General features: G+C 46.7%; 2 protein-coding genes across 2 annotated transcripts in view; one reads left to right on the forward strand and one right to left on the reverse strand.

Annotated features, from left to right (window-relative positions):
- LOC141060147 (uncharacterized) overlaps positions 1-7,941 on the reverse strand; it is a 142,051-nt gene extending 134,110 nt beyond the window's left edge. Inside the window, 10 exon segments of the mRNA XM_073556426.1 lie at positions 64-121; positions 1,923-2,020; positions 2,136-2,259; positions 2,343-2,510; positions 2,623-2,733; positions 4,879-4,976; positions 5,092-5,215; positions 5,299-5,466; positions 5,579-5,716; positions 7,798-7,941. Of these exon segments, the coding sequence (XP_073412527.1) occupies positions 64-121; positions 1,923-2,020; positions 2,136-2,259; positions 2,343-2,510; positions 2,623-2,733; positions 4,879-4,976; positions 5,092-5,215; positions 5,299-5,466; positions 5,579-5,686 (1,057 nt within the window). The 5' untranslated portion in view covers positions 5,687-5,716; positions 7,798-7,941.
- A 21,393-nt stretch (positions 7,942-29,334) lies between these two features.
- LOC141060149 (uncharacterized) lies at positions 29,335-107,100 on the forward strand. Its single transcript, XM_073556427.1, is given in 24 exon segments — positions 29,335-29,416; positions 36,315-36,410; positions 36,585-36,729; positions 37,912-38,079; positions 38,163-38,286; positions 39,614-39,730; positions 41,033-42,020; positions 52,733-52,766; positions 62,485-62,622; positions 62,735-62,902; positions 63,031-63,109; positions 63,225-63,322; positions 67,562-67,619; positions 69,112-69,985; positions 70,511-70,598; positions 80,186-80,269; positions 81,748-81,858; positions 81,971-82,138; positions 82,222-82,345; positions 82,461-82,558; positions 91,278-91,388; positions 91,501-91,668; positions 91,752-91,875; positions 105,008-107,100. Coding segments are annotated over 22 exon segments (5,400 nt in total). The 5' UTR covers positions 29,335-29,416; positions 36,315-36,410; positions 36,585-36,621; the 3' UTR covers positions 106,378-107,100.
- The last annotated feature ends 14,573 nt before the right edge of the window (positions 107,101-121,673 follow it).

A 121,673-nucleotide genomic window follows, 5' to 3' on the forward strand; every position in this document is an offset into this window, starting at 1 on the left:
TGAGGAAGTGATCTCATTAATAAAGAAACTTACAGTAAAACAAGATCTATGGATGGCTCTTACCTTTCACTGACACCGATGTGATGTTTTCGGGTCCACACGTTGTTCCACTGGAGTTTTCCTGCAAGAACACCACAGTGAATATGTGAGACAAGGGAAAAGGAATCCCGGCTTATCTTAAATCCAGGTGAATTTAAAAAAAAAAATGCAAGTAAAGGAGAAGGATCTGCTCAATTGGTGATCAAGCAGAATTACCATTCAACCTTATAATTTACACACTGACGGAAATTTTCCTGTCAATTCTCTGTATGAAATGATCTTGTTCTACTGCGAAGTGGACGCTGTGTTCCGTCACACCAGTTCTCATGCTTTTCAGCATAGTCACCAGTTCTACGGTAAAGAAGCACTTCATCACTACTGAAGGTTGAACTTTCCGTCCTTCAGCGCTCATCATGTCCTCCCCCAAGATGTCTCTTCTCAAGACATCCTAGCCCAGGCTCATACATCATGTTTGCATTATCATGTGAATGGCAGGGTGTGTGTGCGTCACCTACTTGGGGAACAGACGGTACCAAGGTGACCTATTGGAAGGAGACAAGGTGGCGAAGGTAGAGTGATGCTCTGGATCATGTTCTGCTGGGAATCCTTAGCTCTTGACACATATATGCACAGTCTGTGACATATGCCAAGACCAAATGTCCCCCTTTATGACAGTGAAATCTCTTAATGCTAGTAGCCCTATTACAGCAAAATAATGTGAACTAACTGTTTTAACTTCTTCTAGACTGCCATAAGGCTTTACACATCCGGATGGTCCACATGTTACTCTGCAGTGACATTCTAAAATGTCACTGCAGAGTAAACAGCTGTACAAAAAAAATGGGACATGCATATGGCGAAAAAAATGAATAAACTACACGAATGACTGAATTTGTAGAACTTTAGAATTCTTAAAAGTACATGTGCGAAAAAAACAAAAATGTGCCTAATTGAGAACTGTTGTATAGTAGTAGGAAAAACAACTAGAAGAAAAACAGCGCAATAGGGTTTTATCTGAGGGAGTTAAAGATGTTAAATAAGGTTTACGTATTCAGAATATTTCCATGACTTCTAAATCCAGCTGCTGCAGGTCCAACAGGTCCTCAGACCAGGAAATCACAGATAAGGAGGATAATCTACGCCGTGGTATTACAGAACCAAGTCCAGACAGAAAGTATTTGTGGTTTTTCTTTATTCCTCTGACGCGTTTCGACGTAACACAGACTTCTTCATCAGGACAAGAAAACCATAGTTTACTACACAGTGTGGTTACATTTATAGTACTGAAAATTCATCATGGTTCATCAGAAAAAAAAGAATATAAGGTTTTACAAGTTTGGTAGTACAGAATTGACATATAGAAAAATATATACAAACTATTACCATTTGTAATATATACTCTCTTAAGTTGATTCCTAGGGGAAGATGATAAAACAAAAAAAAGAGAACAGGAGAAACATGCATTTGATAGTAAAGAATATCTGTATAGGTTTTGTGGATTTGATTTTTCATTCTGTAGTACTTCAAAACGTGTCGACTGAATGAAGAAGAACCACAAATACTTTCTATTTGGACTTGGATCTATCAGATGTGATACCAGCAGCGCAGATTATCCAAAATCCTCCTTCTCTGTAGTTGTGAACTGTGACGTGATGCTTTAGATTCTAAATTCCACGGATCTCAATCAGATTGAATATTTATATGTAAGATAAGAGGAGCTGATCTGCAGTTCTCCGCAGCGGCCGCTACACATTGAACAGAGCTGTGAGGTCCTGACTCCATACATCCAGCCACCACCAGGGCTAAAAATCTGATATCAACATTATATGACTGGACAACCCCTTTAGTCTATAGAGGATTGGTAGAAATCTCCTCTCATCTACCTGATGATCCCGGGGGACACTTTCCTCCTTCTCTGGCCGATCCTGGGAATATAGAGGACTGGGACATCTCTCCGGGGGATTTCTCGGACTGGATCCATCTATAGGAGATAACCGCAGTGACTGAATACATTGTCTATATGTGATGAGCAGATGATGGGGAATCTAGACGACTCTCAGACCTGTTCTCTACACCCCAGGAAGGTCTCCTCTTACCCGGAGATGTGATGGACCGGTGATCCTCCATCATGGCGCCCTTGTACAGATCCTGGTGTCCTTCTATATACTCCCACTCCTCCATGGAGAAATAGACGGTGACGTCCTGACACCTTATAGGAACCTGACACACACAATGACCCGTCATTAGCAGACCCCTCCCCCGGCGTTATTGTATAATGTCCCAGCATTCCCGGCAGCGCTCACCTCTCCGCTCAGCAGCTCAGTGATCCTATTGGTCAGTTCTAGGATCTTCTGCTCATGGATCAGTGAATGAGGTGGAGGCTCGGTGATGTCACTCGGGGTCCTGCTCCACCCTCCTGACACACGGGGGGTCACACACTCCCCAGACGACGTCCTCACTACTATGTGATCCTGTGTATGGGGAGACGCCGATCACTACACAGAGGCCAAGAATCCTTCACCTTTCCCGTCATTTCCCTGCTTTATTCCTAGAGATCAGAGTGATGTGATGTGAAGCTCTCACCTCTCCAGTGATCCAGTAGATTATCTCCAGGGTGAGGTCTAATATCCGAGCCGCCATGTGGTCTCTGCCCTGCTCCATCTTTGGGGGGTCACTGATGGAGAGGACCATCGTCTAATAAAGAAAGAAAAAAAAAAGCTTAGTACACCACGAACCTGAGGAACAGGAGATAAATCGCATTCAAAAGCACAGCGGATAGAAAAGATGCAACAAAAAATGTAAAATAAAATCGGCACACAAGTTCCCGTCCTCACTCATATTTTTGATTATTTGTAGTCTTGTATATGCATCCACACAGCGATGCCCATTAGTGTCCCCACACAGTGCTGTATCGCTTTCATGGCCCCCGCAGTCCTCGCCATATTGTATTTGTAACACACACTACATTAGAAGGCCCCTGGATGCATTGACAACCCCAACAGGCCCCAAATTGACTTTGGCCCTCCTGAACTCCTTTTTTTAAATTCTTGACAGCGGCACTTAAGAGGTTAAAATGGTTATTTTGATCAGACGGAATAAACCTTCAATCAAGTATTTTACAAAGACAGAAATGTTCCTGTTATTTCTCTGCTTAAAATGATCTCCATCTATCTGAGCTCAGTAACACCAGTTCTTAAATTATTCATCACAGTCAACGCTTTTACAGTAAAGAAGCCATTCGTCACAGCTTGAGATTGAACCTTCTTTTCTCCAGTAAGAGAGAACTATTTTTTCCCTTTGTGGGGGCTGTACTGTGAAAAGCTGCTTACAATGCTTCTTACACTTAAATATTGGTACAATTTTATCACGTCCTCCCCTTGGATCTCTTAGAGATTTCTTCTCACTATTTTTCCTCGTATCTCAGGCTCTCCAAGCCTCTTATCACTTTAATACTCTCTTCAGAACGAGGGCTCTAAATCTACCACCACCTATGGAATGTAGTTAGACCCTTTAACGAGCCTCGCCACATCACTTGGGATAAGAAGCCAAACCAGAAACTCCATTTGAAGACACATGTTTCGGAGTTTTACCCCTCCTCTGTGCAAAGCTGAAGGTTTGATTTCTCTGAGTGACAGAACTCTGACTGGGTGTCTAAGGGAGAACGTTTTTCCTTGAGGAGAGTGCCAAGCCGGTGTAAGGAGACTCATAGGCCATGCATATTTAAATTCACAGAGGACCATTGCATGGCCTATAAGTCTTCTTATGCTGGCTTGGCCCTCTACACAAGGAGAAATGTTCCTCCTTAGATTCTCTTTTTACCCAAAGCTGAAATTCTTATTTTGTAAAGGATTAAGATTAAAACTCACATTTCATGTAGGATTGGTGTTTTCTACACCAGTAACAATCGACTTGCGACAAATTTATTAAAAGATGTATTTTGAAAAACCAGAAAAGGAAACGTATGAGAGATAAGAGCAGTCCTGGACTTGTGCCGTTCTCGGTTTTAAATCTAGTGACCACAACAAAGTTTTTAGGTTTTGGTGAGAGCAGAATAAAAAATAAAAAAAAAAATTGGGGGCAACTTTTTTCACTATACAATTTGGTGAAAAACACTTACAGTTCATGTGACTGTAAGACCCTTTACCATCAGCCACAGTATTCTGCCCTAGAAGCAGCTGACTGGCATTGTGCTCTTATCTGTCATCTACAGCTCACTGCAGAACTTTCCATTTATCCACATTACATCTCAATCTCCAAACAGCAGGAAGCGTCACACGATCTTATACAAAGAGGAAACCATTTATACCGACCACAGGCGACAATGACAGGATCTGCTGGAGCCCCCAGTACTCGGCACGGTGGCCGGAGGAGATTACTAGAAGGTTCATTATATCAATTGTGACAGGGTCACTGGCACCATATGTGAGGGGAGATGTGTGTCACGGAGACTGCTTTCCTCCATGATCTACCGTAGAAACCCATAAGTTTCTTTTCGGCATGATATGTGCTGAAGGAGTTAAGCGGTCATGTTATGGGTAGGATTTTAGGTGAGTAGGTAAGAGATGGGCGGGACGCCTCCTCACCATATCTCCACCTCAGGGTGTGCTGGGGAAATGTCCAGTCAGTTTTTTTTTTCTGAGGTCTGTGTTGTGTCGAGGCCTAGGCTGATGCTCCTGAGAGAGCTGCCATATGTGTTGTCCCAGAAGTGCTGGGCAGGACTGGGAACTCTGTATGAGCCAGAGATAGAATCGTGTGCCTGTGTCTATCTCGAGGAGCAGATAAGTGAGCCGACCTGTCACACAATCTACAGAGAATGTGCAGAGATCTCCTCTCATCTACCTGATGATCCCGGGGGACATTTTCCTCCTTCTCTGGCCGATCCTGGGAATCTAGAGGACTGGGACATCTCTCCGGGGGATTTCTCGGACTGGATCCATCTATAGGAGATAACCGCAGTGACTGAATACGTTGTCTATATGTGATGAGCAGATGATGGGGAATCTAGACGACTCTCAGACCTGTTCTCTACACCCCAGGAAGGTCTCCTCTTACCCGGAGATGTGATGGACCGGTGATCCTCCATCATGGCGTCCATGTACAGATCCTGGTGTCCTTCTATATACTCCCACTCCTCCATGGAGAAATAGACGGTGACGTCCTGACACCTTATAGGAACCTGACACACACAATGACCCGTCATTAGCAGACCCCTCCCCCGGCGTTACTGTATAATGTCCCAGCATTCCCGGCAGCGCTCACCTCTCCGCTCAGCAGCTCAGTGATCCTATTGGTCAGTTCTAGGATCTTCTGCTCATGGATCAGTGAATGAGGTGGAGGCTCGGTGATGTCACTCGGGGTCCTGCTCCGCCCTCCTGACACACGGGGGGTCACACACTCCCCAGACGACGTCTTCACTACTGTGTAATCCTGTGTATGGGGAGACGCCGATCACTACACAGAGGCCAAGAATCCTTCACCTTTCCCGTCATTTCCCTGCTTTTTTCCTAGAGATCAGAGTGATGTGATGTGAAGCTCTCACCTCTCCAGTGATCCAGTAGATTATCTCCAGGGTGAGGTCTAATATCCGAGCCGCCATGTGGTCTCTGTCCTGCTCCATCCTCGGGGGGTCACTGATGGAGAGGACCATCGTCAATTAAGGGTCCTGTAAATAAGGAACCTGAGGAAACAAGGAAAATTCGGTGAAAATCTCATGTGAAATAATCTTTTACTTGACAGATAGTAACGAGACTGTGCGGCTCCTATTCAGAACTTTATAATAGCGCCCCCTAAGTAAAATTAGATCCCAGAGGAGAAGGAAAAAGTCCAACATATCTCTCCTCGCTCAGAGCTTCTCTAGTTTTTAGGGTCTTAAACATAATTCCTGGCCCCAACAAGTGTCAGGGCTTTATATGACATAAGTCCTGAATACATGAATAACCCTGTAAGTCTGACACCCTAAGGCCTCTTTCACACTTCAGTTTTTTGCATAGAGAGAGAGAGAGAGAGAGAGAGATCCGTTTTGAAATTTTTGAGGATGGTGACGGACAGCAACTTTTGGCGGATCCTCACAAAAAACGGATGCAACGGACAGCAATCCGTCACAATCCGCCATTAATGCAAGTCAATGGGAAAAAAACGGATCCTCAAAAAAAATTTGAGGATCCGTTTTTTTTCAAAACCTGGCGGATTGTGACTGATTGTAAAAAACGGAAGTGTGAAAGAGGCCTAAGCCACACACTCATACATACAGTATATACAAGAAATACAGCAGCCTATGTAAGCACTACAACGCATGCACGCACTGAATATAGGACATTTGGTCTGCATTACGGTTATATTTAGAATATACTTATACAAATGAAGGTACTTAGCGCACAAATTAGACAATTCACGAGAGCCCACCAGCCATGACAAGGCGTACTTTTCTGTGATGGGACCCTACAGTGAGTCTAATGTTTACGTTACATGCCTCTCCCAAGCTCAAAGCCAAGCAGTTTCTTTGCCGAACATCTGAAGAGCGATACAATCACTGAGCATCTGCAGGAACAGTGACTCGTGGTGGGGGACTCTGTAAGTTTGTGGCTGCCCTTCAGCAAATGCTGTGAAATCCTGGCAGATACTTACCCATCATGTGATACATCAGAGAGGAGATTGATCGGCTCCAAATTTATTCTGCAGTCGGACAACGACCCCCAACATCCAGCAAATGTCATGAAGAATAAGGAGATCTGGGGGAGATGATCTCACATCATCCCTCTGTCTGGGATCACAGGAAGAGACAGAAGGACCCGCACAAGCCCCTTACACAGAAGATCTGGGGTCAGGTCTCCAAAATGTTTGGGAACATCACCTGCCAACCTTCAAAAACTGTGTGCAAGTGACGAGGAGCGATGAAGGCGACGGTCAGTCACCAGATATATATATATATATGTGTACATTTTACTGGGATGTTATGTAGAACACCATGCTTCATAGTGCTTACAGACTTTCCTTACTGTTACAATCACCAGCCCTTTGGTTATATCACATCTAGACATTTCACAAATTCATTGGACATTTTTGCCATTGTTCCACACCCCTGTTCCATGTAGTTGTCACTTGGTCTTGTTTCCCATGTCGATTATATGGCTTTTGGTGACAATTCTTCCATGAAGACAGCTTCAGATCAGACTTTTCCGGACAGTAAATAGTTATATCTGCTTCCACTGGCTGCTGCCAGTTCTGAGCTGATGGCACTGCTGGACATTTTCCAATTTCAAAGGATAGTAAATAGTGAAGAGTGAACATATTGGGATAAGGTATTATCTGAGCATGCTCCTGTGCAAACCGAGTGTCTTCAGCGCTGTTGAGAAATATATTCGAGTCCCCGCAGCTGCATGTCTCATGGCTGTTCGACAGCTGCAACACATGCAGGGATTGCCTAACAAACAGGGAATCCCTGCATGTGTGAGACATGCAGCTGCGGGGACTGGAACATATTATTCGAGCACGCTGAAGTCACTCGGTTAGCATCTGAGCATGCTCAGATAACAGCAGACTTTGAGCAGGATGTGTCTGGTGTCATCGCGCTACAATGGCCGGCAGCGTTTCCGGACTTGTCTCCATCGAGCACATTGAGGACGTCATTGGTCGTTGATCACACAGGAGCTGATCCTTCATCAGACGACCATGAATGACCTCGGGGAAAGGGAAGAGAAAACTCCCAAAATTACAGCGAGAGGAAGAGAGAGCAGAACATGGAGGACAAGTGTCACGTACCCGAGCGCTCACTGCTGTGCGGCGTCACCTCCTGGTGGGGACAGGACCTGCGGAGACAAACACGGGAGAGACGTGGGAAATGGTAGAGGCCATAGGACCTTCCATGACATCACAGGATCGTAAGACAGGAAGTGATGCACATAACTCCTCCCCTCTGACTGATCACATGACCATGACATCACTGAAGGTCCTGCGGTCAATGAGATACAACAAAGACCCCGCAGAAGCCCCGGTGACCGCTCAGTGGAGCTGTCATGAACACCGCACTGCACTTGCTCACTGAGCCAGTGCGCGTGTCCTGAGTAAGACAAACTGTGCTCAGAGATACCTGTGGAGCGGGCAGCAGCGGTGAAGATGCCTGCTTCAGTCACACAGGACCTGAAGCATGTGACTGCTGGGGGCGTGGCCTAAGCTCCAGAGAGCTAGGAGCTGTAGGAAAACTCCTGGAAGGGTAACTACGGGACGAAGTTACCAAGGGGCATAGACAGGGACGTAAACCAGATCAGGCCGGGGTCAAAGCTTGAGATAGCATGACAGTACCAAAGGGCAAGACAGAACGGATAGTCAGGACGTAGCAAGGGATCACTAAACCATAACGGGCAATAGACGGTACTGAAACGGCAGGCAGGAATCACAGCGCGGACGGAACCAGATATCAGAAACCAGATAGACACGAAGGGTCAGAGTATAAACGAGAACGATTGGCCTCATAGTGAGGCTATGAAAAGCCTCCCAGGACCCGGAAAGAGGCCATCCGCGTTAACCCTGCAACTACCTGACCCGAGGCGTTCAGTCTCAGACCCGGTTTTACATCTGACCGGTGTCACGTTACATAGCGATAACTTAGGAATGTCGTTACGTATCGGAGTGGTTCTGAGACAGGATTTCCTTTTTTTTTTTGCATCACATCGTCAGACCGCATTAACCCCCTAGTGACGGGGCCAAATTTTTTTTAAATCTGCCCAGTGTCACTTTATGTGGTAATAACTCTGGAACGCGTCTACAAATCCCAGTGATTCTGAGAATGTTTTTTTTCGTGGCGCATTATACTTTATGATAATGGTAAATTTAGGTCGATATGTTTTGTGTTTATTTATGAAAAATATCAGAAACTTGACAAAAATGTAAAAAAAATAACAGTTTTCAAACTTTGAATGATTGTCCCTGTAATCCAGAGAGTCATACCACAGAATAACATTAATAAATGACATTTCCCACATCTCTGCTTTACATCAGCACCATTTGTAAAATGTTCTGTTATTTTGTTAGACTTTTAGGAGGTTTAAAAAATGTAGCAGCAATTTTTCATTTTTCAAGGAAATTTACCAAATTTATTTTTTTCGGGACCTACCCAGGTTTGAAGTGACTTTGGGGGTCCTATATTATTGGAAAACCTCCGAAAGTGATACCGTTTTAAAAACAGCACCCCCTGACATATTGAAAACTGCTGTCATGTAGTTTATTAACCCTTCAGGTGATTTTCAGGAATTGATATAAACGGGCAGGAGAGGAATGAAAAAGTGTGTGTTTACCCCCTGAAATGTCGCTAACTTCTGAACAGGCCGCTGTAGATTCTAAGGCCATTATTTGGTCGTGAATTGCTATGGCGAACAACAGGAGAGCCGATGGGGACAAAGAGGAAGCCCCCACACTCTGTTAACTATTTATATGATGTAGTCATTGTGGCGCCCCAGGAGAATGGCTGCCACAGTGGCTTTGCCTTCCTCCAGGGAGGGTAATGCCAGGCTTGGAAGCAGTGAAGGGTCTCTCTCTCAGTTAACCTATGCATGCAACACAGTTCCACTCCAGGCCAGCAGGGGGGACTCTGAAACGGAATTGAAGGGAGGAGTGCTCTCTGAGGGCCAAGAGGAAGGAGTGGTCAGTTAGTGTGAGGAGGTCCGCGGGTGCAGACGTGTGGAGAGAAGCTGGAGGTTGAGCTGAGGAAGGAGAGCTCCCTCACAGTGAGAGCGCATGAACTGGAGCCTGGTCTCCACGGTTGTATGGATACTAAAGATCCTGCAACAGACACCAGAGGAGTAGGAGGCTGTAAATGCCCTACCCCCATCAAAGACTCGGAGGCACAACAGCACGCAGTGAGCCAGGAGAGGAATAGCGGCTACAGCTGTCTGCCATACGAGGAGCGAGAGTAGAAGAGAATTTAGAGGAACTTCAGTGTAACTCAGTACTAGGAGTACTTCATTCAAATAAGCGTTAGGAAGGAGACTGCACAGCCCATCTGCTGAGAGAGAATCCCTGAGCTGCTTCCAGGCTAGCCTGCTCTGGTACCATCTGTAATCAGGACCCTGGACTGCATTTATCAAGTAAAGGTACAGAAATTGCACCCTGCTGTGTCTTTCTCTGCTTCCTACCCTTCCGGCACTGCTACATCCCCATGCCAACCACATCTACACTGCCCTGGGACTACAGCTTCACCTGTGGGGAGCTTTTACATCTTTGCTGCACCCTACTATCAGTCCCAGTGGATCTGCATGCAGCGTCGGCTTAACATCTCACTTGCCGAACACCACAGGTGGCGTCACGAACTATTCCATTAACTACATTTCACCATTCAATCTCCCCTATTACGTGGGCGTCCAGGGCCACAGACCGGGTCACTGCTACTGTGACACATCCCGCTGACACCGGCCCGGTACCGAGTACCCCACGGCCCTGGGAGGGCGATCCATCATTATTGACAGCAGCATCTAAGGGGTTAAACAGATATGGACAGTGCCGACACTGATTGTGGCTGATGCAGCAAGTTGTCAGCTATGGTGTACAGCCGACAGCTGCTGGATTGTCACCTGTGCGGGGATGCTATTCTCTTATATCTAAGCACGTCCACGCTGAACTTTCCTCCCACCTCTCCTCTAACTTGCTCTTTGACAATCTACAATCTGGATTCCGCCCCCATCACTCCGCTGAGACAGCCCTGACCAAAATTACTAACGACCTACTTACAGCCAAAGCTAACGGACAATACTCTATACTCCTCCTTCTAGGAAAAAGACATATTGGAAGTCGTTAAAGGGATAGGCTATGTGCACACGTAGTTTTTGCAGCTGCAGATTTTTCCGCGCGGATTTGTAAAAATCCGTAGGTAAATTTCAGGTCAAAAGACCTGCGGTTTATCTGCGGATTAGCCGGCGGTTTTGCCCTGCGGTTTATCACCTCTACAATGGAGGAGATGGCAAACCGCAGCAAAATCCGCAACGTGTGCACATAGCCTTAAGGGTGCAGTGATTATATTGACACGACAGGTGTGTCACAGAGTTTTACCAAGATTGTGTGTTAGCTCCAAGTTTTACATTTTCATACTGGGAAATGGGTAAAAATGGCACCAGAATGTAGAAATACCCCATATGTGGCTGTACTGTACTGCTTATCCCTACGGAGAGACGCGGGGGGGACAGAGTGCTATTTGCCTCCTGGAGCTCAGATTTTCTTAGACTCGTTTGCGGACTCCATATACAGAACCCGTACATGCTAGAAAAGCAGAATCCCTCCTCAAGTGACCCCATTTTGGAAATTATAACCCTTTGGGATTTTATATACAGATGTAGTGACGATTTTGACTCCATGGGTGTTTTCAAGAAACAAGCAGCGGTGGAAGTTGCGGAGTGAAAATTGCAAACTGCCGATGTAGTGACCAGTACGCCCAGCCCCCGCTTCTGGAGACACGCATACGTTAATTAGGTGGGCTCTCATCACTACAGAAATATGTGGCGCCCCTGAGGGTTCAGTCGCCACAGAGGTACTGCACCTCCTCCTGAGGTGTGGTGCCCCACCATCTAGGTAAGGTGGGGACACCTGACCACACTCCAACACCTGCACCCCACGCCACAAAGTAGTGTAGCAAAGCACCTTCGGCGGCTCCCTGCTTGGAGTATAGCAAAGCTCCCATTGGTGGCTCCCTGCTTGGAACACGAAACGTGCTGGGAGGTGGGTGGAGTTTAGTTCACACAAAAGAGCGGGAAGAGTTGAGTCAGTCTTTCAATCAGTCAGTGAGTGAGGAAGTAGAAGGACAGAGTGTGAGACAGATAAGATCCCCGGGAGAGGGATGGAAGAAGGAAGTGCTGCAGCAGGCCACAGTGATCTAAGTCTGGTGGCACAGGAAAGAGACAGAGAAAGGAAGCTTGATTCTCCATTGGGAAGAAGGATTAGCACGGAACGTAAGGAGAATAAGAGAACAAGGACCAGGGTTAGAAGAGAGAACCCATCTCAAGTTCTAAGCGCAAGGCCGGGGTCCAGTCCCCGAGGTTGTACGGATACTAATCGTCCTGCAGCAGACACCGGAGGAATAGACGTAGTGACCACTTTATTCCCACTCAAGACTTGGGGGCACAACAGCAACATATTAGTGAGCCGGGACTTAGTAGCAAGGAGTCCCCGAAGCAGGCTACAGCTGTCTGCCGTACAAGTAGAGTTCATAGGAACATCTGACAGGAGGAACTCCAGTGTAACTCAGTACTAGGAGTACTTCACTCAAAGGTGCTATAAGAGGAGACGTTCAGAAGAGGCACATATGTTGGCGGAGTGTTGGAAAGGAGTACTTCATCTTGCCTGGAATTTGGCTGAGCTCCGGACCCGGAGGACATGGCACGGATGCGGGCACCTGTACCTGCAACAGACTTAGAGTAAAGCTTTGGAACTACATGCCCTGGTGTCCTCCACTTATTCCGGCGCCAACCTGCCCAGCACTGCTACCTCCCTTGCGCTTGACACTACACCATCTACGTGTCACTTCACCTACACTGCCCTGGGACTACAGCGCTGCCTGTGGAGGGCTATAACATCACTGCTGCACCACACCATCTGTCCCAGAGGATCTGTCTGCAGCGTCGGCCTAACATCTTCATTGCCGAACACCACAGGTGGCGTCACAAATCACTCATCATAAGCACACTGAACATTTCCCTTTTACAATGGGCGCCCAGGGCCACGGGCCAGGTCCCAGCTGCCGTGACATCTCCCATTGAAGCTCATCGGGCCCGGTACCGAGTACCCCACCGTACTGGGTGTGAGGGCGTCCCAAATCCAAACGTGTGTACTAAATGGGGTTTAGGCACAATGGAGGTCAGAAGGGGGGGCATTTGGATTTAGTAGCGGAGAATTTGTTGAATTTCTTTTGGCGGGTGAGGAGCCATTTTTCCAGAGCCTTTGTGCTACCAGTAACATGGAATCTGCCTATATTTCTATTAACAGATGACAGATCTGAGCGGGGACTTACTTTTTTGTGGATTGAGTTGAAGCTTTTAAGTGGTTATGTTTTACATAATGATTTGGATCACATTTATCCGGCGCTCTACACTGAGCCCTTACTTTGGGGTTTCCATCTAAATCTGAGTGACGTGACAGATGAAACCCTTGAGGGATCCAATCACTATAATGAGGCAGCAGAGTTACTCTGGACTCTGTCTGGCCTCTGTTCAACGGTGTACTTCTTTTCAAAAGTGCACAAAACTGTGGCCGATGGTACTTTTATGCAATCCTAAAAATACGGACACCACCAGATCACATGGCATCCACAGTGCCTCCATCTGCCTCATTATAGGGAATTTTATTCTGGGGTTCTGTCTGAATCACATATTTCAGAGATTTACACGAAAACCCCTGGTAAAAAGCGCTCAGCGCAGAGCGCAGGATAAATGTGCACCGAGCCTTTGGGAGGCAGAATGAAAAAATCAACAGCATGTGAAGAATTGGTTTTATTTATTTTTTATGCCATTCCTTGTGCGGTATAAGTAATTAGATTTATATTGAGTTTTTATGTTTGGCTGCTGTCACACACTAAAAGCCGCTTTTTATTGCAAAAACTAGCATCACCATATTTTGAGAACTATAATTTTTTCATAGTTTCAGAGTCATGTTATTGTTTGTTTTTTTGCGGGATGAGTTCACGTTTTTATTGGTACCATTTTCGGGCACATGACAATCTTTGATCGCTTTCTATTTTGATCTTTGGGAGACAGAATGAACAAAAACCAGAAATTCAGGAATTGCTTTTTTTTATACCGTGTGTTGGTAAAATTGGTAAGACAACTCTACTATTCTTCGGGTCAGTACGATTACAGCGATTCCTCATATAGTTTTTTTAATGTTTTATCGCTTTTACAGAATAAAAACTATTTTATAGAAAAAAATTATTATTTTTGCATTGCTTTATTCTGAGAGCTATAACTTTTATTTTACTGCTGATGCTGTATGTCGGCTTGATTTTTGCAGGACAAGATGATGTTTACAGCGGTACCATGTTTATTTATATTTGTCTTTTTGATCGCGTTTTATTGCACTTTGTGTTCGGCAGTAAGATTATAAGTATTGGGGTTTTTTGCCTCTTTTTTATTTTATGGTGTTCACTTAAGGGGTTAACTAGTGGGACAGTTTTGTAGGGCGGGTTGTTCTGGACACATCGATAACAAATATGTGTACTTATTGTTTTCTTTTTACATAAATAAATGTATTTATTGGAATACTATTTTTTCTTTCTTTTTTTTTGTTCTTTATTTGGGGATTTTTTTCAAATATATTTTTACACTTTTTAATTATATATATATATTTTTTACGTTGTTCCAGGATGGGACATCACTGTACAATGACAGATTGCTGACCTGTAGACTGTGAGCCCTCGCGGGCAGGGTCCCCTCTCCTTATGTACTTGTGTGTCCCGTGTCTTACACGTTTATTATACTTGTCTATATTTCCACTTTTCACATGTAAAGCGCCATGGAATAATAAATGGCGCTATATAAATGCATAATAATAATAATCTGTTACTCTGCACTGCAGATCATCAGATCAGCGTCTTGACAGGCAGGGAAGAGCCACCTTCCCTGGAGGCCCCTGAAGGACCCTGCCGCCATCTCAACTGCTCTCTATGGAGACCATCAGCACAAGGATGTGACACAATACCTTGAAGAAAAATAAAGAAAAATCTACCTAAAAAGAGTGCTGGGTATTTTAAGAATTGTTTAATAGGGTAGAGCAGAGTAGGGCCCGGCCAGAAGAGTCGCCTTGTTGTGGTGGCGGATAAAAAAATCTTTTAGCCAAGACCAAAGCTGCTGGCAACTGATACTGTGTGATTGGTGAGGACGTGCTGCAGAAGTGGAGCTTTTCCAAGAGTGGGCGGTGGGCCTGTGGAAGGTTCAAGAGGTGACGCCTGGGCGGAGTCTTATGCGGCCCAAAAATGTTGCCAATATAGGGCCCCGAAACGCCTGGTGACAGCCTTGGGTGTATCTAATCCAATCATGTGTGATACTAAGGGGCGTAAACACCGCAGTCGCAGCAGTACCGGGCCCGCAGTGCTCAGGTGCCCGATCACGAGTAGCAGGCTATGGGGGCTACAGCCACTCATTGTCAGTGCAGCTCCCTGCTTTACGAGGGCTGCTCTGTGCGCACAGGACCTGTGATGAGGTCACAGGAGGGGAGGAGTCAGGGGTCACATGATCAGGAGCCTCTGCTGTGCTGGTTGCCATGGTGCTGGATGAGGGTTTGTGTGCACACTGCGGATTAGCCTGCGGTTTGCCACCTGGACAATGGAACAGCAGAATCCGCAGAAACAATGGACATGTCATTTCTTTCTGCGGATTTAAAACCGCAGCTTTTCCACAGTTAAAAATCCGCAGCGTGTGCACTGCAGAATGTAAATCCCATAGGATAACATACTACTGTACTGTCTGCAGAACTGCAGCCAAAACCGCAGCAAAAACCGTAGCATGTGCACATAGCCTAAAGGGGAGGTTTTACAGGGTGGATGTAGCAGAACAGTGTGTGTACGAGGTGTAAGGAGCGGAGCCGCGTGTGTACGAGGTGTACGGAGCGGAGCCGCGTGTGTACGAGGTGTACGGAGCGGAGCCGTGTGTGTACGAGGTGTAAGGAGCGGAGCCGTGTGTGTACGAGGTGTAAGGAGCGGAGCCGTGTGTGTACGAGGTGTAAGGAGCGGAGCCGTGTGTGTACGAGGTGTACGGAGCGGAGCCGTGTGTGTACGAGGTGTAAGGAGCGGAGCCGTGTGTGTACGAGGTGTACGGAGCGGAGCCGTATGTGTACGAGGTGTACGGAGCGGAGCCGTGTGTGTACGAGGTGTAAGGAGCGGAGCCGTGTGTGTACGAGGTGTACGGAGTGGAGCCGTGTGTGTACGAGGTGTACGGAGTGGAGCCGTGTGTGTACGAGGTGTACGGAGTGGAGCCGTGTGTGTACGAGGTGTACGGAGTGGAGCCGTGTGTGTACGAGGTGTACGGAGTGGAGCCGTGTGTGTACGAGGTGTACGGAGCGGAGCCGCGTGTGTACGAGGTGTACGGAGCGGAGCCGTGTGTGTACGAGGTGTAAGGAGCGGAGCCGTGTGTGTACGAGGTGTACGGAGCGGAGCCGTGTGTGTACGAGGTGTACGGAGCGGAGCCGCGTGTGTACGAGGTGTACGGAGTGGAGCCGTGTGTGTACGAGGTGTACGGAGCGGAGCCGTGTGTGTACGAGGTGTAAGGAGCGGAGCCGCGTGTGTACGAGGTGTACGGAGCGGAGCCGTGTGTGTACGAGGTGTAAGGAGCGGAGCCGTGTGTGTACGAGGTGTAAGGAGCGGAGCCGTGTGTGTACGAGATGTACGGAGCGGAGCCGCGTGTGTACGAGGTGTACGGAGCGGAGCCGTGTGTGTACGAGGTGTACGGAGCGGAGCCGCGTGTGTACGAGGTGTACGGAGTGGAGCCGTGTGTGTACGAGGTGTACGGAGTGGAGCCGTGTGTGTACGAGGTGTACGGAGTGGAGCCGTGTGTGTACGAGGTGTACGGAGTGGAGCCGTGTGTGTACGAGGTGTACGGAGTGGAGCCGTGTGTGTACGAGGTGTAAGGAGCGGAGCCGTGTGTGTACGAGGTGTACGGAGCGGAGCCGCGTGTGTACGAGGTGTACGGAGCGGAGCCGTGTGTGTACGAGGTGTAAGGAGCGGAGCCGTGTGTGTACGAGGTGTACGGAGCGGAGCCGTGTGTGTACGAGGTGTACGGAGCGGAGCCGCGTGTGTACGAGGTGTACGGAGTGGAGCCGTGTGTGTACGAGGTGTACGGAGCGGAGCCGTGTGTGTACGAGGTGTAAGGAGCGGAGCCGCGTGTGTACGAGGTGTACGGAGCGGAGCCGTGTGTGTACGAGGTGTAAGGAGCGGAGCCGTGTGTGTACGAGGTGTAAGGAGCGGAGCCGTGTGTGTACGAGATGTACGGAGCGGAGCCGCGTGTGTACGAGGTGTACGGAGCGGAGCCGTGTGTGTACGAGGTGTACGGAGCGGAGCCGCGTGTGTACGAGGTGTACGGAGTGGAGCCGCGTGTGTACGAGGTGTACGGAGCGGAGCCGTGTGTGTACGAGGTGTACGGAGCGGAGCCGCGTGTGTACGAGGTGTACGGAGCGGAGCCGTGTGTGTACGAGGTGTAAGGAGCGGAGCCGCGTGTGTACGAGGTGTACGGAGCGGAGCCGCGTGTGTACGAGGTGTACGGAGCGGAGCCGCGTGTGTACGAGGTGTACGGAGCGGAGCCGCGTGTGTACGAGGTGTACGGAGCGGAGCCGCGTGTGTACGAGGTGTACGGAGTGGAGCCGTGTGTGTACGAGGTGTACGGAGCGGAGCCGTGTGTGTACGAGGTGTACGGAGCGGAGCCGTGTGTGTACGAGGTGTACGGAGCGGAGCCGTGTGTGTACGAGGTGTACGGAGCGGAGCCGTGTGTGTACGAGGTGTACGGAGAGGAGCCGTGTGTGTACGAGGTGTACGGAGTGGAGCCGTGTGTGTACGAGGTGTAAGGAGCGGAGCCGCGTGTGTACGAGGTGTACGGAGCGGAGCCGTGTGTGTACGAGGTGTACGGAGCGGAGCCGTGTGTGTACGAGGTGTACGGAGCGGAGCCGTGTGTGTACGAGGTGTACGGAGCGGAGCCGTGTGTGTACGAGGTGTACGGAGCGGAGCCGTTTGTGTACGAGGTGTACGGAGCGGAGCCGTGTGTGTACGAGGTGTACGGCGCTGCGTGTGTACGAGGTGTACGGAGTGGAGCCGTGTGTGTATGAGGTGTACGGAGCGGAGCCCTGTGTGTACGAGGTGTACGGAGCGGAGCTGCGTGTGTACGAGGTGTACGGAGCGGAGCCGCGTGTGTACGAGGTGTACGGAGCAGAGCCACGTGTGTACGAGGTGTACGGAGCTGAGCCGTGTGTGTACGAGGTGTACGGAACGGAGCCGTGTGTGTACGAGGTGTACGGAGCGGAGCCGTGTGTATACGAGGTGTACGGAGCGGAGCCGTGTACGAGGTGTACAGAGCGAAGCCGTGTGTGTACGAGGTGTACGGATGTAGTAGGGGGCCGGGCTTGGGGGGTGGACCACTGTTTACCAGACGAGGCAAAGATGAGACGGAGACAGCTTCCACTTGTAACAGTTCCGGATTTATTTGTCGTCCTCCTGACGACCACCAAACACGCACCGCAGCTTCTTTACACCACTGTATCGCCAGGCCCGGGTACCTATTCTTCAGCTCCAGTCGCAGTAACGCACCTCGCGGATCTTTCACTGGGGGCTGTCCTAGACCAATCTACCCCCAGCACTTCACCTGCCCAAGGTCGTCTTCCAATCGTTACCCCCGAGGCCTCGTCTGTCTTGCGGTACGTCGAGTCAGGGTCTCCCCCCTGGCTGCCTCTTCTCCTTGCCTGTCCTGCAGTCCGTCGGGTCAGGGCCAACCCCCTGACTGTCTCTCCTTTGTCCGTCCCCATGGCCGAGCTCTTCTCACTTTCTCCGTCTTCTTCTGAGCTCCTCCCAGGACTAAACTCTCCTCTTCTATTTATCCCTTCTCTCACAGGGGAATTTCCCACCCGGGCTCCTATCTCCCCGCCCCCCATGACTAAGCGGATTCCTAAACCCTAAGCTGATGTTAAGTCCTGTTCTACTCTCCCCTGCCATCTTGTGGTCATTTCACGGTACTGCACTCCCTTTTCTGTCTTTCCCTGCTGTTACCTTTCTAACCTGTCAATCTCTGTCACTAGTGCACAAACCGTCCCCTTCTTCTACCAGTCACGTCTGTCCATCAAGTCACCTTCCCCACACTCCCCCACCCTTTGTCAATTGTCGTCCCGACAATCGTACGTCCTACCTATGTCGTTCTGAATCTTATCCACAGTCTGTTGTCGGACCGGTCGTTGGGCCACACCCGCCACGGGGACCGAACTAAACCAGGAGCACCATGCTCCGAGCAGCCTACTGCTACCCGCCAGCGCGCACGCCACGTGACAACTTCTTTCGGGTTGGTGAGGTCCACCCGGACTACTCTACGGCGTGTACCTCCCACTGCTCTCCCCTTCCACTACCTTCAACCATTTCTTCCTTTTTTGGGTGTCCGTGGTGTCGGGGATCTGACTTGGGACCACTGTCTGGTTTGATATCTCTCATCTCCTCGTCCTTCATTAAAAGAGTCATGGTCGGGGTCTTTGTCTCAACTACCTCGTACCCGGTACCTGTTACATACATTTTTTGTTAAACACACTACTTATTAAATCAACTTTAACATATCATATATATGATTACCACTATTCTAATAACAATAGGAGTTACTCAACCGGAGCAACCCCCTTTTCTTGCTCTTTTTCCTTTTTCAAACACATTAACACATTTTTCTTTTCCACAACATTTCCCATACAGCTTTCCTAAAATAAAGACTCCCCCTCCCTTTAATGTTAATACTCCCTTTTTCGCATCCCCGCTATGTCAGGCAAAACCAAATTCAACAATTATAAAAAAACATTTTTCCTTTAACCTGGACACAAACTGTCCTCGTGGTCTGCACAACGGTGCAGCGAAGTCCTGACAGTCCGGGCCACCTCCTGATAGCCGGTAGCAGGGGGCCCCACAGCCGTGGAGCTCCCGGGATGTCTCAACTGTTCCTGAGCCCCGACTGTTCTTTTTGCCCAGGGCTCAGGGGTCATCTCCGTTCTGAGAGATGAGTCAAAAGGGGTAGAAGGGGCCGAAAGTGGTTCCACGGCGCGCGTTCCACGCCAGTTCTCCGCTTGGGAACCAGCAGCCCACCACCGGTGGTGGCGTGGACGCTCTCATCTCTGTCGACGTGGTGGCTTCGCTCCGTCCAGCCCTCAGCTCCTGCAGCTCCAACCACAGGTGAGGGACCGGGGTCGTGGACCGATGAGAAGCGGAGTGGCGAAGCTGGGGCCTGCTAGCGTGGTTAGCAGGCGGCTCCGCAGAGGCAGCAGAGCCCGATGACCCGGCCGAAGCTGCAATCTGGAACAGGGCCAGAGCAGCCGCGGACCTTGATAGGTAGGCCGCAACCGCGGTATGGCATGCGGCAGAGGCGGCCGTGGACATCGGTGAGCAGGCCGCAGCTGGAACCATGAGCGAGGCAGAAGCGGCCGCGGGTGCTGCCGGGTAGGCCGCGGCCGGCACCGCAAACGTACCAGCGGCGGCCACAGAACAGGCCACAGCCAAGGCTGAGGATGGAATAACAGCGGCTGTCAGCAAGGAGGCCGCGGCGACAACCGGTCCAGCCTCCGCGGCGGACTGGGTCGCGGCAGCGGCAGGACGAGACAGGTAGGCCGCTGCTGGGGGGTGAAGTGCGGCAGGGATGGCCGCTAGTCCGCTCCGCGCCGGCGACGCGGGACGGGGCGCCGCCGGGCGCGGCGGCTCGAGGTCATTGACGAGGGCGCTGGTCGGCCCTGCGGGGGCCGCAGAGTCTGCGGGAGCATGGAGTGGGGGAACGGGACCTGCCTGCGGGGCTGCCGGCCAAGCCGGGGGAACGCTCACCTTCCCCGGCGCCGCAGCCCTGTCCAGGCCGTCCCATCGTTCTCCCAGGGATCGGTGCGGGGAGTCGCTGTTCTCCGCTGCTCCTACGCAGCTCCCGTTCCCGTCATTGGAGATCTGCTGCTGTTCTTCATCCCGCCGTCCAGCAGGAACAGCCTCCAGGCCCGATAGTTCCGCAAAGGGGGTCGGTAACAGTTCCCCCAGCGGCAGCCCAGAGTAGTCCTATTCAGCGCCAACCTCCTCCTGCCCGGCGGTCACCGGCGCTGAAGAGGCACAGTGCCTTTTTCGGGTTTTCCTCTGGTGATCCCAAACACAGTCCCAATTGGTATTCCACGCGGGCTCCATCTTGCGAAGTTTCTTTCCCGGTCCGGATCCTCTGATGGCAGCGATGATCCGGAACAAAGTCACCAAATTATAATCCACAGGTCAGCGATTTGTAATCCACAGGTGTTTGTAATCCACATGCACTTGTAATCCACAGAGGAACAGTCCAAGTCCTTCTAGGTTCTTCAAACGCAGGCCTGCCGCGGAAGGTGTCGTATTAGCGGCGGCGATCCTGCCGACTACGCCAAATGTAGTAGGGGGCCGGGCTTGGGAGGTGGACCACTGCTTACCAGACGAGGCAAAGTCGAGACGGAGACAGCTTCCACTTCCAGATTTATTTGTCGTCCTCCTGACGACCACCAAACACGCAACGCAGCTTCTTTGCACCACTGTATCGCCAGGCCCGGGTACCTAATCTTTAGCTCCAGTTGCAGTAACGCACCTCGCAGATCTTTCACTGGGGGCTGTCCTAGACCAATCTACCCCCAGCACTTCACCTGCCCAAGGTCGTCTTCCAATCGGTACCCCCAGGGCCTCGTCTGTCTTGCGGTACGTCGAGTCAGGGTCTCCCCCCTGGCTGCCTCTTCTCCTTGCCTGTCCTGCAGTCCATCGGGTCAGGGCCACCCCCCTGACTGTCTCTCCTTTGTCCGTCCCCCTGGCCGAGCTCTTCTCACTTTCTCCGTCTTCTTCTGAGCTCCTCCCGGGACTAAACTCTCCTCTTCTATTTATCCCCTCTCTCACAGGGGAATTTCCCACCCGGGCTCCTATCTCCCCGCCCCCATGACTAAGCGGATTCCTAAACCCTAAGCTGATGTTAAGTCCTGTACTACTCTCCCCTGCCATCTTGTGGTCATTTCACGGTACTGCACTCCCTTTTCTGTCTTTCCCTGCTGTTACCTTTCTAACCTGTCAATCTCTGTCACTAGTGCACAAACCGTCCCCTTCTTCTACCAGTCACGTCTGTCCGTCAAGTCACCTTCCCACACGGAGCGGAGCCGCGTGTGTATGAAGTGTACAGAGCGGAGCCCTGTGTGTACGAGGTGTACGGAGCTGAGCCGTGTGTGTACAAGGTGTACGGAGCGGAGCCGCCTGTGTACGAGGTGTACGGAGCTGAGCCGTGTGTGTACGAGGTGTACGGAGCTGAGCCGCCTGTGTACGAGGTAACCAAAAGCAAAACACAAAACAAATATCCTGGAATAAAAAAGTAAAAAAATATATTGCAAAAATTGCATGAAGGTAGTAATAATAGTAATAATAAGGGTATTTAGTTAACATAATTTTGATCAAAATAATGTAGAAGCCATCCCGCCACGTCACGGCAACCCTTGTGGGACAGTCCTAACTCTTGTATTTAAAACCTTTCCACTTGTCAAGTGACGTAAATGTGAACAAGGACAGAGGGACTGAACCACCAGTAATAGTATAGGCCAGACAGGATGGATTTTCCAACTCAGAAACAGGGCGGTCACACCCTTATATGCACAGAATGCACAATGAAACAAATGAGAAACTGGGTCTGAGCAGAAAAAGTAAATTAATGTGCATGCAAAATGTAATTGCATATGAACACATGACCTTTACACAGAGAAAACCAAAAGCAAAACACAAAACAAATATCCTGGAATAAAAAAGTAAAAAAATATATTGCAAAAATTGCATGAAGGTAGTAATAATAGTAATAATAAGGGTATTTAGTTAACATAATTTTGATCAAAATAATGTAGAAGCCATCCCGCCACGTCACGGCAACCCTTGTGGGACAGTCCTAACTCTTGTATTTAAAACCTTTCCACTTGTCAAGTGACGTAAATGTGAACAAGGACAGAGGGACTGAACCACCAGTAATAGTATAGGCCAGACAGGATGGATTTTCCAACTCAGAAACAGGGCGTGATCCATCCTGTCTGGCCTATACTATTACTGGTGGTTCAGTCCCTCTGTCCTTGTTCACATTTACGTCACTTGACAAGTGGAAAGGTTTTAAATACAAGAGTTAGGACTGTCCCACAAGGGTTGCCGTGACGTGGCGGGATGGCTTCTACATTATTTTGATCAAAATTATGTTAACTAAATACCCTTATTATTACTATTATTACTACCTTCATGCAATTTTTGCAATATATTTTTTTACTTTTTTATTCCAGGATATTTGTTTTGTGTTTTGCTTTTGGTTTTCTCTGTGTAAAGGTCATGTGTTCATATGCAATTACATTTTGCATGCACATTAATTTACTTTTTCTGCTCAGACCCAGTTTCTCATTTGTTTCATTGTGCATTCTGTGCATATAAGGGTGTGACCGCCCTGTTTCTGAGTTGGAAAATCCATCCTGTCTGGCCTATACTATTACTGGTGGTTCAGTCCCTCTGTCCTTGTTCACATTTACGTCACTTGACAAGTGGAAAGGTTTTAAATACAAGAGTTAGGACTGTCCCACAAGGGTTGCCGTGACGTGGCGGGATGGCTTCTACATTATTTTGATCAAAATTATGTTAACTAAATACCCTTATTATTACTATTATTACTACCTTCATGCAATTTTTGCAATATATTTTTTTACTTTTTTATTCCAGGATATTTGTTTTGTGTTTTGCTTTTGGTTTTCTCTGTGTAAAGGTCATGTGTTCATATGCAATTACATTTTGCATGCACATTAATTTACTTTTTCTGCTCAGACCCAGTTTCTCATTTGTTTCATTGTGCATTCTGTGCATATAAGGGTGTGACCGCCCTGTTTCTGAGTTGGAAAATCCATCCTGTCTGGCCTATACTATTACTGGTGGTTCAGTCCCTCTGTCCTTGTTCACATTTACGTCACTTGACAAGTGGAAAGGTTTTAAATACAAGAGTTAGGACTGTCCCACAAGGGTTGCCGTGACGTGGCGGGATGGCTTCTACATTATTTTGATCAAAATTATGTTAACTAAATACCCTTATTATTACTATTATTACTACCTTCATGCAATTTTTGCAATATATTTTTTTACTTTTTTATTCCAGGATATTTGTTTTGTGTTTTGCTTTTGGTTTTCTCTGTGTAAAGGTCATGTGTTCATATGCAATTACATTTTGCATGCACATTAATTTACTTTTTCTGCTCAGACCCAGTTTCTCATTTGTTTCATTGTGCATTCTGTGCATATAAGGGTGTGACCGCCCTGTTTCTGAGTTGGAAAATCCATCCTGTCTGGCCTATACTATTACTGGTGGTTCAGTCCCTCTGTCCTTGTTCACATTTACGTCACTTGACAAGTGGAAAGGTTTTAAATACAAGAGTTAGGACTGTCCCACAAGGGTTGCCGTGACGTGGCGGGATGGCTTCTACATTATTTTGATCAAAATTATGTTAACTAAATACCCTTATTATTACTATTATTACTACCTTCATGCAATTTTTGCAATATATTTTTTTACTTTTTTATTCCAGGATATTTGTTTTGTGTTTTGCTTTTGGTTTTCTCTGTGTAAAGGTCATGTGTTCATATGCAATTACATTTTGCATGCACATTAATTTACTTTTTCTGCTCAGACCCAGTTTCTCATTTGTTTCATTGTGCATTCTGTGCATATAAGGGTGTGACCGCCCTGTTTCTGAGTTGGAAAATCCATCCTGTCTGGCCTATACTATTACTGGTGGTTCAGTCCCTCTGTCCTTGTTCACATTTACGTCACTTGACAAGTGGAAAGGTTTTAAATACAAGAGTTAGGACTGTCCCACAAGGGTTGCCGTGACGTGGCGGGATGGCTTCTACATTATTTTGATCAAAATTATGTTAACTAAATACCCTTATTATTACTATTATTACTACCTTCATGCAATTTTTGCAATATATTTTTTTACTTTTTTATTCCAGGATATTTGTTTTGTGTTTTGCTTTTGGTTTTCTCTGTGTAAAGGTCATGTGTTCATATGCAATTACATTTTGCATGCACATTAATTTACTTTTTCTGTGTACGAGGTGTACGGAGCGGAGCCGCGTGTGTATGAAGTGTACAGAGCGGAGCCCTGTGTGTACAGAGAGGAGCCGTGTGTGTACGAGGTGTACGGAGCGCAACCGCGTGTGTACGAGGTGTACAGAGCGGAGCCACGTGCGTACGAGGTGTACGGAGCGGAGATGTGCATGGGGGGCCCATTTGAAAGTCAGCATCGGGGCCCATAATTTTGAGATTACGCCACTGGTGATACTGACTGCTGAACTTTAACTCAGGTTAACAAGTAAAGAGACGTTGTGAATCCACAAGACGTACACCCTATAAGTATGACACACAACTATATTTACATAGAATATTACATTTTATTTCTTTCATTTCGTAGAAGAATAGATGAAAATCGGGAAAATAACCCCAACAGAGGAAAAATTCATGCAGGGTGCGTGGGCAATAATAGAAAAATCATATAGAAATGTACATATTATAAAGTGCCCACCTGAAGTATAACCGGAAGCATAAAGCACTAACCCTTAGTGATCCGGAATTAATATCTGGTCACATAGAGATCAATAATCATGCATTTTAATAAACAGAATAATCAAGTTACTAACATATTAATTTATAATCCTATGATAAGGTAATATATTTTTTTATATGTGCATCAGGGTAAAACCACAAGAATCAGCACTATACACAAAATGTCAATAGCCAGAGAATAATAATAATAATAAATATACATAAATGAACGTTTCTATGCCGTCAGTGTTGTATAGCTTTAAATATGATTTAGCCACATAAGAAAATTGTAAACGACCCAATGATCCGACCAATCTAATATAAAGTGACGAGTGCCAGCGAAAACAGTTATAAAATGAATATTAACCATGCAATAATAAATAAATATAGAGAGACTACATTGAACATTAGATAGGAGTAATATTAGCACAGAATGGAGACGCAGACAGATTCTCTACAAACCCCACAGCACTACACCTGCCCAACGCACGTTTCGCCTTCAGCTTTATCAAGGGAACCTGGCGCACCTCTGAGTGGTGGGCACCTGGCTGTGGATGTGCAGGGGTGATGGCATCCCTGAATCGTGGCATACTTCGATGCTTCTGTGGTCAGGGGATTTCTTCTACCAAGGGGTGAAACAGCCCCCCAGCAGTACATTTTGCTGTGTTGGCCTCCTGGAACAAAAGAGAGAACTGCTCTCCTACATCTGTGCTGTAGCTGCATTGCTGCTACTCTGCTCTTTTCTAGCTACTAACCTTAGTTGCAGTATTTTATGAAAAACCGTCACCCACCATCCGGGAGCTTAACTACCTGAAGCTGGGAACGCTATGGTGTATGAAATGCCAAATCATCCTTATTAAAGTAACGCACACAGTAAATGACCAAATAGCAAATCTCAATACATAGAACAATGCAAATATTTGCAGGAAACAGTACAAGAGGTCAAGTATTCAACGGCAACTAACAAGAATACTCCACATTGTATGTAAAACATTGATGTAATCCCCATTATGAGGCATCAGATCATCGCAGGTGCAGCGCTCAGCATTAATTACACAGTTCAGCAGTAAGTATCTCACATGATCGGATTATTTGCATGGCTATGTGGACTGTATCACACATGATAGCATTAGATACACAAAGGGCTGCCCCCAGGAATTGCAGTATCTTAGAAATCCATGGTTACAGTCACTCACATAGTATCACAAGGGTGTCACATTCCCCTAGAGGACCTGGAGTTAGATGGTCATGTCGGGTAGTGAATCGCAGGTCTTCTTTAGAAATGGTGCTGAAGAGGTTGACGACCCACCACTGTATGCTGGTTGAAAACATGCAGCTCCATTTCAGCTGCTTCTGATCTAGTCATTGCCTCTTCCTGTCCCTGCCGGTGAGAGATTTGTCTTCCTGTGCTGCATTCTAAAGCTAAGTCGTTGGAGTTGTGGTTTTCTGTTGTACGTGTGTGTTTATCTCCTGGTCCCTGTTCCCATTTAGTCTATTCCTTCCTGTCCCTATCCTCCTCCCTATTATTGGTTAGTGCTTTTGTATAATAGAGGCTTTCTGTTATCCCTGTTTTGGCTTTGTGTCTTGTTTAAATTACTTTTCTGTCCCATGCCTCATGTGTTGGGGGAGGGGACAGATCAGGGTGTAACAGGAGCACAGAAAAACACCAAAAAAGATCAAGTTAGACAAAAACAACCCGCACACAGGCAAAAGATGCTTACCTGCCCAAGCCACAGCACAAATGCACTAACAAGGTGCAGCGGACCTAATAAGATGGCACAGGTGCCACAATACCTGAAGAGGCAGCCAGCCTCCAAGCAGGAAATGGCCGCTTGGTATAATAATGCACAAAAAATATAAAAGCCGGATGCTTTGCATTTTCTGTGTGAACATTGCCACATACAGAATACATTTTTTGTGCATTATTATACCAAGCGGCCATTTCCTGCTCGGAGGCTGGCTGCCTCTTCAGGTATTTTGGCACCTGTTCCATCTTATTAGGTCCGGCCTGGGCAGATAAGCATATTTTGTCTGTGTGCTGGTTTAACAGGAGCATAGTAAGGTCGGAGAATCGGGCCTCTCTACCTTCAAGAGTACCCCCGGGACAGGGATAGTTAGGGTTCCAGCGACAGTGTGAGTCCCCCCTACCTTGCTGAAGACCGTCACAACGTGACACACAGTGACAGTTAGTTGTTAGTGGCCATAGACATGGATACCTAAGCTTCTACAACGCCCTGCACATGGGGTAAGAGACAAAGCTAATCAGAAGAACTATGCTACATTTCTAATTGGAGGTATTTCCTAATATTATTATTATTACACTTTCTACAGATTGGCATAGGATCTTGGAGATGGGGATACCCTTTATATTGCACCTCTGTGCAATGCCTCTAGAGTTTGCATAAACCTTTAATAATAATAATAATAATCTTTATTTATATAGCGCCAACATATTCCGCAGCGCTTTACAGTTTACTTTACAATGTACCGTATTTTTTGGACTATAAGACGCACCGGACCATAAGACGCACCCCAATTTTCAGAAGGAAAATAGGGAAAAAAATAATAATGTGTCAAATGGGGGTCCGTCTTACAGTCCGAATTCAGCTTACCTGGGAAGGGATCTGTCACACGTGGAGGAGTGGTCACAGGGGTCATTCAGAGGTACAGGCTGGTGCGGTGGCAGCGGCTCTGTGCTGGGGCAGCTGGGCTGTGCTGGGGCAGCTGGGCTGTGCTGGGGCAGCTGGGCTGTACTGAGACAGCTGGGCTGGGGCAGCTGTGCTGGGCTGGGGCAGGTGAGCTGTGCTGTGCTGGGCAGGTGGGCTGTGCTGGGGCAGGTGGGCTGTGCTGGGTTGGGGCAGCTGTGCTGGGCTGGGGCAGGTGGGCTGTGCTGGGCTGGGGCAGGTGGGCTGGGCTGGGGCAGGTGGGCTCTGTAGGGTGAGGGTGGCGGCGGGCTGTGCTCCGGTGCGGGAGAGGCGATTCCTATCTCGGCAACGAGATCTCTTCCCCCGAGATCTCGGGACGAGATCTGAACCTGCGCATGTGCCGTCCCCGGACCGGCGGCCATCTTCCCGGCGTCCATGTTCCCGGAGGGCACCGCAACATGGCAGCAGCCAGCAACGGATGTGCGGGGGCCTCCGGGCTTTTAGGAAATGCCGGCAGAGCCCACTACGGAGCACAGAGACCCGCTACCCCTGCACCGGTGCACAGCCCGCTGTCACCACCGCATCACAGAGCCCCGCGGCACCCGCACCAGCCACCAGCCATGGACGGCTGTAAGTATATTGTGACCATAGGACGCACCCCCCCACTTTCCCTGAAAATTTTTGGGGAAAAAAGTGTGTCTTATGGTCCGAAAAATACGGTAAGTTCTTTCTCTGCCAGGACTGATCTTTAATTTACAAAGTTCTCAATTCAGGGAGGAGCTGTAGGGAGAGCCCCTCCATCTTCCACCTCCCCCCAGCTACATAAAATCTTCGGTAGTAACTGCCACCTCCGGTCTCAGTGATGGAACAATCTGACTTCACCGAAGACAGATTTTACTTGGGAATTGAGAATTTTGAAAATGATGAACGATCAGTCCAGGAGGAGAAAGAAGCCAATTCCTCTGATGTTACAAAGTTGATTATTTTCATCTGTTATTGATTTATAGAATAAAAATGGACATGACCTTTACTCTTTAATGACTGAGACATTAAAAGTATGAAAGGTTCAAATGTTTCCAAATATTTTTGTCAAATTCATTTTTTTTTCAAATAAATTGATAATATGTCGATGTAAATTAACTATTAGTGTGTGAAAAAAAAAATTCAGAGCCATTGAGGTATGTAAAAACATTCCACGGGTCAGAATGAAAAAAAATGCGCCCGTGACCAAACGTCCCACATAAACTGCTGTACTAAAGGGTTAAAGGGGCTCGGATTGGTCTTTGTTGTATCCCAGTGACTACAGGACCTGCAGTGATGTCATGGTCATGTGATCACTCATAAGAAGGGAGGAGCAGAGCACTGGCACTTCCTGTCATGTGACCTCATTGTAGTCACATGGCTGTGACATCACCACAGGTCCTGTATCCACCAGGCGGTGACATCTGCAGTGATCAGTCGGTATGTCAGCTGCTTTGTCTCTTTGTTTCCTTTTTGTATAATTCTTGGAGTTTTCTCATTTCGATTTCCTTTACCGCAGGTGTCCTATAGGTGATGTGCAGCCAGCAGGGGGCAGCGTCTCCCATATGGGAAAATATATATATTACAGAATGATGTGAAATATACAGGATTGTGGAAAAATACTGCAGAGTGAGAAGCTTTCATAAATAGAAGTGTTAATAGTTTATATTTTTAGAATTTACCAAAATGCAAAGCGACCACCCGCTGCCTCCATCATCAGTATTGTCACAAATGTGTCACGTCCTCCTGGGAGATCCAGTGTTGGAAGATTACCACGTATTGTGAATTGCAGATCTTCCATTTAGCCTGTGTGTTTGTGTCCCATATTAAATGGATTTGGTTTCCTTTGGTGCTGAAGAGGTTAACAACACTTGCTATGCTGGTCAGGAACTTTCAGCTCCATTTTCAGCTGCTTCTGATCGGGTCATTACCTCTCCCTATAAAACCTGGCCAGACCTTCTCTTCCTTGCCAGTGAAAGCTTTGTTTCTTAGCTCCAGACGCTGTGCTGAATTGGAGGTCGGTGTTGCTACTGGAGATTGTTATGTGCTGTTTTTGGCTGTAGGCTTTCCTCATTGTCCTTCTCTCATTTCGTTGGTACATTTCTATCCTTCCTTATTCACAGTTGAAACCAGAAGTTTCCATCCACTATATACAGTATACAGACACATCTGCAGGTTTTTCTCAATATCTGACATGAAATCAGAATAAACCTTTCCCGTTTTAGGTCAATTAGTATTACCATAATTATTAATATTTGCCAAACACCAGAATAATGAGAGAGAGAGAATGCTTTAAGGTGTTTTTATTACTTACTGCAAAGTTAAAGGTTTCCATCCATTTCATGAGTATTTGGCACCATTGCCCTTACACTGAATGCCTTGGGTCAGACGTTTGGGATCTCCTTCCACAAGCTTCTCACAATAGTTGGTCGGAATTTGGGCCCATTCCTCCTGACAAAACTGGTGTAACTGATCCCGGTTTGTAGGTCGCCTTGCTCGCACCAGCCTTCTCAGCTTTGCCCATAAATTTCCAGTAGGATTTAGATCAGGGCTTTGTGATGGCCGCTCCTAAACATTGAATTTTTGTTATCCTGAAGCCTCTTTGTTACCATTTTGGCAGTGTGCTTCGGGTCATTGTCTATTTGGAAGACCCATTTCCACCCAAGCTTTAACTTCCTGGCTGCTGTCTTGAGATGTTGCTTCAGTATTGCCATTTTCCTCCAAACGTAATGATGGTCATTATGCCCATAAAAGTTCAATTTTAGTTTCGTCAGACCACAGGACATGAATCCAAAAATTAAGATCTTTGTTCCTTGTGTGCATTTGCAAACATTATTCTGGCTTTTTTATGTTTCTGTTGGAGTAATAGCTTCTTCCTGGCAGAGAGGTCTTTCAGCCCATGTTGATGCAGTACTCGTTTCACTGTGGATATTGACACAATCTTACCAGCTTCCGCCATCATCTTTACAAGGTCTTTTGCTCTTGTCCTTGGGTTGATATCCACATGTCGGACCAAAGTACGTTCATCTCTGGGACACAGAACCCATCTCCTTCCTGAGCTGTATGATAGCTGGACATTCCCATCTTGTTTGTACTTGCGTATAATTGTTTGAACAGATGAACGAGGCGCCTTCAGGTACTTTGAAATTGTACCCAAGGATGAGCCAGACTTGTGCAAGTCCACAATTCTCTTCCTGATAGCTCGGCTGATTTCTTTAGACTTTCCCTTGATGCTACACAAAGAAGCAGTGTGTTTCAGGTGTGCATTAACCCCTTAGCGACAGAGCCAGTTTGCAGCTTAATGACCATGCCAATTTTTACAATTCTGACCACTGTCCCTTTATGAGGTTATAACTCTGGAACGCTTTAATGGATCCCGCTGATTCTGAGATTGTTTTTTTGTGACATATTGTACTTTATGTTAGTGGTAAAATTTCTTCGATTAGTCTTGTGTTTATGAAAAAAACGGAAATATGGCAAAAATTTTGAAAATTTTGCAATTTTAAAACTTTAAATGTTTATGCCCTTAAATCAGAGAGATGTGTCACACAAATTTCTTAATAAATAACATTTCCCACATGTTTACTTTACATCAGCACAATTTTGGAAGCAAAATTTTTTTTTGTTAGGAAGTTATAAGGGTTAAAAGTTGACCAGCGATTTCTCATTTTTACAACAAAATTTACAAAACCATTTTTTTAGGGACCACATCATATTTAAAGTCATTTTGAGGGGTGTACATGACAGAAAATACCCAAAAGTGGCACCATTCTAAAAACTGCACCCCTCAAGGTGCTCAAAACCACATTCAAGAAGTTTATTAACCCTTTAAGTGCTTCACAGGAACCAAAGCAATGTGGAAGGAAAAAATTAACATTTAACTTTTTTTTGCAAAAAATTTACTTCAGAGCCAATTTTTTTTTTATTTTCACAAGTGTTAAAAGAGAAAAAAATAATGAATGGAATCTGCCAGCCGGAGCCGGCAGATTCCCGGCGGGCGCACTGCGCATGCGCCCGCCATTTTCAAGATGGTGGCGCCCATCGGAGGACGCCGGCAGGACGCGGGACCACCGGGAGGGGACGGAGGACCACGGAGAGGTACCGGGGGGGGGATGCGATCACATCAGAGGAAAGAGAAATTAAATGCATAATCGCGTCTTTTTTTTTTGCGGTCGCCGTTATGGGGTTTATAACGGCGATCGCAAAAGCAGGGTCGGTAAAAACCGACCGATTCATGTTCTCTTGGGTCTCGGCTACCCCTGACAGCTGAGACCCTGGAGAAAATCCGACACTGGGGAGCGCTATGTACTTTCTCCGCAGCGCCGTAAATTAACAGCGCTGTGGTTTTAGTACCCTTAATTACCGCCGTTAAAAGGCGTATCGGCGGTCGTTAAGGGGTTAAAATACATCTACAGGTGTGTCTCTAATTAATTCAGATGTTACATCATCATATGGGCAGTCCAGAATTGTTTAAAGGCATAGTAATCTTAGTGTATATAAACTTTTGACTTTGCAGTAAGTAAAAATGCATTAAAGCATTCTCTCTCTCTCTCTCTCTCTCTCTCTCATTATTCTGGCATTTGGCAAATATTAATAATTATGGAAATTCTAATTGACCTAAAATGGGAAAGGTTTATTCATAGTGTATGTAAACTTCTGATTTCAACTGTGCCTCTCTACTTTTGGTGAGTGTTTGTATGGGGTTTTTTTTTTTTGCTTTCTGTTATCCCCGTTTTGTCTTTGTGTCTCTATTACCTTACATTTCTGTCCCATGACTTATGTGGTGGGGAGGGGACAGATCAGAGTTTAAAAGGAGCATAGTAAGGTCGGAGACTCGGGCCTCTCTACCTTCAAGAATATCCCTAGGGCAGTGATAGTTAGGGTCACAGTTCCTGGGACAGTTTGAGGCCCTCTTTCCTTACCAAAGACCATCACAGCGTGACAAGTATCTGTTGACAGCCCATCACCTTCATCATCGGAATCTGGTGACTGCCCGTCACCTCCATCATCAGTATCTGGTGACTGACCGCCTACTCCATCATTATCTGGTGACCAACCGTTTCCTCCATCATCAGTATCTGGTGACTGACCGCCATCTCCATCATCATTATCTGGTGATCACCCGTCCCCTCCATCATCAATATTTGGGCACTGGTGACCATCCATAGCCCCAATCATTGGTACCTGGTGAGCTCTCATTCCCTCCATCATCAGTATCTGTCACCACCCATCACCTCAGTCATCAGTATATGGTGATTGCCAGTCGCCTCCATCACTTCTCATCACTGGTAAACAGGTTATGGAGGATCTCGGCAGGAGGTTATGCCAAACATCTTGGAGACCTGACCCCAGATCTCCGGTGTATGAGGCTTGTGCAGATTCTTCTGTCTCTTCATGTGATCCCAGACAAATGGGATGATGTGATTTCCGGGCTCTGTGGGGCTGGATCATCACCAGGACTCTTGATTCTTAATGACATTGGTTGGATGTTTGGGGTCGTTGTCCAGCTGCAGAAAAAAATTTGGAGGAAACGAGATGCCTCGCTGATGTTATTACATGATTTCCTGGCAATCTTGTCTAAAGCCCCAACTCCGGGACTTGATCTGGTGATGTCTGGCTGTGGGTCAGTTTCCCTCTCTATTTTACCACAGCCTGTGTTGTCTCTGTCCAATTGCTGATAATGCTCTTAACTTTGCTGTGTTGCTTCTATGCAGGTGTTTTTACCTCCTTGTTTTGGTTTGTCCTGTCACATATTGAGAGGGACTATTTATACTCTGTGACTCATGCAGTCTTTGCTGGTTATATTTCAAGTTAGGCCGGTTTCACATTAGCGCATTTTCAGCGCGCGCACGGCCGGGGGTAGCTCCGCCCCCGATCCGGCTCTCTGCCCGGCGTGCCCGCCCCTTCCTTGTAGCGCCGCCTCCTAGCGGACAGCGGCGCCTGCGATCGGCGCACCCTATCTTTAGCATAGGGTGCGCCGATCGTGCGCAGGCCGTGCGCTAGTTGCGCTTTGACCTGCGCTGCGCACTTTTGACGGTGCGCCGTGCGCGCCAAAATCAAACTTTTCGGATTTTGGCGCGCACGGCGCACCGTCAAAAGTGCGCAGCGCAGGTCAAAGCGCAACTAGCGCACGGCCTGCGCACGATCGGCGCACCCTATGCTAAAGATAGGGTGCGCCGATCGCAGGCGCCGCTGTCCGCTAGGAGGCGGCGCTACAAGGAAGGGGCGGGCACGCCGGGCAGAGAGCCGGATCGGGGGCGGAGCTACCCCCGGCCGTGCGCGCGCTGAAAATGCGCTAGTGTGAAACCAGCCTTAGATAGATTTTTTGGAGTCCCAGCTCCCCAGTGAAGGACTATCTTGCTGAGATTTTCTCCATTGCCTTTCTTACGGTTTGTTTGCGTGTTCCCCTTCTCAGCTCTTTTCCCATTTTGTTACATTCAGGGTCTGAGGATTTTCACGTATACCAAAGATCTTTTTGGGTAACCTTTATTTTTTTACCATCTTTTATGTGTTACTGTGTGGACACGTCCTTATCCCTGTGTCTCAACCTCTGTCTCTCTGCACGGTGTTCTGTTGTTTTGGGTTACACTCTCTGTATGGTTGGGGGTTCAGTTAAAGACACTCAAGGTCAGCCGACATTGAGTAGGAGTGCCATTTTGTAATTTTAGGGTAAAAACCTCCACAGACAGGCAACAGACATTCATCCACTCAATGCCGACTTTTATTCCCCATTGACTTGCATTTGGGTCGGGTTTCTGACGAAACTCTGACTTTTTTTGCCCTAGTCGGACCAGTTTCATCCGACTCAAATTTTGTTTCATGAAACCCGATCCGACCAAAGTCGCTCAACTCTATCCAGCACCTTTCACTAAGCCAGGTATATGAGGATAGGACTATATTAAGACCTGATTTGGCCTCCCTTCCCAAAATAGCCTTAAATAGGAGTCAAGAGATTTTCCTGCCCTCCTTCTGTAATAGCCATAGGAATCCAGGAGAAAAAATAATTCCATAATTTCGATGTTAGAAGAACATTGCTAGAATTCCTGTCTTTATCTAGTCAGTGCAGGAAAAGCCAGTTTATGGTTGCAGCTTTTTAGGGTAGCAGAAAGGGGTATAAGGTATCAAAGAGTATCATTGCAAGGTGGCTCAGGGATGGTAATAGTTTAGCCTACTCTGCTAGCGGTGTTGTGGTTCCTAAGGGCATCAAGGCTCACTCCTCCAGATCTTTGGCAGCCTCCTGGGCCGTATCTATTGATAAGATTTGTCCTCACCCTGTATTTCCTTTAAGCACTACAGACTAGATCTATCCTCCGCGCTGACTTAACCTTTGGTAAAAGGGTGCTACAAGCGGTGGTCCCTCCGTAAGGTGTTTCGTTTCTCTATAAATCTCTCAGGCGAACTGTCATGGGTGAAGGGAAAACGCCAAGGTTACTTACCGAACCCGTAACGGCACCTGTTTATCCACTCCACCCCCTTTTCTCACCATGTGGGCGTGCAGTATAGATTTTAGATGAATTGATGTTGGTGTAGGGAATGTATATAATATTTTGGAGGTCCTCTCATGCTCTGTAACCCAACTGATGCAGGGAAAGAGAGGTGCTGCCCTTTTTTCAGTAGTTTTCCTCTCCTTGGTGGGTGGATCCCTCTCTCTGGTGTGCGGTCATAGGTTCTGGGAAAACGGCTACCAGAAAGTAATCTTGGTGTTTTTGTGCACAGTTATCACTTGGCCTTGTTTCCGTAGAAGTTCTTGGGCTTTTGGCCAAAATTCTTCCATGAAGACCACTTATGCTCAGTAGAACAAACAGTAGATGGGTGTAGTTGAGTCCCTCTGGTTGCTGCCAGTTCTAAACTGATGGGACTGCTAGACAAATTCTGATTTCGAAGAGAAGTAACATGATTTGTCTGTCATCCGTTATGCTAAGTTTCCTTGGCCAACCACTGCATCTGAGGTTTACAATGTTACACATTTTTTGTTTTTTTTCAAAAGAACTTGTACAGAACATCTTGAAATCTTAGTCTGCTTTGAAACGTTTGCTTGGGAGAGACCTGGCTGATGCAGTATAACTACCTTGTGACTTCTTGCTGTGCTCTGTCTTTCCATAGAGTATGACCTGTGACATTTTTTGCAAGTTTACCTAAAAGAACAGATGAAGTTGAAGGGATTTAGATTTCTCTTTTGTTCATTCATTTTGCATTCTGTTAGTTGATAAACATAAAATCAATACTTATATTTTTGAAAGCTTCTTACTATGCAGCATTTTTCCCAAAACTGTTGCTCAGTATTGTATATGTATGTTATAGTGTGATGCTTAAGTTGTTATTTCCTTTGCCACACAAGGCCCGTCAGGGACCTGGCCCACAGAATCCTGACAGTATTTTTGGGAAGACATATGTGCAGGGCCCTAACGACAAAGGAAGCCAGAAGCAAAAAAAGGTAAATGTCTGATTTATTTATTTACTTTTTGAAGGAGGCTATTCTGGGGTCTGATATTAGGGTAGGGGGCCTATTATAAAGTCTTGTAGAGATAGGCAGCACTTTCTAGTCACTATTCTTTATCTATCATATTATTTCAGATGTTTTTCCACTGTCTCCTCCTTGTTCCCTCAGGTTCCTGATGTTCAGGACTCTTGTCCTTTATTAGACGATGGTCTTCTTTGTCAGTGACCCCCCGAGGATGGAGCAGGACAGAGACCACATGGCGGCTCGGATATTAGACCTCACCCTGGAGATAATCTACTGGATCACTGGAGAGGTGAGAGCTTCACATCACATCTGTCATGATCCAGGTTGGATTTGACAGATTAAATGCACAAAGTAACCTTTTTTTTCCGTTGGCTGTGTGACAAAGGTGGTTTTCCCCCCCGGTGGCCATTAGGGTCATTGCACTTTGGTTACCTTAGTTTGTGCACGTAATTATGTAACAGGTGTGATAGCTCTATAAGAGAGTATCAGGTGTGTTAATCACTGTTGGTGATAAAGTATTCATTTGCAAGCAAGCCTGGGTGAAGGATGGAGCTGAAGGAGAGTCACAGGCAGCTCAGCGAGAGTTCTGGAGTGTCAGCTATGGTGTCTGCAAGGAGGGCTGGCATGGATTTGTGGAGTCGCAGCGATGGTGTCAGCAAGGAGTGCCTGCATGGCTTGGTGGAGTGGCAGTTGCGGTGTAGAACTGCACTCACGATGCTGGACTCGGTTGCTGGAAAGCTGGACTCAAAATGCTGGACTCATTGGCAGAAAAGCTGGACTCATGTGTTGGACTCTGTCTCTGGACAGCCGCATGGAGGTGGTGGACTCTGGTTGCGCCAAGGCTGCACTATGGTGTTGGACCCGGTCGGAGGAAAAGATGCATGCAGGTGGTGGTCTCTGTTGCTAGGAGCGTAAGCAACAGAGCAAAGCTAAGTGGTGTTCCCCTGTTTTGTCACTTTTCCTTATGTGTGTTTAGTGCAGTGGTGGGATTAGTTTCCGCACCGACCAATTCCCTAGTGAGGGTTTAGGTGCAGGGCAAGTCAGGGTTTTGAGGTTCCTGATCGGCGCCCGGTGCGGAACCGGCCTAGGGGTGTAGAGACACTGACTCAGGGGAGTGCAGGAGGTCTCCACTTCCCCGTTTCCCTATCGCAGGGCCACCATTGTTATTGTTACCCAGGTTTTCCCTTTCCCTTTGTCTTATTGTATTAGTTACCGGCCTGCGGGCTGCGTCACATAGGACAATCACACGTGCCGCGTCCCGTTGTATCAGTTACCGGCCTGCTGGCCGCGTCACATAGAACAATCACACGTGCCGCGTCCCGTTGTATCAGTTACCGGCCTGCTGGCCGCGTCACTCAGGACTGGGCACGTGACAACATCACTCTGATCTCTCGGAATAAAGCAGGGAAATGACGGGAAAGGTGAAGGATTCTTGGCCTCTGTGTAGTGATCGGCGTCTCCCCATACACAGGATCACACAGTAGTGAGGATGTCGTCTGGGGAGTGTGTGACCCCCCGTGTGTCAGGAGGGTGGAGCAGGACCCCGAGTGACATCACCGAGCCTCCACCTCATTCACTGATCCATGAGCAGAAGATCCTAGAACTGACCAATAGGATCACTGAGCTGCTGAGCGGAGAGGTGAGCGGTGCCGGGAATGCTGGGACACTATACAGTAACGCCGGGGGAGGGGTCTGCTAATGACTGGTCATTGTGTGTGTCAGGTTCCTATAAGGTCTCAGGACGTCACCGTCTATTTCTCCATGGAGGAGTGGGAGTATATAGAAGGACACCAGGATCTGTACAAGGACGCCATGATGGAGGATCACCGGTCCATCACATCTCCGGGTAAGAGGAGACCTTCCTGGGTTGTAGAGGACAGGTTCTGGAATAGAACAAGGCTCATTCTGTTGCAGAATCACACTTTGGGCCGGGTGAAAAGATATTTGGGCCTCTAGTACACATGACTTGTTAAAAAAAAGTCTAGTTACCTCCTGCACTGGCGCCGCTCATCCGCTCTGAGCCCTTTATTCCCTGTCGGTTCTTTTGTAAATCTAAATATATCGTCTAATACTGTGCACATCACCGCTGCAGCCAATCACTGAGTGTAGCGTCCGTGTTGATGTAGGCAGCACAAACAGTTGAACTCAGTGATTGGTTGCAGTGGTGCCCGGTAGTTATGACATCGCCACTGCAGCCAGTAAAGAGGTGATGGAGCAGCTGCGGTGGAGAGACTAGAACTACCTGGACTTTAGTATGTGGTCCTGATGTCTCTGGACAGAACGTTAAGAAGGACATAGACCTTCAATCAATGCTGCAATATCAGGGTGATGGAATCAAATCGAACCAATAAATTAACCCTTTCCTGTACCTTTTTTTTTTCTGTTGTTTGCATCATACATTCATTTCGGGGTTAATGGTTCAACTTTTTTTTAGGCAGTTTGTCAATTTTATTATTTTTTTTTGTTGTTGTTAAGGTCTGAGGTGTGATTTATTAGAAGCGGTTGTCTAGTCTGGTAAAAAAAAAAAATGCCCAAGGAGATTGGAGCTGCAAATAAGAAAAAGCTAATTAATGCTGGTGTCCCGGCACCCACATGGATTATGACGGTCCGCACATTGGTCTGCAACAACACAGAATGAAAGTTCAACGTTCCACCAGCAGCAGGAGCACAGCGGCCTGTGATTGGCTGCAGTGGTCAGGCAGCTTGAGCAAGGCATCATTAGATATTTTTCTGATGATTGTTTCATCAACAGCAGGACCGCTGCTGACAATCACAGATGCTTTGAAAAATATTCAATGATGCGCTGCTCAAGTCTCCTGACCACTGCAGCTAGTCACTGGCTGTAGTGCTCCTGCTGCTGGTGGAACGGTGAAGTCTCATCCTTTGTGATCGCAGAAGGCAGAGTGGCCTGTGCTGGATCCAGGTGGGTGCCAGGTAGTCGAGTGTGGCCTAGTTTGGGGAAACTCTTTTTCTTGGACCCTATAAGGGTCTGGTGTCTTGTTTATTTACAAGGTCTAGTCTGAGGATTGAATTAATTTTAGGTTCTGAATATATTTTGGTATCTGATCTGGGATTTGATGGCTTCCTCAACCTACATCTTTTATGTATGTGCCTGTATTGTGTGTGTGTCTCCATCCCTATGTAGTTCATTGTTTGCTTCCACATCCCCTTAGATTGTATTCCTGGCAGCAGCTTGTTAGAGGAGTGGAGCGGTCAGACAGCAGAGTGTAAAGAGGAGAAGAGCGTAGTGGTACAGACTGCAGAACAGCGAGAGAAAGAGCCTGATAACAGTGAGTATTGTTGGCTGTGGCCCTGTGTTTTCTTATCAACTTTATTAAAAGTAGTGGCAGATGAATGTGAAGCATGGTTACTGGCACGGGTCGCCAAGTTGGAAAGAGAGGGACTGGAAATCTATGGGCCATTGGACAAGAATGGCTGTAGAATGCAACTCAGAGGTCCTGAAGATGTCACCTACCACAGGACAAAAATGGACCCTGTGTTGCATAATTGCAAGGGACAATGAGCACCTATCCTCTGCCTCGAGCTAGGGAAAAAACCTAGGCTATCCCTGTTCCCCAGACTACCCCAGATGGTGGAGACGCCAGGGTCTCGTACCTTTCTATGCTATTATATTAACTCTTCTCTGCTACCTCCCCCACTCAAGGAGGTATGGGAGAGAAGTGTATAGTATAACACACACCAGACAGACAGGTTTAAAAGAAAATTATCATCATACAAATACCCTCACAAAACAACAGAGTGAGAATCAGGGGAGGAATAGGAGGGAAAAAACAAAGGGGAAGAGGATTAGGATAAACACACAAAGCAACTCCACGCAGAAATCTTCTAAAAAAAACCACTTCAACCGCCTACTCCAAACACTGAACTTCTCCTTCCGCTTCAAACCAGGTAGCGGTAAACTATCACTGGCAACTTCCAAGTGCCAGTGGTGAGCATATATACCAGAGAGGATTGGCCAACTCAGAACAGCTCAGACAATTCAAGATGGAGAACTGCAGGAGTCATACAGCACTGATTAACTCTTGCAATAACAGAGCAAGGAAAAGCTGCAGTGCTAATAGGAAGGTGAAGCAGTTCACAATCTTCTGGCTCCTTTCTGTCCCGGTATCCCCATGACACCCTGATACCTTTTTATTCTGAAGTTTCCAGAAGTCAAACTTCTCATTTTTTTCTAACTTCTGTCCCCTTCTAGTTACCCAATCTCTGGATTCTATCACTAAAAAAAACCTTTGACCCTGATGGGATACAGCACTGACTTCTCCAAAACTAGTATCTAATAAACACAAATAGAGATGTATTGGTAATAAAATCGCTATCGCTACAACGGAGGATAGTCTAGGATCTGTGCAGACGAAAAACTCATTGTAATAATCTTTAATAATAATCTTTATTTTTATATAGCGCTAACATATTCCGCAGCGCTTTACAACTTTGTGATGTTTTCCATGGTCTTAATTCACTTTCATACATTTGTTTGCTTTTTCTTGCTTTCATACTATTATCTTAACACTTTCTGATATATTAAAAATAAATAAATAAATTTCAGAAAATAAGACATTTTTGTTTTTCAGGTGAATTTGAAATGAAAGCCTCCAATGAACATCACAATTTGACTCCCTATAATGAAGCAAAAAATAACAAAACCAGAAAAGACAATTCTGTGACTCCTAATGCACATACAGCCCTTCATAACATAAATCTATCCACCGATGCTGCTGTCTCCAAGTCACTGTCTTTGCATGAAATAATTCAGAAAAATGAAAGACCATTTCCTTGTTTAGAATGTGGGAAATATTTTAGTCGGAAATCAAATCTTATGGAACATATGAGATTTCACACCGGTGATAAGCCATTTTTATGTCCTGAATGTGGGAAATGTTTCAGTCGGAAACCAAATCTTAAGGGACATCTAAGAACTCACACAGGGGAGAAGCCATATTCATGTTCAGAGTGTGGGAAATGTTTTGGTGACAAATCAGGTCTTGTTGACCATCAGAGAACTCATACAGGAGAGAAGCCGTTTTCATGTCCTGAATGCGGAAAATGTTTTAGTCAAAAACAACATCTTATGGGACACCTAAGAACGCACAGAGGGGAGAAACCATTTTCATGTTCAGAGTGTGGGAAATACTTTGTCCGGAGATCAAATCTTATTAACCATCAGAGAACTCACACAGGGGAGAAGCCATATTATTGTTCAGAATGTGGGAAATATTTTGGCCACAGATCGGGTCTTATGTATCATCAGAGAACTCATACGGGGGAAAAACCTTTTCCATGTACAGAATGTGAGAAATATTTTGTCTACAAATCAGATCTTGCAAAACATCAGAAAACTCACACAGGGGAGAAGCCATATTCATGTTCCCAATGTGGCAAATGTTTTAGTGACAAATCCACTCTTGTTAAACATCAGAGAACTCACACGGGGGAGAAGCCGTTTTCATGTTCAGAATGTGGGAAACGTTTTAGCTACAAATCAACTTTTGCTAGGCATCAGAAAAGTCACAATTAGGACAAGTCATTTTAGTGTAGGAAATGTTTTTCGTGTGGATCTTTGTGATGTGCGCCATTTTAATGTAAATCAACTAGAAGAATCTTGAGTCGTGGTCTTTTGTATTAGTGTTTGGTAAGGCTGCTATCCCAGATTCAAGTACTACAAAGCAAGGTGACGCACTGGATAGATTGTACTACAACTCCATTTTACAAAAGAAAACTAGATTGTAATGATTTGGAAATCTCTTACACCCATATTTTATTCGCAACAGAGAATAGATCACAAATTACAACGTGAACGTTGGACTTTATTCTATTGCAATTGAAAAAAATCTCATTTAGAAATTGATGACAGCAAAACATTTAAAAAAAAGTAGAGACAGGGTTGAGAAAAGGCTGGAAAAGTAAATGATAATGTAAAACAGCTGGAGGGTCAATTTTCAAGTCACATAAGTGTATAAAAGAAACGTGAGAGAGGCAGAGTCTCCCAGAAGCAAAGATGGTTGGAGGTCACGGATCTGAGGACAACTGCGCTAACAATTGTGGAACAATTTCAGAAAAATGTTTCTGAAAGTAAATTTCAAAGACTTTAAATATCTCATCGTCTGCAGCACATAATATCATCAGAAGATAAAGAGATCTGGAGAAATCAAAGTGCACAAGGCCTACAGTCAATGTTGGATGCTCGTGATGCTCATAATGCAGGTGGCACTGCATTAAAAACAGGTATAATTAAGTCCTGTGTCATGGACGTGGTTTGTGGAACCACTGTGCCACGGACCGTGGAGAGCCTGGAGGGGCGTGACTAAGCGAACACCTGACTGTTCACCATAGCCTCTAATGGTGAGGTTAGACTTGGCTCCCGATGAACGCCAGGTGCCACTCCAGGACAGACCAACGGATACGCAGCAGCTGGACCCAGAGGACAGACTGGAGGGAACAGCTGGCAGAGTAGTTTGTATTAGAATGCAGCAGACAGAGTTTGCAGCAGAGTGCAGCAGACAGAGTTCGCACCGGACTACAGCAGACAGAGTTTGTATCAGAGTGCAGCACGCAGTATTTGTATCAGAGTGCAGCAGGCAGGATTTACACCAGAGTGCAGCAAGCAGGATTTGCACCAGAGTGCAGCAGGCAGGATTTGCACTAGAGTGCAGCAGGCAGGACTTGCACCAGGGTGCAGCAGGCAGGGTTTGCACCGGAGTGCAGAAGGCATGATTTGCACAAGAGTGGAGCAGGAACTGTTATGCAACCTTACACATCTTAGCCTGCAAAACAGGAAGGTTGCTCAGGCACCTCCCCAGTGGAGAGGAAGCAATATATACATAATGCCTCTCAACCATTGGCTGGGGACGAAATAGCAAGTGCACGCGCTGGCCCTTTAAAAAGAAGGGAGCGTGCACACATGTGCCCTAAGGACACAGCTGGAAGCCTGGCTAGAAGTGCTGCTGGGAGCATGCGGAGCATGAGAGAAAGAGAGGAACCGACCGCAGCGTGAGTGAGTGAACTGACATGCTGGAGACCCTGCCTGTCAGAGCAGGGATCCGGCATGGTGCTAACATCCTACAGCTCTCTGCATGGGTTCAAGAAAACTTCCAGAAATCATTGTCTGCAGACAATTCACTATGCAATGAAACTGAAATCTCCATCATGTATAGAAGATGCCTGCAGCACATAGAAAAGCCTCCATCTCTGATAGTATGGGGTTGGATCACACACTGCATCTATCACAACAGGATGGTGTCACAGAAGAAGAGTTCGGGGGATGATCCGGCTGCCTGCAGTACAGACCTTTCACCAATAAAATGTATTTTGCAAATTATAAAACAAAAAATCTGGCAAAGTCCGACATCAGATAAGAACAGGACAACGTTCCTCTCCCAAAACTCCAATTTTCTCCTCACTTCACCGACATTTACAGACTGTAAAAAGACGAGGAGATCTTGCACAATGGTGGGAACGGCCCAGGGACAACTTTTTTGAGATGTATTGCTGGCATCAGTTTCTAAAGAAGTAAATTTTTTCAAATGAAATGGAAAAATATCCAACAGTCAACTTCTCATCTGTGTCCTATGTTATGCGAGAGCAGCGAGAATAAAATATAAGAGATTTCCAAATCATTTTCGGAACTGGATTTGTATAAATGTTTCATCGTGTTCAGACACGGGCTTGTTGGGGTTCGCCACGTGGTGTGAAGGGGACAAGAACACATCTGAGTGGGCCCCTAGCTTTAGTAACCATAGAATCATAGAATGGTAGAGTTGGAAGGGACCTCCTGGGTCATCTGGTCCAACCCCCTGCTCAAAGCAGGATTTACTAAATCATCCCAGACAGATGTCTGTCCAGCCTCTGTTTTGAAGACTTCCATTGAAGGAGAACTCACCACCTCTCGTGGCCACCTGTGCCACTCTTTGATCACTCTTAACTGTCAAAAAGTTTTTTCTAATATCTAATCTGTGTCTCCTCCCATTCAGTTTCATCCCATTGCTTCTAGTCTTTCCTTGTGCAAATGAGAATAAAGATGATCCTTCTACAATGTGACAGCCCTTGAGATATTTGTAGACAGCTATTAAGTCTCCTCTCAATCTTCTAAACATTCCCAAATCCTGCAACCGTTCCTCCTAGGACATGGTTTGCAGACCGGTCACCATTCTGGTCGCTCTTCTCTGAACTTGCACCAGTTTGTTGATGTCTTTTTTAAAATGTGGCGCCCAAAACTGGACCCAGTATTCCAGATGAGGTCTGACCAAAGAGGAGTAGAGGGCAATAATGACTTCACATGATCTAGACTGTATGCTTCTGTTAATACATCCTAGAATTGCATTTGTCTTTTTTGCTGCTGCATCACACTGTTGACTCATGTTCAGTCTGTGATCTATTAGTATACCCAAGGACTCAAGACGCTTGGCATTTGCCATAGAACACCTGGATTGGCAAATTCTCCACTGGTGCCCTGTGCTCTTCGCAGATAAAAGCAGGTTCACACTGAGCACATGTGACAGACGTGACAGAGTCTGGAGACGCCGTGAAGAGTGATCTGCTGCCTACAACATCCTTCAGCATGACCGGATTGGCAGTGGGTCAGTAATGGTGTGGGGTGGCATTTCTTCGGAGGGCCGCACAGCCCTCCATGTGCTCGCCAGAGGTAGCCTGACAGCCATTAGGTACCGAGATGAGATCCTCAGACCCCTTGTGAGACCATATGCTGGTGCGGTTGGTCCTGGGTTCCCCCTAATGCAGGACAATTCCAGGCCTCATGTGGCTGGAGTGTGTCAGCAGTTCCTGCAAGATGAAGGCATTGAAGCTATGGACTGGCCCGCCGGTTCCCCAGACCTGAATCCGATTGAGCACATCTGAGACATCATGTCTTGCTCCATCCACCAACATCACGTTGCACCACACACTGTCCAGGAGTTGGATGATTTAGTCCACGTCTGGGAGAAGATCCCTCAGGAGACCATCCGCCGCCTCATCAGGACCATGCCCAGGCGTTGTAGGGAGGTCATACAGGCACGTGGAGGCCACACACAATACTGAGCATCTTTTCCTTGTCATGAGGCATTTCCACTGAAGTTGTATCAGCCTGTAATTTGATTTTCCACTTAGAGTTTGAGTATCATTCCCAATCCAGACCTCCATGGGATATTCATTTTGATTTACATTGATAATTGTTATGTTTTATTGTTCTGAACACATTCCACTATGCAATGAATAAAAATTTGCAACTGGAATATTTCATTCAGAGATATCTAGGATGTGGTATTTTAGTGTTCCCTTTATTTTTTTTGAGCAGTGTATTATGTATGGTGTGGCCAGGAGGCTCAGTGCTATTTTCTGCCCACAGGTTTTACACGTCTCCATCTTTCTCAATTGTGACTGACTTTGCTAGCTTCCCAGGAGGGAGCATGACTGCAGAACCCGGAAACTAAAAAAGCATGTAATCCGAACAAGACTGTATCAATAAAAGTTTGTCAAAGCCGCGTTTTCCCCTTTTTTATGCCATATTGGTGCAAATTGGATTTGATGCCTTTTTTTCCTTTTTAGTGAAGAAACGCTGGGATTCTGCACTTACAGATGTGGGGTTTTGGGTTTTTTTTACATTTTTTTAAGCTCCCCACACAAGAATATAGGAAAGAAAGATACAAAAAACCCCACATAGTTTAACAGCGTCTTTAAAAGCTCCATGTGGATGAGTTTTCATACAATCACATCCGCTTTGCTGGAACTGTTAGTGTTTCCGCTACGTGGGACGATGTCACAAAGGTGCAGTTTTTAAAGGGATGATACCCCCTGCGAGGCTGTGCGCGGCCTCTACAGTCAGTTTGGGCTGACGCTCGCTTTAACTCTTTAGCTACCTTTTCTATGGTCACTTCGGTTTTGCTTCGCTATCACATTTATTGTTAGATGTCTCCGTTTCTGCTTATCTGTCTCTGGCCATTTGCTCGGCTGACTATTCTCTATCATGGCATTTCTTTATCTTCTAAGCCCAGATGTTTTGCGTAAAGCTGACGGCAGATTCTGTAATATTCAATGAGCGATTCCCAGAAGTCCCACCCTGCCACAGATTCCGTCCTGACCGTCTCACGGCACCGAGAAAAAAAAATAGTATGACACTCTATGGCATGTAGCCATTAGCCATCCTCATCCGGCACAGAAGTGCTGCCAGGCTGCTGTGTGTCCGGAGACCTCTGATCGGCCGCCGGACCCAAAGACGGAGCGGCCGGAGCGGAACTCATTTCACCACCAGAGCTAAGTAAAATCAACGTTTCCATTTCTTACATTGGTTGGTAGTTCTTCATCAGAAGATCAGTGTTACATTATTACAATGTTATGAAAATCGAAACCTAAAACTCACAAGTGCCCACAAGGGAAATTAGCAAGCGGCAGATTTCACGCACGCACCGCCGGTCATTCTACGCAGCATAGTGAAAATCACAGTGGACACGAGATCTCTGTAAATCCCATCCACTTTGCTGGAACTGTGAGACGCTGCGGCATGGAAAGCTCATGGTGGGAACGCAGCCTTAATGTTCGATCTTATTAGGTGGTTAGTTTAGAGAATGACATTTCTGCTTTCTGTTGAATGTCACTTCTTGGTGAGGTTTATATTGAACCTTTAAGTCTTTAACTCCTTCACGACCTTGGGGTTTTCTGCTTTTGCGTTTCCGTTTTTTACTCCCCTTCTTCCCAGAGCCATAACTTTTTTTTTATTTTTCAATCAATATGGCTGTCTGAGGGCTTGTTTTTTTTTTTGGCGGGACGAGTTGTACTTTTAGACGACACCATTGGTTTTACCATGTCGTGTACTGGAAAACGGGAAAAAAATTCAAAGTGCGGTGAAATTGCAAAGCAAAGTGCAATCCCACAAATGTTTTTTTTTTTTTTTTTACCATGTTCACCAAATGCTAGAATTGACCTGCTATTATGATTCTCCAGGTCATTATGAGTTCATAGACACCAAACATGTCTAGATTCTTTTTTATTTAAGTCTTGACAAAAAAATCCAAAGTTTACAAAAAAAACATAAATGGTGGCATTTTCCGAGACCCGCAGCGTTTCCATTTTTCAGGATCTGAGGCTGTGTGAGGGATTATTTTTTTTTGCACCAAGCTGATGTTTTTATTGACATCATTTTGGGATAGATACAAACTTTTGATCGCCCATTATTGCATTTTAATGCAATGTTGCAGTGACAAAAAAAACGTAAACCTGGCTTTGATTTTTTTTCTCATTGCGCCATTTACCGATCAGATTAATTTACTTCATATCTTGATAGATTGGGCGATTCTGAACTTGGCGATACTAAATATGTGTATTTTTTCTTAATGGTTTTATTTTGAATGGGGGAGATTTGAACTTTTATTACTTTTTTAAAAACTTTTTTTTTTTTACTTTTTACCTGCTTCAATAATCTCCTTAGGAGACTAGGCTTCAGCTCTGCTCTGTGTAGAATTGATCACTTGCTATGAGCCCCGCGATCAGCCGACAGGCGGGATTATTGACGCACTTCCGGCGCGGCCATGTTAAATGCCACAGTCAGAGATTGACAGCGGCATTTAACATGTTACCAGCTGTGAGTGGATCACAATACCACCTGTGGCTGTTAGAGGCACATATCAGCTGATGAAATTACATTTTGCAATACAGGTTTATATATGCTGTATTTTTACATGACAACTTCTCCAGTCAGGACTCGGCTGCAGAGATTACAACAAAGACACATTTCACATCTCATATTTTCAGCACCATCACCATCTATTCCCAAGCCGCACAAACTCATCATCCTGCTCATACCCCAATACTGAGCCTCTGCTGCCGTATGTGTCCCTATTACTGCACCTGATACCCCAATACTGAGCCGCTGCTGCCGTATGTGTCCCTATTACTGCACCTGATACCCCAATACTGAGCCGCTGCTGCCGTATGTGTCCCTATTACTGCACCTGATACCCCAATGCTGAGCCGCTGCTGCCGTATGTGTCCCTATTACTCCACCTGATACCCCAATACTGAGCCGCTGCTGCCGTATGTGTCACTATTATGCACCTGATACCCCAATACTGAGCCGCTGCTGCCGTATGTCCCTATTACTGCACCTGATATCCCCAAATGCTGAGCCGCTGCTGCCGTATGTGTCCCTATTACTGCACCTGATACCCCAATGCTGAGCCGCTGCTGCCGTATGTGTCCCTATTACTCCACCTGATACCCCAATACTGAGCCGCTGCTGCCGTATGTGTCACTATTATGCACCTGATACCCCAATGCTGAGCCGCTGCTGCCGTATGTGTCCCTATTACTGCACCTGATACCCCAATACTGAGCCGCTGCTGCCGCATGTGTCCCTATTACTGCACCTGATACCCCAATACAGAGCCACTGCTGCCGTATGTGACCCTATTACTGCACCTGATACCCCAATGCTGGGCCGCTGCTGCCGTATGTGTCCCTATTACTGCACCTGATACCCCAATACTGAGCCGCTGCTGCCGTATGTCCCTATTACTGCACCTGATATCCCCAAATGCTGAGCCGCTGCTGCCGTATGTGTCCCTTACTGCACCTGATACCCCAATACTGAGCCGCTGCTGCAATATGTGTCACTATTACTGCACCTGATACCCCAATGCTGAGCCGCTGCTGCTGTATGTGTCCCTATTACTGCACCTGATACCCCAATACTGAGCCGCTGCTGCCGTATGTCCCTATTACTGCACCTGATATCCCCAAATGCTGAGCCGCTGCTGCCGTATGTGTCCCTTACTGCACCTGATACCCCAATACTGAGCCGCTGCTGCCGTATGTGTCCCTATTACTGCACCTGATAACCCAATACAGAGCCGCTGCTGCCGCATGTGTCCCTATTACTGCACCTGATACCCCAATGCTGAGCCGCTGCTGCCGTATGTGACCCTATTACTGCACCTGATACCCCAATGCTGAGCCGCTGCTGCCGTATGTGACCCTATTACTGCACCGGATACCCCAATACTGAGCCGCTGCTGCAATATATGTCACTATTACTGCACCTGATACCCCAATGCTGAGCTTCTGCTGCCGTATGTGTCCCTATTACTGCACCTGATATCCCAATACTGAGCTGCTGCTGCCGTATGTCCCTATTAATGCACCGGATACCCCAATGCTGAGCCGCTGCTGCAATATGTGTCGCTATTACTGCACCTGATACCCCAATGCTGAGCTGCTGCTGCTGTATGTGTCCCTATTACTGCACCTGATATCCCAATACTGAGCCGCTGCTGCCGTATGTCCCTATTACTGCACCTGATACCCCAATGCTGAGCCGCTGCTGCCGTATGTGACTCTATTACTGCACCTGATACCCCAATGCTGAGCCGCTGCTGCCATATGTGTCCCTATTACTGCACCTGATATCCCAATACTGAGCCGCTGCTGCCGTATGTCCCTATAACTGCACCTGATACCCCAATGCTGAGCCGCTGCTGCCGTATGTGACTCTATTACTGCACCTGATACCCCAATGCTGAGCCGCTGCTGCCGCATGTGTCCCTATTACTGCACCCTCTGCTGTGTGGTTCTATGTGCTCTCCAGATGGTAAAACAAACCCTCTAAAATATAGCACTGTAATGTGGAAGTGCCTTAGAAAACAGTGCCCACATTGTGCCCCCTAGAAAGTAATAATTCCCTGTGTGCCCCTCTGACAGTCACAGTAACCTGAATTCCCCTAAAACATTAAGTGCCCACTTTATATTTAGTAATGGCCCAAGTCTCCCCCCTGTACAGCTCCCCTATACACAGTATGATGCTCTCTTATACACAGTATAATGCCCCCTCACTGTATATATACTGACCCCCAAACTGATGGCTCCAACACCGTAAGATGGCTCCGTCACTAATTTCCACACTGTATGGTGGCCCCCTAAATAGCCTCCACATAGCATAATACACCAGATAGCCCTCAATATAATATAATGCATTCCCCATAGGCAGACTCTATATGCACTCCCTATAGTCCTCCATATAGTATAATGCATTCCCCATAGGCAGACGCTATATAGAAAAATGCACTCCCCATATGCCTCCATATTGTATAATGCACTCCCCATAGGTAGACTCTATATAGTATGATGCACTCCCCATAGGCCTCCATATTGTATAATGCACTCCCCATAGGTAGACTTTATATAGTATAGTGCACTCCCCATAGGCAGACTCTATAGTACAATGCAGACCCTATAGGCAGACTCTATAGTACAATACAGCCCCCTATTGGCAGACTCGGGCCTATCATCCTGAGATGAACGGGTTGGTAGAGAGAGCCAACCAGACCCTGATCACATATATTCGACATTTTGTCTCAGCCAGGCAGGACAACTGGGCATCCTTGCTGCCGTGGGCAGAGTTCGCTTTGAACAATGCTGTGGCCGACTCCACCGGTCAGACCCCATTCCTCCTAAATTACGGCCAGCATCCGCGCGTCCCTGTGCCCATGCCCGTGTCATCCACCGACTCCAGGTTGGCAGACTGGGCGGTGGAGGCACGCGACATTTGGGATTGCACCCAGGATGCTATCTGGGCTTCCAAGGAGAGAATGAGGACCTCTGCTGATGCACACCGGCGCCCTGCTCCGACTTTTGCCCCTGGCGACTTGGTGTGGCTCTCCGCCCGAAACATCAGGCTGTGGGTAGAGTCCGCTAAGTTCGCACCGCGCTACATTGGCCCCTTCAAGGTCCTTGAGCAAATCAGCTCTGTGGTCTACCGTCTGGCCCTTCCACCACACTTGACTATCTCGGATACATTCCACGTATCCCTCCTTAAGCCTGTTCACTTGTCCCGGTTCTCTGAGTCATGTGCCAGGACATCAGACTTGTCTTCGGACGAGTTTGAGGACAATGCCATCGTGGGATGCAAGGCAAAAAGTTTTATTTGGTGGATTGGAAGGGTCATGGTCCAGAGGCTCGGACCTGGGAGCCAGTGGAGAACATCCACGCTCCGCTCCTCATTGCGGCATTTGAACGTAGTGAGGCTCAGAGGGGAGGGGGCCCAAAGTTAGGCATCAGGTTCCTGCCACTGCACAGCAGGAATCCAGAGCCTTGCACCCAGCGGTCTCCCATTCTTCTTCGGCCACAGTGGAGCTTGCTCAGCAGATTCATCGGTCCCGGCGCTCTGCCCAGGCCAACTCTGTGGGTTTGCTTGCTGCTGCCACCTCTGGCACAGCTATGACAATGCATGCTGCTCAGCAGCGAGATTCTCCAGGGACTAAGTCCTCATGTCGGGCCACTGAGCATGCCCGTGGAGTGATCTCCCATTGGAGATCGAGGGTCATGTGCTCAGGTCCTGCTCGTGTTCAGATTGGCCCATCCGAGAAGCCAGGAAGGTCCCGGACGCCCGTGGCTATAAAAGGTTCGCATGGCCGCTCGCCCATGCGCTAGTATAGACTGAAATAGTTTGGAGTGTATGATGATGGATTCATGTATCTGGTGACTGACTCATTATGAAACCCCTTCCCTCTGATAATACGAATGTGGTTAGGGTTTAGAGTCCGAGTCAGCGCCTGTCAGTGGCTAGTCTATAGGCCACAGTGCATACCAGCCATCTGCACACTAGCGTCCGATGGTGTCGCCCACTGCAGGGCACTATCGAACTGCGGCAAGTGACAGCCACGCCGGTGCAACGCCTTGCGCAACCTGTGCGCTTACCTGGCCCAACCCAGGGCGATTAGTGGCGTCCACCTGAGTGGCACTGTGCACACTTGCACACGTGATTTAACCCTTGCTGGCATCGCAGTCACCGTGCCGAGCGCTAGCGGTCTAGAGGGACTTCAGTCCTGCGGTCTAAGGGCTGGGTTCTGTGACTATACGCTAGCGCTCACACTGCCGAGCTCTGTGAGCAATAACAGGCTACGGCATTTATTATCTGGTGGTTGTGCGGCTCTGAGAGATAAGAGTCCGCCTCTGTACACATTGGGTGAGGTTATCCCTGTGTGTCCCGCTATTATACCACCATATTGCGTCCGCCATTACCAAGCAGCAGTTAACACCTCTGCACGGAGGACCCCGGGCTGCGAACACACCTAAATACCATCTTTATTATTTGGTGCATTCCGCCAGCCCGTAACACACGGATGTAAAAACTGGACATAGGGATGGAACACGGATGTAAAAACTGGACATAGGGATGGAACACGGATGTAAAAACTGGACATAGGGATGGAACACGAATGTACAAAACAGACATAAGGTCTATGGATGACAGCACAGATGTAGAATTGTCTGTTTTCTTGTTCTTGTTGCAGGATGGATAATTTTGCATACACTAATCTGAACCCGGTATCAAACATACACGGAGTTATACATACACACGTTATACATACACGGAGAATAATGGAGTTGGTCTGATTCCTGCTGCCTGTGGCTCGAGTAGTATGAAGTCTTCCATGAAGTTCACTTAGCCACTGCAATAACTGGAGATGCGATGCGATATCAGATTTTACAACTTTCCTACTAAAATTTAGGAAACCTCTATGTTCTTACAGAAAGCCAAAATAATGAAGGCGTCCATAGGCAAACGTTAACTTTGCTCCTAAGACTTTCATTGGGGTGTACTCCTTTTTGCAACGTGGTCTTGAATGAATTTGTTAGGAAATTACTTTTTTGTGCTGTGCAAATAAGAAATCTTGTTTGCAATCAATGGCGGACGTTTGTGGAAGTATTTTGTAGTGTGGTGTTCCATAGACAATGTTGATTCTGAAAGGAAACTAAAGGTTCTCTGACAAATCTGTTGGGGTGTACTCATTTATGCTGAGCGCTGTATACTTCATCACAACTTGGAGGATTATAGGATCAAACTACAAAAAAACTACAAAAAAGTCGGCGTTTTCCTGAAGCATCTTCCTATAGCAAAAACTCAGCAAGCACAGCAGCATCGATATGCACATCCAAATGCACATCCCTAATAATTAGCAGAGCGCCACCTACTGTCTGATCAGCACAGTCCCTATGGCTCTGCCAGAACCTGTGTCGCCATTCAGGCCACACTGGTAGAACGGCTAAGTGCAGTTTTGGAATGCAAGTAAACTGTCATCGAATGTCAGTTTGCAAATGGTGCACCACCTGTTCTTCCACCTCTGATATCTCTATGGCCCCGAATGATCAAGAGTTGTGTTTTACACTCCATTCTTAATGAAGGGAGCACTGGAGTAAGATGTGTCAAATGTCACATCAGCAGAGGGACTACAAGACCTCAGAGTCTGATTTCATGTACTTTTGCTTTGATTAGAAGCACTTCTTCATATTAAATGGTGCGGGTTTCTGTTAGCAGTGCAGGGGTTACACTGATCAGCTTAGAGTCTCTGAAGCCTCCCTGCTTGGATGATCTTGGCTGTTCAGTATTGACCACTCCTATCTGCTATTTATACTGGCCTAGGCAATCAGAATTGCCTAGTGTGGAGTGGAGGAGTTTGAAGTGTTGATCTAAAGACTGTTGCTTGGTGATTTGTCTATGTGCATATCCTCATCCTCTCCTATTTGGTTGTTCCTTCCTTTTACTTCCCGGTGTTCATCTCTGTTATTTATGAGTGCATATTTGTATGATTGGTATTTTCATTTACCCCTGTACATCTTCCCTTGTTTGTCTAGTTTGTGTATTCATATATACAACTATTCCCCACTTCCCCGGGAGGGGACAGATAATTGCAGATTCAGAAGCTCAGCAAGGTACGTGGTCCCGGCGTCTTCACTCTCAGGAGTAATCCGGTCAGCAAAGTTAGCTAGGGTGCCTCCAGCTTTAGGGTTATTGAAGGATCCCCTAGCGCCGGGAAAACAAACTACTGTCCCATGACATCAAATTCATGAGGAAGAGTGCGCCTTTATTGAGTTTGGCACTGTTGAATCTCTTAGCTGCTGGGTGCCACCAGACACGTATCCTGTTCAGCTGCCAGCAAACTTTTTTTTAATAATTTAAGCCACTTTTGTTGCATAAATGATTATTAAGATGTCGGCTGCTCTAATCTCCACCTCTCTCAGCTAAGCTCCTCACACTTTTTAAAAGGCAAACACCAGAACTGGCAAACTACCAGCTGTGCAATAATTTTGCCACATTTCAGTTTTAGGCTGTGTACCCACGTAAGCATTTTTAAGCGTTTTTACCTGCAAAAACGCTTAAAAAACGCTTACAAGAAGCATCCCATTCATTTTAATGAATTCCGCACTTTTTGTGCATATTGATGCGTATTTTTTCCGCGAAAAAAAACGCATCGCGGTAAAAAACACAGCATGCTCATTAATTTTGCAGAAAAAGCCGCATTTCTAACTATTTTCTAATAGACTGGGGACGCTCTGGAAAAAAACGTGCAAAAATCGAGCAGAAAACACGCAGAAAAAAAACGTGTTTTTCCTGGGAAGGAGTCCGTTTTTTTGTGAGGAATTTTCTGCATTCGTGGGTACATAGCCTTACTCCAGAGTTCTGAAGAAAACTGTATGATGAGTTGTGGCCGACGCGTCCTGCTTCTGAGGCCGGAGCGTACAGTGATGCATTGAGGCGTCACTGCTCGGCTCTCCGAGGCTGGATGCCTTCTGTATCCCCCACAGACTATGCAGTGATAGGTTTAGAGCCCCGTGAAAATCAGTTGCCAAAGATTGACCTTTTCTTGGAAAAAATTGCAGATTCCTGGGAAAGACATTACATTTAGTGATGAGCAAGTATACTCGTTGCTCGGGTGATCTCCGAGTATTTTGGCTTGCTCGGAGATTTAGTTTTCGTCGCCTCATCTGCATGATTTGTGGCTGCTTGACAGGCTGATTACATATGGGAATTCCCTAACAAACAGGCATTCCACACATATAGTCAGCCTCTCTGCAAGTCGCAAATCATGCACCTGAGACAAGGAAAACTAAATCTCCGGGCACGCCAAAATACTGGGAGGTCACCCGAGCAACGAGTATACTCGCTCATCACTAATTACATCCCTCAGCGATCAAGTGGGAAATGCAGCTCCTCTACAGGACAGGTGGCAATGTACGATGCACCACAGTCTACCAATCCCATCCACCATGCTACAGATCAAAGGTCATCAAAGGTCCTATAAGCACTAGCATTTAATACACCCATGTATGTAACTGATCACATGACTGTGACATCGTCACAGGTCCTGTTTATCTACCAGGAGGTCCCAACTGCGGACCAGTGATCGGTCCGGATACGTGTGACTTGTAGGCGCTGTGGAGTCAATATTCTTACAGGCCCCAACCACATCAGATCCTCCAGGACACAAGGTGCTGGGCTAAAAAGAGCTCAGTAAATGCTTCTATACCTCCTGCTGTGTGGTCAGCCTGGCAGCCCAACTCTATGGCGCAGCGAGTGCGCTCACAGTAAGCTGCAAAACATCCGCCCGTCTGATATGTGGACAGGTCCACCGAGCACCAAACGTCCGTTTTCCTCCAGACTCGATCAGGGACGGTGTGACAACACCCCAATACTGTGCAAGGAGAAAAGCATTATAGTGCGGTAATACAAATCCATTTTTACACTGTACGTATATATATATATATATATATATATATATATATGTATGTTAGGGCTTCAGCTCTCTCGTAGAGATTTGGATACACATATACACAGGGTTTTTATATGAACATTTTTCTAGATCCAAAACTGAAAAAGCCTTCCTTCAGTACAAATGCATAACATAAATAGTCCTTTCTTCAGGCACAATGAACAAGGTAAATGTAGCAGCCTCATCAGTCTCGGTATTCCAGGCATAATTAGCCCAAGTAGTATTAAACACGTTCACCAGACAAACACATCTGTTCAATTCCAGCACAAATCCATGCTTCTGAGCAAACAAAGCTGCTGTTATTAGGCCTTAACCCCTGGACTCGATTATGGGAACAACCTTTCCCACCCAGACTTTTTTGGTTGTTCCAAAATCCTGGACCCAAAATCCAGTCAAATTAGATCTCTCTCAGTAACCTAGTGTTAGTAGTAAAGACTTTACATCACCGAGGCCAAACACCACGGTGACACATATCTGCCATCCAGGACCTTACCTCCTGTTTTCTTACAGTATACAAGAAGGAGAAGTTGTGGAATTCTGGAAATCACAGGATAAATAGACAAGTTACTGATCTCCAAATGAAATGGAATCAACATTTAAAAACCCCAAAAAACATCTGTTTATTCAGTCTTGGAGTCTGAGCCACATGCAGAAATCCCGTCGCTTCAGCTGCGTTCACTGAGGTTATTAATGGTCGTCTGAGGAAGGTTCTGCCGCAGAATGCACTTGGGTAAATCATCAAGATCCACTGCTGGCAGCTCCTGTGTAATCACCAACCAATGACTTTCCTGATGTGCTCCATGGAGACAAGTCCGGAGATGGAGACAAGTCTGGAGATGCCATGAGAGCAGGTTTAGGCCATGCAGACGGCTCATTTCTCCAAAGTGTCTCAGGAGCTGTTTTTACTGTAATACTGTGAGCACCTTGCATAGCTTGAACGTGCACCTATGGCTGCAGCGTCTCCAGATTTGTCTCCCATCGAGAACATCTGGGACGTGATCTGGGTCTGCAGCTGCTCAGGGCACTCATACTCCAGACTAAATAAATCAAGCTGTTTTGAAAATGCGGTCTCCATTTTTTCATAGTTTCTATATAATTAACATACTGTATCTCCCATCATGTGCTTTCCATAATATCACAACTTTTCATTCCTGGTGTTACAATTTCAATATACCCATAAGTACATTTATATGGTGTATCTATAGTTGTAAATTGTAATGCAATGCTTAAAGGGGTATTCAGAGGAGATTAAAATGTGTTTCCTTGCCATGGCATCAAGCACCATAAAGACTCATATCGATGTCGCTGCTTAGAATTGTCATGTTATGTGATTTTTATAACTACTCATTGTGACAGAGATGCAAAATTTTCTGGTGGGCCAGCCCAAGAAAGCCAGAAAGAAGAGTCCTACATTTGAATGGAATGGAGAGGTCCTTCACTCGACTGAAAATGGCTCTCACAGGAGATGAAGTTCTGGCCTACCCAGATTATGACCAACCATTTGTTCTGTATACTGATGCCAGCAACGTGGGACTGGGAGCAGTACTGTCACAAGTACAGAATGGAAAAGAAAGAGTGATCTCCTACGCCAGCAGGAAGCTTCGTCCCACTGAAAGGAACCCTGACAACTACAGTTCCTTCAAACTGGAGTTCCTCGCCATAGTCTGGGCTGTGACTGAGCGATTCAAGCATTACCTAGCTTCAGCCAAGTTTACCATCTTCACGGACAACAACCCGTTGACTCACTTGGAAACTGCCAAACTAGGTGCACTGGAGCAGCGATGGATGGCTCGGCTGTCTAACTATGAGTTTATCATCAAGTACCGAGCGGGGCACAAGAATGCCAATGCTGATGTGCTGTCCAGGATGCCTAATCTTCCAGATGCAGGAGAAGACCCTGAGGCTCTTGAAGAAATAGAGTTACCTTCCTTCCACCGACCACTTGCGGCCAAGCATGCTCAAGGAGTGAGAAACAGACGGTCTGGCTTGAAAGAGGTCACCCTAAATCCATTGCCCCATCATGACTGGGCAGAAACTCAGGATAATGACCCCGCAGTCCGCCTGGTAAAGGAGCTACTGTCACAAGCTGACTCACGCCCAGGTCCAGATGCTCCTGAAGAAACCCAGCAGTTGTGGAAGGAAAGAGGCAGGCTGTTCATCTATGAGGGAAAGCTGTGCCGGAGGAGCATCAATGCCTGTACTCATGAGTTGGTCTGGCAAGTGGTAGTCCCAAAGAGAGAGGCATCAATGGTCTTGGAAGCATACCACAATGGAGCTGGACACTTCGGATGGAAGAAGTTGGAGGCTTTGCTCCGGGAGAGATTCTACTGGGCTGGTATGAGGAAGGCCATTGAAAATTGGTGCCGAGAGTGTGGACAATGCAACCTGCGCAGGTAGGACCGTAACAGCCAGCGAGCTCCTTTGCAGCCAATAATAACCAAACAACCACTTGAGTTGGTCTCCCTGGACCATGTGAAGCTAGTCCCAAGCCGCTCAGGCTACGTTTATGCTCTTACCATCGTTGACCACTACTCGAGATTCCTAGTAGTCGTGCCTGTCAAGGATCAAACAGCCAGGACAGCAGCCAGAGCATTCCAACAGCACTTTTGTCGACCACACGGATATCCCGAGCGAGTGCTTACAGATCAAAGTCCAGCCTTTGAGGCAGAAGTGTTCCAGGAATTCTGTAACTTGTACGGTTGCAAGAAGATCAGGACAACACCGTACCATCCACAGACCAATGGCATGTGTGAAAAGATGAATCAGGTGGTGATCGATCTACTGAAGACCTTGCCTTTGGAGGAGAGGAATCTGTGGCCAGAAAAGTTGCCAGATCTGGTAGACCTCTACAATCACATTCCTGTGAATTCCACCAACTGCACTCCAGCCTACCTAATGGGAGCGAGGTCTGGCAAGTTGCCTATTGATTTGGATATGGGAGTCCTTACACCTGAGGTGACATCACCAGATGCTGACTGGGATACAGAACGGCAGCAACAGTACCGTAGAGTACAAGAGGGTGTTGAATAGAGTCTAGCTCAGGCAAGACAAAAACAAGAAAAGAACTCTAATCAACATGCACCTGCAGTTCCCTTGTCACCGGGAGAACAAGTCCTAAAGAGAAAAAGAAGGATTCATAAATTGGATGACCAATGGGAAGCTGAACCCTACATCGTCTTACCATCAAACTTTGACAACACCAAAGTGTGCCTTATCAGTAAGGATGGAGGAGAAACCTCATCAGCATTGTTGAGGGATCATCTGAAACTGTGCCCTGACCAACTAAAGGACAGAATGGAAGAGCAAAACAACCTTCAGCCCATAGAAGAAGAAGAAGAAGAAGAAGAACAAGAAGAAAAGGTCAGCACTATACTCAGAGAATTCCCTGCAAATTGGACTAGAGCGAATCAAGCCATAGTGGTGCCAGTTTTGACCTTTCCCCAAATGGTAGTGCTAGAAGAAGTGACTCAAGACCACTCTGAAAACCAGCAAGTACAGGTAGCAGATGCCACACCAGCAGTGGAACAGGAGAATTCTCACCCTGCCAGTGGTGAATCTGTCATGCCCACAGTGAGTAGAAGTGGTCCTAGGAAATCTAGCATCCCTGTGCTATGCAGAAACAACAGTAAAGTAGCCAGTACAATTCACACTACACCAGTAGTTAACACAAGGCAACCAGTAAGGTCCCCAACAACACCAGTGCTACGTAGGTCTGTCCGTAGTACCCAAGGCATTCCACCCTTAAGGTTCCGCATATAGATACGTTTTGTAATTGTTAATCTGTAAATATGCAACGTTTCAAGTTTTGTGCCTACAGAGACTCTGTAAGACTTTTTGGATATTTTATTTTGTTTTTGATGGACAATTGGGCCACAGGACTAAGTGTGGCCAAAACAACCTTGTAAATAGTTCACCAACTTGCTCAGGAATTGGACCATGGACATTGACGCTTGGACTAATCGTCATCAGGACTATTTTTGAGCTTTGGTTTTTGTAATTTTTCATTTTTGAAATCTTGTTATATTTATAATTGTTTATTATGTTTTACATGTTTTTCTTCAGTCCGGGAGTACTGAATTGCACTAGGGGGAATGTGGTGCCCCCAGGGGTATGGTTGCCACAGTGGCATTGCCTTCCACCTAGGGAGTGTGATGTCATGCTTGGAAGCAATAAAGGGTCCCTCTGGCAGTTAATTGCAACACATAACACAGCTCCCACTCCAGGCCAGCAGAGGGAGCTCTGAACCAAAAACTGGGGGAAGAACTGCTCTCTGGGGGCCAGGAAGGGAGAATTAGGAGTTCGTGTGAGGAGGGTAACGTGTGTGGACATGAGGAGAAGAGCTGGGAGATTGAGCAGAGAGTTCAGGCTCATTCCCAGCTATAGCGCTTGATCTGGAGCCCGATCTCCAAGGTTGTATGGATACTGATGTTCCTGCAACAGAAATCGGAGGAATAGGAAGCTGTAAATGGTCTATTCCCACATAGGACTCGGAGGCACATCAGCGACGTGTGAGCCAGAAGAGAAAGGCTACAGCTGTCTGCCATACGAGGGATTTCTAAAGAGGATAAGCAAGTGGAACTTCAGTTTAACACTGTACTGCAAGTACCTAAAACTAAGCGCTAGGAAGGAGACTACACAACCCATCTGCCTAGAGAGATTCCTAAGTTGCTTCCAGGCTAGCCAGCTCCTGTGCCATCTGTAATCTGGACCCTGGACTGTATTTGCCAAGCAAAGTAAAGGTAAAGAAACTGCACCCTGTTGTGTCCTTGCCTTCTTCCTGCAAACTCTCCAGCACTGCTACATCTCTGTACCAAACACTACACCCTCTTCCGCAACACCTATCCTCTTCATCTATTCTGCCCTGGGACTACAGCCCTGCCTGTGGAGGGCTACACCATCATTGCTGCACCCCACCATCTGTCCCAGAGGATCTGTCCGCAGCGTCGGCTTAACATCTTCATTACCGAACACCACAGGTGGCGTCACGAATCATTCACTCATAAACTTTATTCCATCACTTCATCCCTTTTACATGGGCGCCCAGGACCACGGACCGGGTCACCGCTGCTGTGACATTCCCCTCTGAGAGACCAGCCCGGTACTGAGTACCCCACAGCCCTGGGAGGGCGACCCACCTACCTGTCACTCTACACTCCTTAAAGGGAATCTGTCACCTATTTTTAGCCCTATCAGCTGCCAGCACTGCCATCAGGGGCTTATCTACAGCATTCTGTAATGCTGTAGATAAGCCCCCGATGTAACCTGAAAGATAAGAAAAACGAGTTATATTATACTAACCCAGGGGCGGTCCGGGTCCGGTTTTGGTCCGATGGGTGTCGCGGTCCGGTCCGGCACCTCCCATCTTGCAGCTGTGAGGTCCTCTTCTTGGCTTCCCGTTGCAGCTCTGGCGCACTGCTGCTCTGCCCTGTTGACATGCCCTGTTGCAGGCAGAGCAGAGTCCTGCAGTGCGCAGGCGCCGGGAAAGGTCAGAGACGTCCGATGGCAGTGCGCCTGCGCCAGAGTCGCAATGGGAAGTGGACGTCACCACTACAAGATGGGAGGCGCCGGACCGGACCGCGACACCCATCGGACCAAAACTGGACCCGAAACGCCCCTGGGTGAGTATAATATAACTAGTTTTTCTTATCTTTCAGGTTACATCGGGGGCTTATCTACAGCATTACAGAATGCATTACAGAATGCTGCAGATAAGCCCCTGATGGCGGTGCCGGCAGCTGATAGGGCTAAAAATAGGTGACAGATTCCCTTTAAGGAGTGTAGAGTGAGAGGTAGGCACAAAGCTGTGACATGCCACAAACAAGCTGTGAAACTGTAGGCTAGTTGCTCAGAACAAGACATATCTATACACATGCACTGTCAAGGCTTGTTCTGTGCTCCCTGTATGTTCTTTCCCATCTTTTGTGCTGCCATGACTCTCTCCCTCCCGTTCTCCACACAGCTTGTAGCCTGTGACATTGAGAAGCTTCCTCCTCTCCTTGCTCCCCATGCTCACTCTTTGACATCACTTGCACCTTGCAGTCTAGTTTGTGATAAGGCTTGGACAGGGACTGTTTTTTATAAGTAGCAAGGAGCAAGCCACCACCTCCTGGTCAGTGACGTACCACCCCCGAAGAGCAGCGTCTCCATCACACTGAGTGGTTCTAAAAGGCAAGACAGTAATATGCTAATCAGACTTTATGGTTTTGATGTTATGTCCATTTAAATACATTTAATCTCCCCGAAGTAAATGGTTACTTCCAACATTGCCATACAATACCCTTTTGGAACTTGACACATAAGGTCCTAACATTTGCTGACACCAGGAATTGTGTCTAGGACTCTATGCACAAAAGAAACTAGGCAAGAAAAGATACGTAATGCTTTATTTTATTTTTCCTGATTTGAGGTATGTTAAAAAGTGGCCAGGACATTCTAGTTACTATTCTTTATGTATTATGTTATTTCAAATGCAAATTTCTTCCTTGTTCCCTCAGGTTCCTGATGTTCAGGACTCTTTTTCCTTAATGGTTCTTTCCATCAGTGACCCCCCGAGGATGGAGCCGGACAGAGACCACATGGCGGCTCGGATATTAGACCTCACCCTGGAGATAATCTACTGGATCACTGGAGAGGTGAGATCTTCACATCACATCACTCTGATCTCTAGGAATAAAGCAGGGAAATGACGGGAAAGGTGAAGGATTCTTGGCCTCTGTGTAGTGATCGGCGTCTCCCCATACACAGGATCACACAGTAGTGAGGACGTCGTCTGGGGAGAGTGTGACCCCCCGTGTGTCAGGAGGGCGGAGCCGGACCCCGAGTGACATCACCGAGCCTCCACCTCATTCACTGATCCATGAGCAGAAGATCCTAGAACTGACCAATAGGATCACTGAGCTGCTGAGCGGAGAGGTGAGCGCTGCCGGGAATGCTGGGACATTATACAGTAACGCCGGGGGAGGGGTCTGCTAATGACGGGTCATTGTGTGTGTCAGGTTCCTATAAGGTGTCAGGACGTCACCGTCTATTTCTCCATGGAGGAGTGGGAGTATATTGAAGGACACCAGGATCTGTACAAGGACGCCATGATGGAGGATCACCGGTCCATCACATCTCCGGGTAAGAGGAGACCTTCCTGGGGTGTAGAGAACAGGTCTGAGAGTTGTCTAGATTCCCCATCATCTGCTCATCACATATAGACAATGTATTCAGTCACTGCGGTTATCTCCTATAGATGGATCCAGTCCGAGAAATCCCCCGGAGAGATGTCCCAGTCCTCTAGATTCCCAGGATCGGCCAGAGAAGGAGGAAAGTGTCCCCCGGGATCATCAGGTAGATGAGATACCTATAAACCCTCTGTAGATGAAGGGGTTGTCCTGGCATATAATTGTGATGATCTATACCCTCAATATCACATAAGGAGGTCTGGCACCTGGGGCCCCCAGTGATGAGCGTTTATTAGCTCTGGTATAAATCTGCTCTTATTTGCTTAAATATAAATATTCAACCAGATTGTGATCTGCAGAAATTGGAAGCCAAATTATCACCTTATGTAGTTCACGACCAAACATTCCGTTTTTTTCATGCAAAAACTTTTAAGAAGGGGCATTACAACATTTAAGTACATTTTATGTGTATCTTATTTCCCCTGTAACTAGAGCTTGTATGTTCGCCCCAGTTACAGCCTCCTGTCTCCATAGCAGAGCTGATTGCTGTGTCTGGAGGAGGAAGTTGCTTCCACTTATACTGTATGCGCAGCGCTCATTCAACGCCGTGTGCACAACAGTCAGTAAAAATGTCCACCTGGATCATCAGGTAGATGAAATGAGATTTGTGTAAATCCTCTATAGACTGATGTAATGAAAATTTCTAGAAAACTCCTCTGGCCGCCGTGCTGTGTTCCCCTGTAGCAATGCTTCACAATCTGTATTGTACAAGCAAGACCCCATCAGCAGTTCTCACTTTTTTTTCACAGAAATACAATTTACTGGAGACAACAAAATCAATCAGATAAATGTCATAAGTAGATAGACAAAGAAATGCTGGCTGAGCACAATACAGCGTAATACGACGCGATTCCAGTCACTTGTGGACACTCGGGTGTCGGCCTCTAATTACAATGTAGAAAAACACATTTCGTAGACACATCATCAATGTACGGTCAAGAGTACAGTTAAAGGGAATCTGTAACCGGAAGCTGGCGGCCTATGTAAATGGCCTGTGTCCAGTCCGATGGGTGGTGTTTCTTCTTCTTTCTCCACCCCATCCGTGGCCCCCGTCCGCGATGTTTGCTGGTATAGGAGAAGTTCAACTCCATAGTTCGCGCGTGCGCAAAGCAATCTTGCTTTGCGCATGCGCAGTATGCAAAGCCGAAAATCACAGCGAACACAGCGAAATATTTCCGGGACATAGTGTACTGGCGCATGCGCAGTAATGATTTTCGGCTTTGCCCGCAGTTGAGCAAAGCATACTGCGCGTGCGCAAAGTAAGATTGCTTTGCGCACACGCGAACTATGATGTTGAACTTCTCCAATACCGGCAAAGATCGCGGACGGGGGCCACGGATGGGGTGGAGAAGGAAGAAGAAACACCGCCCATCGGACCGGACACAGGCCATTTACATAGGCCGCCAGCTTCCGGTGACAGATTCCCTTTAACCAGTTTGAAGAATAATTGCAACTTACCATAGACATTTAGAAAAAAAAATGTTGCTAAACTTTTCCGGAACTTTGTCATTTTTACACCAATCTCGGACAGCTATGCCAAGTGTCTGACATGTTGGACAGAGCTGTTCACTGCAGACAGGACATGGAGGTCAGAGGGCTCCCGCACACACTCTGCCATTCAGTGAGCTCTTGGCTCTTCCACTGTTAGTGTGCAGGGCTGACTATACGATCCAGGCAGCGCTGCTTGGAGCGCTGTCAATCGTCACAAGCAGCACGATGATTGAGGAGGAGGAACACACAGAGAAACCTATGCTGCGTTGGGGGGTGCGTTCTCCCACTCGTATGTTGCTGCCTGCTCATGATTGGACAAGTACTACAGGTAGCAGAAGTACAAGCCCCCAGTGATTGATTGCTAATGTCTCCGCAAAGAACGGATTAAATAAAAAAACAACACATTTTATTCTGCTCTGCAGCGGTTATTACATCATGTGTCCAGTTCTATATGACATACTGTATTTGATTAAAGGATCTTTTTAAAATAAGCTCTGGAGGCAGACTCCCGAGAAGATCTGTGTCCCTCCCAGAGATCTTAGCAGCTCATTTACATCTTAAGAAAAACCTTATCTGCAGTCAGATTACAGATAGCAAGGTCTCAGTTTATTCAGCTTCCTATGACCGGCATGCCCATATTGACGGCTTAGGAGGGTTGATTCACCTTAAACTCTTTATGTTCCTCAATATTTTTTATAGTGAGACGGGTCATATTATTTTGTTGAAATAGGGCCACTAGTGTTAAAGGGAATCTGTCAGCAGGTTTATGCTATTTAATGTGAGGGCAGTGTAATATAGGATATAAGAGCCTGATTCCAGGGATGTGTCACTTATTAGGCTGTGTGTTGTAGTTTCAAGACAATGAGTATTTTATCATCAGGAGATTATCACTGTAGAACTACATCTCATGAGGCCAGCAGTCCAGCTAATCCGTGTAATCCCCTCCCCCACTATTGACTGGCAGCTTGCTGACAATGTACAGAATACACAGGAAGTTCCCAATCAGTGATGTGGGTGGGGGTTATACACAGCTCAGCATTCTAAGCACTGCTGCAGCAGAGAACATAAGGATTCTAGCAAAACTGCAGCAAGATGCACAGTAAGTTACACATCGCTGTAATCAGGCTTTCACCAGTACATTGTACTGCTCTCAGGTAATATAGCAAAAACCTGCAGACAGATTCTTTTAAAGAAATATCTCTGTCATGTTTATTTAGATGGTACATGTCATATACATATAAATTCCAGGGGCTAAGATTTCTGGGCTACACAGCTCGTTACCCCTCAAACTATGATGCTCTCAATGTCCTGACACCTTTCTATCATAGCTGCTATGCTCTGCATTTTCTGACCATTTTCTATCATAGCTGCGATGCTCTGAGTATCCTGACACCTTTCTATCATAGCTGCAATGCTCTGCATTTCCTGACCATTTTCTATCGTAGCTGCGATGCTTTGCGTGACCTGACACCTTTCTGTCCTAGCGGCGTTGCTCTGCGTGTCCTGACACCTTTCTATCATAGCTGCTATGCTCTGACATCTTTCTATCATAGCTGCGATGCTTTGCGTGTCCTGACTCATTTCTATCATAGCTGCAAAGCTCTGCGTGTCCTGACTAGAGATGAGCGAACATCGTTGGCTCTCTCTTTATTCGGCAAGCTATAGCCCTTACCAAAGACGCAGCTTTGGGAACCCGGATACTAGGAGTGTTGCCGATAATCAGCTGTTCGGCGCCACAGCTGCATGTGTCGCGGCTGTGTGACAGTCACAACACATGCATGGAGAGCCTGTGTGTTGTGACTGTCACACAGCCACGACACATGCAGCGGTGGCGCCGAACAGCTGATTATCGGCAACACTCCTGGTATCCGGGTTCCCAAGGCAGCGTCTCCGGTAAGCGCTATAGCTTGCAGAATAAGGAGGGAGCCAACAATGTTCGCTCGTCTCTAGTCCTGACCCCTTTCTATCATAGCTGCGATGTTCTTCGTGTCCTGACACCTTTCTGTCATAGCTGCGATGCTCTGTGTGTCCTGACACCTTTCTATCATAGCTGTGATGCTGTGTGTCCTGACCCCTTTCTATCATAGCTGCAATGCTCTGTGTGTCCTGACTCCTTGCTATCATAGCTGTGATGTTCTGCATGTCCTGACACCTTTCTATCATAGCTGTGATGCTCTGCATGTCCTGACACCTTTCTATCATAGCTGTGATGCTCTGCGTGTCCTGACCCCTTTCTATCATAGCTGCAATGCTCTGTGTGTCCTGACTCCTTTCTATCATAGCTGTGATGCTCTGCATGTCCTGATACCTTTCTATCATAGCTGTGATGCTCTGCGTGTCCTGACACCTTTCTATCATAGCTGCGATGCTCTGTGTCCTGACACCTTTCTATCATAGCTGCAATGCTCTGTGTCCTGACACCTTTCTATCATAGCTGCAATGCTCTGTGTCCTGACACCTTTCTATCATAGCTGTGATGCTCTGTGTGTCCTGACTCCTTTCTGTCATAGCTGTGATGCGCTGCATGTCCTGAAACCTTTCTATCATAGCTGCGATGCTGTGTGTCCTGACACCTTTCTATCATAGCTGCGATGCTCTGTGTCGACACCTTTCTATCATAGCTGCGATGCTCTGTGTCCTGACACCTTTCTATCATAGCTGTGATGCACTGAATGTCCTGACACCTTTCTCTCATAGCTGCGATGCTCTGTGTGTCCTGACAAACACTTGAGCAGATCCATAATCCTTTAGGGAATTTAGTTCTTGCTTTCTAGTTTTGTTTTTTGAAATGTCCGTAAGATAAACTATGATTCTTTATGCTTTTTATTATGTCTACAATGTTGGATTTTTGCAGGAAAGTTCTGTTGGAATGATGAATGGACTCAAAAAACTCGCATCAGTGTCAGTGACCGGTAAGAGCTTTTCAGAAACCCTGTTTGAATGTAATTATTTTTACATAAGGGAAGTTTGGAAAAAATGTCTTTACAAACATTATTGTTGCCATTAATTATTGTGTAGAATTATTGTCAATGGCGAGCGCTGTACTCCGCTGTCTCCAGCGCCATCATAGACAATATATAGAGCAAAAGATAAGTGCGGCCAAGTCTGGCAAAAAGGGTGTGAGTGCTGTCCAGCTGGAATGATCAACTCCCTGCTTCGGGACACTGGAAAGCACCGCACTCTTCTGGAGCTCCCAGCTTACTGCTGGAGGCTGCCAGATATAATTTTATCTAATCTAGTTCAGTCCTATGATCTCAGCTCTTACCTCTCGTTTTGTTGTATCCCTGTTGTCTGACCTCGGCCCATTTCATGACCATTCTTTTGCTTGTTGATTTTGTACCCTACTGTCCTCCTGGTTCTGACCCGGCTACGTGACTCCCCCTGCCAGCCTACACCACCTGCCAGTAGCTGACTCTGTGGACCCGGCCCAGGAGGCACCTGTGTTAGTTGAGATCGCTGTACGGGGGTTAAAGGGTGAAAAACAGGGCGACCCTTGGGATTTGGTAAACTGAGTAGCTTGCGCTAAGTATGTCCATGGTTGACATTTTTACAGCTGCTAGGCAACCACTGACAGAGACATGTAACATCACCATCAAGTTTGAAAAAAAACAAAAACCTGCTGAAATCTGTCTTGCTAAAATAAGACAGACTGCCAGCACAGTGAGGTGTGATTTGACTAATAAAATTATACTCTATGGAAATGTGACGGAGACGAGCAAAGAGGCATAGAAAGATTGTGCTGACCTTTCTAATAAGTCTTTTACATCACTCTAGTGCTGGATTCACATCTACACCAGTTAGTACTGCTATATTTAGTCCTCCATGCTGTCACTACTTGTCTCTTGATGCTAAAAAGGGAATGAAAAGCAGGAGTCCCTTATATCTGTGTGTGATGTGTATGGGAGATATTTTAGCAGCTAGTCTCCACCTACTAGCTCAGATACAACTGAAATTTGGAGCCTGCAGAGGGGAAAACCGGTGAAAATGCAGGATACAAGTCACATGCAGAGCAGGGGTCCTGGGTTCAAATCCCACCAAGGAAAACATCTGCAAGGAGTTTGTATGTTCTTCCCATGTTTGCGTGGATCCAGGTTCCTCCCACATTCCAAATACATACTTATAGGGAATTTAGATTGTGAGCCCCATCGGGGACAGTGATGATAATGTCTGTAAAGCGCTGTGGTAGGAACTGGTGATCAGAAGCAAGTATCGTAAATATACTGGCCAGAAAGTGTTATATGAAAACATATACCCCCGGTGTGATGCATAGGATGGCTAGGATACAATGGCAAACCCTGGTTTGGACTTTGGTAAACAGAACTAATTACAATTCGCACAGCTCCAGTAAAATAAAAAAATCTAATTTTTTGGAGGGAAAAGTAAGTTTTTCTTTTACTTTTTCAGGTGACGACTTGACAAGAGCCTCCAATCAACACCTCCATTTATCTCCTTGTAATGAAGTAGAGGACAACAAGACAACGCAAGATGAATCTGTAACTTTGAATGTACCCGCAGTGTTTCACAGCAGAGTTCTGCCCACCAATACCGCTGATCACAAGAAACGTCCATCTAATCAATTACTGATTGGCAAACAAAGAAATGGACATAGGCAGGGGAAAATATTTGCATGTGAAAAACATTTTAAAAAGAAATGTAAGCTCTCTTTGCACGCGAGAATTCACAAGGACGAAAGGCCATTTTCGTGTTCAGAATGCGGGGAGTGTTTTAGTCAGAAGCCACATCTTAGGCAACACTTTAGAACTCATACAAGGAAGAAACCGTTCTCATGCTCGGAATGTGGGGAACGTTTTAGACAGAAATCGAGTCTTGTTACACATAAGAGAATGCACACAGGGGAGAAGCCATTCTCATGTCCTGAATGTGGAAAGGATTTTAGTTACAAATCACATTTTGTGGACCATCTGAGAATTCACACAGGAGAGAAACCATTTCAGTGTTCAGAATGTGGGAAAAGTTTTGGCCAGAAATCTGCTCTTGCTAAACATCATCAGAGATCTCACAAAGAAGAGAAGCCATATTCGTGTTCAGAATGTGGTAAACGTTTTGTCCACAGATTTTGTCTCGTTAGACATCTGAGAAGTCACACAGGGGAGAAACCGTTCTCATGTTCAGAATGTAGGAAAAATTTTGCCCACAAATCAGATCTTGTAAGACATCAAAGGACTCACACAGGGGAGAAGCCGTTTTCCTGTCCAGAATGTGATAAATCTTTTGTCTACAGATCAGATCTTGTTAGACATCAGCGAACTCATAAATAGTAAAAACCATCTCACTGTTCAAATTCCAGGAAATGTTTAAGGTGTGGAGCTTTGTTGTAGGATTTACTACAGTGAGACATTAGTGCTATAAAAGGAGTTCATTTTCCATCTTTTTGGTTGGACGTCGGGATTTCCTGAATGTGTAAAGGGGACCTGTCACTAGTCAAAAGTTTTACCATAACCAGGTTCCCCGCATCATGTTCCCACATGCTTTATGCATGCATTAGCCCTCTGTGTCTGTACTGTTGCACACTTAACATTATGGCTGGTCCACCTTTCGTGTATCCCTCTTTCCTCATAGACTGTAAGCTTGCGAGCAGGGCCCTCATTCCTCTTGGTATTTGTTATGATCTATGTGATTATTGTTATGCTGTAATGTCTATTGTCTGTACAAATCCCCTCCGAAATGTAAAGTGCTGCGGAATATGTCGGCGCTATAGAAATAAAATTTATTATTATATTATTATTAGTTCAATACTGCTCCCTTCAGTATTCTGTTTTTTATTTTTTTTACCGCCATACAGTTCCAGTGATATGGGCCGTTTTATTGAGTGCCGGTTTTTACAAGGGGGGATGACTCAAGATTCTTTGGTTGTGTCTTTAGGATGCTCTGTATAATTACCAGTCTGCCCCATCCCAGAGGTAAAGACCATAAAACATTGCACCAAATAAAAAGGCCCATATTTCAGCAACTAGATGGCAGATTTAAAGGGGCTGTCCACTACTCAGACAATACTTGAACAACCCTTCTTAATCTCTATGTTTTCCCCAGGAGGTATTTCCTGAAGAGGAGGTTGCAAAAAACCTTGAAACACATAGAATAAACCACTGTCAAACTTTATTAACCTGGAATTTCATCATTTAGGCAGCGCGGACTAAACGTATTCCTTTGCAGAGCTCTGTTTCATATAGTCGGTGACCGACTTGTGGATCTGCAGCAGCCCTTATCTATACGTGCTTTGAATACCTACTACCAGGTGAGCAGTTTTTTGTCAAACCGCTTACTGTATTTGTGGGATAACACCCTATATTGTCTCCCTCTTTCCTCACAATACTAGTCTTAGGTCATTAGCAGAATGGAGGGCACAGGTAGGGTGGTAGACTAAGATGAAGGAGGAGATGTAGGGTGGTGCTGAAGCGTTGGGCGCTTTGTGGGTGAGAGTGATGCTGAACTTTATATCCGATAGGTAACCAATGCAACGACTGGCACAGGGTAGAGGCATCAGTGTAGCTGCTGTACAGGAATATTATCCTGGCTGCTGGATTCAGGATGTATTGAAGAGGGGAAAGTTTAGAAAGAGGTAGACCAGTTAGTTGTCAAAGGTAGGAAAAAATCAAATTCTAGAAATGTTTTTGAGGTGTAGATGACATGAGCAGATGAGGGATCGGATGTGGAGAGTGAAGGAATGATCTGAATCAGGTATGACCCCAAGACAGCGGGCATGTTGCTTGGGAGTAATGGTGGAACCACACACGGAAATGGCAATGTCGGACATAGGTAGGTTAGTGGAGGGAGGAAACACAAGGACGTCAATTTTTGACAGATTGTGTCAGATAGAGGGAGGACATGATGTTGGAGACAGCGGTCAGACAATCACTGGTGTTTTGTAGTAATGCAGGCAACGATGTGTATAATTGGGTGTCGTCAGCATAGAGATGTACTGGAAACCAAATCTACTGATTGTTTGTGCAAGAGGGGCAGTGTACAAAGAGAAGAGGAGGGGGAGAAGGAGGAGATTGGGGCCAATGATGACTGCAAATCTACTATATAATTGTCTAATTCTGCCTGTCTGTAATGGAAATCCCGCCTTGCTGATTGCTCGCGGCCTAACTGCCGCGACCAATCAGCGACAGTCGCTTAGTCATCGCGGCAACACGGCTGCATTGCTTATTGTACAGGCACATTACAGCCGTTAAAGGCATCACTGCTGCGTCGCTCATTACACAGGCACAGTCCTGTACATATACAATACATTAGGTAAGAGCAGAACAGTGACTGCAGCTCTGGGTGTAACTGGAGTACAATACATTAGGTAACAGCAGAACGGTAACTGCAGCTCTGGGAGTAACTGGAGTACAATACATTAGGAAACAACAGAACAGTGACAGCAGCTCCGGGTGTAACAGGAGTATAATACACTAGATGGTGGCCCGATTGTATCGCATCGGGTATTCTAGAGTCTCTGTTAAAATAAAAAATAGTGATATACTCACCTTCTGACGGCCCCCGGACTCTGTCCCGCCTTTCACCACGCTCCCGGCATCTTCCGGTCCCAGTAATGCTTAGCGAGAAGAGCCGGAGATGACGTCACTCTCACGAGAGTGCGACGCCATCAGCGGTGTTTCACGCTAAGCATTACTGGGACCGGAAGATGCCGGGAGCGTGGTGAGAGGCGGGACAGAGTCCGGGGGCCGTCAGAAGGTGAGTATATCACTATTTTTTATTTTAACAGAGACTCTAGAATACCCGATGCGATAGAATCGGGCCACCATCTCGTTCTTCATAAATTTCTACATGTTAATAGCACACATCTAATATATAATTTACCAATAAACTCTGTCACAGCTTCTGGCACTTGCACAACGCACCGCGACTGGAAGCTGTAACAGAGCCGACCGCCATATTGCAACACCCAAGCAGGGGCTATCTACCGCAGTCGTAGGGGCCCGATCGCGGAGCTGCAGCCGCTCATTGGCTGTGCAGCTCCGTGGCTGCCAGGCTGCAATTGGCCTGACGTTGGCTGCTCTGTGTGCACAGGACCTGTGATGAGGTCACAGGAGGGGAGGAGTCAGTGGGTCACATGATCGGGGCCTCCCTATGTGCAGGACTTGTTATGCTGGTTGTCATTGTGCTGGATGAGGGGAAGTTTGTGTGTGGTGTCAGGAGGGGTTTACACTCAGGGTGGATGTAGCAGAGCCGTGTGTGTACAGTACGGAGCGGAGCCGTGTGTATGAGGTGTATGGAGCGGAGCTGCATGTGTACAGGGTGTGCGGAGCATAGCCGCGTGTGTATGCGGTGGACGGAGAGAAGCCGCGCGGGTACGAGGTGGACGGAGCGGAGCCGCGTGTGTATGAAGTGGAGCCGTGTGGGTACGAGGTGGACGGAGCGGAGCCGCGTGTGTATGAGGTGGAGCCGAGTGGGTACGAGGTGGACGGAGCGGAGCCGCGCGCGCACGAGGTGGATGGAGCGGAGATGTGCGTTCATTTTGGCATGGGGGGGCCCCCATTTGAAAGTTCGCACTGGGCCCATAACTTTGTAGTTAGACCACTGCACTCAAGTTATGGGTATTCCGATATGGCGGCCGGGATTCATATCCCCCGCCGGCTGAGCAAATGAGCGTTTTCGCCCGGGATTTGAATCCCCTGTCAAGCCGCGGGGCTCCGCTCATTGGCTGAACCGCCCGCCGGCTGAGGCTTGGCGGGGGATTCAAATCCCGTGCAGCACCGCTCATTGGCTCAGTCGGCGGATTACTTACTTACATACTTACCTGACCGGGAGGAGACTGGGGAGCAGGAGTGCGGTGTCGGAATAGCGCTATCCAGCCCCATTTTACTGAAAACACATTTGCAGTGTGCCTTCAGCAATATGGTGCCAGACAGCGTGGTATGGGCATGCGCGTACTCCGGCGCTCCTCCCCCAGCCTCCGGAAGATCGGGACAGCACTGGAGCACAGGGAAGAAAGGTGAGTATAAATGCTTTTGTTTTGTTTTTTTTTAATGTATGTGTGCAGTTTAATAGGGGTGAGAGGACCCTACATATCAGGATAGGGGGGTGAGAGGTAGCATGCATACCAGGATAGGGGGTGAGGGGACCCATGCATATCAGGATAAGGGGACCATGCATACCAGGATAAGGGGGTAAGGGGACCATGCATATCAGGATTGGGGGGTGAGGGGACCATGCATACCAGGATTGGGGGGGTGAGGGGACTATGCATGCATTCAAATCCCGTGCGGCACCGCTCATTGGCTCAGCCGGCAGGGCGGGGGATTTGAATCCAGCGCCGCGCAGCTTTGGCGGGGGATTCAAATCCCGCGCGGCACTGCTCATTGGCTCAGCTGCCAAAGCTGCACGGCACCGCTCATTGGCTGAGCCGCCCACCGGCAGATGTTCATTTCACACTATTTCTATAAGTGTGGAAAGTGGAGATGTCCTGAGTGGGGTGACAGTTACTGACAGAGAATGAAAGAAGGTTGTGGTCAGAGAGCGGGAGAGTTAGTAAAATCATGAGCAGAACAGAGCCGGGAGAAGATCAGGTCCAGCGTATTTCCATTTTCATGTGTGAGTTAGTAAGCTGTGAAAGGCTGAAGGAGGAAGCTATAGATAAAAGGTGAGTGGCAGATGGGGAGAGGGGAAAACCAATGGGGATGTTACAGTCCCCCATGATGAGGGTGGGGATGTCACAGGAAAGAAAATGTGGAAGCCAGGTAGCAAAGTGATGAAGGAACTGACGGGAGGGGTCCAGAGGGCGATGCATAACCGCCACTCAGGGGGAAAGGGATGTAGATTCTGACAACGTGGACCTTAAAAGAAGGGAAGATAAGTGGGTGTACTGGGGGGATAACCTGAAAACTATATATGATTGATAGAAGACGAACACCTCTACCTTGTCTGCTCTCAACTTTAGGGTTATGTGAAAATGTAAGCCACCATATGAAAGAGCAGCAGCGGTGGTGGTGTCTGACTGCTGGATCCAGGTTTCAGTAAAATCCAGAAGGTTAAGGGAATTTGAAAGGACAAAGTCATGGATGTAGGAGAGTTTATTGCACGGTGAGCAAGAATTCCAAAGGGAACAGTTAAAAAAGACAAAAGGCATTCAGGGAATATTAATGAGATTGGCAGGGTTTCTGAGTGTAAGAGGAGAGGTTCGGCTAACTAGTACAATAAGGGCTGGAGATGGGAGAGATATCTCATGTGGCAAGGAGAATAGAGAGAGTGAGCAGATGGTTAAATGATTTGTGAGAGTGTCTCTTGTGTTGTATGGTGGGAGTGAATGAATCTGTGCAGTTTAGGGTTGTGAAAAGAGCGTGAGTGCTTTACATAGAAGAGAGGGATGGATGGAGTGCAAAGAGTTTGTGCAAGGACAGTGCATGAGAGTGAATGCAGAAGCCAGAATATAAATTCTACAAACGGGGAGCGGTCTGTGTGAGAGAGGGGAGACCGTGGGGAGCGGTCTGTGAGAGAGGGGGGAGACCGTGGGGAGCGGTCTGTGAGAGAGGGGGGAGACCGTGGGGAGCGGTCTGTGAGAGAGGGGGGAGACCGTGGGGAGCGGTCTGTGAGAGAGGGGGGAGACCGTGGGGTGCGGTCTGTGAGAGAGGGGGGAGACCGTGGGGTGCGGTCTGTGAGAGAGGGGGGAGACCGCGGGGAGCGGTCTGTGAGAGAGAGGGGAGACCGCGGGGAGCGGTCTGTGAGAGAGAGGGGAGACCGCGGGGAGCGGTCTGTGAGAGAGAGGGGAGACCGCGGGGAGCGGTCTGTGAGAGAGAGGGGAGACCGCGGGGAGCGGTCTGTGAGAGAGAGGGGAGACCGCGGGGAGCGGTCTGTGAGAGAGAGGGGCGACCATGGGGAGCGGTCTGTGAGAGAGAGGGGCGACCGTGGGGAGCGGTCTGTGAGAGAGAGGGGCGACCGTGGGGAGCGGTCTGTGAGAGGGGCGACTGTGGGGAGCGGTCTGTGAGAGAGAGGGGAGACCGTGGGGAGCGGTCTGTGAGAGAGAGGGGAGACCGTGGGGAGCGGTCTGTGAGAGAGAGGGGAGACCGTGGGGAGCGGTCTGTGAGAGAGGGGAGACCGTGGGGAGCGGTCTGTGAGAGAGGGGAGACCGTGGGGAGCGGTCTGTGAGAGAGAGGGGAGACCGTGGGGAGCGGTCTGTGAGAGAGAGGGGAGACCGTGGGGAGCGGTCTGTGAGAGAGGGGAGACCCCTTAATACTAATCTAGTACCTCTACTGGCAATTCTAAGAACTAAGGTGGATACTTGGAACAAATTACACTTGTCGGTGGTGGGAAGGATTAATCTACTTAAAATGGTTTTAATGCCCAAGCTTTTATATATATTACACAACTCCCCAATCTGGATACCGCAGAAAAGGTTTGGAGTGGTGAATTCACTGTTTAGGGCCTTGGTATGGGGTAAGAAACAACCTAGAATAAGGCTTGAAACCTTGCAAAGACCAAAGGATGAGGGGGGACTGGCACTACCAAATCCAGAACTGTATTTTTCAGCTGCCCAAAGTCAACATCTCAGAGGGTGGTCTAATCAAGAGAAGGCAGGCGTCATCAGAGGAGTGCTGGAATACGTACTAAATAGTAGCCCGTTGATACTTGGCCTAGAAGATGGGTGTAATGGGAGACGGGTGTCCCACTCTGCGACTCTTACAAGACCTGTGGAACAGACTAAAGAGGGTGAGAGGGGTGACCGGGTTGACTAGATTCACAGTTATATGGGATAATAGTAACCTCCCAGAGATTCGGAAATTTGGAAGGCTGGAAACGTAGGGGGCTGACATTGTCTCAAATTATGGATAACGGGGAGCTGAGACCGTTTGTGCAATTACAGAGTGAGTTTCAGTTGCCGGATTCTGAATGGTACCACTACTGTCAGGTACGGCATGCCATTACGGCTCAAAAACTTTCCAGAAACCTGCAGATACAATCTGACATAGTGTTGGACTATATATGTGGTGGTGATGGACTTACAAAAGGGGTAATTTCTAACACCTACAAACATATATTGCATACGAGTTCCCACTTAAAGCAAGATCCAAATGGAAAGGAGAGATTGGGACGATGACTGACGAGGTATGGGACAGCGTCCTGGAATATGTCCCCAAACTCACTGAGTGAACCAGCTAGGTTGTCCCACCTTTATGTGATCCATCGTGTGTAACGTACCCCCCTTCTGTTTAAACTGGGGCTGAGGGACAACTCTGACTGTCCAAAATGTGGGGGGTCTGATGCCGGAATCCTTCATATGATGTGGACTTGTCCCAGGCTATCTGCGTTCTGGTTTAATGTCATTAACAGAATAGAAGGGGCTTACGGAAGGGTTATACCCAAAAACCCACTGGTCTGCATACTGGGATATGTGGAGGAAATTGACATTGTTAACAGTGCAAAGCTTGCTATAGCCAGACTACTATATGTAGCAAGGAAGCTGATTGTGAGGAATGGATCAGGAAAGAACCACCTTCTGGGAGAGAGTTTGTGAAACAGGTGTTTTGTATCATCCGGCTGGAGGAAAGGATATATGCTAAAAGAGGCAATTCTAAAACCTATGAGAGGTTGTAGAATCCCTGGTTACAATACGGTACAGGTAACTGATGGGAATGTGCTATATTTTACAATGCTGGTGTTGTGGATAGATCGTACCCGGACATAGGAACATTTCTGTTTTGTATGGTTTGATTGACAATATGGGTAAAAAGGATGACTAATGGTAAATTACGGTGTAAGAGAAATCATATGGAGAAAAGAGTTATATAAGCTGTCTACATGGGGGGGGGGGGACAGGGATGTTCAATTTGTAAATCTATTGTTTGTGGATGATTTACTGTATATTCTGTATTTTGAATTCTGATTAATAAAATCTATTTGATCAAAAAGAGAGGGGAGCCCGTGGGGAGCGGTCTGTGTGAGAGAGGTGAGACCGTGGGGAGCGGTCTGGGTGAGAGAGGGGAGACCGTGGGGAGCGGTCTGGGTGAGAGAGGGGAGACCGTGGGGAGCGGTCTGTGTGAGAGAGGGGAGACCGTGGGGAGCGGTGTGTGTGAGAGAGAGAGGGGAGCCGGTGGGGAGCGGTCTGGGTGAGAGAGGGGAGACCGTGGGGAGCGGTCTGTGTGTGAGAGAGGGGAGACCGTGGGGAGCAGTCTGGGTGAGAGAGGGGAGACCGTGGGGAGCGGTGTGTGTGAGAGAGAGAGGTGAGCCCGTGGGGAGCGGTCTGGGTGAGAGAGGGGAGCCCGTGGGGAGCGGTCTGGGTGAGAGAGGGGAGCCCGTGGGGAGCGGTGTGTGTGAGAGAGAGAGGGGAGCCGGTGGGGAGCGGTCTGGGTGAGAGAGGGGAGACCGTGGGGAGCGGTCTGTGTGTGAGAGAGGGGAGCCCGTGGGGAGCGGTGTGTGTGAGAGAGAGAGGGGAGCCGGTGGGGAGCGGTCTGGGTGAGAGAGGGGAGACCGTGGGGAGCGGTCTGTGTGTGAGAGAGGGGAGACCGTGGGGAGCAGTCTGGGTGAGAGAGGGGAGACCATGGGGAGCGGTCTGTGTGTGAGAGAGAGAGGGGAGCCCGTGGGGAGCGGTCTGTGTGTGAGAGAGGGGAGACCGTGGGGAGCAGTCTGTGTGTGAGAGAGGGGAGACCGTGGGGAGCGGTCTGTGTGTGAGAGAGAGAGGGGAGCCCGTGGGGAGCGGTCTGTGTGTGAGAGAGAGAGGGGAGCCCGTGGGGAGCGGTCTGGGTGAGAGAGAGAGAGGGGAGCCCGTGGGGAGCGGTCTGGGTGAGAGAGGGGAGCCCGTGGGGAGCGGTGTGTGTGAGAGAGAGAGGGGAGCCCGTGGGGAGCGGTCTGTGTGTGAGAGAGGGGAGACCGTGGGGAGCAGTCTGTGTGTGAGAGAGGGGAGACCGTGGGGAGCAGTCTGGGTGAGAGAGGGGAGACCGTGGGGAGCAGTCTGGGTGAGAGAGGGGAGACCGTGGGGAGCAGTCTGGGTGAGAGAGGGGAGACCGTGGGGAGCAGTCTGGGTGAGAGAGGGGAGACCGTGGGGAGCGGTCTGTGTGTGAGAGAGAGAGGGGAGCCCGTGGGGAGCGGTCTGTGTGTGAGAGAGAGAGGGGAGCCCGTGGGGAGCGGTCTGGGTGAGAGAGGGGAGCCCGTGGGGAGCGGTGTGTGTGAGAGAGAGAGGGGAGCCCGTGGGGAGCGGTCTGGGTGAGAGAGGGGAGCCCGTGGGGAGCGGTCTGGGTGAGAGAGGGGAGACCGTGGGGAGCGGTCTGTGTGTGAGAGAGGGGAGCCCGTGGGGAGCGGTCTGTGTGTGAGAGAGGGGAGACCGTGGGGAGCAGTCTGTGTGTGAGAGAGGGGAGACCGTGGGGAGCAGTCTGGGTGAGAGAGGGGAGACCGTGGGGAGCGGTCTGTGTGTGAGAGAGAGAGGGGAGCCCGTGGGGAGCGGTCTGTGTGTGAGAGAGAGAGGGGAGCCCGTGGGGAGCGGTCTGGGTGAGAGAGGGGAGCCCGTGGGGAGCGGTGTGTGTGAGAGAGAGAGGGGAGCCCGTGGGGAGCGGTCTGGGTGAGAGAGGGGAGCCCGTGGGGAGCGGTCTGGGTGAGAGAGGGGAGACCGTGGGGAGCGGTCTGTGTGTGAGAGAGAGAGGGGAGCCCGTGGGGAGCGGTCTGGGTGAGAGAGGGGAGACCGTGGGGAGCGGTCTGGGTGAGAGAGGGGAGACCGTGGGGAGCGGTCTGGGTGAGAGAGGGGAGACCGTGGGGAGCGGTCTGTGTGTGAGAGAGGGGAGCCCGTGGGGAGCGGTCTGTGTGTGAGAGAGGGGAGACCGTGGGGAGCAGTCTGTGTGTGAGAGAGGGGAGACCGTGGGGAGCAGTCTGGGTGAGAGAGGGGAGACCGTGGGGAGCGGTCTGTGTGTGAGAGAGAGAGGGGAGCCCGTGGGGAGCGGTCTGTGTGTGAGAGAGAGAGGGGAGCCCGTGGGGAGCGGTCTGGGTGAGAGAGGGGAGCCCGTGGGGAGCGGTGTGTGTGAGAGAGAGAGGGGAGCCCGTGGGGAGCGGTCTGGGTGAGAGAGGGGAGCCCGTGGGGAGCGGTCTGGGTGAGAGAGGGGAGACCGTGGGGAGCGGTCTGTGTGTGAGAGAGAGAGGGGAGCCCGTGGGGAGCGGTCTGGGTGAGAGAGGGGAGACCGTGGGGAGCGGTGTGTGTGAGAGAGGGGAGACCGTGGGGAGCGGTCTGGGTGAGAGAGGGGAGACCGTGGGGAGCGGTGTGTGTGAGAGAGAGAGGGGAGACCGTGGGGAGCGGTGTGTGTGAGAGAGAGAGGGGAGACCGTGGGGAGCCGTCTGTGTGTGAAAGAGGGGAGACCGTGGGGAGCGGTCTGTGTTCAGGACTTGTGGTGACGTCATGGTCATGTGATCAGCCACATGGGGGCGGAGTAAAGCAGATTTTTTTCACAGTAGCACTTCCTGTCATGTGACCGGCAGATCACATGGCTGTGACGTCACCACAGGTCCTGTTCCCCCCGGGAGGTGACATCTGCAGTCCTCGGTCGGGTCTGTGAGTTTCTTTGTGTCTTTCCTCAGTCTTTTCTCGGCCTCAGGCCTCGTTCACACTTCAGTTTTTATTGTACGTTTTCTGCGTTTTCCTCTTACCCATTATAGTCTATGGTGTTGTTCACATTTCTGATATTTTTCTCTGGCCGGGTTGTTCACATAAAATCTCGGAAACGCGTCCGATTTCGCTCCGAGATCCCCAATCATCACTAATGAAAGTCTATGGATCCGTAAAAACCTCGGATGCCGTCTCCGTGCCGCCTGTATTACACGGACCGTGCGGTAGAAGAAGCTGGAGAAATCGCCATCACTTTATTTTTTTCATTTAAGAAAATCTCATGAATTTCTGATTGCAAAGAAAAAAAAAACGATGAAACTCCGCGGCCGAATTCTGGGAGTTTCCTCCGTCGGTTTTCTGTGGCGCAGTTGTCCTATAGGTGATGTACAGCGGGTGGAGCCAGCAGGGGGCAGCGTCTCCGTGCAGCCAGCGGGGGGCAGCGTCTCCGTGCAGGCAGCGGGGGGCAGCGTCTCCGTGCAGGCAGCGGGGGGCAGCGTCTCCGTGCAGGCAGCGGGGGGCAGCGTCTCCGTGCAGGCAGCGGGGGGCAGCGTCTCCGTGCAGCAAGCGGGTGGCAGCGTTTCCGTGCAGCCAGCGGGGGGCAGCGTCTCCGTGCAGGCAGCGGGGGGCAGCGTCTCCGTGCAGCAAGCGGGTGGCAGCGTCTCCGTGCAGCCAGCGGGGGGCAGCGTCTCCGTGCAGCCTCCACTTTGCTCCAGTGTTGTCTCTTCCTGAATGTTTCGGGGACTCCGGTGAGAGTAGATGTGGCCATCCCGAGAAGTCTCTATTCCGCATACACCAGCTCAGTGATCCCCCATTTACCAGCAGCGCGGCTGCGATATTTTGGCTTCCGGCTTCAGTCACCCTGCTACTGAATTTGTGGCCTAAAGTTGTTTAACTCTTTAAAAACACCAGATACTAATTCAAATTTGTGAAAATTGGCCGTCTGCTTTGGCTTCACCTTTTATGCCCAGAGTCCCCGGTGGAATGAATTTGATGCGGGCGCACTCCTCTGCACGCTGGTGGTGTGAGAACAGCAACACAGTCGCTTAAAACGTTAAAAACACAAGTTTTTTTATTCTAACCTGTGAGTATTGGCTGCTGCCCACTGCGATGCCAGATCATATGCCCAGGACATCTGTGGGAAGTGCTGGAGTGAATGGCATTTGATATGGAGCGTCTCTTACTGTCTGTCTGCAGTGTGAGATCTGGGGCCCACGGTCCTTGAATCCTTTTGATAAGAACCTTCAGTGCCCATATTTGTGCCACTTAGATTTTTTTAAGCTGTTGTTAATGTTAAGTCTATTCACCTCTGGGCCCCGCACTGCATTATGCTGATTACTGGAGTCATTTTTCTCCTTTTTAAACTTGTAAAAAATAAAAAAGAAACTTTTGCGAATGGCGAACTAATAAATAAGAAGTCAACTTCAGCATCGTACATCTCCGTATTCTCTGCCCATATGTACAGGACGCTCACAGGTAACATTTCCCTTTATTAGACAATGGTCCTCTCCATCAGTGACCCCCCGAGGATGGAGCAGGACAGAGACCACATGGCGACTCGGATATTAGACCTCACCCTGGAGATAATCTACTGGATCACTGGAGAGGTGAGATCTTCACATCACATCACTCTGATCTCTAGGAATAAAGCAGGGAAATGACGGGAAAGGTGAAGGATTCTTGGCCTCTGTGTAGTGATCGGCGTCTCCCCATACACAGGATCACACAGTAGTGAAGACGGCGTCTGAGGAGTGTGTGACCCCCAGTGTGTCAGGAGGGCGGAGCCGGACCCCGAGTGACATCACCGAGCCGCCACCTTATTCACTGATACATGAGCAGAAGATCCTAGAACTGACCAATAGGATCACTGAGCTGCTGAGCGGAGAGGTGAGCGCTGCCGGGAATGCTGGGACATTATACAGTAACGCCGGGGGAGGGGTCTGCTAATGACGGGTCATTGTGTGTGTCAGGTTCCTATAAGGTGTCAGGACGTCACCGTCTATTTCTCCATGGAGGAGTGGGAGTATATAGAAGGACACCAGGATCTGTACAAGGACGCCATGATGGAGGATCACCGGTCCATCACATCTCCAGGTAAGAGGAGACCTTCCTGGGGTGTAGAGAACAGGTCTGAGAGTCGTCTAGATTCCCCATCATCTGCTCATCACATGTAGACAATGTATTCAGTCACTGCGGTTATCTCCTATAGATGGATCCAGTCCGAGAAATCCCCCAGAGAGATGTCCCAGTCCTCTATATTCCCAGGATCGACCAGAGAAGGAGGAAAGTGTCCCCCGGGATCATCAGGTAGATGAGATTTCTACAAATCCTCTATAGATTGATGTAATGAGGCTTCTAGTAATCTCCTCCGGCCGCCGTGCCGAGTACTGGGGGCTCCAGCAGATCCTGTCATTGTCGCCTGTTGTCGGTATAAATGGTTTCCTCTTTATATAAGATCGTGTGACGCTTCCTGCTGTTTGGAGATTGAGATGTAATGTGGATAAATGGAAAGTTCTGCATTGAGCTGTAGATGACAGATAAGAGCACAATGCCAGTCAGCTGCTTCTAGGGCAGAATACTGTGGCTGATGGTAAAGGGTCTTACAGTCACAGGTAAGTCACATGAACTGTAATTGGTTTTCACCTAATTTTGTAGTGAAAAAATGTTGCAAAAATATATTTTTTTTACGCTGCTCTCACCAAAAGCTGAAAAGTAGGTTGTGGTCACCAGATTTGTTTTTGTTTCTATTACAGAGAACGGCACAAGTCCTCGGCCGCTTGTGTCTGTTGTACATTTTGTTTTCTGACTTTTCAGTCTTAGTTGCGTCTTTCAATAAATTTTGGTGTAACTCACATTTTTATCGTTGCCATTTTTCTGGTGTAGAAAACTTTAGTCCTAAATAAAATGTGGGTTTTAATATTTTTAATCCGTTTTTGGGTACAAAAAAAGCAACAAAGGTGTTGAGAGGCCTGGAGAACCTGAGATATGAGGAAAACTAGTAAGAATAGTCTTAGAGGAGGACGTGATAAAATTGTACAACTATATAAATGTAAGAAGTATTGTGAGCAGCTTTTCATATACGGTCACTGCAAGGGAAAAAGAAGGTTCCATCTCCAGTGATAATGAAAGGCTTCTTTACTGTAAAAGCAGTGACTGGTGAATAATGTAAGAACTGCTGTTACTGAGATCAGCGTCCACTTCACGATTGACAAATCATTTTCATGCAGAAAAAATAACAGGAAGATTTGTCTTTGCGTAAAACACTTGGTTGAACATTGATTCGGCCTGATAAAATTAACTTAAGTGCCACTGTGAAATGTGACAGCAGCATTTAAAAGGTATGGAAGATGGCCAATTCCCTCTGGAGTCTCTTGGGGTTGACTTGGCATCCAGGGGTTTTCTTAACGCCTCCATGTTCCCGATGGTATTTATATTAAGCCCACACCGAGTCAGTATTTCATAGGAGACCAGGGGTTGTAAAGTAATATATTGTATAAGCCAGTGGCAGCGAACCTATGGCATGCGTGCCAGAGGGGGCACGCGCACCACCACCTTAGGACTAGAAGACGGCGGGCGAGGGGGAACGGCTGAGCAGTGGGTCAAAGGAGGCAGGAGCCAGTGCCTGCGGTTACCAGGATATGGATGAGGAACCATGCTTACCAGGACAGGGATGAGGAACCATGCATACAAGGATGGGGATAAGGAGTCATGCGTACAAGGATGGGGATAAGGAGCCATGCAGACAAGGATGGGGATAAGGAGTCATGCGTACAAGGATGAGGATAAGGAGCCATGCATACAAGGATAGGGATGAGGAGCCATGCAAGCCCAGGACAGGGGAGACGAACCATGCAGATAGGGATGGGGATAAGGAGCCATGCATACAAGGATGGAGATAAGGAGCCATGCATGCAAGGACAGGGATGAGGAGCCATGCATACAAAGACGGGGATAAGGAGCCAGCATACCAGGATAGGGATGAGGAACCATGCTTACCAGGATAGGGATGAGGAACCATGCTTACCAGGACAGGGATAAGAATCCATGCATACAAGAATGGGGATAAGGAGCCATGCATACAAGGACAGGGATGAGGAGCCATGCATGCAAAGATGGGGATAAGGATCCATGCATGCCAGGACAGGGGAGAGGAGCCATGCATGCAAGGATAGGGATGAGGAACCATGCATACAAGGATGAGGATAAGGAGCCATGTGTACAAGGATGGGGATAAGGAGCCATGCGTACAAGGATGGGGATAAGGAGCCATGCATACATGGACTGGGATGAGGAGCCATGCTGACAGGGATGGGGAGGAGGAGCCATGCATACCAGGATGGGGATAAAGAACCATGCATACAAGGATAGGGATGAGGAGCCATGCATACAAGGATAGGGATGAGGAGCCATGCATACAAGGATGGGGATAAGGAGCCATGCATACAAGGATGGGGATAAGGAGCCATGCATACAAGGATGGGGATAAGGAGCCATGCATACAAGGATGGGGATAAGGAGCCATGCATACAAGGATGGGGATAAGAAGCCATGCATACAAGGACAGGGATGAGGAGCCATGCATACAAGGACAGGGATGAGGAGCCATGCATGCAAGGATAGGGATGAGGAGCCATGCATACAAGGATAGGGATGAGGAGCCATGCATATCAGGACAGGGATGAGGAGCCATTCATACAAGGATGGGGGATAAGGAGCCATGCATACAAGGATGGGGATAAGGAGCCATGCATTCAAGGACAGGGATGAGGAGCCATGCAGACAGGGATGGGGATAAGGAGCTATGCATACATGCATAGGGAAAAGGAACCATGCATGGAAGGACAGGGATGGGGATAAGGAGCCATGCAGACAAGGATGGAGATAAGGAGCCATGCAGACAAGGATGGGGATAAGGAGCCATGCAGACAAGGATGGGGATAAGGAGCCATGCAGACAAGGATGGGGATAAGGAGCCATGCAGACAAGGATGGGGATAAGGAGCCATGCAGACAAGGATGGGGATAAGGAGCCATGCAGACAAGGATGGGGATAAGGAGCCATGCAGACAAGGACGGGGATAAGGAGCCATGCATACAAGGATAGGGTTTAGAGGACGATGCATACCCAGTTTTTCGTGTCAAAATTATACTTGGGTCGGCTTATACTGTACACGAGTATATACTGTATTTAACATAGTAACATAGTTTTGAAGGCTGAAGGAAGACCTTATGTCCATCTAGTTCAGCCTATTTTTAGTGCAGCTGTTCTGCATTGTTGATCCTGGGGAAGGCAAAAAACCCACAGAGTAGAAGCCAATTTTCTCCATAGGGAAAAAAATTCCTTCCCCTAAGCTGGGTCAACCATCTACCTGTAATATTCTGTTATTCATAACCTTCTACACTGTTACTCACAAGAAAAGCACCCATTCCTTTCTTAAATTCATTCAGTGAGTTGGCCATCACCACTTCCTCAGGAAGAGAATTCCAGAGCCTCACTGCTCTTACCGTGAAGAACCCTCTTCTATGCTGGTGCAGAAATTGTCTTTCCTCCAAACGAAGAGAATGCCCCCTTGTTCTTGTTATTTATTTTTATATGAGGCCACTAAACAGTATGGAGCATCATGTGGAGCCATTGTACTGTATGGAGGACTTTGTGCCCGTTATACTGTATGGAGGGCTGTGTAGGGATTACATTTGAAGAATCATACTGTGATGGGGTCAGCATTCTTTGTTGGGGGAACTGTGGGGGGTACAGTAGGATCATCATACCGTGCGTGTAGAGGAGTTCACTCTGGGGGTAATCATACTGTGTTTCGGGCACTTTTGTTTACATCATACTTTATTTTCTGTTTTATTCAAGTTTTTTATATCCTTTGTTATTACATATTTACAGGAGCTTCTCACAGAATTAGAATATCATCAAAAGTTAATTTAATACAAACAGTGACTCTCCTCTATTCTATAGAGTCATTACACACAGAGTGATCTATGTCACGTGTTTATTTCTGGTAATGTTGATGATTATGGCTTACAGCCAATGAAAACCCAAAAGTCATTATCTCAGTAAATTAGAATACTTTATAACACCAGCTTGAAAAAATGATTGTAAAATCTGAAATGTTGTCCTCCTGAAATGTATGATCAGTAAATGCGCTCAATACTTGGTCGGGCTCCTTTTGCATCAATTACTGCATCAATGCGGCGTGGCATGGAGGCGATCAGCCTGTGGCACTGCTGAGGGGTTATGGAAGCCCAGGTTGCTTTGATCGCAGCCTTCAGCTCGTCTGCATTGTTGGGTCTGGTGTCTCTCATCTTCCTCTTGACAATACTCCATAGATTCTGTATGGGGTGAAGGTCAGGCGAGTTTGCTGCCAATCAAGCCCAGTGATACTGTTGTGTGTACACCAGGTATTGGTACTTTTGGCAGTGTGGACAGGGGCCAAGTCCTGCTGGAGAATGACATTTCCTTTTTAAACATCTTTTTATTGAATTTTTGGTGCTAACAAACAGAATAACAGTATGAAATGTATGTATTGTTACATTTAAGTATTAGAAAATTGTTCTTCAGCTCGTCATATACATGTTAGATGATACATGGCTTTAATCACATCACATTTCATGGTAAGCTATTCCACAGTAAAAATCACACCCTCCGACTGTAGAGCCACATGTCTCCATCTCCTATGTAATCGTCATCTAGAAGGATTGGTCCTCTACATACAATCCTATGAACTTTACAATATAAAGTGTAAGTAAATGAGGTTAAATAGAGAGAAAGAAATGGGGTGATAGAAGAATCCTCTGATTCGAGGAGGGATAGCGGAATTGGCGGCTAATTTCCAGCTACTTCAATAGGCCTTCAGGAATAGTGTTATCCTTACCTTGTAACCTAGCATAATCCCTAAACAAAAATTATGTCATCTGCTTGAAAGCTTCAACTGCTTGTCTATGTGGAAGTCTGCTGGCCTTTTAACTTCAAATATTCATCACTTTCTCTATATAATACCCATGGAGCCCAGATCTCCCTACATTTAGCCTGTGAGAGACGTGCATGAGTCACGATTTCTTCTCTATAATAGAGCCGGTCATCTTTATGTGTCCAGTCTGAGATGGACGGGCAGTTCTGGGAGCGCCATTTCGGAGGTATAAGTAACTTGCCCGCCGCTACTAAAAATAGCAATAGGGATTTGTACTTTGCAGAAAATCACTGGACCAATTCAGGAAAATAAGATTGGGTTGCGGAGGTTTCGGAAGCCTGCACATTTTAGTAATAATTTTCAGAACATTCCCCCAGAACGGCTTTTATCATTTCACAAGACCACCATAAGTGAAGGAATGTCCCTCTGCCCACAGCACATCTCCAACAGGTTGGGGGAATATTGGGGTACCATACATGTGTGGCCACCGGAGTGGTGTACCATCTGGTAATGATCTTATATGAATTTTCTTGGACTCTCACGCATCTGGACGGGCCATAGGTATTTTTATATATATGTTCAACTTCCCAATCCTGCAGCCTTATACCTAATTCTTTCTCCTGTGCTAATATATAAGCCCGCTTTACCGAGACTGAAGCAGTCAAAAGTATCTGACACAGCTTTGCCGATCCTCCTCTTGGCTGTTTATTTTGGGTTAGTAATGATTCAAAGACCATTAGTTTCCTGGTTGGGACAGCAGGCTGCAGGTACGACCCCATAGGTCTTTTGAGTCTGTTGTAGTGGAGAAAGTTAATGTGGTGTCTTGGGAAGTAGTGGAAGTAATGTACCCTTTGTGAGAAGAGTGTCTATCCCGTCTCTAAACAAGTGCAAAAAGTCAATGGACTTAGTTTTGATCTGGTCTAAGTATAGTCCTGGCAGGTCCATAACTCTGGCTAAAGGTGACGGGAGTGGCGTTAATGACATAGAATGATTTGCCCAAGTTTGCACTATATTCCTAGTTATCGCATTGGGTATTTCCAAGTTACAGACTCCTTGGATGCATGAAGTATGGTGGTAATCGGTATTGAAATTCATTCCTCTGCTATCTTTGTCTATAATTCATGTTTGTGGCTTCTCGCCCAATCAACCATTAAAGACAGTATCGCTGCTATGTGATATTTCTGTGGGTCAGGAGCGCCCATACCTCCCCTCATTCTAGGAAAGTGTCCTAAAACTAAGTCTAGACTTTGCACCTTTCCAAATGTACCTCCCAAAAATGGAGCGCACCCTCTGGAAGAATGTGACAGGTATGCTGATGGGAAGCATTCTTGATATATAGCTGAACTTGGGCAATATAAAGCTTTTTAACAGATTTTTACGTCCCATCCAGGAGACATAGGGCGCTCTCCATGACTTAACCAATTCTAATGTAGAGTGATGTAGTGGTGCATAGTTGAGTGTAAATAATGAATGCCAGTGAGGACTTAATTTGATTCCTAGATAACTAATGTGATTCGAGTTCCATTTAATTGGGAACTTGGACTTAAAGGGAACCTGTCACCCCCCAGGGCCTTTTTACGTAAAAGAGCCACCTTCAGCAGCACTAAGGGTACTGTTACACCTAGCGATGCACCAGCGATCCCGACCAGCGATATGACACGGTCAGGATCGCTGGTGCATCGCTAGGTGGTCGCTAGTGAGCTGCCACACAGGCAGATCTCACCAGCGACATCGCAGGGGTTGGGGATCGCTACTTACCTGTCAGACGCGGCGATCCTGCGTCCTCCCGCCCGGCTCCATGCGTCGCTCGTCTCTCCACAGGAAGCCCAGCAGGAAGTGGCCGACGAGAAACAGTCCTGGAGGTTCTCGCGCGATCAGCGATAACCAGCGGGGGAGCCGGTCGGAGGTAAGTATCACCTGCAGCGCTATCGCTAGCAATATCGCTGCAACGTCACAAAATCGGTGACTTTACAGCGATATTGCTAGCGATATCGCAGTGTGTAACGGGGGCTTAAGGCTGCATTCTGTGAAGGTGGCTCTTATGTTTATTATCCCTAGGAAGGCTGAAATAAAGACTTTTATAAATTGCCCGCCATACCTCTATTGCGTCATGGAGGTATGTTTTCTCCCCCTGTGTCAACAGCTTCGCAGCCGTCCATCATCCCCCTCTTGCCTCTGTGTGCTGCCTTCTCTGTTCCTCATTACGTGACCGGCGCCTGCGCTTTGCAAACACTTCTCGGGCATGCGCCGCGCGCGCTGCCCGTTAACTTACATCAGGTGATGATGTAATGAAATCGCGCCTACGTGTAGCGGAGGCCACCGATCCCGCCCCGCAGTGTGTTATGATATATTCACACTGTGGGGCTGGGAATCTGGCTCCTGCGCAGTGAGGATCTCTGTGCCTGTCCCCATCTTCCTCCCACTCTTTCCTCCACCGTAATACGTCGGCACCCGGCAGCGTCTTAGTGAGTCTTCACCATCAGTGATGGTTTGGGGAGTCATGTCATCTGCTGGTGTAGGTCCACTGTGCTTTATCAAGACCAAAGTCAGCGCAGCCGTCTACCAGGACATCTTACAGCTCTTCATGCTTCCCTCTGCCGACAAGCTTTTTTTTTTAAATTCGTTTATTGAACTTCAGAACATAAAAATGCACAACATACAATTGGCCCATGGTAATAAACATTTTCCACAGAGCATACATGTTTCCATCCATTATTAAAATATAAAGCCAAGAAATTACACACTATTTTTTAAAAAACACAGTACATAACCTTCCCAGTATGCGCAAAGGACAGTTGGCTATATATCATAAAATATGTATATCGATCAGATCACATAAGCCTTTAACATATTACTCGGATGGGAAAATCTAATCAGAAATTCCTAAACTAAACTACGACTACCACTACATCAACCTATATTTACTATTTCGACAAGCTTTTTGGAGATGGAAATGTCATTCTCCAGCAGGACTTGGCCCCTGTCCACACTGCCAGGAGCACCAATTCCTGGCTTAAAAACAACAGTATCACTGGGCTTGATTGGCAGCAAACTAGCCTGACCTTAACCCCATAGAGAATCTATGGAGTATTGTCAAGAGGAAGATGAGAGACACCAGACCCAACAATGCAGACGAGCTGAAGGCTGCTATCAAAGCAACCTGGGCTTCCATAACCCCTCAGCACTGCCACAGGCTGATCGCCTCCATGCCACGCCGCATTGATGCAGTAATTGATGCAAAAGGAGCCCGACCAAGTACTGAGTGCATTTACTAATCATACATTTCAGTAGGACAAGATTTTGGATTTTAAAATCATTTTTTCGAGCTGGTGTTATAAAGTATTATATAATATATGAGATTCACTTTTTGATGATACTCTGTGAGAAGCACCTGTATATCCGGCCATTGGGTCGTATGCTTTTTACTGCTGTTACATAGCATACCGATATTCTATTATTCTTCTATAATTCCAAGAGTTAATTGTTTAATTTGATAAGGAAAAACTTCCTCAATTGTAGACATTTTTTTAAGCAAATATCAAGGTTGGCCTGCGACTTTCTGCAAGCTTTTAACTTTGTCCCTCTGTGTATTTGAGTTTGATATCTCTGCCTTAAAGGGTTTGTTCTCATCATGATAAAGGGTTACAATTGCAAAGAGGTTGTAAAAACAAACAACTTTGCAATTTTATTTTTGATTAAAAATCCTCTCCATTCTCAAGAACTGACCTCCACTACAAATGGTGGCTAGTATCTTAGGCTTGGAGTTCAGCACTTACAAGCTCTTTGATATTGACTCTATAGCGCGCCAATGTACGAGTTGTCTTTCTAATCTAAAACCTCAGTGTTCAGGCCACTTTGTGAAAAATAAGTGGGTTTAGGATTGCTGTTTGGGCACTCGTTCTCTAAAAGGTTCGCCATCACTGGTATAGGCGATCTAGGAATATAAACGGTCATAGTGAGTCTGACAGCTGATTTATGCTGCCCGAATCACTGACCGCACAAATCAGACACTGACTGCTATGTTTTATAGCAAATATACTTTGCAAAGCCGGTTGGGACAAATGTTATGTTTTTATGTTCAGGACTCTTTTCTTTTTTTTCCTTTATTAGACGATGGTCCTCTCCATCAGTGACCCCCCGAGGATGGAGCAGGACAGAGACCACATGGCGGCTCGGATATTAGACCTCACCCTGGAGATAATCTACTGGATCACTGGAGAGGTGAGAGCTTCACATCACATCACTCTGATCTCTAGGAATAAAGCAGGGAAATGACGGGAAAGGTGAAGGATTCTTGGCCTCTGTGTAGTGATCGGCGTCTCCCCATACACAGGATCACACAGTAGTGAGGACGTCGACTGGGGAGTGTGTGACCCCCCATGTGTCAGGAGGGCGGAGCAGGACCCCGAGTGACATCACCGAGCCTCCACCTCATTCACTGATAAATGAGCAGAAGATCCTAGAACTGACCAATAGGATCACTGAGCTGCTGAGCGGAGAGGTGAGCGCTGCCGGGAATGCTGGGACAGTATATAATAATGCCGGGGGAGGGGTCTGCTAATGACGGGTCATTGTGTGTGTCAGGTTCCTATAAGGTGTCAGGACGTCACCGTCTATTTCTCCATGGAGGAGTGGGAGTATATAGAAGGACACCAGGATCTGTACAAGGACGCCATGATGGAGGATCACCGGTCCATCACATCTCCGGGTAAGAGGAGACCTTCCTGGGGTGTAGAGAACAGGTCTGAGAGTCGTCTAGATTTCCCCATGTCATGTTTCTTAGGAGAACTTTCACTGTTCTCATATTGTAAATTGAATGGTAAGACAGAATTACAGGAATGCAGACTTTAGGTGACCAAGCAAAAAAATAGCGACCAGGTTAAATACAGTATATTTAGAAAAATTTCCTGGTAGCTTTAGGGTATGTTTCCACATTCAGTATTTGCTGCGGATTGGACGCCGTGTACAGCCACCGCCTCCAATCCGCAGCGTCCAGATGTTACAGCATAGTGAAGGAGATTTTATGAAATCCCATCTCCACTATGCGTTCAAAGACTCAGGTGGCAGACCTGCGAACACGCAGGGCACGTCTTTATAGACCGCAGCATGTTTATTTATCTTGCGGAGACGCACGGTCTCCGTAAGATAAATAGCGCCGTCCTATGCATAGGATGCGGTGATTCCGCGTGGTTCAATGAACACGTGCGGAATCACTGCGCGTACAAAAGCTGGCGGCGCTTTGGACTGAGCGGGTATCTGCTGCGTTCAAAGTGCTGCCGTCACGGACCGTGTAAACATACCCTTAAAGGAAATGTAAAAATCTGATAACCAGAATTTTTTTTTATCTGTATATTTGGTGCACGTGATTATGAGGGATGGTTATCCTGTCTGAGCCATTGTTTTCTAAGAGCAGTTTGGAAATTTGCTTTACAGCAGCTACATGTAGAGAAAATGAAGATTTCTCATTGGCTTGAATGAGAGATGAGAGAATGTTGTAGGCCCACATACACAGAAAACTACAATCATCCAAACATACCGATATCTGCAGAATCAGCCAACAGTCTAATGTTTTGGGGCCTCCTTATACCCTGACAAATGACATAGGAGAAGACAGGGAGCTAACATGTTGGGCTTCCTTCAGCCAATCCTTTTGTTTTCTGGGATAAAAGCGGAGTAGGACACAGAGGAGTCTGGCGGGAGGAGTGGAACACTGGGGAGTCTGGAGGAAGGAGGAGTCTGGAGGGAGGAGTAGGACACGGAGGAGTCTGGAGGGAGGAGTAGGACACGGAGGAGTCTGGAGGGAGGAGTAGGACACGGAGGAGTCTGGAGGGAGGAGTAGGACACGGAGGAGTCTGGAGGGAGGAGTAGGACACGGAGGAGTCTGGAGGGAGGAGTAGGACACGGAGGAGTCTGGAGGGAGGAGTAGGACACGGAGGAGTCTGGAGGGAGGAGTAGGACACGGAGGAGTCTGGAGGGAGGAGTAGGACACGGAGGAGTCCAGCGTAGGACAGAGGAATCTCTACGGATGAGGATGACACGGAGGAGTATGATATAGGGCAGTGGAATCTGGAGGGAGGAGTAGGACACGGAGGAGTCTGGAGGGAGGAGTAGGACACGGAGGAGTCTGGAGGGAGGAGTAGGACACGGAGGAGTCTGGAGGGAGGAGCAGGACACGGAGGAGTCTGGAGGGAGGAGCAGGACACGGAGGACTCTAGTGTAGGACAGAGGAATCTCTACGGATGAGGATGACACCGAGGAGTATGATATAGGGCAGTGGAATCTGGAGGGAGGAAAATGACAAGAAGGGGTCTGGATGGAGATGGAGGACATTGAGGAGTCTGGTGTAAGACTGAGGATTCTGGAGGAAGAGGACATGGAGGAATCCAGCGTACAACAGAAATCTGGAGGAAGGTGTAGGACAGGATTCAAGAGGGAGGAGGAAGACACGGAGGAGTCTACTGTAGGATAAAGGAATCTGGAGGGATAAGAAGGACACAGAGAAATCCAGAGGAAGGAGGAGGACATGGAGAAGTCCACAAGTTTGTGCCCAAACATAATAGTAGATTTTAATTCAGTTTACACATTAACTATATGAAATAGCTGGAGGGCATTTACTATACTGTGTTGTTCAGGTGCTGCTGATGACGCTGCGCAGTATTGGGACCCTGTATATGAAGAGTCTGCAGTCCAGCTTATAATAACAGTGGGATCAGCTATAATTTTAATGGGAATTTGTCAGCAGGATTTCAACTTCCAGACTACTGTATATGCGTATCTAGCTCATTCAAAGACAATTTCAGCAATACCTTTACATGGCCGGTCCATTTCTTCATTACCGAGAAATCAGCGTCTGAATTGATATAGAAATCCAGCCCCACCGTCCCTGAAGATGTTACAGTTAGGTCCATATATATTTGGACAGAGACAACATTTTTCTAATTTTGGTTCTAGACATTACCACAATGAATTTTAAACAAAACAATTCAGATGCAGTTGAAGTTCAGACTTTCAGCTTTCATTTGAGGGTATCCACATTAAAATTGGACGAAGGGTTTAGGAGTTTCAGCTCCTTACTATGTGCCACCCTGTTTTTAAAGGGACCAAAAGTAATTGGACAGATTAAATAATTGTAAATAAAATGTTCATTTCTAGTACTTGGTTGAAAACCCTTTGTTGGCAATGACTGCCTGAAGTCTTGAACTCATGGACATCACCAGACGCTGTGTTTCCTCCTTTTTGATGCTCTGCCAGGCCTTCACTGCGGTGGTTTTCAGTTGCTGTTTGTTTGTGGGACTTTCTGTCTGAAGTTTAGTCTTTAACAAGTGGAATGCATGCTCAATTGGGTTGAGGTCAGGTGACTGACTTGGCCATTCAAGAATATTCCACTTCTTTGCTTTAATAAACTCCTGGGTTGCTTTGGCTTTATGTTTTGGGTCATTGTCCATCTGTAGTATGAAACGACGACCAATCAGTTTGGCTGCATTTGGCTGGATCTGAGCACACAGTATGGCTCTGAATACCTCAGAATTCATTCGGCTGCTTCTGTCCTGTGTCACATCATCAATAAACACTAGTGACCCAGTGCCACTGGCGGCCATGCATGCCCAAGCCGTCACACTGCCTCCGCCGTGTTTTACAGATGATGTGGTATGCTTTGGATCATGAGCTGTACCACGCCTTCCCCATACTTTTCTCTTTCCATCATTCTGGTAGAGGTTGATGTTGGTTTCATCTGTCCAAAGAATGTTCTTCCAGAACTGTGCTGGCTTTTTTAGATTTTTTTTAGCAAAGTCCAGTCTAGCCTTTTTATTCTTGATGCTTATGAGTGGCTTGCACCGTGCAGTGAACCCTCTGTATTTACTTTCATGCAGTCTTCTCTTTATGGTAGATTTGGATATTGATACGACTACCTCCTGGAGAGTGTTGTTCACTTGGATGGCTGTTGTGAAGCGGTTTCTCTTCACCATGGAGATTATTCTGCGATCATCCACCACTGTTGTCTTCCGTGGGCGCCCAGGTCTTTTTGCATTGATGAGTTCACCAGTGCTTTCTTTCTTTCTCAGGATGTACCAAACTGTAGATTTTGCCACTCCTGATGTTGTAGCAATTTCTTGGATGCGTTTTCTCTGCTTTTGCAGCTTAAGGATGGCTTGTTTCACCTGCATGGAGAGCTCCTTTGACCGCATGTTTCCTTCACAGCAAAACCTTCCAAATGCAAGCACCACACCTCAAATCAACTCCAGGCCTTTTATCTGCTTAATTGAGAATGACATAACGAAGGGATTGCCCACACCTGTCCATGAAATAGCCTTGGAGTCAATTGTCCAATTACTTTTGGTCCCTTTAAAAACAGGGTGGCACAGGTTAAGGAGCTGAAACTTCTAAACCCTTCATCCAATGTGAATGTGGATACCCTCAAATGAAAGCTGAAAGTCTGAACTTCAACTGCATCTGAACTGTTTTGTTTAAAATTCATTGTGGTAATGTCTAGAACCAAAATTAGAAAAATGTTGCCTCTGTCCAAATATATATGAATCTAACTGTACATATGCACTGGACCTGCAAATACAACCTCAAGATTGTTGGGGGTCACGGTCACAGCTCTGGAGTAATCAAGCCAAAATACTGACTTTCCAATTCCTGACTGCACAATAAATGACTAATAACAGCGGAGAACCATTTTAAACATAATGTTTGTTGTTAGATTTTACTGCTGATTTAGACCTAAAATAAACACGCTCGTCACAAATCCGTCGCTCACTGTGTCACTTAGGGATTCCGTCTTTAGTGGTCATCCAGGGGTCACAGCTTCGCAGAAAGCCATTGTTACACTCTTTTGGTGGCCGTCCATGTATATTTATATTAGCGATTTTTTTATCCGCTTATAAAATCTGCGCATGCGATAAAATCAGCCATAACCAGCCGGGAAATTGGCTACATTGCCAATTCCATAAAGACCGTGGTCTCATTTGTCCCCAGATTTCATCACGGATTTGTCTCTTTGTGATGGGAAGACTGCTATTTGGGTGGTGGTTGACCGATTCGGTTGTTGACACTCTCCAGATTGCTTCTCATATTGTAAGGTTACATGGGATCCCTCGTAATATTGTGTCTGATAGGGGAGTACAATATGTCTCTAAATTCTGGAGAGATTTTTGTAGTTAAACAGGGGATTGACTTGTCATTTTCCTCTGCCGACCACCCCGAAGTCAACTGTCAGGTAGAGAGAACAAGTCAATATTGGAACAAATTTTAAGGCGCCTTGTGGCAGCTCGGCAGGAAGACTGGTCCTCATTCTTGCTGAGCTCGCCTTTAAGGCTATGTGCCCACATTGCAGAAATGCTGTAAAACGCATGCGGAATTCTCATGCGTTTTCCCGCAAAACACAAGCGTTTTTAGCTTGCGGAATACTAGCGTTTTTCCAAGCGATTTGAAGCATCGCTTGGAAAAGTGATTGACAGGTTGGGTCACTCTTGTCAAGCATAGTGCTTGACAAGTGTGACCAACTTTTTACTATTGATGCTGCCTATGCGGCATAAAAGACAGAATGTTAAAAATAATTAAAAAAAAAAACAAAACATCAGGATATACTTACCCTGTGTCGGCTTCCGGAGTCCTTCCGGTCCTCATTGACGCTGGCGGCAACTTGCGTTCCCAGGGATGCATTGCGCGAATGACCTCTGACGTATCCCGATTTTTTTATTGTAATTCTATTTTTCACAGGATTATGGTACTCGGGGCATGGAGGACAGTCTCCTCTCCTCCAGACCCTGGGTACCATCCGCACATGATGCGCTCACTTTACGCATGGTGGGCATAGCCACATGTGTAAAGTGAGCGTTTCAATGCAATCCTATCGCGGCGGAATCGCCGCGATTCCGCAGAATTAATGGACATGCTGCAGATTTTGCCGCTATGCGATTCCGCAGCAGAAAAATCCGCAGCATGAGCACAGCAACTGCGGAATCCCATAGGATTGCATGGGAATGTGTTTTTTAAGTGTTTCCGCAGCGCCAAAAATGCGGTAGAAACGCTTAAAAAATTCAACGTGGGCACACAGCCTAACGGCTTAACCAGTCTGCTGGAACCTGATAGTTTTTTGAAATTATGGTTTTCATCCCAATTTCCGTGAATTCTCTAGGGTAAGTTCTGAATGTCCTGGGGTGGAGGTCGCCATACAGAGACTTGAGGATGTCTGGAGGGAGGTTTAAAAGAATATTGGGATGGCTCAGATTCGCCAAAAACAGAGGGCCAATAGTAAACGTTTGTTGGGTCCCGTTTTTAAAGTTGTTGATAAGGTTTTATTGTCATCCAAAAATATTGAACTTAAAGTACCATCAGCAAAATTGGATCCTAAGTTCATTGGCCCTTATAAGATTCTGGATGAAGTCAATACTTTGGCTTTTAGATTGTAACACCCTCCATCTGTTAGTATTCCTAATGTTTCCATTCATCCCTATTAAAAGTGTTCATCCTTCCTGTTATTCTGATATAATTCCCTCGTCCCTGCCTTCTCCGGTTTTGGTCAGTGGAGGTTTGGCATACAAGGTACAAAATATCATGGATTCTCGGAAGGACCGAAATTTCCTCCAGTGTCTTGTTCCTGGGAGAGATCCTGGGTCCCAGTTCGATCTATAAAAGCCAATCGTCTGGTCAGGGCCTTCCTTTTAAGATGTCCTGGAGTTCTGGTGGCCTCCCTAGAAGAGGAGGTAATGTCATGAATCCTTTTTCTGTGTCCTAGGGGCGCAGTGAGTGACTGCTCTGTCGCTCAATACATGGCAGGGGCGTACTGGGCTGTCAGTATGGTTAATGGGATAACCCAGGTGACCGATCAGGGACTTGGGCATGCTGGTGTATCCCCATGCAAATTAAAGATTGCCCAGCAGACCAATCACAGGCTGGGTCTGCTGTACTTTTTCTAGATGTCACCCTTTTAAGGTGATTGTCTGGCTTTTTAGCTGCTGACAATGGTTTAACGATTGCCAGTCGTAGCTTTGCTCTGTGGTGTGTGTTTGCCTTGTGCTTCTGTGTTCTGCTCTTTTGCTGCCTGACCTTGAACTTGCCTTTTGACTAGTTGTTTGCCAATACCTTTGTCTTGATCCACCACTGTTTTGGACTTGTGACCTCGGACTGTGACCAGTTTACTTGGTTCCATGAAAAATGGAGGCCAGCTGCATCCTGCTATATGTGCATTTGTCATCAGACAGGGTTTTTGATAAGGCCATATCTTGTGAGTTTTTTTTTTTTTTTTTTCTATGTTAGCTGTTTTGATATTAGTGTTAGGGACCTGCAATATCATGAGGAGCCTTGACGGTGGCTTGCAGGCTTTATCTATTTTGGCCAAAATATTAACCAATACCTCATTTAATGTACTCATTGTATGCATTAATTTTTTGCACTTATATTATCTTTTGCAGGATGCAGTTGGGCCTCTTTTTGTTGGCTTGGTCTATTGGGGCGTCTGTCACTGTGTTGTTGCATATTTTAGTGCTGTAGCAACCCGCCTGATAATACTATGGGCGTCATTAATAGGTTGCAAGTCAGACACTTTGCATCACACTTATATATGTGTGACTGGCGTCCTATGCAAGCCTTATCTATGTGCATTTTTCCTACTAGGCAGCCAACCCCACCATGGTATGTTAGGAGTGGGGTGGTTGTTTTTATCAGTAGTTTGCACCTGAGCTGCCCCTTGCCTCTATTAGTGGAGGCCAGCTGCATCCTGCTATATGTGCATTTGTCATCAGACAGGGTTTTTGGTAAGGCCGTATCTTGTTGTGGGTTTTTTTTAAAAATTTTTCTATGTTAGCTGCTTCCATGAAAAATGCTTGCAGAAAAGTCCACAGCAATGAATGCTCACAGAAAAATTGGCCACATGGAAATTTCTCCAAATAGAATGTTGCCCACATGAAAATATGTTCCTCATAGAACATAGCTTGCAGTCCGCTCACTATCCCGGTCGCCCTGAACTTTCTCCAGTTTTTCGATGTATTTTTTAAAATGTGGCGCCCAGAACTGGACACAGTATTCCAGATAAGATCTGACCAAGGAGGAGTAGAGGGGGATAATTACTTCACGTGTTTTAGACTCTATACTTCTTTTAATACATCCTAGAACTGTGTTTGCCTTTTTTGCTGTTGCATCACACTGTTGACTCATGTGCAGTCTGTGATCTATTAGTATACCCAAGTCTTTATCACACGTGCTGTTGTTAAGTTCTAAATAAGTTAATAAAATTTGTCATGCATTAATCGATGTTTAACAATCTGGAGTCCACATGGGTGGCCCCATGAAGAGGCATTAATGAGGGTAACTCCTGGAGTAATGGTTTAGGGGGGGATAGTCTACGGTAACCGGACTTCCCTAGTCTTCATTCAAGCATCACTAACGGCTCGGTGTTACATTTTGTTATAGAAACAAGAGTTGTTTTGCAATGCACCACCAGTTTGTATGTCTCTGGTGCTACTGTGAGCAGCCTGCATGGCCCAAACATGCTACCATGGCTGCAACGTCTCTGGATTTGTCTCCCGTTCAACACATCTGTGCCATGATCCAGGTTGGATGATGACAGTTAAAAGCACATTTAACCTTTTTTTTTCCTTAAGCTGGGTGCTTAAGTTTGATTTTGCCCCAGGTGGTCATTAGGATTATTACACAGTGGTGTCCTTTGTTCTAGTTTGCCCCTGGTGGTGGTTAGCGTTGTTACACGGGAATCACTAACAGGTGTGATTCCTCTGGCTTAACTATAAAGGTGTGTCATGTGCTCTCACTGGTGTTGGTGATAGTGTTAATTTCCAACCATCCTTGGTGGAGAAAGGAGCTAGAGAGAGTTCCTTGCAGCACGGTCAGAGTCCTGGTGTGGAAGTAGTCAGAGGGGATTTCCTTGCAGCTCTGACAGAGCTTGGTGGCAGCTATTCAGGAGGAAAGCTGCATTCTGTTGGTGGACTCTGTTGCTGGGAGCAAGAGCAACAGAGCAAAGCTAAGTGGTGTTTCCTTGTTTGTGCCTTTCCTTTATGTGTGTTTCAGTGCAGTGGTGGGATTAGTCTCTGCACCGGCCATTTCACTAGAAAGGGGTAGGTGCAGGGCGAGCTAGGGTTTAAAGGTATCCTGATCGGCGCCCGGTGCGGAACCGGCCTAGGGATCAGTAGGAGTGCAGATACACTGACTCAGGGGAGTGCAGGAGGTCTCCACGTCCCTGTTCCCTATCGCAGGGCCCACCATTGTAATTGTTTCCCTGGTGCTTCCCCTTATTTAAATTTGCCCTGCTGGAGGCGGTGTATCCAGTTTCGCGTGTATTTCTGAAATTCGCCTGCTGGAGGCGGTGTATCCGGCTGCACATCTTATTATTTAAATTCACCCTACTGGAGGCGGTGTATCCAGGGTCGCGTGTCATATAAATTCGCCCTGCTGGAGGCGATGTGTCCAGTCACACGTTGACCATTATAATCTGAGGCTTTATTTGTTGGAGAATTCTATAAGGAGTAGCCAGCAGTGGATCTGGATGATTTGCCATTTATATTTAGTGTGGCAGAACATTCCTAATAGTAATACGACCATTAATAACCTCATTGATCGCAGCCAAGGCTGTAAGTGGTGGGATTTACTCTTACTACATAATGAATAAATTCAAATTTTTTATCATTTGTATATCATTAACATGTTCGCACAATTCTGGTTTGGGTTCGTGGCAGCTCTGGTTCCACTATTATTTAAATGTATTTTTTTTTCCTTTGAGGCCAGCAAGTGTTAATGTCAGTTTTCCTTACTAGCAGCTGCTGTATTGCTGGTCAGCTGATGTGGGTGGTGACCACTCCCGCTATCCTTTAAGTAGTCACATGACGCATCCGCTGACTGTTGGTGATAGAGTTTTCTATGTAGACCAGCCTTGCAGTTGCCGCTCTCTCGTGTCAGCGCTGAATCTGCTTTTTCTGTGGAGTTCGGGGTTCTGTTTCCGTTTCCTCTGCGGTGTGGAGCTTGGCAGCGGAGCTTGGAGCTAAGTTACTCGTGTATTTATCTTGTCTGATTCGTGCTTGTCACTATTCCCTGTGTTTGTACTATCTGCAGTGGAGATGCTAGCGTCTTTGCCGGCCAGGGCATTGTGAAGTGACAGGAACGAGGTACGTGATGGCGGCGGGGGGGAAGAACCTGCTTAGGGCGTTATGGGAGTGCAGGGACAGGCTCAGGTTGGAGGTCAGGAGGTGTCCCATCCCTCGTTCCCTATTATTGGGGCCTTCCCCACCCCTTTATCATCCCAGAAGTGTGTGTTGTGCCGTCCGCTAGACCGACCCCTGTTGGGTCGTGACATTATCACCAACCGTACCGTTTTTCCGGCGAAGCTATGGCGCAAGCGGAGGCTCTTGCTTGCATGATCCAGACCCTCACAGTTGAGTTATCAGAGCTGTGGTCTCAGGTGGTGCAGCAGCTTCAGCAGGTGTCTGGGTTCATGGTCTCAGCTCATGTCTTGGCTCAACTGGAACCCAAGATATCTCTCCCAGACAGGTTCTCTGGAGGGAGAGATACGTTTTTGGTCTTTAAGGAAGCCTGTGAGTTATATTTCAGGCTTTGCCCTCGTTCTTCAGGGAGTGAGGTCGGTGGGTGAGTTTTTTGCGGCATTGGCGCTGGTGTATGGGGATACTGATGGTGTCTCCCTGGCTGAGTCTCGACTCTGTAAGATCAAGCAGGCGAGCCGGCTGACTGAGGAGTACTGCTCAGAGTTTCAGCGATGGGCCACTGACACTCAGTGGCATGACCCTGCTCTTAGGAGCCATTTTTGTCAGGGTCTGTCAGCTAGGCTTCAGAATACTCTGGTGCAGTGTCGTACTCCTGGGTCGTTGAAGGCCGCCATGGCCCTTGCAATCCGGGTGGATAGACACCTCGGAGACACAGACACCAAATCTACCCCATGTTGTTCTTTCTAGGGAGGAGGACACAGTAGTTAGTTAGGACCAGTCTTGTAAAGACTGTTGCCTGGCTGCTACAGTCTCTACCATCCTTCTCAGTTGGGACCTGTCTTGTATAGACTGTTGCCTGGGAGCTACGATCTCTGCTGTCCTTCTCAAACCTACCCCTTCTTCTCTGGTGGACGCAGATAAGGTGCTACCAGGGAATAGGGGCAGGATTCAACCCCCACCACAAGTAAACCCTGAGTCTCGGTGTCCTCTCAGGAGGAGGGATCAGGGGAGGATGGTGGTTCCCTCTAAATATCATGAGGGTAGGAGTTTGGTGACACGGGGGGGATGCCTCTGTTATATATTATAAACCTAAAACAATACCGTGGCCAAAAGCTCGCACCAAACAAAAAACAATAATCTGAATTAAAATTAATATAAAAAAGTTCCTAATGACATAAAAAGATGTCTAATAAGTGGAAATATAACCACAAAAGAGAGGATTTTTATAAATATATTCAATTTTATTGCACGTATATTATAAAGACATACACAGTGTAGATAGAAAAATAGCAGCCAAACAATGGTGGCATGATAAACAGATAGAAATGACAGTGCCAGACAGATGTAATGTTGAAATAAATATAAAGATTATTAGATACACCTCAGCCGATGACTATTTAAAAATTATCTCGGCATGTTCAAAATAAATCCAGTAGTATAGATCTCACTGATGAATATATGCACATTATAATGACCGATTATCGGTAGTGCTGTCTGAGTGCCGATGTGCACATTATCGGCCGAGATCATTTTTAAATAGTCATCGGCTGAGGTGTATCTAATAATCTTTATATTTATTTCAACATTAGCCCCTTCGTGTGCTCTTTGAGCATGCTGATAAAATAGCACTTACCCTAAAATACTTTATTTGGTGCTAATAGCCTATTACTATCCAGTATAGAAGCCTATCTATTTGTGTCCGGTTTCATAGCCTTGCATTTGATACATATAGTCATTTTGACTTGCTATAGCTGAGCAGCTCTTTGCCTGATTTTGTGTTTAATCTCTCAACCATTGGAATTTGTTTGGACCCTATTGCTCAGTTAGATGGGATACTATCATATCATAGATTTTAGCTATACAATTTGGATACATTGAGCATGCTGAGATAATACTTTGATACAAACTGACTATTTACTTTCTAAATTACATGGGAGTTGTTCACGTTTGATATTTCGGCCTATTACGATCAGGCTTGGATCCCAGTTCGACTGTAGACTCTAGCCCTGAGACGCTTATTGTCTGTCTGGCACTGTCATTTCTGTTTATCATGCCACCATTGTTCGGCTGCTATTTTTCTATCTACCTCATCATAAATACTGTGTATGTCTCTATAATATACGTGCAATAAAATTGAATATATTTATAAAAATCCTCTCTTTTGTGGTTATATTTCCACTTATTAGACATCTTTTTATGTCATTAGGAACTTTTTTTATATTAATTTTGATTCAGATTATTGTGTTTTGTTTGTTGCGGGGATGCCTCTGTTGTCTGTTCCTCAAAGTGATTATTGTCTGATGGCAAACGCACGCAGGGAAATATACGTTCAGGTCCGGACCTGTGTGTGAGTGAGTACGTGTGGCTGTCCACTAAAACATCAGGTGGAAGTACCTATCTGGGACCTGGAGTTCTAGGGTGATCGTGCCGTATCAGGTGTCGGCCATACTCAGCCCTAGGACCTTCCAGCTGCAGTTACCCTCAGTAATGCAGGTACAAAATGTGTTCCACAGATCGTCGCTCTGGAGATTTGTGGCGCCTCCGGAGCCTATGTCATTCCTGTCATCATCGGGCCGCGTTTGCCATAAACTTGAGGATCAGGTGATTGCCGAGGTAAATCCTAGTGGGTTGAGGCGTCCTCACCGTACATCATTTCTGGTGAGGTTCGGTGTTGAGGGTCCAGTGGCCCCTCGTTGAAATGGGTGTACTGTCACGATTCAGGTTGGATTCATGGCAACTCTGGTTCCACTATTAATTAAATGTAGCTTTTTTCCTTTCAGGTCAGCAAGGGCTAATGTCATTTTTCCTTGCTGGCAGCTGCCGTGTTGCTGGTCAGCGGATGTGGGTGGTGACCTCTCCCACCATCCTTTAAATAGTCGCATGACGCATCAGCTGACTGTTGGTGATAGTTATTTTATGGAGTTCGAGGTTCTGTTTCTGTAAACCTTGCGGTGTGGAGCTTGGCATTGGAGCCTGGAGCTAAGTTACTCGTGTATTTACCTTGCCTCTCTCATGCTTGTCACTATTCCCTGTGTTTGTACTATCTGCAGTGGTGATGCTAGCGCCCTTGCTGGCCAGTGCACTAGCCAGGGCATTGTGAGGTGACAGGGAAGAGGTACATGATGGCGGCGGGGGGGGGGGGGGGGTAGAACCTACTTAGGGCATTAGTGGAGTGCAGGGACAGGCTCAGGTTGGAGCTCAGGAGGTGTCCCATCCCTCGTTCCCTATTGTTAGGGCCTTCCTCTCCCCTTTACCATCCCATTGAGAGAGTATTGTACTGTCCGCTGGACCGACCCTCTTGGGTCGTGACAAATGTATGTCCTTCCTGTGATTTCCACAATTCCAAGACGTTTACTTCTTTTTAATCTACCATGCAGCATTTGCTATTTTATGGGTTTTTACTGAATTTTTGTGATGCATTGTTGTCTGTTGCCATTTTGACATATTACAGTATATAGAACCACCGATCACAATCTCTGCAAAGCATTATTCTATTGCACCTCTACAGACAGAATTTCTGAAGAGTATTTATTTTTTTATGCTGTCTCTTCAACTTGATACCTGTGCATATGATATACTTAATGAAATTGTCCCTTAGTCTGTATTTTTGCATTTCCATTTATCTTTGGCTAAATAATTTAAAACGAAAATGGTTTTATTTTTTTCCAGATGAAAACTGCATGACCGACTCCAATGGACAACAGCCTTTATTATCTTATGAAGTAGAAGATAACAATACTACACAAGCTATTACCTTAATTCCTATTGTTCTATTAGTCCTTCCCACCATAGATCTGTCCACGGCTAATGCCGGTCACAAGAAGACTTCATCTAATCAATCACTGATGGGCAAACAACGAGGTGTAAATAATCAGGGAGAAATAGTGCCACATGGAAAACAAGTTAAAAAGGAATCTAATAATTCTGTGGTGGAGAAAATCGACAAAGATAAAATACCATTTTCATGTTCAGAATGTGGGAAATCCTTTATGGGGGAAATTAATTTAGTTAGGCATCAGGTGATTCACATAGAAGAGAAACCATGGCCATGGCTTCGTAAGAAACCAACTTCTGTGGATTATCCAAGAAATGAATTGGGAGAGAGACTGTTTTCATGTCCTGAATGTGGAAAGTGTTTTAGCAAGAGCGCTAAACTTACAGATCATCTAAGAACTCACACAGGGGAGAAGCCGTTTCCATGTTCTGAATGTGGAAAATGTTTTAGAAACAAATCGGGTCTTCTTAAACATCAGAGAATTCACACAGGGGAGAAGCCGTTTTTATGTCCCGAATGTGGAAAGTATTTCAGTTGGAAATCGTGTCTTGAGCACCATCTAAGAACTCACAGGGGGGAAAAGCCATTTTCATGTTCAGAATGTGGGAAGTGTTTTACCCAGCAATCCAGTGTTAGATCACATCAGAGAATTCACACAGGGGAGAAGCCGTTTTCGTGTCCTGAATGTGGGAAGTATTTCAGACAGAAATCAAGTCTTGTGGTGCATCTGAAAACTCACAGGGTGGAAAAGCCATTTTCATGTTTAGATTGTGGGAAATGTTTTAGCCAGAATTCAGATTTTGTGCTTCATCAGAGCATTCACGCAAGGGAGAAGCCATTTTCATGTTCAGAATGTGGAAGATGTTTTAGCAACAGTTTGGGTCTTGTTAAACATCAGAGAACTCACTCAGTGGAGAAGCCTTTTTTATGTCCTGAATGTGGAAAGTATTTCAGTCAGAAATCAAATCTTGAGAACCATCTGAGGACTCATAGAGGGGAAAAGCCTTTTTCATGTTCAGAATGTGAGAAATGCTTTAGCAAGCAATCCTATCTTAAATTACATCAGAGAACGCACACAGGGGAGAAACCATTTTCATGTCCTGAATGTGGGAAGTGTTTTAGTCGGAAGTCAAGTCTTGTGGAACACCTGAGAACTCACACAGGGGAGAAGCCATTCTCATGTTCAGAATGTGGGAAATGGTTTGGCAAGAAATCAGATCTTTTTAGGCATCAGAGATCTCATTTTATTGAGAAGTCTGTTTAGTGTCCAGCTTTATGATTTTACCACTGGGCACTCATGTCAGCGTAGTACTTAGTAGACCAAACTGGTGTGAGGCTCTGATCACGTGGGAATGCTCAGGAGCAAGACTGAGGTTGTAAATTATAAACAATATACAGTCAGTGGATAAGATGATGTAGAACCTGAGATGAGCACATACATTCATTAGGGTTAGGGCGATGAGCAGGAATAGTGCATCTGTCCTATGGTTTAGAATAGGACAATTGCACAATATCTGCCCATTGCACACACACACATCTCGGCAGATGTCAGTAGACTTGACATTCATTTGAGATGAGGTGCGTCACTAGAATTAGGGTCCATTTATGGGGTCACCTTGTCACTGGTGGATGGCTTATACATTCTTTGATCAAAAATAGACATTTTAATGTGTGTAATAATGGTGTGAAGATGCATTCTGGTATTGTATATGTCTTTACCCCCTGAATGACAGACAATTTTTGGTTTTAGCGCTTTGGATTTTTCTTCCTATTTTTCCAAAAGCAATAACGGTGTTGTTTTTTCTTTGGGTTATTTTTTTGTGGGGCAAGTTGTAATTTTATGTGGTAAAAATGATTTGTCAACATAATCCATCAGGCCAGTAGGATTATGGTGATACCAACAATGTATGGATCTTTGATGTTATTTCAGTGGTTTAATAACATAAACTGAACTTTGTTAAGGGAAATTAAAATAATGCATTGGAAATTTCCAAGATCCATTTTTTTTTTTTTTTTGCACCGAGCTGTAGTTTGGGGTTATTTGGATTTGGGCTACAAGAAAATAATTTTTAGAAGGCAAAATAAAAATGGTGAATCAGGAAAAGAACAATATAAAATTATACTTCCAGAGTGATACGATAATTCTTGAAGCACTGCTTCATGCAGCGGCCAGGTTTCGATAGACTGGTAACAACCAGTGGAACTAGCTAGACCCATCTACTGTTCAGAAAAGTCTAGCCAGAAGTCGTCAGAAAAACTGTAGCCAAACAACCAGAACTTCCACACGGAAACAAGGCCAAGACACTCAACCATGCATGAAAACGTAGGAACTCTGGTGCAGAAAAATGGGAGCAGGTCTCTGGACTGAACATTCAGCCAATATCATTAAGAACAAGGAGTCCTGGAGGTGATGATCCGACGCACAGAGCTCTGACCTCACATCATCCAGTCTGTCTGGGATCACATGAAAAGACAGAAGGATGTGCACAAGCCTCAAAACATGTGTGGTTGGTTCTTCAAGATGTTTGGGTCAACCTCCTGCCAAGTTCCTTCAAAAACTGTGTGCAAGTGACAAGTATGGGTGAAGAAGTGATGAAGGCAAAGGGTGGTCACCAGATACTGATGTTAGAATCAATGATAGGAACCTGGAAAATTCTCCGGCATACTAAGTGCCAAGAGGGGTTAATCGGCCATGTTAAGGGTTGAGTTTTTGTGAACAACTGAAGAGTTGGGTGGGAGGCTGTTCCCCATTTCTCCACCCCAAGGTGTAGTTCAGAAGGTAAATGTGGAGCCTTTGGACTCATTCAGTGTTGGGTGTATCTGGAGATGAGATCTCCAGAGCTGTGCTCGTGTTAAAAGAGAACTGAACCATGTGTTTTTGTCCTCCTAAATGGACGGATCCCCACAGCTACACAGACTGTACTGCATGCTATTTTGTTTCTCCCGTTATTCCTGAAGGGCCGTGTTTATTTACTTAACTTTGCACTGGTTTATGCAGTACGTTTTAATAAACCAGTTGAAAACTTAAATGGAAAGTGTTCCAGTGACTACCTCTTTGAGCAGCTGAGCGAGCCGATCTGCCACACTTTTTTTTTTTTTTTAAGTAGCCCTATAGGGTTTGAGTACCTGATTTGATTGATCATCTCTTCCTATAAGTTTAAAGATGTACAATAATAAGTTATATTGTGGTACCGTGTTAGCCAGAAAAATCGATGTGAATACTTTTCCGCCCGATGATGACAAAAGTATTCTCAGAGTGATACCTTTATTGGCGAACCGTATTATTTTCTGGTTAGCTAATAAAGGTATCACTCTGAGAAGACTTTTGTCATCATCGGGCGGAAAAGTATTTACATTATATAAGTTTAAAGAAAATGTGATGTTCTACTTGAAAAAAAATCAGAAACTTGCAATTTTCAAACTTTGAATGATTATCCTTTTACTCCAGATAGTCATACCACACAAAAACACTAATCCATAACATTTCCCATGTGTCTGCTTTACATCATCACCATTTTTAAAATGCTAACTTATTTTGTTAGCCTTTTAGGAGGTTTTAAAATGTAGCAGTAATTTATAAATTTTTTTCACGGAAATTTACAAAATATATTTTTTTGAGGGGCCTGTCCAGGTTTCAAGTGACTTTGGTGGTGCTATAAACTGGAAAACCCCAAACGTGATACCATTTTAAAAATAGCACCTCCTGACATATTGAAAACTGCTGTCAGGTAGTTTATTAACCCTTCAGGTGATTTTCAGGAATTAATGCAAAGTGGTATAGCGGGAATAAAAAAGTGCTTTTTTTTTACCACCTAAATGTCGCTAACTTCTGAACTGACCGCTATAGCCGGGAGACTCTAAGGGTACCGTTACACCTAGCGATGCACCAGCGATCCCGACTAGCGATATGACGCGGTCAGGATCGCTGGTGCATCGCTAGGTGGTCGCTAGTGAGCTGCCACACAGGCAGATCTCACCAGCGACATCGCAGGGGTCGGGGGTCGCTACTTACCTGTCAGACGCGGCGATCCTGCGTCCTCCCACCCGGCTCCACGCGTCGCTCGTCGTCACAGCAAGAAGCGCCGCAGGAAGTGACCGACGAGAAATGATCCAGCAGCTTCTCGCGCGATCAGCGATAACCAGCGGGGGAGCCGGTCGGAGGTAAGTATCAGACATATCGATATCGTTAGCAATATTGCTATAACGTCACAAAATCGGTGACTTTACAGAGATATTGCTAGCGATATCACAGTGTGTAACGGGGGCTTAAGGCCGCTATTTGGCCATGAACAGCTATGGCAAACATCAGGATCACACAATCATGATCTCGGTGTGTCAATTAGATTAAAGCGGAAGCCCCCACAATCTATTAACCATTTATTTGATGTCCCTTTTCATAGCAGGAACTAGGGTTAAACAGATATGGTCATTGCCAGCACCGATCGTTTGTGATGCAGCAAGTTGTCAGCGATAGTGGACAGCCGACAGCTGCTGGACTGTCACCTGTGTGGGGATGCTATTCTCTTATATCTCTGGTCAGTAAAAAGACGTATTGGCGGTCATTGAGGCTGGTTTCACATTAGCGCTTTTTAAGCGCACGCACGGCCGGGGGTAGCTCCGCCCCTGAGCCGGCTCTCTGCCCGGCGTGCCCGCCCCTTGCTTGTAGCGCCACCTCCTAGCGGACAGCGGCGCCTGCGATCGGCGCACCCTATCTTTAGCATAGGGTGCGCAGATCGTGCGCAGGCCGTGCGCTAGTTGCGCTTTGACCTGCGCTGCGCACTTTTGACGGTGCGCCGTACAATGACTGATAACACCTCTATATACAGTAGATAACAGGATCCACCATTTACAATAGGTGATGTCACATCTCACCTCCTCCTCCTGCACAATGACTGATCACACAGGATCAACCATTTACAATAGGTGATGTCACAGCTCACCTCCTCCTCCTGTACAATGACTGATAACACCTCTATATACATGATATCTAATAAGACTATGGAAGCATAAAGCCATAAAATGAATAGCCTTTATTATTAAACAAAAACATAAAAGACAATTAAAAGGAGATAACATGTCCAATGTGCTCTACCAAGGTCCATGTGTCATTCAGCAAATAGGAAAAAATGTATGCAAAATGCTATAGTATGAGTAAATTTGTATAATCTCTAAGGCCACATAAACACAAGTGGTTAAGTCAGAGATACTGATGAACAAAATCAACTGATGGCACAAAACACTCACATGTGTTGCAAAAGTTACATATATATATTGATGCAATAGCCTATAGAAGCTTATTGTGTATCATGCCATAAGTATACTCTTCCTTTATAATTCCACATACTGGATATTACATTAATTCTAAATACACTAGTTGTGTGCCCGCTGCTATCGCATCGGGAGGGCAGTAACATCACGATGGGGGCGGCTTTGTGGCGCTGGGGGTGGCGGCCCACCCACTTCCGTGCAGTCACCACCGGCAGGAAAGACGGTGTTTTGCGGTCTGTGCTTGAGATGGTGTGCGGTGCCACCAGAGGGTGGCCGCACCCAATCTCCAGCACAGGCCTCAAGCCGCGGTATTTCCTGCCGGCTGTGACTGCACAGAGGTGGGTGGGCAGGCAGCGGCGGGATCTGGCGCGTGTAGTCAGGCAGTGGTCCTGGCAGTGGTCCGGCGGCGGCATCCCTCTCATTACACCCCCCTCATTACACCCTCTCATTATACCCCGTTTATTACACCCCTTTCACAGCCTCATGATCGCAGCGGCGGCCTGGATCCGAGCGGCGGCTGGGATCCTAGGGGCGGTTGGGATAGCAGTGGTGGCCTGGATCCAAGCGGCAGCTGGGATCTCGGGGCGGTTGGGATAGCAGTGGTGGCCTGGATCCAAGCGGCAGCTGGGATCTCAGGGGCGGTTGGGATCGCAGCGGTGGCCTGGCAATTTAAGGCTATATATATATATATATATATATATATATATATATATATATATATATATATATATATATATATATATATATATATATATATATATTCACTCATTTCACCCATAACATACCATATGAGAGTATTCATTATATAATCACCATGTCTCGCGATGAAGTGCGTTGCCATGGAGACGATTCCTGCCCTGCACGCTGCTTGCTTCCTCCCCGTCCTGACGTGCCGGATGGGGGAGAGGAAGAGCGGCGAGCGGACAAGTCTCAGGGTGACGTCACACGCCGGGAGACATGCTACAGCTCTCACCTGTGGGGCGTTCTAGGTGTTCTTTTAAGGTAATTACACAGCAGGATTGATCTATATAAGGCCACAGTTTACATTTAGTCACATCATTTACCCCCCCCCCCGAGATGAAGCTAACGCGAAACGCGCGTCGGGGACCAGCTCTATTCACAAGGTCGTATGCTTATGTATTTTGCACTTTGCTATTTTGAACAATGCGGCCATTCTTTCCATGTGGGAAGTGGGTATCATATCCCTTGTAGGTCTTAGGACCGGTTTATACAGGCACATTAGCACTTTATAATTCATTTTGGCCACTCTATGTCATGGTTAATCAGTTGTATGTGCAGACACTTGCTGATTGTGTAGCAGATACTTTTTTTTGGGTTCCTTTACCAGTTTGATGTGCACATGTACACAGTTAGCCATTGTGGGCTTTACATTTCTATACATCAGGATTTTGTCACTGATTTTCTATGGCAGAGTATACTTATGGCATGATACACAATAAGCTTCTATAGGCTATTGCATCAATATATATATGTAACTTTTGCAACACATGAGTGTTTTGTGCCATCAGTTGATTTTGTTCATCAGTATCTCTGGCTTAACCACTTGTGTTTATGTGGCCTTAGAGATTACACATGTAAGAATTTTTTGAGATTTATAGTATTGACTCTGATAGCATTTTGCATACATTTTTTCCTATTTGACACATGGACCTTGGTATAGCACATTGGACATGTATCTCCTTTTAATTGTCTTTTATGTTTTTGTTTGTGTTTAATAATAAAGGCTATTCATTTTATGGCTTTACGCTTCCATAGTCTTATTAGATATCATGTTTAATGGGAAGTGCCATTGATCTAGGCCCAATGTATTTGGATACACCTCTATTTCCAGTAGATAACACAGGATCCACAGTTCACAATATGTGATGTCACAGCTCACCTCCTCCTGCTGTACAATTACTGATAACACCTCTATATACAGTAGATAACACAGGATCCACCATTCACAATAGGTGATGTCACAGCTCACCTCCTCCTTCTGCACAATAACCTTCACCCAGATTAGAGCATACCTACAGAATACTTCTACATGTCCATACAATAGGAGGCAGTCTATTGCTCCTTATATTCATGTGCTGCTGAAAATAAAAGGATGGACGGTTATAAGCAAAATAATAGCAGCGTGTAATGACCCAGCCTATTTTGACCTTAATGACCTGGCCATTTTTTCCAATTCTGACCAGTGTCCCTTTATGAGGTAATAACTCAGGAACGCTTCAACGCATCCTAGCGATTCTGAGAATGTTTTTTCGTGACATATTGGGCTTCATGTTAGTGGTAAATTTAGGTCGATAATTTTTGCGTTTATTTGTGAAAAAAAATGGAAATTTGGCGAAAATTTTGAAAATTTCACAATTTTCAAATTTTGAATTTTTATTCTGTTAAACCAGAGAGTTATGTGACACAAAGTGGTTACTAAATAACATTTCCCACATGTTTACTTTACATCAGCACAATTTTGGAAACAACATTTTTTTTTTTTTGTTGGGAAGTTATAAGGGTTAAAAGTTGACCAGCGATTTCTCATTTTTACCTCAAAATTTACAAAACCATTTTTTTTAGGGACCACATCACATTTGAAGTCACTTTGAGGGGTCTATATGGCAGAAAATACCCAAAAGTGACACCATTCTAAAAACTGCACCCCTCAAGCTACTCAAAACTACATTCAAGAAGATTATTAACCCTTCAGGTGCTTCACAGGAACTAAAGCAACGTGGAAAGAAAAAATGGACATTTTAATTTTTCCAACAAAAATTTTAGCATCAATTTTTTCATTTTCACATGGGCAACAGGATAAAATGGATCCTAAAATTTGTTGGGCAATTTCTCCTGAGTACACCGATACCTCATATGTGGTCAAAAACCACTGTTTGGGTGCACGGCAGGGCTCAGAAGAGAAGGAGCGCCATTTGACTTTTTGAATGAAAAATATGCTGGAATATTTAGCGGTTGCCATGTCGCGTTTGGAGAGCCCCTGTGTGCCTAAACATTGGTGCTCCCCCACAAGTGACCCCATTTTGGAAACTAGACCCTCCAAGGAACTTATCTAGATGCATAGTGAGCACTTTGAACCCCCAGGTGCTTCACAAATTGATCCGTAAAAAAAAAAAAAAAGTACTTTTTTTCACAAAAATGTTCTTTTAGCCTCGGTTTTTTCATTTTCACATGGGCAACAGGATAAAATGGATCTTAAAATTTGTTGGGTAATTTCTCCTGAGTACACCGATACCTCATATGTGGTCATAAACCACTGTTTGGGCGCACGGCAGGGCCCGGAAGGGAAGGAGCGCCATTTGACTTTTTGAATGGAAAATTAGCTCCAATCGTTAGCGGACACCATGTTGTGTTTGGAGAGCCCCTGTGTGCCTAAACTTTGGAGCTCCCCCACAAATGACCCCATTTTGGAAATTAGGCCCCCTAAGGAGCTTATCTAGATGTGTGGTGTGCACTCTGAACCCCCAAGTGCTTCACAGAAGTTTATAACGCAGAACCGTGAAAATAAAAATTTTTATTTTTTCGTCAAAAAATGATTTTTAGCCCACTATTTTTTATTTTCACAAGGGTAATAAGATAAATTGGACCCCAAAAGTTGTTGTCCAGTTTGTCCTGAGTACGCTGGTACCCCATAAGTGGGGGGGACCACTGTTTGGGCACACGTTGGGGCTTGGAAGGGAAGTAGTGACGTTTTGAAATGTCGACTTGATGGAATGGTCTGCGGGCGTCATGTTACGTTTGCAGAGCCCCTGATGTGCCGAAACAGTGGAAACCCCCGACAAGTGACCCCATTTTGGAAACTAGACCACCCAAGGAACTAATCTAGATGTGTGGTGAGCACGTTGAACCCCCAAGTGCTTCACAGAAGTTTATAACGCAGAGTCGTGAAAATAAAAAAGATTTTCTCCACAAAAATTATTTTTTTAGCCCCCAATTTTTAATTTTCCTAAGGGTAACAGGAGAAATTAGACCCCCAAAGTTCTTGTGCAATTTTTCCTAAGTACACTGATACCCCATATGTGGGGGTAAACCACTGTTTGGGCACACGTCGGGGCTCGGAATGGAGGCAGCACTCTTCGACTTTTTGAACGCAAAATTGGCTGGAATAAATGGTGGCGCCATGTCGTGTTTGGAGACCCCCTGATGTGCCTAAACAGTGGAAACCCCTCAATTCTAACTCAACCCTAACCCTAATCCCAACTCTAACCCTAATCACAGACCTAACCCTAAAACCCAACCCTAGCCCTAACCCTATTTCTAACCCTAATTGAAAAATAAAAATATTTTATTATTTGCCCCCCTATGGGGGTTGATAAGGGGGGCGGTGATTTACTTTTTTTTTTTTTTTATTTTGATCACTGTGAGAGTTTATCACTGTGATCAAAATAAAAAAAAATGAATCTGCCGCCGGGTGCACTACGCGTGCACCCGCCATTTTCCAAGATGGCGGCGCCCATGGACCCGGACGGCGGGACACCGGGACGGCCAGAGGGGGTTAGTGAGTATCGTGGGGGGGAGCGGAGGGAAGGGGGGCAGATTGTGACAGCGGTGGCCGATCGCCGCCGTCAGTCGGTGGCGGCGGCCGATCGGTGCCATGTGCCATCAGTCGGCGGGGGGGGGTTAACTTAGTGTCTCCAGGCATGTCCGATGCTATTTCAGCATCGACCATGGCTGGATTGTAATATTTCATCAATTCTCATTGATGAAATATTACTATCGCTCTGATTGGCTGTTTCACTTTTAACAGCCAATCAGAGCGATCGTAGCCACGTGGGGGCGAAGACACTGCCCCTGTGGTGAAGAACAAAGCCCCCTGTATCTGCGGGTCAGGTGACCTTTCATTGACCCCGGTCACCCGACCCGCAGGGGGGCTTTGAAGTCATGGGTCGGATTGGCACCGACTTTCATGACGCATACACTGTCACAGGTCGGGAAGGGGTTAAAACAACTAATAAAAAGCTGATTCCTCATAATCACAGTTATCTCCATATACCGAGGCGCTGGAAGCTGCACAAGAAAACATGAACAAAATATCAACTTTTTAACTGAAAATGAAGAAAGAGGAATAATCTGCTGCTCAAAAAATAGCAGTTTTTGCATTTTCCTTTACAAACTCGAATATTTGTAGAATAAACTGACGATATTTGTTCAGACTTCGCTTTTCTTTTCGTCACGGGACCAATCTTTAGTTATGTAACCTTAATTTCTGATAACGGCTTCATATCGGGGTGGCATGGAGTCACCTAACATCTGACCCCGGTAGACGGATACTACAGCCACGCTGAATTGACAACATCCCACAATTCTTTTGTATTCTTAGGTTTTCTATCAAAAACCCCATTTTTGCTGTCACTCCAAATATTGTCAGTCATATTGAGGTCTGGAGATCAAGTGGCCACTTCATAACATCAATCTTATTGGTCTGGAAGCAGGATGTTGTCCGCTTGCTGGTGTGTTTGAGGCCGTCGTCCTGCTGGAAGACTCAGTGCTATTGGACTTTAAATTTCACTTTATCTGTGATGTTTACCCAACAAAGATAGTTCTTTTGGGCACATTTATAAGATTCAACCTGTTACAGCAGCGCCGGCGTTCCTGCACATGTCCTCTCCCTTGCAGGGACACCGGCGTGTACACTCATCCACCCATGCTCCCTCGACGTCTGCCCCCTCCCAGGACCTGCGCATGGCATGCAGGCCTCCTGGGAGTGTGCTTAGGGCGCTCGCATGCTCCCAGCCTCTTAAAGAGCAAAAAAAAAAATCCCCAGTCAATAGCTGGGAGACGTCTGATATATAAGGCACACTCCCCTATTGGACAACATTAATGATTGTATCCTGCTATTTAGTTGTTAGGTCCCCGTTCCGTGCTTTCTGATCCTGTCCGCCCTGTCTACTCCTGTTCCAGTCTTTCCTGCTTAATTCATATCCAAATCCGCCATGCCTGGGTCTAGCCCTGATCCGTCTGACCCGCACCTGTGCCACTAACCTCACCTGCCGAGTCCGAACCACCACCTGTGAACCTGAACCTGTACCAGTGGCCATTCCATGTTACTGGACCAGTCCAGCTTGTGCCTAACGAAGAGTCAGATGTTTGATTAGTAACCAGGATCTTCCCAGAACATGGCACAGTGGTTCCACAAACGCATGCGTAACACAACGAGGGGAAAAAAAACTTCCCACACTTGTTAGAATCTACTGGGGGTCATCAGATTTTTTTTATGGTCTTGGCTCATCTGAATGTGATCACTCAGTTGGTATTACACTCTTTAAAATTGAATCAAATTTTAAGATCCTTCAATGAGTCTTCAAGATACTTCTGATTAAAAAATCTATTTTAATCTTTTTTTTTTGCTCTTGGTCACAGCTGAACGTTTTTCTATGAAGCATTCTGCACAATCTAGTGTAAGATTCTTGCGGTCTGCAGATTTAATTAACCTGTTCAGATGTTCCTTCAGCTGCAAATCTCCTAGAAAGTCAAAGAGATTGCTCCTACTAGGCCAACGTTTTTTTAACAATTCTTCCTAGTACGTAGAAACTGACTAAAGGGAATATTCTGTGTCCACTTCTTGTAAAGGGCATTCTGATCGTTTAGGAAGCTATTAGAATCCACCTGTCATGGTTAGGACATGGTTAATGTCCTGTTCTCACAGGGTTAACTTTTGCCGGCCTCTCTTTGGATCTGGGAGGGGTATTTATACTCACTCCAGACTAGCATTCTCTGTCAGCTATACTGTTATTCTGGCTGTGTGTCTGACCCCCCCTGGTGTGCGTGTATACTGCGTTGCTTGTTTGATTCCCGTGTATGAACCGGTCCGTTCCCTCACTCTATACTCCATCTCTCGTTTTGGTATTATTGTCTTCTCCGGTTCTGACCTCCTGGCTTGGCTATCGTTACTCCGTTAGAGTTTGTCCCTATTGTACAGTCTATTGCCCGTCCTGGCTTTCTGATCTATTGCTACGTCCTGACTATCCATTCTGTCTAACCCTTTGGTACTGTCCTGCTATCTCGTGCTTTGACCCGGCTTGATCTGGTTTACGTCGCTGTCTATGCCCCTTGGTAACATTGTCCCGTAGTTACCTTTCTAGGAGTTTGCCTGCAGCTCCTAGCTCTGTGGAGCTTAGGTCACGCCCCCAGCAGTCACGTGCTTCAGGTCCTGATAGTTTGAAGCACGCATCGTCACCGCTGCTGCCCGCTCCACAGGTATCTTTGAGCACTGTTTTTGTACTCAGGGCACGCGCACTGGCTCAGTGAGCAAGTGCAGTGCGGTGTTCCTGACACCACCTTTTTAAAATGGATTTAAAGCAATGTGACTTGTGGATTGGTGTCCCTCTGCTAAATCTAAAAATATTGTGGATTCTTGGCTCATGTGAGAAGTGACCTACAGTCCTCAATTGGTATTATTAAGGAACTGTGTTAATTTTAGGTCTAGGTTTTCTGAGCCCTTCCGAATGATGAGCAAATCGATTATATAGCAGTCATAATAGGCAATGTGATGGAAAGATGGAAATAACAAGAGTGGGCCACCATGTATTGGGGCTCAAGCCACCACCCCCCATGATGAAGAGGTTAGCATGACTGGGGCTACCTGAGTCCCCACTGCAGTCACCCTCTTTTGAGTATACACTGTCTCCATATGAAAAATGGTTATAGGTTAATATTAATTCAACCTGCTGTTGGCGCAGATTACTATGGAGCTCCAAGTCAGCACTTATGAGTCGTAGTCCGAGATGTTCTTCAATATTGGAATATAATGAAGACACATCTAGTGTGGCAAAAAATAGTCATCTTCCCAATTTATATATTGTAGATCACTGATCAAAGCTGGAGGACTAATGGCTCTAAATGTAAGACAGTGAAATGGGATCATTAACTGGTAAGTGAATGTATCCCATAGATTATACGTCTCCCTGGGAATTTGCCATGTCCTTGTTGTTTGATGTATCGGGGACTTGTTCTACTTTGGTCCAATCACAAAATTCTTGTCAAGCCCAGCACAATAAAGCATAGATAAGAAGCTAGTTTGTGAAGACCTAAGCTAGGGGCTACCGTCCCAATATTGTAATGTGTTATGGCCATTATACTAGAAGGACGTGTTCCTCTTGACTCTACACCCTCCTCTCACACCTCGAGAGCAAACGTTTCTGTTGTCAATTAATCATGCCATTGGCTGCTGTTATTTCCATCCCACCCTCAGTTGCCTCAAAGGGCACTGTGCAGAACATCGGACACGTCGAGGTGTCTCCTTAGAAACGGATTCCTGTGATGTCATATCTTGTTATGGTGATGCAGCTTCCTTTTGTGCCAGGTGGTCTCCATGGTATCGGAGATGCCGATCTCGTCATACACATGGGCGCAGCTTCCCTGTCAATGGGCGCCGTGCAGAACACAACGTGCATCGAGGTGTCTCCTCAAAGGGCAATGTACAGAAAATCGGACATGTCACAGTGTCTCCATCGAAACCTAAGACATCATATCCTATTCTGGCAGTGCGGCTTCCTGCATTGTGCACCAGGTGGTCTCTGTGGTATTGGAGATGCCGATTGCATCATAAAATGGGCATGGCTTCCCCATCCATCCCAGTCCGCATCAAACATCATCAGAACATCTTGGAGACCACGAGCAGGATTTATTTAGATAAGGCAGGTATAGTTGGCTGTGTCATACCCTCGGCCGAGTCTTGTTTTACTATAACAGACTTGGCCATAGTAACGCAATGAAGTGGATCGAGACATCATTTATAGATTTGTGCATTCACAATCACACCTTGCCATAAGCTATCTGGAGATAATTTAGGTTTCCCTTCCAACTGTTTATGTTGGCAGACTTCATCATACTAGCCATATCCATGTTATTGGTAGGTGATACAAATGGCCAATACAATCTCAGTGGCATGTCCCTGTAGGGTCCGCAGGCCGAAAGTCCAAAACACCCATAAAGGGAATGGACCCAACCACAGCAGAGGTGAAATGTACCCAAGTGGTGTGCCTCACCAGGTTTAGGAAAGCTGCTACGTGCAACAAACAAACCTAGCGCCATATTAGCATATTCATAGAATCGTAGAGTTGGAAGGGACCTACTGGGTCATCTGGTCCGACCCCCTGCTCAAAGCAGGATTCGCGAAATCATCCCAGACAGATGTCTGTCCAGCCTCTGTTTGAAGACTTCTATTGAAGGAGAACTCACCACTTCTCGTGGCAGCCTGTTCCACTCATTGATCACTCTGTCAAAAAGTTTTTTCTAATATCTAATCTGTCTCTCCTCCCATTCAGTTTCATCCCATTGCTTCTAGTCTTTCCTTGTGCAAATAAGAATAAAGTTGATCCTTCTACAATGTGACAGCCCTTGAGATATTTGTAGACAGTTATTAAGTCTCCTCTGTCTTCTCTTTTGCAAGCTAAACATTCCCAAATCCTGTAACCTTTCCTCATAAGAAAGGGTTTGCAGACCGGTCACCATTCTGGTCGCTCTTTTCTGAACTTGCTCCAGTTTGTTGATGTCTTTTTTAAAATGAGGTGCCCAAAACTGGACACAGTATTCCAGATGAGGTCTGACCAAAGAGAAGTAGAGGGCAATAATGACTTCACGTGATCTAGACTGTATGCTTCTGTTAATACATCCTAGAACTGCATTTGCCTTTTTTGCTGCTGCATCACACTGCTGACTCATGTTCAGTCTGTGATCTATTAGTATACCCAAGTCTTTTTCACATGTGCTGTTGCTTAGCCCTATTCCTCCCATTCTGTATATGCTTTTTTCATTTTTATTGCCCAGATGTAGTACTTTGCATTTTTCCCTGTTAAAAACCATTCTGTTAGTTGCTGCCCACTTCTCCAGTTTATTTATATCTTTTTGAATCCTCTCTCTCTCTTCTCTAGTATTAGCTATCCCTCCTAGCTTTGTGTCATCAGCAAATTTAATCAGTTTACCCTCAATTCCTTCATCTAAATCGTTGATAAAGATGTTGAACAATACAGGGCCCAGGACAGAGCCCTGTGGTACCCTACTTGAGACATTCTTCCAACTGGATGTGCAGCCATTTACGACCACTCTTTGGGTCCGATCACTAAGCCAGTTATGAATCCACCTAACAGTTGCTTTGTCCATTCTATACTTAGTCATTTTTTCAATAAGGATTGTATGAGAGACTTTGTCAAATGCTTTGCTGAAGTCAAGATATACTATATCTACAGCATTTCCTTGATCCACCCAATCAGTGATTCCGTCATAGAAGGAAATTAAGTTAGTCTGACATGACTTATTAGTTACAAACCCATGCTGACCCATGATTCATCATAAGCCTGATTTTTTTGGACAGTTTCTGATCTCTAGGACCAGATGTAGTACATTTATTCGATGGTCTGAAGCATTATGTAATACTCAGAAGGGGTATGTGGCCCGTAATTGGGAAGAATAGCTAATGTAATCAATTAGAAAAGTGAAAAAAAAATTACTAAATTGCAAGGAGAGCAAAAAGGGTGAAGAGGATTAAATGGTAGTTAACCAGTGTAGAGAGGGGTTTGTCAAATCATAAGGAATCTTAGGTTTCTGTATTCAATCTAACCTATTCTCTAACTAAAAGGCCACATTAGATAAACAACTACATTTCATAGGTTTTAAGTCCCTTTGGGGTGGTAGTTTGTAGACAAGTGGTCTGTGTAAGAGAGGGGAGACCGTGGGGAGCCGTCTGTGTGTAAGAGAGGGGAGACCGTGGGGAGCCGTCTGTGTGTAAGAGAGGGGAGACCGTGGGGAGCCGTCTGTGTGAGAGAGGCGAGACCGTGGGGAGCCGTCTGTGTGAGGGAGGCGAGACCGTGGGGAGCCGTCTGTGTGTGAGAGAGGGGAGACCGTGGGGAGCCGTCTGTGTGTGAGAGAGGGGAGACCGTGGGGAGCCGTCTGTGTGTGAGAGAGGGGAGACCGTGGGGAGCCATCTGTGTGTGAGAGAGGGGAGACCGTGGGGAGCCGTCTGTGTGTGAGGGAGGGGAGACCGTGGGGAGCCGTCTGTGTGTGAGAGAGGGGAGACCGTGGGGAGCCGTCTGTGTGTGAGAGAGGGGAGACCGTGGGGAGCCGTCTGTGTGTGAGAGAGGGGAGACCGTGGGGAGCGATCTGGGTGAGGGAGGGGAGACCGTGGGGAGCCATCTGTGTGTGAGAGAGGGGAGAATGTGGGGAGCGATCTGGGTGAGGGAGGGGAGACCGTGGGGAGCCGTCTGTGTGAGAGAGGGGAGACCGTGGGGAGCCGTCTGTGTGAGAGAGGGGAGACCGTGGGGAGCCGTCTGTGTGAGA

This window comes from Dendrobates tinctorius, unplaced genomic scaffold, assembly GCF_039654945.1.
Source record: "Dendrobates tinctorius isolate UK_male_01 unplaced genomic scaffold, ASM3965494v1 ptg000232l, whole genome shotgun sequence".
Taxonomy (NCBI): domain Eukaryota; kingdom Metazoa; phylum Chordata; class Amphibia; order Anura; family Dendrobatidae; genus Dendrobates; species Dendrobates tinctorius.